The sequence below is a fragment of the Pongo abelii genome, chromosome 14 (assembly GCF_028885655.2).
Source record: "Pongo abelii isolate AG06213 chromosome 14, NHGRI_mPonAbe1-v2.0_pri, whole genome shotgun sequence".
Taxonomy (NCBI): Eukaryota; Metazoa; Chordata; class Mammalia; order Primates; family Hominidae; genus Pongo; species Pongo abelii.
In genome coordinates this window covers 119,913,601-120,035,825 of record NC_071999.2, presented here as the reverse complement: position 1 = coordinate 120,035,825, position 122,225 = coordinate 119,913,601, and the positions used below count along the sequence as shown (strand labels likewise).

The 122,225-nt window shown below is 54.3% G+C and overlaps 3 protein-coding genes and 1 pseudogene across 5 annotated transcripts; 2 read left to right on the top strand and 2 right to left on the bottom strand.

The window, feature by feature from the left end:
- Positions 1–7,824: 7,824 nt before the first annotated feature.
- On the bottom strand, positions 7,825–67,985 carry TMEM255B (transmembrane protein 255B). Of its 3 annotated transcripts, XM_024231034.3 has the most exons (9): positions 64,442–67,985; positions 57,392–57,534; positions 54,491–54,553; positions 26,060–26,149; positions 20,970–21,050; positions 19,326–19,411; positions 18,180–18,339; positions 15,237–15,380; positions 7,825–8,325 (listed from the first exon to the last, which is right to left on the bottom strand). In XM_024231034.3, the coding sequence occupies exons 1-9, from the start codon at positions 64,485–64,487 to the stop codon at positions 8,158–8,160; spliced, it is 981 nt and encodes a 326-aa protein (XP_024086802.3). In that variant the 5' UTR covers positions 64,488–67,985; the 3' UTR covers positions 7,825–8,157. The 3 variants fall into 3 exon arrangements, with proteins under 3 accessions (XP_024086802.3, XP_054385290.2, XP_054385289.2); XM_054529315.2 differs by lacking the exon at positions 15,237–15,380; XM_054529314.2 differs by lacking the exon at positions 26,060–26,149.
- Positions 67,986–73,143: 5,158 nt separating this feature from the next.
- Positions 73,144–81,164, top strand: LOC129049612 (uncharacterized; annotated as a pseudogene).
- Positions 81,165–84,178: 3,014 nt separating this feature from the next.
- GRK1 (G protein-coupled receptor kinase 1) lies at positions 84,179–104,095 on the bottom strand. The gene is made up of 7 exons (XM_024231026.3): positions 103,369–104,095; positions 101,639–101,766; positions 99,785–99,942; positions 98,006–98,089; positions 91,413–91,537; positions 89,674–89,875; positions 84,179–88,212 (listed from the first exon to the last, which is right to left on the bottom strand). Exons 1-7 carry the CDS (start codon positions 104,065–104,067, stop codon positions 87,917–87,919), a joined length of 1,692 nt encoding a protein of 563 aa, XP_024086794.1. The 5' UTR covers positions 104,068–104,095; the 3' UTR covers positions 84,179–87,916.
- Positions 104,096–113,249: 9,154 nt separating this feature from the next.
- Positions 113,250–121,970, top strand: ATP4B (ATPase H+/K+ transporting subunit beta). The gene is made up of 7 exons (XM_002824465.4): positions 113,250–113,429; positions 116,368–116,496; positions 117,887–118,000; positions 118,216–118,415; positions 119,585–119,641; positions 120,806–120,907; positions 121,779–121,970. Exons 1-7 carry the CDS (start codon positions 113,318–113,320, stop codon positions 121,938–121,940), a joined length of 876 nt encoding a protein of 291 aa, XP_002824511.1. The 5' UTR covers positions 113,250–113,317; the 3' UTR covers positions 121,941–121,970.
- Positions 121,971–122,225: the final 255 nt, after the last annotated feature.

The window sequence follows — 122,225 nt, the reverse complement described above, 5'->3', positions numbered from 1 at the left end:
AATGTAGGCTGCTCAGGCAGCGGCCTCTGAGCCAGCCTGGGAGGGACCCCGAGCTAGGACCGAGGGTGGGAAGACACCGAGGCGGCGCTTGCACCCCGTGCCATTCCTGCCCCCACCCTCCTGCACAGACCCACTTGCTTCCAGGTCTCAAGTGTGTTCTGTTGAGAAAGGGAAACGCTGCTTTCTCTATGTCTCGGTCTGGGGTAGAGCTTGCCAGGAGCAAAGCCAGCCCTGCTTCCCGCGTCCCCACTGGCAGGGTCCCCATGTCCCTCAGCCTCAGCTTCCTTGTCTGCAAGAGGTGGAGCAGTCACTGATGCTCTCTGACCCCAGCAGGCCGCAAGTCTGCAGGGAAGGTCAGGGCAGCCGGAACGCCGCAAGGCGGGTGCCTGAAATGCAGTCGGGACCCTGCCTGCCTCCTGGAAGGATGTCGGAGCCGCAGCTGATGGGGGCCACGGAGTCACTGCTTCTCCTTGGTCCCAAGGGGACGACCAAGACTCGTGGCTTGACGCTCCCATGGGACGCAGCCGCCTGTGCTCGAGCCTCTGTCTGGGCCAAACATGGGTCCCCAGGGTGGGTGCGGTCACTGCAGGGGCCACACGGGGGACCAGGGAGGGTTTCAGCATCTGAGGCCCAGACAGATTCCACTTTAAGACCAAACCCCCACCCGTGCTCGGAGCAGCCCCGCCCCCCACCAGTCAGTCCCGGAGCTGCACCCACCGGGCAGGACAGGCTGTGCGTCGGGGCGTCTTTGCCTCTGCCTGGCTGGGGTCAGCACTTGACCTAGAGAAAAGCCGGGCGGAGAAGGACAGAATCCCTGAGAACCCATCCAGGGATAAATCGCCACATATGAACTGCAAAGAGGTTTCTAGAAAGAGGCCTGTGGCTTTGAAGGCCACACGGGAGGCGCTGGCTGGACTGACAAGGTGGCATCGGCTGAGGGGGCAGCCCCGGGCCGGGAAGGAGCGGCTTCCCTCTGGCCCCTGGCCTGACGGCTGTGGAACGGGCAGAGCTTCTCCAAGGCTCGGGAGCCAGCAACACTCACGCCCACCTGGAGGGACCCTGCCCGCCTGGGCTGAGCTCACTCCACGGATGGACGGCCAGCCAGGCGCCTTGCCAGGGGCCATGCACAGGGGGCCCCATCCCCGGCTGGCCAGAGCCGCCCAGCTCATCTACGCTGGAGCCTCCAGGCCCTGGTGGTCCCTGAACGTCCCCGGCAGACCCACCCTGTGTCTCTGGGGCTCTGGTTGACCGGTGCCAGTTATGGGCTCCTCGGGCCACATCCCATGACCCTGTGCCATCGTGGGTGTGACTTGCCCTGGACACGCCGGGCAGGGGCCTCTTGTTCTTCCCAAAATCTCGGCAGCATCTGGGCAGAAGTTCTGTCGATTCAGGGCTGCAGCCTGAATTCAGGACTTCAACCTAGTCTAAGAGGTATTGCAGGCAACTTTCGCTTCGGCACCGTGAGAAAATAGTGACGGGGGAGGCCCTGGCCTCAGAGGGCAGACGCCAGGCTCCCGTCGGCTCCCTTCAGAAACGTCCATCTGCAGCCAGCAGCCCTGCGTGTGTGTGAGGGCTCTCGCCAGCCTCGCCCAGCAGCACGTGGACCTTCCGCAGGCAGATGCGCTTTCTCCACTCGGGCCGGGACAGGTGGCCACTGGCTGCTCACACGGTCGGGGACCCACAGCCCAGGCCCCCACGCTGGCTCCGGGATGTCCAGGTGCTGGTTAGGCTGAGGATGGTCAGGCCCAGGGCTTGGATCTGCCCATCAGGAGCACAGGAGCCCAGTTCTGGGAGGGCTCAGGTGTGAATGCTGACAGCTCGCTAAGCAGGCCCACTCATCTGACCCCAACGATGCCGGAGCCAGCTGACCAGAGCTCCAAGAAGCCCGTGGAACACAGCCCCCTGGGCCCCAGGAGACCCCTGCACTGCCCACCACACAGCCTCACACGGCCACAGGGGCTGCAGCCGCACGCTGGTATCCCAGCCTCCAGCCTGGCACTGCAGCATCCGTCAGATCCCAGCCTCCAGCCCGGCACCGCGGCGTCCGTCAGATCCCAGCCTCCAGCCTGGCACTGCAGCATCCGTCAGATCCCGGCCTCCAGCCTGGCACTGCAGTGTCCCTCAGATCACATTGGTGGGTGCCCCCCAGTGCTCTCCCAGAATGTTCCCCGGCCGGCTGGGAGCCTGCTCCTGCCCAGCCTCCATCCTCCCCAGGTCAAGACGGCCAGGAGCAAAAACAGGCAACAGCCAGCCTCGGGGACGGGGACATGGGGAGGCCCCCACAGACACAGGCCACAGTCACCAGTGTCCTCAGGACACAACCCTCCGCCTGGGTTTCTGCTCTGGCCCTAGAGGAATCAAGAACTTCTGTTTCCTGGTATTGTTTTCTTAGAGTTCTGGGGGTGCCAGAAGTTATAATAACCACTGTCCCAAACAAGCAAAACCAATGGTGCTAGGAATTGCAACACAGAGGCCCAGCCAGGCCTGTCACGTTGGCGACCTGGCACCCTCCACGACCAGGCATGTCTGGGGTGTGCAAGAGGACAGGCAGACAGAGCACGTGGTGCAAGTGCTGGTGCCCGGGGGGAGGGAGGAGGGATGTGTCCCCTGCAGGGAGGAGGGATGGCTCTGACTGCAGCCCATGGAGGGAGGAGAGAGATTTCCCCATACAGGGAGGAGGGATGTGTCCTGTGGAGGAAAGAGGGATGTGTCCCCTGGAGGGAGGGGGGATGTGTCCCAAGGAGGGAGGGGGGATGTGTCCCCTGGAGGGAGGGGGGATAGCTCTGACTGCATCCCATGGAGGGAAGGGAGATATTTCCCCATACAGGGAGGAGGGATGTGTCCCCTGGAGGGAGGAGTGATGTGTCCCGAGGAGGGAGGGGGATGTGTCCCCTGGAGGGAGGGGGGATGTGTCCCATGGAGGGAGGAGGGATGTGTCCCGAGGAGGGAGGGGGGATGTGTCCCGTGGAGGGAGGGGGGATGTGTCCCGAGGTGGGAGGGGGGATGTGTCCCATGGAGGGAGGGGGGATGTGTCCCCTGGAGGGAGGGGGGATGTGTCCCCTGGAGGGAGGGGGGATGTGTCCCCTGGAGGGAGGGGGGATGTGTCCCGTGGAGGGAGGGGGGATGTGTCCCGTGGAGGGAGGGGGGATGTGTCCCCTGGAGGGAGGAGGGATGTGTCCCGTGGAGGGAGGAGGGATGTGTCCCCTGGAGGGAGGAGGGACAGCCCTGACTCTGGGCTGGAGAGGAGGAAGGAGGCTTGGGATGTGTTTTGCAGGTGGGGTCCTTTGATCTGGCCGTGTCCTGTGCACAGCAGATGCAGCAGCACCCCCTCCTGGACACTCAGCCTCATGACAACACAAAATGTCCCCAGAGGTTGGCCACTGTCCCCTGGGCCAGGGCACCTCTGTGGAAACACTGCTCTAAGCAGTGTTTCCTCCTACTTCATGTAATACAGAAAATATGAACATCAGGTATTTAAATGTCAACGGAAGCATAAAGTGAATGTACAGCCGGGCTAATCCCAGCCCAGCCTGTTTGTAGGAGAAGCTCCAGCCACAGCCCCTGCCTGCAAAGCAAGAAGGGTTACTTGCCCCAGGGTCAAGATCTCCACGAGGGGAGAGGGGGAGGGTCCGCTCCATGGTGCCCTTGTTTCCAGCACGATTTCTGCTTACTGAATTCCATCAGTTAAAAAGTCTAGGAAACAGAAAGGGAAGTGGCGCGTGTTGCCGTCTGAGGATCTGCTGACGGGCTCCGGCCTCGTGGAATCCTCCTCTGCCTCCTTGGGTCTCCAGAGTTTTGGAGGCATCTCTGCTCCCACTGCGGGGCCTGGTGGCCACAGGGTCCCCAAGTCTGCAGGAGGAGCTGCTCTGTGTGGTGAAAGTGATGACCGTGGTTCTTGTTCACTGAGCACGGCCGGCGGCCAGCACTGTCCAAGGCGCCAATGCAGCCCCATAAGGCCATCTTCACAACAGCCCTGGGGCCTGTTTCTCCCACCCCCATTTCCATGGAGATGTGATTCACACGGCAATAGCCACGCCTCATGAGTGCAGGAGCATGGTTCGGTGGTCAGTCCATCCACGGGGCCGTCCACCCATCACCTCCACCTGGCTCCTGGACACTCCTCTTCCCACAAGAACCCGTGTCCCTGACCAGTGATTGCACCTCTCCCTCATCCAGAACATGCTTAGAACACGCTTGCCTCCCCAAAAAGAAACCGTATCCCTGACCAGTGACTGCACCTCCCTCCCTATCTCGAACACACTCAGAACACACTTGCCTCCCTGAAAAGAACTCGTATCCCTGACCAGTGACTGCACCTCTCCCCCATCCAGAATACGCTCAGAACACGCTGGCCTCCCCGAAAAGAAACCGTATCCCTGACCAGTGACTGCACCTCCCTTCCTATCCCGAACACGCTCAGAACACGCTTTCCTCCCCAAAAAGAACCCGTGTCCCTGACCAGTGACTGCACCTCCCTCCCTATCCAGAACACGCTCAGAACACGCTTGCCTCCTCAAAAAGAAACCGTGTCCCTGACCAGTAACTGCACCTCTCCGCATCCAGAACATGCTGAGAACACGCTTGTCTCCCCGAAAAGAACCCATGTCCATGAGCAGTGACTGTACCTCCTTTCCCAGTCGGCTTGTCTGTGGACACGCCTGCTCTGGACACTGCATATAAACAGAACACAGTCTTCATGTCTGGTGTCCTTCCCTGAGCACTGTGTGTTATAGCCTCACCCCTAGCACCCGTTAGAGCTTCCTTCCTCTCCGTGGCCGGGTGAGACCCGCGTGTGAATAGACCACTGTAGTAGTCTGTTTTCACACTGCTAATAAAGACATAGCCGAGACTGGGAAGAAAAAGAGGTTTAACTGGACTTACAGTTGCACATGGTTGGGGAGGCCTCAGAATCACGGTGGGAGGCAAAAGGCATCCCTTAACACGGCAGCAGCGAGAGAAAATGAGGAAGAAGCGAAAGCGGAAATCCTGATCAACCTGTCAGATCTCGTGAGACTTACTCACTATCACGAGAATAGCACGGGAAAGACCAGCCACCATGATTCAATTACCTCCCGCTGGGTCCCTCCCATAACGCGCAGGAATTCTGGGAGATACAATTCAAGTTGAGATTTGGGTAGGGACACAGCAAAACCATATCACCCATGTCCCTTCCTCTCTCCGTGGCCGGTGGCCCCATGTGGACGGACCGTGTCCCTCCCCCACTCAGTAGTTGCCTCTGCTTGGGAGCTCTTGTGAGCAGCGCTGCTGTGTGAAATGTAGAAACTGAGGCAGGAGACTCCCTGTAACCCAAGGTCCCAAGCTAATAAGGTGGGGCCAGTCTCAGCAGAGCCCTGCCCAGGGCAATGCTCTGACCCTGCCCTCCCCAGGCATGACCTGCAGCTGCACTAGGCCCCCACCTCTGAGCTGCAGGAGAAGCCTGTCACCTGTGCTGTCCCAGTAAGGCAGGGAGTGCAGGTGGGGCCACAGCACCCCCAAACCCCCCAGCACCTCCTGCCCCACCATCCCCTCCACCCCATCTCCCGCGGCCTCCAGGGTCTCACTGGCCTTGGCTGTGCGTGGGAACCAAGCGAGGGCAGGATTGGGAGCCCATCCCTCCAGAGAAGGCTGGGATCAGAAGGCCCCAGCAGAGCCCAGAGAGGGGGTTCATCAGACCGTGACTCAGGCCGGCAGAGCCTGGTGGCCCCAGACAGGCTCTGTCCATATGAGACAGGTGCCCCTCGAGAGCAGCTGCCGCCCACACTGCAGGCCAGGCATTGGCCGGAGCCCTGCGCCAGGTGGGAGCTGCCCTGGGGCCTGGGGGACCCTCCAGCCACCACGAACCTTGAGTCAAATTGTTCACATCCTTTGTGGCTGGGATAAAGGATAAGGACATTTTTGTGGCAAGAACAAAATTGTTGACCTTGGAGTTGAATATTTTTGAACAGCTTTTGACTCTAGACAAGATTAAAAGTCAGGAAAGATCGACGTTGTGTTTGGGGGAAGCACTCTGATGCTCCCACACCGCACCCTGCGACTGAGGGGTGACATGAGGGGAAGGAAGGTTATTCCTGTGACTGCTGGCCAGGGCTCCAAGGGACAGAGGCTCCCTGCCCAGACCTGCAGTTCAGCTTCTCCGCTATTCGCACCCTAGGACAAGAGGCCCTGGGGCCTGCACCAGGCAGCTTCGGGGGCACAGGCCGAGCTCCAGGGTGCCCAGGAACCGCCCACACAAGACCACGGCACCGTCAGCGCCCATAGAGCCTTCCCTGAGGTAAAGTGAGAGCCTCGGGGGCTCGGGAAATCCATGGCACACTTTTCCTCCCCCACAGATGCTCGTGAGTGCGTCTCCCGACGCTCCAGAAACCTCTTGGTCTCTGCTGCTTGTTCAGCTTCCTACTCGGAGCCGGGCACCTGCAGCCCTGGAGGAAGCTGGTGGTGAGTTTCCAGACAGGATGCCGCACCTCCGGCTCGTGCCCGACCTCCTGGACTGGTTCAAGGGCCTGAGGAGAGGCCGAGACCACATTCTCCTGGAGAGCAAGCTCGTGAGGCTGGATTTTATAAAATAAAAATGATAAGCAGTGGCGGGTTCACAGACCAGAGCTGGCTGCAGGCCTTTCAGAGGCCCGTTGGCGCCCCTGGGCCCGGCCAGCCACCGTCCATGTGTGGATGTGCGCTGCGGGCCTTCTGCCCAGGAGCGCTGAACACAGGATGAGACCCTCCGTCGGGCAGAGGGAGGCTCCCGGGCAGTGGAGGGGCAGGAGGCTGTGTCTGCACGAGTGTGGCTCCCCTCCACCTTATCTTTTTTCTCCCAGATCCAGGACTGGGCAGGGGATAAAGTGCCCGCTCCACCTCCCAGGTGGGCGCTGTTCTGTGAAGTAAGCTGGAGACCTCAGACTCACTCGGGAGAAAAGCGGTACTTGTTTATCGTAGGCACGGGGGGCTTTGCAGGGAGGGACGTGAGGCCCTGAGAGCGGTGAGGCCTGGGGGCGCCAGCTTCCGAGGGGAGAGGGAGTGACTGGGGAACCGTGAGCGGCCCACAGAGCAGAGACGGCGACTTGGTGTCTTGTGGCGCATCCGGGGAGCGGTGGGATCGCCTCTTGCCCGCACTCCCAGCCGGGGAGTCCCTGGTTCCCGGAGGATCTGACTTTAGGAGTTCAGAGAAAGCCCCTCCCCACATCCAACACTTTTCAAGAAACTTCGGCTACTTTGGGGTGGCGCATCCTGAACTCCTGTCACTGGGGTGCCTGTGACCCACCCGGGACCTGTCCTGTGACCCACCTGGGGCCTGTGACCCACCCGGGACCTGCCGCTCCCCAGGCATGCTCACCTGTCTCCCCAGGTGTGCCTGGCAGGTGCATGCTGGGCCCGCGGGGAGCTAAGCTGGTTTCCACAGGGAGTGCTGCGGCCCCAGACCCTGAGCCGAAGGACCCCGAAACACTGTCCTCCACTATCCCAGCGGCCAGGGGTCCTGAGACACGGTGCGGTGACGGGGCAGCCACCGAAGGACAGTGGAAGCCCAGGCACCGTAGCTGGGAGACAGCTAGGGGAAGACCCTCACGCCAGTGGCCCAGGCAGATTTGTGTCCGGGGCTGGGAAAGACAACCGGGCCCCAAGATTCTGGCAACTCACAGGCGGTTAGACACAGCGCTGGGTGTTGGAGCCGAAGCGTCCTTCCCTTCCTGGCATACATCAGGAGCACAGCACGAGGGGCGGGTGGGTTCTGCCCTGCCCTTCTCCAGGACACAGACGCACACACGAATGTGTAACGCACAACACATGTCGGCAAACAAGAACACACAGGCAGGGAGGCACGGGGCCGCACCCTTTTTGCAGAATCATAATAATAGCTAATTAATTAAGGGATGTGAAAACATCAGAACAATTGCTCTCAAAGGAGGAGGCCGGGTGGGAACTTTCAGCTCCGTTTGGTGTGAGCAGAGCCCAAGCCAAGGTGTCACCAGCCTAGGTCTGGAGGGCCCCACTCCCTGCCTGGTCCCAGCCTCCCTCACCAGTGTGCCCAGGGAGGAAAGGAGGGGACAGACTTCTGGAACGTTCTCCTGGGTTCTCTAGGAGGTTGGCCACAGAAGCGGGATTTCTAGAGGCTGCCTTTTTTCTTTTTTTAAACAAACAAAAGTTATCTTTTACTCCACGCCTCTATCAGGGTGCATAGGGGGGTGGCTTCTCCCCCGGGGGAAAGTAGGTGGGTGTGTAGTGCGGTGGAGCCTGGCTGGGAAGCCCAGAGCCAGAGCTGCTTGGAGAGGGGGGCTGCAGGTCCTCAGACGAAGCCAGGGCAGAGGAGGGCGCAACTGGGAAGCGGCTGCAGGGCTGCAATAAACAGAGAGGGCCCTGGGTTAGCAGGTGAGACCACCCCTTGCCGGACCACAGGGAAGCCTGACATATACCAGGGCCACTCGCACGCCCCCCACCCACCCCGCCAACCCAGGGCCACTCACACAGGGCCTCCTGCAGACTCAGGGCTATTCACACGGGCCCCCCGCAGACCCAGGGCTATTCACACGGGCTCCCACAGACCCAGGGCCACTCACACAGGGCCCCCCGCAGACCCAGGGCTATTCACACGGGCCCCCTGCAGACCCAGGGCTATTCACATGGGCTCCCACAGACCCAAGGTCACTCTTACGCCCTCCTCCCCTCTGCAGAGCCAGGGCCACTCTTACAGCCCCCTCCCTCCCCGCAGACCCAGGACCACTCTCACGGGTCCCCCACCCCACAGACCCAGGACCTCTCTCACCGGCCCCCCCACAGGCCCAGGACCACTCTCACGGGTCCCCCACCCCACAGACCCAGGACCACTCTCACGGGCCCCCACCCCACAGACCCAGGACCACCAGAAGGAACAGCCCCAGCCCTGGGCAGAACAGGAGAGGGTGGCCAGGGCCTCATTGGCACAACCTTGGCCTCCGCAGCTGCATGGGGCGGGGGGTGGACGCCCCAGGAAGGGTGCGCCCAGACCATATCCCACTTCCTCATAGCCAGCGAGCCTCTGACCTGACTCCAAAACCAACAGTCAGGGTCCACCAGGCCGGGGGCCCCTGGGCTCACCCAACTCTTCATATTTAGGAAAGGCCCCATGTATGAACCCCATGCATCCACACGTCCAGCAGCGTGTGGCTGGTTCAGTGTCACCGTGGCTGACTCAGCGGCTCACACATGCATCTGGGTGTTGCCGTAGAGGTATCTTCAGGCGTGATTGACACCCTTGTGTACAGTGCCTCAGCCCCCGGACACGGACGGCCCCTCCTCTCCACTGAGGGCCTTAAGGAAAGAGGCTGTGGTCCCCAGGAGAAGTGGACTCTGCCGCAGTGGCCTGGGCACTCCCGGAGCAGCGTCACCTTCCGTGGTCTCCAGCCTGCCCCCTCCCTGTGGTTGTGCATCTGCAGCCCCACAGTCGCCAGCCAGTCATTCAGAATCGATGGATTGATCTCTCTCTTCACATGTAGGTACCTGTATTCTCCCATAGGCTCTGCTTCCCTAGAGAGCCCTGACTAACACACATAGACCCACTCAAGTAATTCTGAGACCAGAAAAGCGAAGAACGACGCAGATTTTAAATTGATACATTCTAGTTTTTCTCCAACTGCCAACACACATCTTAATTGTTTTCTTTTTTTCCCCTTAAATTCTAGGGGGAACTTCTAATCAAATTTTAAATAAGTAAAGCAAACAAACTCCTTCTAAGAAATAACACAGGAAAAGTTTTTCAAACTCCAAGCTACCTGATGTGCTCTGTGCTTCTCTTCCCCCGCCTGCAGGGTCCCATGAGAAGCCAGCTGCCTGTCTGAGCCCTGGTGTGCAGGGTTCCCTGAGAAGCCAGCTGCCTGTCTGAGCCTCTCCCTGGAGAGCTCTGCACTGCGGACGCCCTGGGAGCTAGCAGGACCTCTCCTGACAGCAGAATTTCTGCACAGGCACAGGTGTAGGTAAGGCTGAGAATGGGGCCCTTCCTCAGAGGGACTGCGATGTTGAGGCTGACAGCCCAGGCTCATGGGATCCAGTGGCTCAGGGACACCTGCCAACCTCATTTCTTTCTTCCCCCGAAACTCACACAGGTTTCTGGCCACAGGCGACAGAGTGAGACACTAGGGAACATTCTCTCAAGTCTGCTGGGAGCTCCCAACTTCCAACTCCATAGCACCCGCTCTTCTTCACAGCAGATGAGCAGTTAAGGAAACTAAGGGGTAAACCCCAGGACCACAGATAAACCCCAGGAACCCATGGAGTAACTCCCTAGGAACCACCGAGTGAACCACCAGGACCATGGAGTAAAACTCAGGAACCACGGAGTAAACCCCCAGGAACCACGGAGTAAACTCTCAGGAACCACAGAGTAACCCCTCCCCCCAGGAACGACAGAGTTAAACCCCCAGGAACCATGGAGCAAACTCCCAGGAACCAGAGTAAACCCCCAGGAACCACAGAGTTAAACCCCCAGGAACCATGGAGTAAGCCCCAGGAACCATACAGTAAACCCCCAGGAACTATAGAGTTAAACCCCCAGGAACCACGGAGTAAAACCCCAGGAAACACAGCATAAATCCCCAAGAACCATGGAGTAAACCCCAAGGACCATGGAATAAACCCCCAGGAACCACAGAGTAACCCCCCCACCAGAAACCACAGAGTTAAACCCCCAGGAACCATGGAGTAAACCCCTGTGAACCACGGAGTAAACCCCCAGGAACCACAAAGTAAACCCCCAGGAACCACGGAGTAAACCCCCGTGAACCACGGAGTAAACCCCCATGAACCACAAAGTAAACCCCCAGGAACCACGGAGTAAACTCTCAGGAACCACAGAGTAAACCCCCAGGAACCACAGAGTAACCCGTCCCCCCAGGAACTACAGAGTTAAACCCCCGGAAACCATGGAGTAAACCCCCAAGAAACACAAAGTAAATCCCCAGGAACCACAGAGTAACCCCCCCCACCAAAAAAAAACCACAGAGTTAAACCCCCAGGAACCACAGAGTAAACCCCCAGGAACCACAGCATAAATCCCCATGAACCACGGAGTAAACCCCCAGGACCACGGAGTAAACCCCCAGGACCACGGAGTAAACCCCCAGGAACCACAGAGTTAAACCCCCCAGAACCACAGAGTAACCGCCCCACCAGAAACCACAGAGTTAAACCCCCAGGAACCATGGCATAAGCCCCCATGAACCACGAAGTAAACCCCCAGGAACCATGGAGTAAACCCCCAGGAACCAGAGAGTAACCTCCCCCCCAAGGAACCACAGAGTAAACCCCCAGGAAACACAGCGTAACCTCCCCCAAAAAACCAGAGTAAACCCCGAGGAACCATGGAGTAAAGCCCCAGGAACCACAGAGTAATCTCCCCAGGAACCACAGAGTAAACCCCCAAGAACCACAGAGTAAACCCCCAGGAACCATGGAGTAAACCCCCAGGAACCACGGAGTAAACCCCCAGGACCATGGAGTAAACCCCCAGGAACCACACAGTAAACCCCCAGGAACCACAGCATAAATCCCCAAGAACCACAGAGTAAACCCCCAGGAACCATGGAGTAAACCTCCAGGACCAGGGAGTAAACCACTCCCCCCCCAGGAACCACAGAATTATACCCCCAGAAACCACAGAGTTAAACCCCGAAGAACCATGGAGTAAACCCCCAGGAACCACGGAACAAACCCCTAGGAACCACGAAGTAAACCCCCAGTAACCATGGAGTAAGCCCCCACCCCAGAACCACAGAGTTAAACCCCCAGGAACCACAGAGTAACCACCCAGGAACCACGGAATAAACCCCCCAGGAAACACGGAGTAAACCCCCAGGAGTAAACTCCCAGGAACCACGGAGTAAACCCCCCAGGAACCACAGAGTAGCCCCCCAAGACCACAAAGTAAACCCCCAGGAACATGGAGTAAACCGCCAGGAACCATGGAATAAATCCCCAGGAACCAGAGTAAACCCTGGGACCACGGGGTTAATCACTGAATGAGCAGGGCCCCCCTAGGGACAAGCCCTGCCCACGAGTAATCTCATAGGGGAAGGGAGGGCATATTTCTTAGTAACGGGGCAGGAACTCATCCTCTGCTGTGATGCCACGTCCTCCCCTGCACTTCATGCCTGGCAAAGCTGCTGGGTGCAAGGAAGGTGATCTCTTTAAATTGTCCTTTTTATTAACTGCTCAAAACCCTACCACCAAGTCACTGTTCCCCATCCCCCACTGTCTCAAGTGGGAGTATTTTCTGCTGCTAACGACTTCCATGGAACACCCTGAATATTTTCTCTCCATCTCTGCAGAAGCAGAGCCCCTCCTCTGTTGTTCTTCTGAGGAGCACATGAGCCTCATCTGATTTGCCATCTCTGAAATCCAGTTATCAGCATGTGTATATTAAGCTCCCACACATGCTGGCACAAAGGCTGACTGGGCCATCTGAGGACCCCAGGCCTCCCCCAGAGGAAGAGGGGAACATCCACCCTTTGTGTAAAGCAGAGCCCCAGGGTGGATGAGGGTGGAGCACCATGGGGATGAAGTGGATCTGCCCCTGCGTCCCCCACATCCCGTAAGCCCGCGTGTAACGGGGACGACCGCCCCCCATATCCTGTAAGCCCTCGTGTGACGGGCAGGACCACCCCCCACATCCCGTAAGCCCACATGTAACGGGGAGGACCACCCCCCACATCCCGTAAGCCCGCGTGTGACGGGGAGGACCACCCCCCACATCCCGTGAGCCTGTGTGTGACAGGGAGGACCACCCCCCCATATCCCGTAAGCCCACGTGTGACGGGGAGAACCATCCCCCATATCCCGTAAGCCCACGTGTGACGGGGAGGACCACCCCCCATATCCCGTAAGCCCATGTGTGATGGGGAGGACCACCCCACATCCCGTAAGCCTGTGACAGGGAGGACCATGCCCCCATATGCCGTAAGCCCGCGTGTGACGGGGAGAACCACCCCCAACATCCTGTAAGCCCGCGTGTGACGGGGAGGACCACCCCCACATCTTACACCTCTGTGGGGCTCACAAGCAGGGAGGACACACCTGCCTGAGGGAGTCACCAGCCCCTCCCTCCACAAAGCCTCACTGTCTCCAGGGTCCCAAGTCAGAATGCAAACTTGGAGAAGCCGGGCCCCTCACAGCCAGAGCTTCAGACAGCCGGGCCCCAGCACCAGGGCAGCCCAAACCAGCCCTGGAGCCAGATAAGAGGAAGGGGCTGATGGAACCACGTGTTGTCTCTCCTCTGGGGCCCCGAGGGGCAGCGGCTGAGGTTGAGGATGGAAGACAGCACGGGCCACCCAGGCTGTGCTCTGGGCTGCAAGTTCTTGGCACCCATGCGATTCCAAGTCCGTGTCTGTGCAGAGCTGCTTGGGGAGCACCTGCAGGCCCAGCGTCCCTGGAGATACCCCTGCCCCTGCAGGCCTCCTCCTTCTACCCCTGCAGGCCTCCAGTTCTGGGCTTGGCAAACTTCCCACGGGAGACCAGGAGGCCAGAGAGAAGCCCCCAGGACAGGGCTGTGGCCCTGGGGGCACGGTCCCTGCCATGATGGGGACGTCCCTGGGGCAGGGGCAGGAGGCTTGGGGAAGGATGAAGCTGCCTGTGGCACCACGCAGACGCGCCTGCCTGCAGGAGTGACCACTGCAGGGTCACTGGCAAAAGCTCCCGCCATCTGACCCTGGGGACCACATCTTCCCCCATCACAGAAATGGAAAAGATGCTTCTAGGCCAGACCTCCAGCAGGGGCCTTGTGTTCCCAGGGAGCAGGGCCCCAGCTTTATATTCAAAGTGAGAGGGGAGACTGAGGCACGAGGTGCAGGGATCCCTCCACGAGGAGATGGTGTCAGGCCCTGATCATCTCCACTGAGCCCAACAGCTGCCGTGTCCCGGGCATGACTGAAGGTGGCTGCCCCAAGCAGGCCCTGGATGCCAGGGACCCCCAGCAGCCCCACAGGCCCCTGGACCCCAGGGACCCCCAGCAGCACCATCTCCGTGAGTACCAGTTCCTGCTCCCTCCTCGGGGTCCCTGGTGCAGGTCCCCAGGGTAAGCTGAGAAGGTCGTGGCTCTCAGGCCCCGCTCAAACCTGAGCCCTCTCTGTCCTGGACGTGAGGGCAGAGTGCACAGGCCTGCCCCGGATGTCACTCTAAGGAAGATCTCTTCCTGCCAACGTCATGTGTTGGGAGCGGGTCCTCCTGTGGTATATCTGAAGACCTGTGTCATGCGTGACTCCAAAACTCACGACCCCCCACGTTCACCCTGCCCTTCCCCGTACAGAAACACATCACGGTGCCTGCTTTAATCTGCAGCTTCGTCAGGCTGGGCCTGACACAGCTCTCTCTGCAGAGGCTGCTGTTAACTCACGCAAAAGGACCTGCCAGTCAGCCGGCATGTGGGCAGTGCCTCCCACCCAGAAAGGAAGCCCATGTTTATCAGGACCAGGGTTCTCAACTGTGTCCCCGGGGGCACACGGCACGTCCAGGCAGGAGACACGGGACACGTCCGGACAGGGGGCACGGGGCACATCTGGAGACAGTTTGCGTTGTCACACCGGCGGCTCTGACATGCCACAGGCAGAGGCCAGGGCCCGCCAGCACCCTCAGCACCTAGGGTGCCCCAGCACGGCGGTTGGCCAGCCCTGAATGCCTGCAGTGCCGAGGTAAGAAACGTGGTCCGGTCTGTTTCACCCATGGCCACAGCACAGAGCTTCGTGGCACAGAAGGCGGTCATGCCCAGGAGTGGAAATGGGACAGGCAGGCAGAGGCCACTGTCCTGCTCGGCACCCCCATGGCCTCTCCCTCCGTCATCTCCAAGGTCAATAGCATCACGTCAGGATAAACCCTATGATGCCTCCACGTCTGCAGGTAAAATGGGGTTGGATTTTGGCAGATCCATATGGCTCCACCTAAATAACCTGGCCGTGCCCACAGGATGTCCACCAGCAGACAGAGGCAGGAGCCTCCACCACTACAGCGGGGAGCCGCCCAGGCCTGTGCGGGCCAGCCCTGGGGTCAGAAGATCCAGCTGCCGGCAGAGCATGGCGGCGGGTCACCAGGGCCACGCGCGGTCCCTGGCCATACTTGCAGCAAGGTTGTGCCCTGACGGCCAGGTTGTCACTGCCCCCCACCTCCCATCCCTAATCCAGAAGGTGAGGTGGCTGCAAGACCTCATCCCCTCTGACCCCAGCCCCGTCCTGTCCATCCCACTGCCTGCAACCAGCACGTCCAACTCCAGCAGGTGACAGTGGCCCTACCTGAAGGGGCAGAGGGTAGGGTGAGCAGGTCGGGACAGGCTCGGGCGTCGGGCGGAAGCCTGCGTAGGCCAGGATCTGCTGGACGGGGTTGTGGAGGGTCTGTGGTGGGACGGCTGGGCCATAGGCCAGCTGGGACAGAGGCACCTGCCATGGAGAGGAGACGGGTGGTCGGTGTGTACCCCCCAGTGGAGGGAGGGGCTGTCCAGCCTTCCTAGAAAGCCCAGCACCCCCTACCCCCGCCTCTCAGGCTGGAGCTGACCCCGGCCCAGCGCGCGTTTACACTCAGGGTCTCTACATCTTGGTCCCAGGGCCCCGCCACCTGCTAGTCACACCGGGTGACCGCTTGGCTCAGGCTCTCTTTTACTGTTTTAATTTTTGTGGGGGGAAAAAAAAAGCACTGGTTTCCTTCTCTCCGGGCCCCAGAGTCTGCTTTGTCGGCACAGAAGGGTGCAGGTGGGGAGGGTCCTCTCAGCACCGGGCTGACAGCTCTCGCTTCCCCAAGCCTGTGCTCCAACCAGCGTGGGGTTTCTGGGGAATGCGAACAAAACCAAAGTCTCCTAAGCTCCCGTCCACACTCTCACTGACTCACTCAGGCAGTTAAAATTCTCCAAAGAAGGTGCCAGCTCCAACTCAGGCCCCAGCCGGCCTCATCCCCTACAGAGGGAGGGGCCCACGGCTCACACAAGCTTCAGGGCTTCCCGGGCCAGAAACGCGGGGACTGGGCCGAGGGCACCCGGGCTTCGCCTCCCTCCCCACCTTCACACAGGTGCCCCTCCACCTTCCCCAGCCCCCACCCCCGGGTTCAGCAGCACCCTGGAGGGAAGCCAGGGGGAGACGGCAAAGGCAGGGAAGCCAGGCCGGAGCCGCTGCGAAGGGCTGGCCAAGGTGACAACCCGGGGACACGGTGACGACCCCAGGCCTGAGGTGTCCTTAAAGAGACAACGGTGCTACCCGCACCCCTGGGGCTGGGAGGGAGCCCCCTGCCCAGTGGGCACTGGAGGGTGGGAAGGGGCAGGGCCTTCTAGGCAGCTGGTCCTTGGTCCACATGTGCAGGAGGCCGTGCTTCTGCCTCAGACCCTGCAGAGAGCAGGGGGGCAGCCGAGGTGGGCCTGGGAGGTGGATGGGCATGGAGGGTCATGCTCTGTGAGGGAGGGGCAGGAGATCTGCAGTTCTGACAGGTAGAGGGGTGGGGAGGCCTCTGAGCCAGGGGTGGCCTGAGGATGGGGCCGGGGCAAGTGCACAGAAACCAGAGAACACGGGGGCCACAGAGTCACACGCGAAGGAGGCCCCTGAGAGGCTGGCTCAGCCGCCCGCCCTTGCCGGCACGTTAAGTGCCTCCCACGCACCCGTCACAAGTAATTTGCCCTCGTCTACGAAGGGCACGTCCAGCTTGGAATGTTTAAATGGCAAAATCAATTAAACTCACAAGAGTGCCTGCTTGGTGGGTGTGAAGGTTAGCAAGCCCTCTCCTTGCTCTGCACCCCTGAGCTTTGGGTTCGAGGAAGACTTCCTGGAGCCGGGTGTGGCTGCATTGTGGGCTGGCCCTTGAGGTATCTCCTGTTCCTGATCCTGCACTCCAGCATGTTATCATGGGCTTTGATGAACACACGAGCCCCTTCCGGAAAACCCTGGACACCCCGGGCCTGTGCGGCGAGCATGGCGCCTGCACCAGACAAGCGTTTCTGTGTCCTGTCTACAGTCCGGCTGCAGTTCTTCCTAGGACAGCCGCTGAGAGGAGACACTGAACCGCCGAGGCAGAGAGGCTTGCACCGAGGAGACGCCAAAGGCGCCCGGAGCCCGCACGATCCTGGCAGAGACCCTTCCCGACCCCAGACTCCCACTCCCACCACAGGGGCCGGCCGGCTGTCACCGCAGAGCAAGGACCCCTGGGAGGCGCCTGTCTTGTGTTGGTGTGTGGGCGTCTACGGGCCCAGGGTGGGGCTTGGGGGGCCACTGGGTGGGGAGCCAGAGGGCTGGACCTCGGGATGCCAGGGTCACTCTCAGCTTCACCAGTTTTGTCTGGAAGCACGAAAGTGTTGAGAAAAGGAGGAGCTGAGAAGCAGATGGCAGGAGGGTTACAAACTGAGTTACTTTTTAGTCATGGGCAGTCTCTGGGATGAATAGGGCATGGAGAAGCCGCTCAGGAGTGTTTTTGCTGCCACGCTGGGCCGGGTCTGGCCTGCAGGATGTGCGTCTGCCTGGTGCTGCCAGGCGTCCTGGTGTGGGTGCAAGAGGGGGCGTCCCTCATCCCTGGGCTGCCGTTTGGATGTTCTGGGGTTGGGGCTCCCTCACTCCTGGCTGCCCATCCCTTACAGCTTCTCTGCAAGTTCAGGGGGTGGGGTTTGCTAGCTGCACACCACGAGAACATCTGGTTTGAAACAGGCGCCAGGTGAGGGCAGAGGAGGGAGAAGGGAGAGGACAGCCAGCCTGGGCCAGTGATTTCCCTGTGGTTTCCCGGGCGAGGGCCGGCCTTTCCAGAACGGGTCCAGCCCACCTCCCGCGAGGGGCCCCGTCCCTCCCTCCTCCTGCCCAGGCCAATCCTGGCTGTATGGGTCTCGCCTCTGGGGTTTGCGAAGGCATCAGCCCGGCCCCAGCCCAGACCTGCCCATCTGAAGCCCCAGGCAGTTGCTAACGATGGGAGCTTAGTGCACAAGGGCTGGGCCTCCCTCTTGGAGCTGAACATTGTTTCTTGGGGATGGCTGTGCCCACCTCAGCGGGGAAGCAAGGATTAAATCAGGTGATTCTTGTGACAGGCTTGGGACAGGACGGCCCCAAGGTGAGTCGGTGCACGCCAGCTGTCACCCTGACCCCTGCTGACAGACGCATGGGCTTCAGTGCCCCATCTGTAAAGTGAGGGCTGGAGGCCCCCCAGCCCACCCCGGGGAAATGGACCCGGAGCCCTGGCTCCCAGTGAGCAGTAGGGGTCCCACCGAGGGGCCTCACCATGTCCTTGAAGGCCCCCAGGACGGCGGCGGTGATGATGCCCAGGAACAGGCCCAGGACGTTTAGAACCGCAGAGGCCCAGAGCAGGCGGTACAGGTGCAGCACGTCCTGGCAGCCGCGGACGCCGATGAACTCATAGTAGGCGGGCGAGGGCTCTGCGCTGTACAGAGAGGGCACCACGGCGTCACCACACGAGGCAAGTGACCACCCACAAGTTAAACTTGTGTCCTCTGGACCTGAGCCCTGCAGGGCTGGGGGAGGAAATCAGGGCTGGAGCCCAGTCAACGCCCGTCCCTGCACCGCTCTGGGAGATCAAACCTATGTCTGATGGGATTGGCCTGTGAGGTTCCCCACCTGGGGCCCACAGTGGCAAAGAGCGGCAGCTGGGCCTGGCAGGCCGGCCCCTCCGCCTCGATGGCCTGGCAGGACGGGTGTCTGGGCCCTGGCTGAGCCATCTCTGTCTTCATGCCAGGATGGGAAGGCTGTCGGGATCACGGGCCCCTGTCCGAAGAGGGGGCCATGCCTGGGGCCTCAGAGGCCGGGCCAGGTTTAAACTCTCGCCCGACACACACGGGCTGTGTCCTCTTGGGCAGATCAACCTTTCAGAGCCTCTGTCTTTTCATCTGTGAAATGGACTCAATGTCCTTTCCTCATGTAAACATCTAAGGAGTATAAGGAGACGATGTAGGTGCAGGGGCCTGGGGAGGTGATGTCGGGAGCCGAAGGATGGGGGCCTCGCCCCTGCAGGCACATATGGGGGTCCCCAGCGCCCCTCACCTCCCGCAGGTGTAGACACGGGGGTCCCCAGCACCCCTCACCTCCCGCAGGTGTAGATATGGGGGTCCCCGGCGCCCCTCACCTCCCGCAGGTGTAGATATGGGGGTCCCCGGCGCCCCTCACCTCCCGCAGTTGTAGATACGGGGGTCCCCGGCACCCCTCACCTCCCGCAGGTGTAGATACGGGGGTCCCCGGCACCCCTCACTTCCCGCAGGTGTAGATACGGGGGTCCCCGGCGCCCCTCACCTCCCGCAGGTGTAGATACGGGGGTCCCCGGCACCCCTCACCTCCCACAAGTGTAGATACGGGGGTCCCCGGCACCCCTCACCTCCCGCAGGTGTAGATACGGGGGTCCCCAGCATCCCTCACCTCCCGCAGGTGTAGAGGTCACAGCAGTAGCAGGTGTTGCTCCTCACCTTCAGCTGGCACTCGCCATCCAGGGAGTGACAGGTGACCTGGGGCAGAGAGGCCTTGTCAGGTCACAGGCCGCCCACCACCTCACCCACCTCACCCACCCCACCAAGGGCAGGGCTGCCTCGTGGGAGCTGGGAGCCGCCACTCAGGCCCAGCCAAGCAGCTGCCCCTCCTGACTTGCCCCCGACTCCAGATGCAGAGGCTTGGGGGCTCGGGGGCCAGGACCCTTCCTGCAGGAGAGGTCAGGGGCACAGGCTGGTCCCAGAGGCCGATAACCGGGGCTCGGAGGAGAGGCCTTGCTTCTCCATGATCCCAGGAGCAGAGGGAAGTATCAGCGTGCGTGGGCAGAAGGACAGAGCCCAGGAGGCCCTCGGCGTGGGGTGCACAGAAGCCTGAGAGCCTGGAGGGCGGCAGAACAGGCCCCGTCCCAGGGCGCCGTCCCCACAGGCTTGAGCACTGGCAGCCTCGGAAGAGACACCTGCCACCTCCGTGTGACAACCTTGAAAGCCCTGGCCAGGGGACACCCCCCAACACACACACAGAGGACGGCTCCACACACACACACAAACACACACACACAGAGGACGGCTCCACACACACACACAAACACACACACACAGAGGACGCCTCCCCTGACACACACACAGGATGCCTCCCCCCCACACACACAGGACGCCTCCCCCCGACTCACACACACAGTATGCCTCCCCCCCCCACACACACACACAGGATGCCTCCCCACACACACACACACACAGAGGACACCTCCACACACACACACACACACACACACACAGGATGCCTCCCCCCCACATACACACATGGCATGCCTCCCGCCTACCACACACACACAGAGGACACCTCCACACACACATACACATACACACACACACACAGGACACCTCCCCCCTACACACACATGGGATGCCTCCTGCCTATCCTCCCCCCACACACACAGGATGCCTCCCAGCAGCTGCTGGAGAGTCCCAGACAAGCTGGCAGGTGCTGGCCACTGAGAGGGCCTCCGGCTCCTCCTCCTCCTCTGACACCCGTGCTAAGGATGAGAGGCTGCGTTTAGCTAAAGCCAGGAATCCACACAGGGCAGGCGCGAGACACAGCACCGTCACAGAGCTGTGCCCTCGGATGGTCCTGGAGAAGGCGGCGGCCGCCCGCGGGTCATCACTCCCCGCATCTCACTCACCTGGAAAGAGAAATGAGGTCACACTGCCGCTGTCGGTGGCTCAGGGAAATCCAGAAGTTTCTCGGACACTGTAAATGTATTAACCTTGCTTCTTATTGCAATAATTAAGTTAGAAAAATGCTAATTGGAAGAGCCATACAGAACTGGACACATGAACTCTGAGACTGTTGTGATTTAATGAAGCAAGTCGGGAGCTCTGACTCCAGAGTGAAATACAGCACATCGAAGTGTCAAGGCCCCAAACACAGGGGGCATCAATGGTTTACCACCTGCAGGGGAGACCCCCAGGAACTATTAGAATCAAAATATTCAGACCATGCCTGTGTGCAGGGAAAACCACGTGGGGTCGGTGGGGTTAGCTGAGCAAAACCCATGTGAATCTCAGTGCTCCTGCTCACCTCTGTCTGGTAGACGTCGTACAAGTACCCCACCCCACTGGAGTAAAACTGGCATCTTCCCGTGGTGAGGGGCCTCGGTTCCTAGAGAAACAGATAAACACAGATGGAATAAAACAGGTGCCTCCAGGCAGGAGAGGCCAGAGGCAATTCCCGTCCTGTGGGTCTCAGGCTCAGGGGCCTCAAGGACCAAAGCCAACACCAACTTGAGCCTCCCAGACAGAGAACACAAGACGGGAGACTCCATGATCCCTGCAGAACGGCTGGGCTGCTGCATCCAGGAGGGCAGACAGCAGAAAGCCCCATGGGAGGGTACCTCGGGCCATGCATATTCTCCATCAGTCAACAAGGGCAGCAGAAGGGAGACAGGTGCTTGGCCTTTTGAGGGGCATCCCTACCACCCCACACCACAGGTGTTAGGCTCCTGCATCGTTTCATAAAAGAAAATATTGTCTCTTCTACTAGGAAGGTAGCAAGAAGGATTTCAGACTAATAAACTCATCCCTCCAACCATCCAATCATCCACCCACCCACCCAACCATCCATCCAATCATCCAATCAATCATCTATGCATCCACCCATTCTTCCTTCCATCCTCCACATCTGTCTATTAATTCATCCATCATGCATCCATCATCCATCCTTCCATTCATCCACATCCATCCATCCACCCATCTGTCATCCATACTTCCATCCTTCCATCTGTCCAACATCCATCCATCATCCATTATCCATCCTTCTATCTATCCATCATCCATCCTTCTATCCATCCACATCCATCATCCATCCTTCCATTCATCTACATCCATCCATCCACTCATCTATCATCCATCCTTCTATCCATCCATCCATCATCCATCCATTATCCATCCTTCCATTCATCCACACCAATCCATCCACCCATCCATCCATCCATCCATGTATCCATCCATCCTTCTATCCATCCATCCATCATGCATCCATTATCCATCCTTCCATTCATCCACATCCATCCATCCACCCATCTGTCATCCATACTTCCATCCTTCCATCTGTCCATCATCCATCCATCATCCATTATCTATCCTTCTATCTATCCATCATCCATCCTTCTATCCATCCACATCCATCATCCATCCTTCCATTCATCTACATCCATCCATCCACTCATCTATCATCCATCCTTCTATCCATCCATCCATCATCCATCCATTATCCATCCTTCCATTCATCCACATCAATCCATCCACCCATCCATCCATCCATCCATGTATCCATCCATCCTTCTATCCATCCATCCATCATCCATCCATTATCCATCCTTCCATTCATCCACATCCATCCATCCACCCATCTGTCATCCATACTTCCATCCTTCCATCTGTCCATCATCCATCCATCATCCATTATCCATCCTTCTATCTATCCATCATCCATCCTTCTATCCATCCACATCCATCATCCATCCTTCCATTCATCTACATCCATCCATCCACTCATCTATCATCCATCCTTCTATCCATCCATCCATCATCCATCCATTATCCATCCTTCCATTCATCCACATCCATCCATCCAACCATCATCCAACCATCCATCCATCATCCATCCATTATCCATCCTTTGATTCATCCACATCCACCCATCCATTCATCTGTCATCCATCCTTTTATCCATCCATCCATCATCCATCATCCATCCATTATCCATCCTTCTATTCATCCACATCCATCCATCCCCCCATCTGTCATCCATCCTTCCATCCACTCATCTATCATCCATCCTTCTATCCATCCATCCATCATCCATCCATTATCCATCCTTCTATTCATCCACATCCATCCATCCACCCATCTGTCATCCATCCTTCCATCCATCCATCCATCCATCCATGTATCCATCCATCCTTCCATCCATCCACCCATCATCCATCCATTATCCATCCTTTGATTCATCCACATCCACCCATCCACCCATCTGTCATCCATACTTCCATCCTTCCATCTGTCCATCATCCATCCATCATCCATTATCCATCCTCCTACCTATCCATCATCCATCCTTCTATCCATCCACATCCATCATCCATCCATCCATCCATCATCCGTCCTTCTATCCATCCATCCATCACCCATACTTCCATTCATCCACATCCACCCATCCATCCATTCCTCTGTCATCCACCCATTATCCATCCTTCTATCCATCCATCCAACCATTCAGCCATACACCCATTTGTGGCCCTATCCAACTATCAATCCATCCGACCATCTGCAACATTCATGGAGCAGACACAGTGCCAAATGGTAAGGATAACGAGACACAGTTCTTGCCCTTAAGGGATTTATAGACTAGTGAAGCAGACAGACCCATAAACTGACCATTGCAAAGTGCTTGTAATTGCTATGGTAGAGGACAGCAGGAAGTACCAAAACTAAAATGCCACAAAACTGCATCACCTGCAAATAAGCTAGGGTTGCATTGCCCACGTTTAGTTTTATTAGTATTTCTCAAAGCGCTCCTAGTTCTGAACCAAGAAAAGTATTAGAAACCACTAGTAACACTGCAACAGATGAGACAGAGAATCACTCATCGGTCCTTTGGGCCCCCACTGGTGAAGTACTATTATGGCCGGATGCGTTCTAGGTGACACAGCAATGGAGGAAGCAGACACAAGTCTCTGTCTCTGGGTGTTTATCTTCCCCTGAGGGGACAGACATGAGACCACAGGTAACGATGAAGAGCCCAAGGGGACAGAGGCTCTTTCCTGGAGAGAGGGCAATGCACCCCAACCCCACGGACAGAGGCTCCTGCCGGGAGGGAGGGCGGCGTGCCCGAACCCCATGGGGACAGAGGCCTAGCAGCATGGTGTCCTCAGCCTCTCTCAACAGTTGGAAGGCACGCACGTCCCCATATGACGCCCTTAGAGCTGTAATTCACCGTCTGTCTTCTTCCTCAGCAGCACACGAGGCAGTGCCACGTTTTCCTCGATGGCGTCTGAGCTCCGGTGAATGCCGTCTGCGCATTCGTCCTAAAGTCAGCCCTGGGAGGCCCTGGCCAGGGGCCCTGCTTTGTTTCTAACCAAGAGGCTCCCACGCCTGCCTAGATGCACACCTTGCGTGGCCCTCCAGAGTGGACAGGCGCCTGAGGTCCGGAGCCTGGGGACACCCCCGACTGCGGTCAGAGACCGGACCCTGCTCCTCAGCGGAGCCACGGCCACGGGCGCCTGGAGCACAGTGGAAACCACCGTCTGGAAGCTGTGGAATAGCAAGTCACCCAGCCACCCGCTGAGAAAGCTCCCGTGACACACCTCCGTGGGAGTGTGTGTGTGTGCGCGCGCGTGCGTGCATGTGTGAGCGTGAGCATGTGAGCCGTGGTGTGTGCATGCGTGCACGCACATGTGTTTTGTGAATGTGCTCCCACACTTGCCTTCATATAATGAAACCGCTGGGGCAGACAAAGGGCTAACACTAACCTTCAGTGCCTTTCAGTGTGATTTATGGAAAAAGAAGGAAAAACAATCACAGGTTTGGTCTGAGAGTTCATGACAAGCAATTCGGCTGCTCCCGGGGACCAGCTGCCACCCAGATGGTGAGAGCCCACCCAGGAGCCCAGCCAGGGAGGAGGGGGGGATGGTGCAGCCCACCGGAGGCTGAGGACCCACCTCAGGAGGACACAGAAATGATTCCTCAGCCTGCGATTTTAGAGAAAACCTGTTCATTTAGAGGTGAAAAGTGTGTGGTGTGGTGTGTATGTGTGTGTGGTGTGTACTGTGTGGTGTGTGTGCTGTGTGCTCCGTGTGGTGTGCGTGCTGTGTGTGCTGTGTGCTCTGTGTGGTGTGTGTGCTGTGTGCTCTGTGTGGTGTGTGTGCTGTGTGCTCTGTGTGGTGTGCGTGCTGTGTGTGCTGTGTGCTCTGTGTGGTGTGTGTGCTGTGTGCTCTGTGTGGTGTGTGTGCTGTGTGCTCTGTGCTCTGGTGTGTGGTGTGTGCTGTGTTGTGTGTGGTGTGTGTACTGTGTGCTCTGTGTGGTGTGTGTACTGTGTGCTCTGTGTGGTGTGTGTGGTGTGTGCTCTGGTGTGTGGTGTGTGCTGTGTTGTGTGTGCTGTGTGTGCTGTGTGCTCTGTGTGGTGTGTGTGCTGTGTGCTCTGTGTGGTGTGTGTGGTATGTGCTCTGGTGTGTGGTCTGTGCTGTGGTGTGTGTGCTGTGTTGTGTGTGCTGTGTTGTGTGTGGTATGTTCTCTGTGTGGTGTATGCTCTGGTGTGTGGTGTGTGCTGTGTTGTGTGTGGTGTGTGTGCTGTGTGCTCTGTTGTGGTTTGTGTGCTGTGTGCTGTGTGGTGTGTGCTCTGTGTGGTGTATGTGCTGTGTGCTCTCTGTGGTGTGTGTGGTGTGTGCTCTGGTGTGTGGTGTGTGCTGTGTTGTGTGTGGTGTGTGTGCTGTGTTATGTGTGATGTATGTGCTGTGTGCTCTGTGTGGTGTGTGTGCTGTGTTATGTGTGATGTATGTGCTGTGTGCTCTGTGTGGTGTGTGTGCTGTGTGATCTGTGTTGTATGGTGTGTGCTGTGTGCTCTGTTGTGTGTGTGCTGTGTGCTGTCTGTGTTGTGTGGTGTGTGCTCTGTGTGGTGTGTGTGCTGCGTTGTGTGTGGTGTGTGCTACGTTGTATGTGCTGTGTGCTCTGTGTGCTGTGTGCTGTGTGCTCTGTGTGTTGTGTGCTGTGTGCTGTGTGCTCTGTTGTGGTGTGTGCTGTGTGCTCTGTGTGCTGTGTGCTCTGTTGTGGTGTGTGCTGTGTGCTCTGTGTGTTGTGTGGTGTGTGCTGTGTGCTCTGTGTGGTGTGTGTGCTGTGTGATCTGTGTGTTGAATGGTGTGTGCTGTGTACTCTGTTGTGGTGTGTGCTGTGTCCTCTGAGTGTTGTATGGTGTGTGTAGTGTGTGTGGAGAGGGAAGTTCGTTGTGTAGGAAATGAGACTTGCTGAGAGGAGAGACAGTCACTGGCAACCCCCAGCGTGGAGACTGACTGTGAAGCTGTCTGAGCTGAGATCTGCAAAATGAAATTGTACTTTTTTCACGTCGACTCGTTCAGCCCCGGAAAGCGACTGTGCACACAATGACAGTGTACTCACAATGTGCTGTGCTGCAAATACACTGTCCACGATGGCACAGCAGAAGGCGGCCACCACGCCAAAACTGATAAACACGATCGCTGCCACCAGCTGCAACAGAAGAAGAGGTGTGGGTGCCCAGCTTTTACCAACCCCGGTTTTCAAACGCAAACCAATTCAAAGTCCCAGCTCGAGGGCGGGGCTTCTTTCACAGAACTGCCTCTTCTCACCTCTGCCTTTTGTCCTACGACTTCCAGCCCTGGCCAGGCCAGACTCCACCCTGTGGGTCGTCCTCACACGTCTATTCCACAAGACCCACCCAGGCACCTTCAGCACAGAAGGGCGTTGCCATCCCTGGGCCCTTGGCACGCGCCTCTGAGAAGCAACCGCTGACGGCAGGCCGTGTGCCCAACGCTAACGTGTGCTCATCACACGCACACACGTGCACGCTTGCCACAGGCCTTTACAGTCATCGGATCAGCTTCACACACTGTTGCACAACCTGCTTTTCTTACCTAATCATCTTGGAGCTTGGAGCCAGGAATGGTTTAGAGTGCGTTAGTTAACTAGTGCACTCTGATGCATAGTTAAACAGCTGGCAATTTCTTGCCACTACAAACTCTGCTATAAAGCGGGGTGTCCTTCCCTAACCCTAAAAACTGGCAGGGAGTCTCCATCCCCGTGGAGCCCTGACCAGAGGGCGAGTGCTGTCATTCTCTTCTCGGTGCCTGGCTCGGTACCACACTGGGCAGAGCAGACCCTCCTGAATGGCCGCTGAAAACTGTGGCCCCGAGTTGGCATCTCGCTTGGTTCCGTCCCAATGGATGAGTTGCCGGCTCGGGAAAGAGGTCCCAGTGACAAGCAGAACCCATCGGTGACAGCAGAGGGAGGGCCTGCGGCTCGGGCGCTGTGGTGCTACTCAGGGACGGGGGAAGCCTGAGTCTGTTCAGACCTGTCCTGCGCACCAGGCACGAGCGTGGGTGCTCGTCCAGACCACTAAGCTCTCATCAAAGCAGAGCCGACTGAGCAGAGTGGTCTCCTCCTCACACTCGCAAAGACGCCCGGCAGAGGCACCCCGACCTTCCTTCTCCCTGGGGAGCCAAGTGTGTGGAGGAAGGAGTTCCATCGACGGTGACCCTCACGTGGAACTGCCGTGGCCTCTTCCCCCTGATGTCAGCATGGCCCTGTGTGTCCATCTCTGCCCCGGGCTGCACACCTATCGTCACCCGCAACCCAAACAGCAGCCAAATCCAGCCCATCTGCCACGGCTCTAACGCTACCCGCTGGATTCGCAGGTGGGACGCGTTCCCAGCAAGCCCCACAGCAGCAGAAGGCGGGGGGTGGGGGCTGGCGGGCCCAAACCTTTCAGGCCATGGACCAGTGGTGGCCGCCTGCCCCTCCTTCTCCTCCTGACCCTCCACACCACAGGCCTGCTGGGGGTCCTCCCTGGAAGCCCCATCAGAGCCAGTCCAGGGCGCACCACGCTGCTGGCCAAGCCCTTTTGCGGAGGAAAGTGCAGCTTCTTTTTTAAACAGTGGGCACCCTCACTGCAAGTCTGGGTGTTTTCATCCTTCAGCAGAGGAAGAGCTGTCAATCGGTGGCTTCCTGGTGAGCCCACGCTTGGCAGTCACAGATGACACCTTGCATTAAATGTGAGTGATGAGGTGGCAGGGCTGGGGCAGTGGGCCGGAGAGCAAGTCCACGAAAGTCAGTGCATCCTCGGGTGGGCCCCAGACCGACACGGTCCCTGCGTGAGTTACAGAGAGATGGTTTTCCTACCTGCGGGCACCTTTCTTCTTCTAAGGCAACTTTCCGCCATAGCAGATCAGACGAGACATTCTAAGAGCTCAGACATCAAGCACGTGCCCTTCCAAAATACATATTTTAGGTTTACGAGAAGAGGCAGGTCTGAACAAAGTCTGGGCAGTTAGTATGAAGCTGGCCGACACCCCTGAGCTCTGGCTCCCAGTGGCTGTGCGAGGGGGCGGAGGGGGACATGGCCACCAGACCCAAGGGCAGCACAAGGGTTCTTGGGGTAGCCTTGGACCGGAGCCCTTACCCTCGCATCCCCCCTTCCACCTCCCCAGGCAGAGCAGAGCAGAGCTAGCACGTTGAGTCCTTCCGGAGGATTCTCTGAACTGCTGGGCTGGACTTGCCCCTTGTGGTCCTTGGTTCCCCCTCTGAAAAGGGAGGTGCTGGGCTCACTGACTTATTCATGAGCGTCACGGACGTTCCAGCGTCCCCACAGGATAGGCAGCCCGGTGCTGCAGGCGCAGACATGAACAAAACAGGCGCATCCCCACCCTTCCCGCGTCTCACGTTTCTGGCATTTTATCATCAATTGCCTAAAAGAAAGTTGAGGTGCTCCCAGAAGGAAGCTGTGCAGAAAACCATGGCTGCAGTAGCCTGGGTCTGAACCAAAAGCTTATTTCTATTTGGACTTTCTACAGGCTGTGGCAATTTAAAAATCTCTTCTTCTGCCTAATTGCTCTGGTTCAACTGACTAAATAATGACGGAGCCCATCACATGGTGTAGCTGCCCAGTGTGCTGGAGGAACAGACAGATGAGGCAGGTTCCCCCTTCAACAGCTGACCCCGTCTGACGGCCACCATAGCAAAGCATAAGCCAGGACTCTGGGTGTACACACAAGGAAGGCCTCACTGCACCCTGAGAAAGAAGGAAGGCCTGAACTAGTCCTGGAAGAATAAACAGAATTTCCTCAAGGGGAGATGGGGAAGGTGCTGGGGGCTGCACGTCGGTGGGACTGGGGCCCACTGAGGTGGGGCAGAGGCCACTATGTGCGGGGCTGGGGGTGAGCTGCACCAGCGTGTTACTGTCAGAAGGTCGTCAATGCCAAGGATGTGTGGCCGAAGGCAAGAGACTTCCTTCGTCTCCCTATTTTCCTGGTGAAACTGCTGCATACAAGTAAAATGATTATTCTGCAGAGCTGTGTAAAAACAGCGGGCAGAAATTACACCTAACTGAAATTTCCTACATTCAGTTAGGTATAAATACGTAAAATACATTAAAAATGTAACTGTTTGAACAAATACATAAAAACACACACAGAAGGCTCAGAGGGCAACGTTCAAGGTTTCCCAGTCGGGGCCAAGCCCCTCCACCTTCCCAGAGGAAGATGAAAGCCGGCCTCCATCCGGGCCGCGTCCCCAGCTCTGGGGCCTCCCGCAGTTCTGGGGGATGTTGCTGCCCCACAGTGCACTCTTCTCGTGGGTGCCGGCCTGGATCAGGGGGCTGCGCGCCTCGCTCTAGCATTGCAGGGAGAGCGGTGTCACGTCCCATCATGCCTGCAGAGATGCTTCCAGCATTAGATGCAAGGACGCAGAGGGTCCGTGGTCCAGTCACCACTGCACACTCTCCTTAAGAACTCCCGGTTTCTGTTGGGCACAATTCCCAACCAAAGAGGCAGAAGGAAGAAAGACTTAAAGATGAGTAAAATCACTTTAAAGCTTCCAAAGTTCTTTCGCTCAGCACATCCTTCTAATCCGCACAACTGTGACATCATCATCACAATTTGCATTTTGCAGGTACGGCTCTAAGGACTTGGGGCTCTAAACATCTTTCGCTCAGATGGCGCATTAGCTAAGGAGCACAAGCACCCCTTCCCTGCTCCTGGTTGAGCCGACCACCCTCAGAGCCACTGGTGTCCCCAGGGGGACATCTGTCCACACGACGTCGCTCCCTCAGATCCCTGAGGGGTCTGTGACTAGTGTGGTCCCCCAGATTCGTTGAGGCTGCCCAACGTTAGGAAGCCCACATCTGCCTAGTGGGAGCCAAAGCCATCCCAGGAGGATCCAGCGTCCCTGTCCAGCTCGGCGGCCGGCAGGTACCACCCACTAGATGCCCCGGCCACTTTCAGAAGTGGGTGGCAGGTGACTCATCCAGGCTCTGCTGGGTCTCTCACCATAAATACGTGCAGCAGAGACTCTGCCAGGATCTGCTGGCCCTGGATGTTCATCTTCCAACCCAGTAACCCCTCATGAATGCCATGGAGCCAGGAACCCGCTGCAACCCAGCTCTGGGCAGGACACAGGCCCAGACCGTTGAGAGGTGTTCATATTTCACCCCCATCCAATTTCACCCAAAACTTCACAGAAGCACAGAATTGTTAGAGCATCCCTAAAAATTGCAGGATCTACCTTCCATCATCCATGTTTCATTAACACATTCGAACTTGGTCATGCATAACGCTTCCCACCCTGCGAACGTCCTCGCAAATGTCCCAGCTCTGCCTGGCTGTCCTTCCTCCCGCTCTTTCAGTGTGAAAGGTAAAATTCAGCGAGAGTGTGGCCACGCGCAGCAAGTTCAGTGCTAGGATGTCTACGTGTCCGGTCAGTCCAGAGCTAGGATGTCCATGTGCCCGGTCAGTTCAGTGCTAGGATGTCCACGTGTCTGGTCAGTTCAGTGTTAGGATGTCCACGTGCCCGGTCAGTCCAGCGCTAGGATGTCCACATGCCAGGTCAGTCCAGTGCTAGGATGTCCATGTGCCCAGTGAATCCAGCGCTAGGATGTCCACGTGCCCGGTCAGTTCAGTGCTAGGATGTCCACGCGTCCGGTCAGTCCAGAGCTAGGATGTCCACGTGCCCGGTTAGTTCAGTATTAGGATGTCCACATGCCTGGTCAGTCCAGAGCTAGGATGTCCATGTGCCCAGTGAATCCAGCGCTAGGATGTCCACATGCCAGGTCAGTCCAGCGCTAGGATGTCCATGTGCCCAGTGAATCCAGCGCTAGGATGTCCATGTGCCCGGTGAATCCAGCACTAGGATGTCCACATGCCAGGTCAGTCCAGCGCTAGGATGTCCACGTGCCCGGTGAATCCAGCGCTAGGATGTCCATGTGCCTGGTCAGTCCAGCGCTAGGATGTCCATGTGTCTGGTGAATCCAGCGCGAGGATGTCCACATGCCAGGTCAGTCAAGTGCTAGGATGTCCATGTGCCCAGTGAATCCAGCGCTAGGATGTCCACATGCCCGGTCAGTTCAGTGTTAGGATGTCCATGTGCCTGGTCAGTTCAGCACTAGGACATCCACGTACACGGTCAGTCCAGTGATAGGATGTTCACGTGCCCAGTCAGTCCAGGGCTAGGATGTCCATGTACACGGTCAGTTCAGTGTTAGGATGTCCATGTGCCTGGTCAGTCAGCACTAGGACAGCCAGGAACATGAAAATGCCAAGAGCTTCTCATGGTGCTTCAACCCGAGTCCAGGCAGTGGTGTTGGGAAAGACATTGGAAATGGCCTCCTCCAGCTCCTCTGGCTGAGTCCGAAAGTCATTGCCAGAACCAGCCTCACGAGAGCTGCCTCAGGGAACAGCCCACATCCCCCTGGGCTGCCTGGCTCTGTCACGATTTTTTTTCCAGGTATTGTTAACTCTTGTTCAGATAAATTTTTTGTGACCTAGAACATGCATAGCAGGAACCAAATCAATTCTCCAAAGATACAAGCAACCCACTCTCCATAGCCCATGAGGACTGTGCGTGTCTACGGCCACTGCCAGGAGAAACTCTGTCCCTGCACTGGAGCCACAAGGCTCTGGACTGAAGGCTGTGAAGATCTCATTGCATTCTGTTGGGGCATCTTCTCTTGAGCAAAGGTCACCTTCAAATGTCTCTGCTCTCAGAGTTTACATTCCAACAGAAGAAAGTAGATTTTAAAAAAACCCACACTGAGCATAAGGTCGTGGTGATCAGAGGAAAAGAAGGAAGGCGATAAGGTGGGGAGGGAGAGTGGCCCGGGTGCGGCTACCTCAAGAGGGTCGCTGGGTCTCTGTGGTCTGGGACATTCGAGCAGAGAATCAACAAGGTGGAGACCCTGCCCAGGCCACACAGCAGCACCTGCAAAGCCCCCACAGCACAGCTTGTGGGTCTAAGGAGCACCAGGGCAGTCGGTCGGTGGCTCCCACGAGGCAGGATGAGTGGGGCAGGAGGGACGGAGGCGCGGCGCGGCCCCTGGGTGCAGTGGTCAGTGGGAGGGGAGCCAGCTGCCCTGGGGTTTCCCAGAACTCTGGCTGGGGTGAGGGCAGCGGCAGGACCCAGGCAGGAGGTGGCGGCGATGGTGAGGGGCAGAAGTGCGGGTGGAGTAGACGGGTCGAGTGTGCAGAGACAAACGGGTGGAGGGCGGCCACGCGGTGACACTGTGCTGATGACGGCACGGGGCAGGGCCCGGATGGGCAAGAGCAGCCACTTCCATCTCACAGGTCTGTTATCACCCACACAATGACAGCTAAGATGGCTGTGTACGCCATAAATCCAGCACTAGGATGGCCACGTGTGGCAGGAGGAGACACAGGGAGCCACCAGCCGAGGGCAGAGAGGAGCCTCTGCTGGGCCAGTGCCAGGCCACGCAGGCAGTGCGACCCCTGAGCCCCCACCCAGGCCAGCAGCTCCACCTGCGAGAGGCCACCAGCTCCGGCACCTGATGCAGCCTCTGCTGCCCATCCCCACCCCCTCCGCCTTCCCCTCTGCAGCATGGTGCCCCTGGCCGACACCTGGAGCCGCCCGTCCCGTCTTAACCACAGATGTCTTCTCGACGCCTCCTCCCCGTCCATGCCCTCTCCTCTGCCTCGCTTCCTTTCGAGTAAACCTCCTGGAGAGAGTGGACGGCACCTGCAGCTGGTTCCTCCTTCCTGGGTCACCAAGCCCAAATCTGCCCCTCCCAAGGTCACCATGCCCTGCCTGCCATCAAACCAGGGGCCACCCTCAGCCCCAGCTGACGCGATTCACCACGAGCATTTGACACATCCACGGCTCTCACACTCCCCTCCCCACTGCTTTCCCAGGCACAACCTAATTCACTTCACAAGCAGGTCCCTGCTCACAGTTGTAAGCCGTGTACAATTTCAGCTCATTAACAATCTCCTCTCCAGGTTCCCTTCTTCACGTCTGACCTGCACACCTGCCGTGCGGGTGTCCCAGAACCACAAAACTCAGGGGCTCCCCACATGGTCGCCACTGCCTACACCCTACACTCGCACCATCCACACCCTCCAAAGACCCTGAACTTTGACCTGCTCATTTCACCTATCATCAGTTTCTGTGAGCAAACAGAGAAGAGAAGCCGCACCACTCAGGTCAGCAACAGGCAGCCTCTGTCCTTTTAAGCCTTCCCCACACACTGAAGAAATTCTTAGAACGTTTGAAAACTGTTTTCCAACTTAAACCAATCAGGCATTATTTTAGTCTAGAATACATGTTTTTCAAATGCTAATAAGTAAGTGATAAAGAAGAGCAACAAAATTAAAATCCAGACCGTTGGCTCTGGAAGACGGCCAGTGTAGCTCTTCCACCGACGCACCTGCGCGTGCACGTGGCTGACTGTGGAGCTAGGTTTGCACGAGGCCTACTGTAAGCTTTCTCTATTAGAGACAAAATTTTAAAATTATTTAATTATGACATATTTTCACATGTTCTGTTCATTAAAGTGTCAGAGTCCAGGTATGAAACAACGAACAACTAGAACCTCTCAGAAGTGCCTTATGGGGCCCATTGCCATGAGTAACGTGGTCTCCTGTGTGAAGGTACGCCCCGCCATTACTGCAGGTAACATGGTCTCCTGTGTGAAGGCACACCCCGTGCATGTCACATGTGTAACTAGTGAGCCTGGGACAGGGCTCACTCCTCCTACAAAACCGAGACGTGGCCTCCTTCTCAGTGAGTGAGAGGCCGCTACAGATGATCTCCAAGGCCACCAGCCCAGACCGAGAAACGAGAAATCCATCGTAAAGGTTTCTTCTGATGGCTCCTCCGCAATTCCTTTTCCTGCCTGCTCTCTGGTGTGGATGCCAGGGAGGAAATTCACTCCCCAGCAGAGAGGAAGCAGCTGCTGCTGGTGACGAGAGTGATGACGGTGATGGTGATGACAGTAATGATGGTGATGATGGTGATGAGGGTAACGACAGTGATGATGGTGATGATGGTGACAACAGTGATGATGATGATGGTGACAACGGTGATGATGGTGACGATGGTGACAATGGTGATGATGGTGATGGTGATGATGGTGACAACAGTGATGGTGATGACACTGACGATGGTGACGGTGACGGTGATGACAACAGTGATGATGGTGATGAGGGTGACGACACTGATGATGGTGATGACAGTGATGATGGTGACAATGGTGATGGTGACGATGGTGACGATGGTGATGGTGACAATGGTGATGATGGTGATGACAATGGCGATGATGGGGACGGTGATGATGGCAATGATGGTGACAGTAGTGACCACAGTAATGATGGTGACAATGGTGATGATGGCAATGACAGTGAAGACGGTGGGGACGGTGATGACGGTGATGGTGATGACAGTGGGGACGGTGACAATGGTGTGGAAGGTGACAATGGTAACAGTAACAACAGCGATGACAGTGGGGATGGTGATGATGGTAACAGCAATGATGGTGGGGATGGTGATGGCGATGACAGTGAAGATGGTGGGGACGGTGATGATGGTGATGACAGTGATGGCAATGATGGGGACAGTGACAATGGTGTGGAAGGTGATGATGGTGTTGACAGTGGGGATGGTGACAATGACGGTGATGGTGATGATGGTGGGGATGGTGATGATAGCGATGACAATGAAGATGTGGGGATGGTGGTGACAGTGACGACAGTGATGGTGATGATGGGGACAGTGACAACGGTGGAGAAGGTGATGATGGTGACAATGGTGACAGTGATGATGGTGATGACAGTGGGGATGGTGACAATGTGACGGTGATGACGGTGGGGATGGTGATGATGGCGATGATAATGAAGATGGTGGGGATAATGATTACAGTGACAACAGTGATGGTGATGGTGGGGACAGTGATGACGGGGAAGGAGACAATGGTGATGACAGTGGGGATGGTAATGACAGTGAAGATGGCAATGACGGTGAAAGTGGGGAGATGACAGTGACAACAGTGATGGGGATGGTGACAACGGTGGGGAAGGTGACAATGGTGATGACAGTGATGACACTGGGGATTGTGACGATGGTGACGGTGATGACAGTGAAGACAGTGATTACAGTGACGACAGTGATGGTGATAGGGATGGTGATGACAGTGGGGAAGGTGACAATGGCAATGACAGTGAGGATGGTGACAATGGTGATGACAGTGATGACAGGATGGTGACGATGGCGATGACAGTGATGACAGTAGGGATGGTGACGATGGTGACAATGGTGACGGTGGGGATAGTAAAGACTGTGATGACAGTGGGGATGGCTCCAGGAGTGTCCGAGAAAACACAGGGATGTGTGAGTAAGTCAAGCCACCATCCCAGGTGTTTCTCCTGCCTCTCCTGAGCCCCTGAGGGCAACCCTATCATCCCTTCATCGAGACGAGGACAGGGAGGCCTGGGGACATCCAGCACCCACAGTCACGTCCAGAGTGGGGTCTCCAAGCCCAGCGGCAACCATTCCTACTTCTGACCCTGACCAATGACCTAAAAGGTTTCAAAACCAGGGAAAGCTCATGTTGGGGAGACTGAATTTCTAAATTTCTGCTGACTTAGAAGTTTCTTTAATTGAACTTTTCAGCTTTCCAGCCTCTCTCCTCCAGTGGGTCTACTTCTCTGTCAGTGGTCTAGGACCTCTCTTTGCTCATGCGTTTGCTAAAGACAACAGCAGGAGAGGCAGGACAAGGAGCAAACATGAGACCCCAGTGCCAGCTGAGTCAGAAACCGCAGCTGGGGGTGAGGGAACCCCACAAGCCTCCCTCTCTGCCCTGCAGTGTTTTGCCTGGAGGGCAACCTCTGTCATGGTATTAGAAGTGCAGGTGGAAACCAGAAGGCAAAGCCAGTGCCCGTGTGCAGGGCAGTGAACTTCAGGAAATGACTCTCAGCCTGGGCACTTTGCCAGTGACAGAGTAGGGGCATCACTGTCTTGGACAAACACTGCCATTTTAAGTTCCCTTTGACTAAAAACTGCCTAAATCCAGCCCCAGAAACATCAACTTACTGACTAATGTCAGCATGACCATAAACCACAAATGACACCTCCAACCAGAAACATTCCAACCTTGCAATAAAACTCTCCTCCACCCAGAAACATTCTGCTCCTGCAATAAGCTCCCCGCTTCCTAAACCCTTAAATACCCTTATATAAGAGAGAACACTCCTGACCTAAATTCACCAGAAGCCCCACTCAAGTTTATTCTCCAAAATAAACCTGTCTTTGATGGTTGAGCCACTTTTCATGTTTCTTTCCTCTTTAACTCTTACATTTGGTGCCGAAACCCAGGACAGGTGTTGGGGGCAGAGGCTGTCTTGCAACCCAGGAAGCCGTGGGCAGTGGCAGCTCATCCCAAGCTAATTCCTAGATCCTGAGGGCCTCTGGCCACCTGCCTTGTCTTTTCTCTCACTTTACTTTCCAAGCAATTTGCATAAGGAGGACAACTGACCCAAAGGGAACTGCGAGGCTTGGGCCAGGGCTACTCCCCAATGGGCTCTCAAAATCCTCAGGTCTCAGAAATCCACCTCCAACCGCTCACAAGGGGCATTTCACTCTCTAACCCTTGTCTCCTTCTCCTCCTCCTCCTCCTCCTCCCTTCTCCTCCTCCTCTCTTCTTCTTCCTCTTCCTCTTCTTCTTCTTCCTCTTCTTCTCCTCTCTCTCTCTCTTTGTCTTCCTCACGTGGCTCCAGTCTGGGAGGCCCTTTGCCAATTCCAACTGGAACATCCAACACCAGACACGAATCCAGCTGACTGGTAAGATCTGCCCTCCCCTGGCTTTCTCATGGTACCCAGGAAAGTCAGATCTGCTGTCCTGGTCCTCAGAGGACCAGTGGGATTAAGCTGGGGAAAATCTTGGGAACTCCCAGTCTCTTCTCAGGTTAATTGTCCTCTTTATAAACAGGAATCTTGGTCTCTGTCTTTCTTCTGGAGACACCTAGAACAAAAACAGACACCCTCGGCCTCCTCTTACCAGCCCACATGGGTGCCCAACAATCCCACATCCCTACACCCTCCCCGCTCAGCTGTCTCCTTCACAACCTCACCAAACTTGGCTTACAGGGGAGCCTAAAGCCAAAGCGTTTAGTTTTTTATGGTAACATGGCCTGGCCCCAATTCAAACTAGATAATGACAGCCAGTGGCCCAAAAACAGCATCTTTGACTTTCAAATTCTCAGGGACCTTGACAACTTTATAACCAGGAGCAGCAAATGACAAGAGGTTCCCTATATTCAGGCTTTCTTCAGCCCTGCCTATGTCATGCTTGCACCCCTCACGAAATCCTTCTTCTCAAAGAAAACCCTCCCCAGGTCTTCCCTTCCTCCGAAATCCCTTCCTCCGAAACCCCTTCTGACCCTGCAGATGAACCCCCTCCGTACTCTCGACCCTCTGCATCTGCTCCTCACCCGACCAAACCCTCCATCCTGTTGGCCCCTCCTACCCCCAAGCCTTTAGCCCCAAACCCCGCCCATCCTCCTTCTCCACCAGTCATCCATTCAGAAACTACCCCAGCCAGTCAAGCCACCTCTGCCATTCTCCCTCTCCAGGAAGTGGCTGGGGTTGAAAGCACTGCTTGCGTTCATGGCCCTTTCTCCACGTCTGATTTTCTCCACGTCTGACTTGTCACAGATCCAACAGCACCTGGAATCTTTCTCTGAAAATCCCTCTCATTATCACAGGGAATTCCTGCACATAGCCCAATCCTTTAATTTAACTTAGCGTGACACTGATATAATTCTAACCTCCACCCTCACGCCTGATGAAAAGGAGCGTGTGGCATTCAGCTGAGGCCAACACAGATAAACTCCATAATCAACCCCTAATATAAAACCCAGTGGCTAACAATGCAGGCCCCGTAGAGATCCAGATTGGACTTACCAACAGGGAGACACTGGCTTCAGGCAAAGAGACCACATGATCCCCGTCCCCTCGCAGGCATGGACAAAAATGCCCATAAGGCAGTTAATTATGAAAAACTCAGAGAAATTACACAAGAGCCCCAGGAAAATCCTGCCCTTTTCTTACCACACCTCACTGAAACGATGCTAAAATATACCAATTTGGACCCAGAATCTAGAGAAGGTCAAACTTTTCTCCTCCTCCAATTTGTTTCCCAATCCACCAAGATATCCAGAAAAAAATTATAAAAATTAGAGGAGGGTCCCCAGACACCTCAGTGGGACCTCCTAAATGCAGCCTTCCATGTCTTTAACAACACAAACGAGGAACAAAGAATTCAAAAAGACAAACATCTCCGTATAAATACCAGATGCTCACCTCTGCTGTCCAAAAGTCAGCTCCACAAAAAGCCTCCTGATAACCTGAAAGAAAATTCCCCCACCTCTCCGGGAGTCTGTTTCTGATGTGGCAACACTGGACACTGGGCAAAGGCTTGTCCTAAACCCCTGCTCCCACCAAACTGTGCCCAACCTGTGGTCTCTGGGGACACTGGAAAATGGACGGCTCCCAACAGGGACACCTTCCCCGTTCAGGTGGGGCTCATATTGAAGCCCCCTGACCATCACAGGAGGAAATCTCATCACTGCTGGCGCTGACCACGGAGGACTGAGGGTGCCCAGATCCTGCGCCCCCATGTCCAGTGAGTCCACGGAACCCAGGGTAACTGGGACGGTATCCGGTAGGTCAGAAGCAAGATGGAGTCAGTTCAGATCGTTTTCACTGTCTCAGTTATAATTGTGCAATGGCAGTTTCATAACTTTAAATGACTATCACAGTTTTCATAAATGATCTAGGCAAGTGATTAAAATAATTAGATAAATGTAATGGGACAAATATTTGTAAACAAACTTGTCATAATTTGGAATCTAAAGTTATATTAAATTAAACTACAGCTATTTCATTATTTAGGTTTTTCCAATAAAAATATATTACAGGAAAGCATTCTTTCTAAAAATTGTATCCTTTTTAAAGGTTAAATAATTTGTGTCTAATTCAAAGCTTATTTAAAGGTTTTATATAAAACAAAGTAAAAGAAACCAGGAAACAAGAGAGCTATAAAGAAAGTTATAAAACTAAAAAGTTGTAAAGACTATTGGTAAAATAAAAATATCTTCAAAAATGTAAATAGTTGGTCTAAATTATGCAGGTCAAATATTAGGTTTGTTAAATGCTTTTAGATCATAAACTGGTTCTTTGACTTAAAAATTGTTCAATTTATTTTGGAGCGTTAAATTCTAGATAAAGCCTGGGGACATAAGAAATTAGCCATGCCCCCTAGCTATGCAAAAAGGTATTAAAGAAAAGAGAATTTATACAAGAAAGGATCTTGTATGGTAAATTTTTATCCTAAAGTAAAATAACTGGTTGTTTGAAGACAGGGATGTTTAGGACAAGTCAGAAAGTCAACGCATGTGGTAGCTTGTCTGCGAAAAGAATGTATACAAGGGAATTTATGCAAGAAATGATGTAGAATTTAAAGGTGATTAGGCCTCCTAAATGCTTTATAAAATGCCACTACGACTCTTAGCCATACAACTTGCCTGCTTTATATCTAGGTAAGGCCTGGGACACACGGAGTTTGACGCTGGAATGAATCAGACCTTGTGTGCACTTCTGTCTAAGTCCCAGGCTTCCCACCTAGTACATCATTTAAAATCCCAAACTTACCAAGGACTTCACCAAAAGTGAAGGTTGCTAAGAGTTAACAGTGTTTCATGTATTTAAGACTATTGAAGAAACAGTTTACGTGCAAGGTGTGTAAGGAAAGCAAAATATACTTTTGGTAAAAAGACTATAAGGAGGCATGGGAATGTGAATTTTTGCCTAGATTAAAAGGTTAAAGGGTTGTTTTAAGTTGGATAAAATAAAAATGAAGGTTTAAGCAAATCATGAATGGTTGATTGTAAAGGAAATTCTATTTGTAAATATATTGGCTAAAGTTAAAGGGGTATCCTCCAGTTTTTCTGCAAATTAAGCATTAAAATAAAAGCTCAATGGGTTTCTCTTAGAGCACTAGCCTGCTCTTTAACAAAAATTGTAAAGAGTTATAAAAGGTCTATAAAAATCTTACCTTATGATCAAACATTAAAATTGGGTAAATATGTCTATAAAGTTTTATTAAGAATTGGGTTTAACATTAATAGTACACTAATGTAAAGGTGAAATTCGGCTTATTTGGTATAAAAATTATACAGGAAGCATTGTCAAATATGCAATGGTGTTTGGCTTTCTTTGGGCTATATTTGTATAAATATGTTATTGGCATGTGTTCCAAAGTTATGGGAGACTTCTATAATTCTGATATATTTTAGTGTACATTATCAGTAATAATTATCATTGTTATGTTAAAATTATTGTGTGCCACAAGGTAACAGATTTCCTTGTCAATTGTGTCTTTAACTATGGCTACCCTAAAATATTTTGTCATCCATAGGCAATTGTTGTCTTGTTTTGCTCCTGTTTAGAAGGTGGTTTTATAATCAGCTATAAAGCTTTACCAGGTGCTCTTCAATGCAGGTTTCTGATAACTTTGAAGATTGTGACATCAGAATAGAGGAAAAACGTTCAGGACTCTTGAAGAGCTAAAATGTTCATTAATATCAGGCAGGACAGGAATTAACTACATGAACTGAACCAATAGGAGATTGGAGTGATCATTTTGACATTTTGCTTAAAATGTTGCTAATCCTTTGTTTTGCTGTTCAGAGTCAAGGAAACGTCTTTCGAGCTATTGACAGCTTTTAACAATTTCGTATACTCCCATGAGCAAAATTTGGAGCTTATTTGTTCCTCTCTACCTGATTTTCTCCAGAATTTGGAAACTATTTGTGACTATTCTTAAGTTATGACAATATAGTGATTTGCATAAGTGCAATAAGAATCTGTTTTCTTTTGTAACAGGACACAATTGGAGAAACTGGTTATTTTACCAAGACTTTGGTTGGAATGGTGTGCTTTCCTTTAAGGAATCAAACTCGACTAATGAAGCCAAGAAAGGCCTTGGAAACTGGCCTCCTCTTCTGTGTACACAGTCCCTGCACAGGGGTTCTGATCTGGGGTAAGTAAAGAATGTCACTTTCTGACAGGCCAGGAACCTCAACAGGAGAGGAATTCACCCAACTCATAGGTATTTAATGGTACAATTCCATGGCTGGGCTCAGCTTTAAAAAGTCTTATCTCAGATTCCTTCTATAAAACAAAGTTCCATCAAAGACAATTTAAAAGGCCTATGTGAAAAATAATTATTCTTGCTGCACTGTATACAAATAATTAAGCCAAGTATAATAAAGTAAACCAGTCCTACCATGTGTCTTTTAATAAAAATGGAAAACTGGAGAGAGAAAATTGTTTCAAAAACTATAGCACACCTGTTAAATTCCAGTCTTGTCTGATGTTTTTCAATTGTTATTATTTTCTACAGTTTAAATTCTAATTTTTCTGGCTACAGGTCTCCAAAATAATGTTTTCAATTCTTCCTTTTTCCCCACTTTTCTAACTGGAAATCACTGAAACCTAAGCTGTGCTTTCTTAAAGCCCCGTAAGCTGAAGACGAGATGTATCAGCAGACGCTCCCTCTACGCCCCCAAAACAGAGAGCGCTTCCGGGAACAAATCCACCTCTCCCACTCCTAGATGTATCAGCAGACGCTCCCTCTACAACCCCAAAACAGACAGTGCTTCTGGGAACAAATCCACCTCTTCCACTCCTAGATGTATCAGCAGACGCTGCCTCTAAGCCCCCAAAAGTCCAATGCTGCATTCAGTGCCCCGTAAGGACAACTCTCTCTCAGCAGGAAGTAGCCAGAAAGAACACATCACCCCTCATCCTTTTCAACTATAGGGTCTGGATTGACAGAGTAGGAACATCGCCATCTTGGACAAACACCACCATTTTAAGTTCCCCTTGATTAAAAACCCCCAAAATCCAGCCCAAAAAACATCAACCTAATGTCTAATATCAGCATGACCATAAACCACAAATGACACCTTTGACCAGAAACATGCCGACCTCAAGATAAACTCCTCTCTGACCCGAAACCTTCCAATCCTGCCATAAAACTCCCTCCACCCAAAAACACTCTGAACCTGCGACAAGCTCCCCTCCCTAAATCCTTAAATACTTTTAGTCTGTAAGAGAGAACACTCCAGACCTAAATCGGCCCGAAGCCCCTCTCGGGTTTATTCTCCAAAATAAACCTGTTTTTGACTATTGAGCTGCTTTTCATGTTTCTTCTTTCTTCAACTCTTACAGCCCGTGGCCAGGAGTGAGCATTTGTGGGTGTTTCTCTATGGGTCAGTTTCTTCTATGGGTCAGTGGAGGCCCTACCCAGGCTAGAAAAAGATCAACAAAAACCTAATGTCAGGTTAGTGAGGCAGCTGAGTGAAATTGGGACTCAGCCCCAAAGAGAAGATGCCACAGTACCACAGGTGATCATCGTCATATCATTACAGCAAGTGAAATCGAGACTCACTCGGGAGAAGACGCCACAGTACCACAGGTGATCATCGTCATGTCATTACAGCAGGTGAAATTGAGACTCACCCAGGAGAAGATGCCACAGTACCACAGGTGATCATCGTCATATCATTACAGCAAGTGAAATCGAGACTCACTCGGGAGAAGACGCCACAGTACCACAGGTGATCATCGTCATGTCATTACAGCAGGTGAAATTGAGACTCATCCAGGAGAAGATGCCACAGTACCACAGGTGATCATCGTCATATCATTACAGCAGATGAAATCGGGACTCACCCGGGAGAAGACGCCACAGTACCACAGGTGATCATCGTCATATCATTACAGCAGGTGAAATCGAGACTCACTCAGGAGAAGACGCCACAGTACCACAGGTGATCATCATCATATCATTACAGCAGGTGAAATTGAGACTCACCCAGGAGAAGATGCCACAGTACCATAGGTGATCATCGTCATATCATTACAGCAGGTGAAATTGAGACTCACCCGGGAGAAGATGCCACAGTACCATAGGTGATCATCGTCATATCGTTACAGCAGGTGAAATCGGGACTCACCCGGGAGAAGACGCCACAGTACCACAGGTGATCATCGTCATATCGTTACAGCAGGTGAAATCGGGACTCACCCGGGAGAAGATGCCACAGTACCACAGGTGATCATCATCATATCATTACAGCAGGTGAAATCGGGACTCACCCGGGAGAAGATGCCACAGTACCACAGGTGATCATCATCACATCATTACAGCAGGTGATACTGTTGCTTGTCGCAGACCCAGCTACACACACAGGTTCAGACTCTCATCTTGCTGGGAGATGACATATTGAAGCTAAAGATCCCCTTTCCATCCCTCACATCTCCACCCCTGCCCAAAATCATTTGATTCCTGTTCAGCCAGCTTTTCATACTGCGCGGTTCTGTCAGACAGGAACATGCCTGTCCTGCACTGATCCCGCCGGAGGGTAGCTTGTTCCGAGCCTTCCTCTACAGGAATGCATCCCATCCACGTCTCCTGACAAGCTCAGGACTAGCCTTGCGCTGTCCACCCCCTCAGGCCCTCCACCCTGGCACAGGCAGCTGTGGGCTCCTCTCTGTGACCCTGGCCAGACCTGACCGATCCACAGTCGTCCAGGAAACCCCCAGAGACCACGCAGCCCTGCCTGGCACCACCTGGATTGGTTATTGTTAGCAATGGCTTCAGGTGGTGAATGACAGGGTCAGCCAAGGAGGAGGCACTCAGGGGGAGGCAGAGCCACAGCACCCACCCAGGAAGGCTCTGTCTGAGGCTGCCCAGGCTGCACAGGGCAAAGGCAGTGGCAGGAAGTGCCGCCCTCGCTCCCCCCACAAACTGGGGAGACGGCTCATCCCCCTCCTTAGGACAAGGGACCTGGTGCGGGGACCCGGGGATTCCCTTCCCAAGACCATCCTCCTTTCAGCAAAGCCTGGTGGACCCGGGCGGGAGCTGTTCTAGGTGCTGAAGCACGTGCATCCCGCATACCGCAGTCCCTGCCTTCTGGGCTGAGTCTAGAGTCAGCACAGCGCTGGGGGAGCTGCCCCCAGAGGCACAGCCGGGGCCACCGCACCTCCCCTCAGCCCCATAGCAGTCTGGGGTGCACAGTCAGCGGGTAGAGCTGGCAGCCTCCGCTACTGTCCAGCCCTGCACTGGGAACGGGCAGGCACTCCACCAGGCTTGGCAGGCACGGTTGGCCCCGCCCTGGTCACATAGCTGGCAAGAGGCTGGGTCTGGGTTCAAATCCAGCTGTGCTGGGTGTAAAGAGAGGCAGAGAGATAGAGAGGGAGACAGAGAGATAGAGAGGGAGACAGAGAGATAGAGAGGGAGACAGAGACAGAGAGATAGAGAGGGAGACAGAGAGATAGAGAGGGAGACAGAGCTAAAGGGAGACAGAGATTCCCAAAGTGCACCGCATCTTCTAACAGACGCCGAGGCTCCGGTGACATGTAACTCCCTGCGGAGTGGCCACAGAAACGGATCTGTCTGTGGCTTTCCATTAGAAATTCCAGGGCCCTGTCCAGAAATATGCAGATATTTGGACCCAGCCAGAAAATGAGTTGGATTTTCCAAACAAGCAGATGTGGATGCAGCTTCTGTGGCAGCAAAAATAGAAATTCCAGGTGTTGATTTCAGACAGAGCACTTTACAAGCAGACAGCCCAAGCACCTGTGGCCCTAGGCAAATCTCTACCTCTGTAACCAATGCATCCGTAGGCATTGGCTCCTGGGACCTGTGGGTGGGCGTCAGGGTTGCTCAGCATGGGGTGTGGCTCTGCTGCAGAACAAGGAGGAGCTTTTCCTGCTCACCAGGGCGTCAGCACCACCGGCTCACACATCAGGATGGGAGACAACCAAGGGAAAACCAAGGTGGGAACAGGTCACCTGTGCCCACTGTGTCGGGAAGCTCCAGGTCAGCGACCCCTCTGAGTGTCACACTCAGTCCCACGTGTCTGGGAGGCTGCACCCCAGCCCCTGCTAACCAGGTGTGCCCAGGGAGGCAAGGCTGCTCAGACAGCAGAAAAAAACAGGCATCCTGAGGGGCCTGCTAGGGCCCCACTGTGGCTGTGGGATGGAGCCAGCAGCTCTGAGGCGGGGTCACGTGTGCAGCTCACAGCTCGGACAGCAGCAGGGTGGGGATCTGGCTCCAGCCTGTCTGGGCTCAACGTGGCTGTCGGGAGGACGACAGGAAGCAGGTGCTGCCCGCAGAAGAGAGGCGCGTTTAAGAAACCAGAGCCGCCAAGTCGGCCCCTGAGTGGCAGGTGCACGATCCCACAGGCCTCCAAGTTCAGGGGCCTAAAACCTGGGACTTGGTTGATTTTCCTGTAACTAGACCTAGTTCCTGTGGCAGATGCCCAGGCAGCCAGAAAAGAAGGCAGGGCTGGCAGCCCCCAAGTCTCTCCACTCACCCACCCTTGCGCCAGTGCCCACCCTTCTCCCAAGATTAACCCAAGTCTGGAGGGTTCAGGTGGCAGTATCTTTGAGCAGAGAGTGGGGGATGGGACAGGGTCCTCTTTGAACTTCACCCCGTCCCCTGCAGGTGTGGCCTGAGGTGTTTGCATGGAGGAGGTGTGGACTGGTGTCCTGGGCAGGTCCCATCAAGGTCCAGGAGGGGTGGCCCGGAAGACTCAGCCTCAGCTCACAGGCCGCACATGGCTGCACACAGAGACCTCCCGATGCCACAGGCCACGTGCACCTGGGAAAGTCTGACTCAAGCCACCTGTGGGGCCGCAGGGGTCCCAAGGTCCCTGGGCAGGGACGCGGGGCCACTGGCCTCAGAGAAACGCCTCCCAGTGCCTGACAGGCACAGAGAGCTGGGGCCTCATCAGGGCCACACAAGCTTCAGGGAAAGAGGCCTCGGTGGTGAGGCTGTGGGCCCGACAGGACCAACCCCGAGCTGGGTGCCCAGCGAGTGTGGCCGCCTGTGCCCATGCTCCGCCTGTGCTCCACTCCCTTAGTTATTCCCCCGCCGTGGGTGAGGTCGTGGGATCCAGCGTTGGATGGCAAGTGGATGGGGCCACTCGACGCCTGTCCTCCAGAACACCCGGCCCTTGTGGGACCTACTCAGGGCCGTGGGGCCTTGGCACGGGCTCTTGCCCTGGGTAGCTCACAGCGTCCTCACCGGTGACCCGCAGAGCCGCCCAACACTGCCATCCAGGGATCCCAGAAACCACTCTCCACCAGCCCCACCCAAAGGGGCGGAGACCCTCACAGCTTCCATAGGAGAAGGTGCAGGGCCCGACGCCCCAGGAAGGCTGATGGGGCTCCCACGACAGCGAGGCCCTAAGCAGAAGCTAAGCAGGGCGCAAGGAAGGCAGCCGAGACCTCACCCTCCAGCACTTAGAGGAATGCAGAAAACGGGCTCGGTCCAGACCAAAGATTTCTGTGTGTGGTGTGTGTAGTATGTGTGGTGTGTGTGATGTTGTAGTATGTGTGGTGTGTGGTTTGTGTAGTGTATGTGGTGTGCATTGTGTAGTGTGTGTGTCATATGTGTGGTGTATGTATTGTGTGGAGTGTGTGTTGTGTATTTTGTGTTGTGTGTGTTGTGTGCTGTGTGCAGTGTATGTGGTGTGCATTGTGTGGTGTGTGTGTCATGTGTGTTGTGTGTAGTATGTGGTGTGTGTGGTGTGTGGTGTGTGGTGTGTGTGTGATGTGTGTCGTGTGATGTGTGTGGTGTGTGGTGTGTGTGCAATGTGTGTCATGTGTGATGTGTGTGGTGTGTGCTGTGTACTGTGTGGAGTGTGTGGTGTGTGTGATGTGCATTGTGTGGTATGTGTCGTGTGTTGTGTGTAGTGTGTGTGGTGTGAGTAGTGTATTGTGTGGAGTGTTGTATATTGTGTCTTGTGTGGTGTGTGTTGTGTGTGGTGTATGTGGTGTGCATTGTGTGTTGTGTGTGTCATGTGTGTTGTATGTGGTGTGTGTAGTGTATTGTGTGGAGTGTGTATTGTGTATTGTGTGTGTGTGGTGTGTGCTGTGCGTAGTGTGTGTGGTGTCGTGTGTGTAGTGTATGTGGTGTGTATTGTGTGGTGTGTGTGTCATATGTGTGGTGTGTGTGGTGTGTGTTGTGTGTTGTGTATAGTGTGTGTGGTGTGTGGTATATGTGATGTGTATTCTGTGTTGTGTGTTGTGTGTTGTGTATTGTGTGTGGTGTGTGGTGTGTGTGTCATGTGTGGTGTGTGTGGTGTGTTGTGTATAGTGTGTGTGGTGTGTGGTATATGTGATGTGTATTGTGTGGTGTGTGTGGTGTGTGTTGTGTGTTGTGTATAGTGTGTGTGGTGTGTGGTATATGTGATGTGTATTGTGTATTGTGTGTTGTGTGTTTTGTGTTGTGTATTGTGTGTGGTGTGTGGTATATGTGATGTGTATTGTGTGGTGTGTGGTGTGTGTTGTGTGTTGTGTATTGTGTGTGGTGTGTGGTATATGTGATGTGTATTGTGTGTTGTGTGTTGTGTATAGTGTGTGTGGTGTGTGGTATATGTGATGTGTATTGTGTGGTGTGTGGTGTGTGTTGTGTATTGTGTGTGGTGTGTGGTATATGTGATGTGTATTGTGTGGTGTGTGTGGTGTGTGTTGTGTATAGTGTGTGTGGTGTGTGGTATATGTGATGTGTATTGTGTGGTGTGTGTGGTGTGTGTTGTGTATTGTGTGTGGTGTGTGGTGTGTGTGTCATGTGTGGTGTGTGTGGTGTGTGTTGTGTGTTGTGTATTGTGTGTGGTGTGTGGTATATGTGATGTGTATTGTGTGTTGTGTATTGTGTGGTGTGTGGTATATGTGATGTGTATTGTGTGGTGTGTGTTGTGTGTTGTGTATTGTGTGTGGTGTGTGGTATATGTGATGTGTATTGTGTGTTGTGTGTTGTGTATTGTGTGTGGTGTGTGGTATATGTGATGTGTATTGTGTGTTGTGTGTTGTGTATTGTGTGGTGTGTGGTATATGTGATGTGTATTGTGTGGTGTGTGTTGTGTGTTGTGTATTGTGTGTGGTGTGTGGTATATGTGATGTGTATTGTGTGTTGTGTATTGTGTGTGGTGTGTGGTATATGTGATGTGTATTGTGTGGTGTGTGGTATATGTGATGTGTATTGTGTGGTGTGTGTGTTGTGTGTTGTGTATTGTGTGTGGTGTGTGGTGTGTGTGGTGTGTGTTGTGTGTTGTGTATTGTGTGTGGTGTGTGGTATATGTGATGTGTATTGTGTGTTGTGTGTTGTGTATTGTGTGTGGTGTGTGGTATATGTGATGTGTATTGTGTGTTGTGTGTGGTGTGTGGTATATGTGATGTGTATCGTGTGTTGTGTGTTGTGTAGTGTGTGTGGTGTGTGGTATATGTGATGTGTGTTGTGTGTTGTGTGTTGTGTATTGTGTGTGGTGTGTGGTATATGTGATGTGTATTGTGTGTTGTGTAGTGTGTGTGGTGTGTGGTATATGTGATGTGTGTTGTGTGTTGTGTGTTGTGTATTGTGTGTGGTGTGTGGTATATGTGATGTGTATTGTGTGGTGTGTGTTGTGTGTTGTGTATTGTGTGTGGTGTGTGGTATATGTGATGTGTATTGTGTGGTGTGTGGTATATGTGATGTGTATTGTGTGGTGTGTGTTGTGTGTTGTGTATTGTGTGTGGTGTGTGGTATATGTGATGTGTATTGTGTGGTGTGTGTGTTGTGTGTTGTGTATTGTGTGTGGTGTGTGGTGTGTGGTGTGTGGTGTGTGTTGTGTGTTGTGTATTGTGTGTGGTGTGTGGTATATGTGATGTGTATTGTGTGTTGTGTGTTGTGTGTTGTGTATTGTGTGTGGTGTGTGGTATATGTGATGTGTATTGTGTGTTGTGTGTTGTGTGTTGTGTAGTGTGTGCGGTGTGTGGTATATGTGATGTGTATTGTGTGGTGTGTGTGTCATGTGTGGTGTGTGTGGTGTGTGTTGTGTGTTGTGTATTGTGTGTGGTGTGTGGTATATGTGATGTGTGTTGTGTGTTGTGTGTTGTGTATTGTGTGTGGTGTGTGGTATATGTGATGTGTATTGTGTGTTATGTGTTGTATGTTGTGTAGTGTGTGTGGTGTGTGGTATATGTGATGTGTGTTGTGTGTTGTGTGTTGTGTGTTGTGTGTGGTGTGTGGTATATGTGATGTGTATTGTGTGGTGTGTGTGTTGTGTGACATGCATGTGTTTTGTACTGTGTGGAGTGTGTCGTGTGTGTCTGTGCGTGTGCACACACGTGGGGCACAGGAGAATCGCCAGTTAACACTGTTTTATGCCCTTCCCTTTCCCATCCCTGTGGGACCAATGGGACTGTGCCAGGTTACAGAGCTCTTCCTGAAATAAATGATTCATATGTCTGTTTGGGTGAGGAGTAAACAGTAACTCATTCAGCAGTGGAAAAATATCTAAAGCTGATGTGATTTGGGGCATTCTTCAGATGTCACCGGAGACTAATATGATAATGGGTAGGGATAATGGTGAAGCCATTCCTAATGATCAGATTCCATCCCTTAAGTGAACAGAGTGAAATCTTTATAAATGAAATGATGCCATGTCTGGCCTTTGCTTCTAAACAACATGGGAAGAGAAGAAGCAGGCGGGGGGTGAACAGGACAAGTGATGGAGTTGGGTGGGGGGGCACGGAGGGTTCATTACGCGATTTTCTCCACCCTTGTATGTGCTTAAAATTTTCTATGGTAAAAATTTTAAATAAAAATAAATCGAGAAAAAAGTGTTCATGTGTATCTGGATGCATTGGAAATACACTCGTTCTCTCTCTAGCTAACATTGACAGCCTGCCTTGCTGCCTTTTGAAATAACTTGAATGTTCTGACATCTATGCAGTTAAAACCAGTGTATAACAATGGCCACTACTTTCTCGAAACCTGTCACGAACAAGACATTCTCATGTGCATTGGCTCAAATGTTCCCAGCCACCATGCAAATGAAGAAACTGAGGCTGAAATGCTTCAGTAAGTTTCCTAGGATCACGCAGCACTCACGGACAGCCAGGTTCCAGCTACCACAAGTATTAAATTAATGTGAGATTGTGAAATATGGGTTCACCATACAACATCAGCCCAGAAGAATGCCTCTCCTGAAAAGGCAGAAATGAGCTTGCACAGGCATCACAGACAACCCCTCAGAGGCTCTGGTCTGGGGCATCCGGGTGCCCCCCTCACCCAGGTGAGGGAAGCCCGTGAACAGGTGAACACCACACGGCTCTGGCAGTGGCTGTCACTCTTGGATCTTTATCCTGTCATTCCAGTACCCATGTGCTTTTACCGAAGCCATAGAAATGGTCCTCCTGCATCCAGATTGGAAAGGAAGAAGCAAAAGTGTTTCTATTTGACATGCTCTAGTAGATAAAAAATCCTGAGGAATCCATTTTTTAAAGAACTACTAGAACAAAGAAATGAGTTCCACAGGGTTGCAGATATTAGATCAACATACAAAGTCAACTGTATTTCTAAACACTTGCAATGGACAACCCAGAAGTTAAATTAAGAAAACAATTCCACTCAAAATAGCCTCAAAAAGAATAAAGTACCTAAGAATAAATTTAATTTGGTAAGTACTTCATTTGATAAATACTGAAGAATAAGTAAATTTGATATAAAACTTATACTCTAAAAACTACAAAACATTGTTTTTAAAAACTAAAGAAGGTCTAAACTGGGAAAGCATTCCATGTTCATGGATTGGGATACTTAACATTAAGATGGTAACACTCCCTACACTGAGCTACAGATTCAACACATCCCTGCCAGAATCCCAGCTGGCTTCCGTGTAGAAACTGACCAGTTGATTCTAAAATTCATATGGAATTGCAAGGGATTCAGAATTGCCAAAGTAACCCTGAAAAAGAACAAAGCTGGAAGACTCACGAGCCCTTATTTCAAACTTACTCTAAAGCTACAGTAATCAAGACTGTGGTACCGGCAAAAGCAAAGACATATAGATTAAAAGAATAGAATTAGAAGTCCACAAATAAACCATATATCTATGGCCAATTAATTTTCAACAAGGGTGCCAAGACCATTCAATGAGAAAAGAACAGTCTTTTCAGCAAATGGTGCTTGGACAACTGGATGTCCGCAAATGCATGAACATGGGTCCCTACCTCACACTATGAAGAAAGTTAACTCAAGGTGGATCACAGAACCAGATAGAAGAGTTAAAACTATAATAACTCCTACCTCATACCATACACAAAAGTTAACTCAAAGTGAATCACAGACCCAGATGGAAGAGTTAAAACTATAAAACTCTTCTAGAAAAATCTAGGGGTAAATCTTCATGTCCTTAGATTTGCAAAACATTCTTAGATATGACACCAAAAGCATGAACAACAAAAGAAAAAATAAATTAGAGTTCATCAAAATTAAAAACTTTTGTGCCTCAAAGGACACCATGAAGAAAGTGAAAAGGCAATGTAAAGAATGTGAGGAAATATTTGCAAATCACATATCTGAGAAGGGACTTGTATCTAGAATACATAAATGACTCTGATGACTCAACAGGAAAAGACAGCCCAATGTAAAAATGAGCAAAGGAAATGAACAGACATTTCTCCAAGAACATATGCAAATTGGCCAATAGGCACATGAAGAGATGCTCCACATCACTAATAATCAGGGAAATGCAATCAAAACCACGATGAGATACCACTTAACACACATTAAATGGCTAGACTCAAACAGTCAGTGACAAGTGCTGATGAAGGAGTGGAGAAACTGGAGCCCTCATGCCTGTCTGTGGGAAAGTAACATGGGGCAGCCACTTTGGAAAACAGTCTGGCAGTTCCTCAAATGATTAAACAGCATTACTGTATGACCCAGCAATTCCACTCCTAGGTACATGCCCAAAAGAAATGAAAATGCATTTTCGCACAGAAACCTATGTACAAATGTTCACAGCAGCATTATTCACAACAGCCAAAGGGTGTAAACAGCTGTAATGTCCATCAACTGGTGTACGGATAAGTGTGGCCCATCCATACAGTGGATTATTATTATTATCATTGTTATTATTATTATTTGAGACAGAGTCTTGCTCTGTCATCCAGGCTGGAGTGCAATGGCTCAATCTCGACTCACCGCAACCTCTGCCTCCCAGGTTCAAGTGATTCTCCTGCCTCAGCCTCCTGAGTAGCTGGGATTATAGGCATGTGCCACCACACCCGGCTAATTTTGTATTTTTAGTAGAGACAGGGTTTCACCATGTTGGTCAGGCTGGTCTTGAACTCCTGAACTCGTGATCCGCCCACCTTGGCCTCCCAAAGTGCTAGGATTACAGACATGAGCCACCGTGTCCTGCCCATATAGTGGATTATTATTCAGCCATAGAAAGCAAGGACATTCGGAGGAATCTTAAAGACACAATGCGCAGTGCCAGACACCAGACACAGAGACCGCAGATAACACGTTACTCCCTCCACACACAAGCCCAGAGTAGGAATCTACAGAGAACGCATATCACACATTACTCCCTCCGCAGGCAAGCCCAGAGTAGGAACCTACAGAGACAGGAAGTTGATTCCTGGTTGCTTAGGCTGGGTAGGTAGGGTGCTAAGAGAAGGGTGTGGGTTTCTTGCTGAGGTGATTCATGTTTTAACACTGGCTGTGCTGATGGTTCATGCATCTGTGAATACACTAAAAACCATTGAATTGTGTGCTTTAAATGGGTGAGTTATATGGAATGTGGACTATATCTCATTAAAGCCATTTTTTTAAAAGGAAAGAAAAACAGACCCACACTGTCCACCCATCCTGTGCATCGCCAAAGCCCGGCTTCACACCCAGCTTCTGCCTCTTTGGGGAAATCTTATAGAAAAGCCTTCAAGAGGCCTTCCATCCTCAGGCCCACCCAACTCCCTGCAGGCACCAAGCAGCTCCAGACTCTGAAGAGATGCTGTCTAGAGACCATCACGGGGGCTGCTGGCTCCCAAAGGTGGCCTCTGTTTCCAACACCATTCTGCAGACTAGTGCGTGTAAGGCCTTTGCCCACCCTGGTCAGCTGTGATGCCCACCCTCGGGAGCCAACAACAGGGGGTGGGTGGGAGAGGAAATGCCGGGCCTATCTCTCCACCTCTTTGCAACTGCTAGCCAAGAACGGCAGCTCACCCTGCAGTGCACACTGTCTAATATGCAGAACAGAACACTTTGCTCCACCAGAATCCCAGTGTCTTTGCAGCCACCCCCAAACCCTCCAAGGACCTCCCACCCTCACACAATCAGGCTCCATCTGCCCAAGGGTCAGTTTCCTGGGCAGCAGTGGGAGTTTTCTGGGTCCCATGTGGGGTGATATGGTTTGGCTGTGTCCTCTCCCAAATCTCATCTTGAATCCTCATGTGTTGTGGGAGGGACCTGGTGGGAGGCAATTGAATCATGGGGGCAGGTCTTTCCTGTGCTGTTCTCATGATAGTGAGTAAGTCTCACAAGATCTGATGGTTATTACAAAGGGAAGTTTCCCTGCACAGGCTCTGTCTTTGCCTGCTGCCATCCACATGACAGGACTTGCTCCTCCTTACCTTCCGCCGTGATCATGAGGCTTCCCCAGCCACGTGGAACTGTGAGTCCAATTAAACCTCTTTCTTTTGTAAATTACCCAGTCTTGGGTACGTCTTTATCAGCAGTGTGAAAACAGATTAACACACAGGGTTCCAAGGGCACACACTGCGGCCCAGCCATCTCACCCTCCCTCTCGGCCTGGGAACTGGGAACAGGCAGGGATTGGGGGCCTGACACAGGTCATTTGCACACTGGATGATACAGTAACATGACAGCTGGTGCAGGGAAGGCTGAGAACTCCAGCCTGCTCTGAGGCAACAACTGGGAGATGAGGCAGAAATGGCCCAACCACCTCCCCTCTAAACCCTGCTCTTAAAATTCAATCCTGGCTGCCACCATGAACTGACAAAATTAGCCAGTTTTTGTTTTTAAAGTTACAGTCCCCAAAACAGTGCATCAACAAAACAGACTTCCAGCTGAACCTGATCGCTGTTGCCGCGCATACAGCCACAAACATCATGGACAGGCAGTGTCTAGATTTCACTCTGCGTTGCTGCCGTGTGAACCGGGGGCTCCCTCCTGGTTTTATGTCTTTACCTCTCCTCTTAGTCTGGGCAAGATAAACATTAACCAAACTCAGACGAAAAACAAGACTCTAGAGCCACTGGCTCAAAAGGAAGAGAGGCTTATGCACATGTTTTTGCCTGAACTTTACAAACTAGGACTTAATTTAATTTGCCACCTCCGTCCCAAACTTCATGCATTCTCTGAGCTTCCCAGGCCTCACTGTTGGTGGCTGCACACCACATGAGGCTGATGCACCAGCAACCCAGGGCCATGCTCGCTTAGACTAAAGTGTGAATGGTACTCGCTGAACCCTGTATCCAGGACTGTGCAGGCCACAGCCCGGGAACCTCAGAGCTGGTCCCGTAGACACCAATGTGCTGGGGAGGCAGGGCTGACTCTTCTCAGAGCCCCAGTGCAGCTGTACCATCCCCTGATGAGGGACTCATGCTCCCCACCACCCCATGTTTGAAAGAAGCAATGTACTTTCTTACCATTTGCCTTCTATTCTCCACCAAGTTGATGCCAATAATTCCTAAGAAAGATCCGAAGCCGAGCTAAAACCAAAGGAAGAACGAGAGAGAAACACTCATTAACATGCCTGGAAGCTTAACACTGACATTTAAAGCAAATAATCCCGCCCTCAAACGCATTTTATCCAGGGATGAAGGCCAGACATCCCCACCTCAAGAACCTCAACCACTGAGCAGCAGGTGCGTCTGCTGGCATTGGGTGGGCGTCTCTGCAACGTCACCCGTCCTGTCTTCTCTGCTCAGAGGTTTTTAATGATGCATCTGTTTGGCTTGTGACTCTGGGGTAAGAGAAGTTCCCACTCCTCCCCCAGAGACAACATCTTTTCGGGGACCCAGGGCCACCAAGCACCACCATCTGTCCCGTCTTCTCCAGGCCTGAGGTGCCCCTGAGCATGGCTCCTGGGTAAGGTATTAGGGAACTACAGCCGTGTTTCAAAAGAAGGGTTGCCAGGCACCAGGGCCACCTGTGACACCTGCTTAGATGGCCTAACTCTGGCTGCTGCTTCGGGAGAGTGAGCAGGGCAAGCCGTTAGCAGGGAGGTTTCAGGTGTGGGGAAAGGGCACTTGGCCAGGCACAGAGGGGGCCCCGGGCTGCAGCACAGGCCACCAGGAGTCTGGCGGAGCCCCCTTGCTCTACAGGAAGCCCCAGCTCTGGGCAGAATGATGCCGGGATGTTGGGAAATAGACATGGGACTGTGCTGTCTTAGAACAGAGGCCACTGGCCGGGCATCCGCACCCTCCACCCGGGGCCTGTCCTGGCAGGTGATGCCCACCTGGCAGAGGAATTTTTAAAATCAGTGTGAAGAAGATGCATTTCAGCAGCACCCACCGAAAATCTGGCTCAGAGCAGCCGGCAAAAGTGCCTCCCGCAGACAACATGGAGCTGCGAACAATCGTGCCGAGGCCTAAGACAGCTCTTGCTCACACGCAGGTGCGCTGGGCCGGTCACACTTCCCAGTGAGTGTCTGTTGGAAGGGGTGGCCTGCCCGGCACAGCCTTGGAGTTCCTGGGGCTGTGGTGTCAAGTTTAATGCACTGGAAACCGGACTTCTTTATGTAAATAGTTTTGCCTTTTCTGTAATTGTGTCTGTGTGTCTGTGGTGATAGACACGTACACATGTGGCTTTCACCAATGGTTTGAGAATTCTCCAGGGATAACAGGAATATTTCTTCACGTGCTGAGCTTCAAAATACTGCAGTTCAACTCCACAGTTCAAAAATATCAAAATTCCACTTCGATATACATGTATTAAAATACATCTGTTTCACTATGTTTTATTTTTTGGGGATTTGAAAAAAAACACACCTTTCTTGAAAATGTTGAGATGTTTTCATGTTCTGGCCGCTTCTTCTGAGATCAGCTTTTTAAGTCTCTACATTGGCAGAAAGTCTCCACAGAAGTAACTCTTAGCCACGTTTCCTTGAAGCTGCTTTTATTTGTCATCTCCCTAGTTTGCTTTCAGAACTGTCTGTGCTACAGGTCATTTCAATCTGGTCAGCACAGCATTAATTCATAGCCCAGAAAGTAGATTCTTTACAGAGCATAGCTTGAGCGTTAGCCATTGATGTTTTTGATTATGTTATTTTGAGGGAGCTCTTAAATAAGCTTGAGAACAAACCAAAAAAAACCAACCACTCAAGGCTGATTTTGATGTTTTGCAAATCACTTGGAGGTCCCTCCTCACAGCCGCTTGCCCTCTGGGCTCCCCTTTCTGCCCAGGAAGCAGAAAAACCCCTCACATGAGGCCAAGGTCCCCACACCATTGGCCTCTTGCAATTTTACTGATAAAGCTTTTTCTGCACAGATACTATTTGTATATGTTTATTCATAAACTATACACAGGTAGATAGTGTAGATGTCTAAGGCACACCCTAAGATATAAACAAAGGAAAATATAATACTGAAATAAACAATATTTGTAAAATATTTCTAAATACTGAGTGCCAAAAATCTTTCATCTTTGCTGATTGTCATCAATATTATTACCAATCTTGGTAGTACTTTAGGGGAGAGTAATGAGATTGAAGAAGCCGCATTTTAAAATCTTGCTTTAGCACTTTATGACATAGCAACCGGGCTCTGGGGCATGTGAAGGGCATTGCAGCTGATCCAAGCCACTCCAACAGAGGTTCACTGTGCAGAATGCAGGCACTTAGGAGAATTTTTTTACTAATGACAGAGGATGTAATTTCATAGTTCAAAAAACCTTGATACTTTTGAATCTGGGTGACCAATTCTTGCCAATTAGGTTACCATCAATTTATCTCGCCGCCTTACTGTCCAAAATCTGGCCTGACGGGTGGATGAGGTCAGCACCACCACCTTCTGGCCCTTCCCACACGATTATGTCACTAATACGATCTTTGACCCACAGCTTCTTGGTAGGAATCGTTTAAAGTTACTTTCCCCTTCCATGGGCTATGATGGTCGACCTGGTCCCCCAGGGTAAAATCCTTCCAGGACGCTGGGGGAGGCTCTGTCCGGCCTTTTTGGACAACCTGAGCTCCTGGCCCCTCCTCCACCTTGGACATTTCCTGTCGCCAGGCTCTGGCCCCCCTCCTGCCCTCTGGTCACCCTGTGACCACATCGGGCCAACCCAGACAATGGAGGGCACGTGGCCCTATTTTAAGGTCAACTTGGACCTCAACCCGAATTCCCCTCTGCCTTGGACCTGCCACCGTCCCAGGTCCTGGGGATTGGGATGTGCATGTCTGTGGGGGCCGTAACCCTGCCAACCACAAGCACCAATCGAAGCCTCCCCACCTTCAGCCCCAGCCCTGTGAGCTGGCGTGGACTCCACCCTGAGAGAGCCACACACCACCCTGCCCTCCCCTGCCCAGGCCGCCCGCTCGGCGCACTCACAATGATCCCTGGGTAGTAGCCCCCCACGGTCACATTCTCCGTCCTGGTGGTGGCAGCCAGCCCGATGGTCACTATGAGGACGGACACCAGCAGCAGAGACCCCACAAACCAGAGCGACGTCTTCTTCCTCCTCGAAAGCCCCTCTGTGGGGAGGAAGGCGAGGACCTGTCAGTGAGGACTCAGGCTCAGGAGGGCGTCAGCCCGGCAGGCTCTGGGCCGTGCTCCGTTACCCAGGGGTCCTGGGATGCACTATCCCTGCCTGCCTCCAGGCCCACCTCAGGGGACCACCCCCAACCTCCATTAGATAACAGAATAAAATCTCTGGACCATAAGCCACTATACTGGATAGCCTGGTATTTGTGGCCAAACCTAATTCTAACTGTCACAGAACTCAAGAAAGCAAACTAGAAAGGACTCCTTCCTATTGGCTGCCTCTTCCTCTATCTGACTTTCTCCCCTTGGTGTCCCCAGGAGGACAGGAGCATCTTTTGTTTCCTGTTTTATCACCACCATTCCCTCACAGACACACCCTCTCTACCCGCCTATCCCAGCCGCACCCAGAGGGGATAGGCGCGGGGAGAGAGGAACGCACACAGCAGCCATCCAGCTGTGCCATCTGTTTTGCTTTGTTTTATTTTTTGAAAATTGTATCATCTTGATCCCTGTGTGACTCCAAACAAAATAAGGGATTTAAAACACCATGGTAAGGTCTTCCTACTCCAAGAGTTTGAAAATCAACATTTGTGTGTGTGCACATGTGTAAGTGCGTGTGTGCGGGGAAAGCAGACCGCACACTGGAGAGCCGCCGGCAGCGAGGACGGCCATGCAGACATCGTCCACACCCTAGAAGGTCCACATCTGAAGATTTACGCTTCTGCAATCCCATCAGCAGAGCTCAATGGCAAGGCAAGGTTATCGCACCCAAGGAAGGGATTGTTAGGTCCTCAGAAATAAGTTTCACAAAACTATAAATCAATGTGCAGATGCAGAATTGCTCTGCTGATCTAAGAGAGCCGTTTTTATCCAGCTGACCCAGCAAGGGCGTGGCCTTGGTCACGGCCTTCCTTCAAGGCCCTCTGGGACTCAGCACAGCCCCCGGCACAGCCACCCTGCCTGCCTCTTGACCCTTGCAAAGATACATTTGTCCCAAGAATCTCATCCTAAATCGCTTTTTACCTTCCACCTTGGAGGGGACCAGATCACTCCATTCGCCAACGTAATAAACTATCGGCTCCCACCAGCCAGCCAGGCTGCCCCCGTCTTGGACCCACTGCACCGAGGCGGCCAGTGGCACTGTCCTTGGTGTTATACTCCAGGCCGCAGGCAGTGGTTTCAGCCTCTCCCTGGTTGCCCCATCTCCTGCCTCCTTAGAGGCAGGCTTGTTCTGGCATCCACAGGGCCTTTGCACCTGCTGTCTCCAGCTAGACACTCCCAGCACTCCCTGAAGGCCTCACTTAAATGTTACTGCATAGACACACGGAGTATAGTAGCCGCACTCACCCCTGTGCTCTCCACAGTCACCCCTTTACCCCTGCCCCTGCAGAGCATCCTCGCGTGTGAGAGGCAGAGGGGACGCCAGACAGACAGAGGCACACGCTGCAGGCATTGGAAAAGGCCAAGTTCAGTGGAGAAAACTTAAGCAGAGCTGGGGACAGGGCGCTCCGGATGTGTCACCCACACGCAGCGGGCGGAGGGCAGAGCCTTCCCTGGGGGGCCTGGTGATGGCACAGTGTACCCCTCAGCCCAGCACCACGGGTGTGGAGTGAGGCCCTCCTTCTGAAAGCCACCCTCCTGAGACACCAGAGGCTGCAGCCCAGTGCGGGCCAGGGAGCAATCCCCACACCCAGCCTCAGGAACACGCCCTGGGGTGCGGGGTCCCTGCAGCCAGGGCCACGCCTGTGCCCTCCGGGTCCCCAAGGCAGCTTCTGCAGGGGTCACGCTGAATAAGCCTAGAGGGGTGACAAGCAGGTGGGTGCAGGGGCGGGCACAGCACCAGGAGCCCCAAGGCCACGCCAGCGGCCCAGGACCTGGCACCTACACATCCGTCACCCAGTGTCTGTTAAAGTCATGCTCCCCCAGCCCCAACCCGTGCCCCCGTGTCCCACGCCCACGCCCCGGCCCATCTCATCCCAGGCCACGCCTGCCTTCCCGTGTGCGTGGAGCACGTCCTTTCTTGTCCTTGGTTGGGGAGGACACTCCCCTCAAGTGAGTGAGGCCCAGGCATCCGACACCTGCCCTGCATGAGGGGACCAGCGCTGCACCTGCCAGCCAGAACACATGGCCCAAGGCCTCCTCCAGCTCCGCCTCTCAGTCCCTCACTTCTCAGCCTCAGGCTTCCTTCCTCCTCCCCACGTCTAACTCGCACAGTTCTTCTCCATGTCTGTCGTGGTATTTCTGAACTAAAAGCCAACCCTCGTTGGACTGGAAAAGGTTAGGAAGATGATAACGACATTCGTACAAGGAAAAGGAAGACAGTGGGTATATGTTGGAAAGTGTGATTTTTATGCTGCTCACAAGAGCAAAGTGATTTTTTATAGAACACTCATAAAGTACTGAAAAATGCAAAAGGGAAAATAAAATTCATGGTAACCCAAATTAACAGGTAGGTATAAAATCTTATGGTCTTTTTTCAATGCACTATGTACTTTTTAAAACATTTGTTTCTTAAATTAGGACCACAATGTTTTATAGTAATTTTTTCACTGAAATCTTGCAATCTGTTAAAAACCTGAAAGGTTATATGTTCATGGTCGTTTGCCCGAGAGACAGGAGCGATGGCAACAGATCCCGGGTCTCTGTTGGGAAGTCGAGGTGAGAAACGGCAAAGCCACGCTGGGAGCAAGTGGACGAGAGGAAGGCAGGCACCTCCCGCGGGTGAAACTCCGTTCTGGTTGATTCATTTTAGAAAGGTAGGTAAACTTTTTTAAAATGGACACGAAATATAAAAATATATGCAATTCCACATTTTGGAAGTTAATGAAACAGCTATCATGGAATTACACAAAATAATCATATTAATGATAACACCATCTAGGGATTGGGCAGTGTGTCGATTTTCAGAGCAGCCTAACTTCCTTATCTCATTTGATCATGACCAGAGGCTCCAGGTCGCCCTCACCAGCCTCCATGCAACACCTGCCAATGCAGCCAAATGCCAGGTGCCTTCAACTCACGCAATTCCCGCTTCGGCCTTTCCTGCTTTTCCTTAGGCTCCCATTCCAATCTTTTGACTGTTTAAATGTATTTTAAGAGCAATACAATTTCTAAAACTAAATTTTATGGGACTAAGTATTTGAGAAAATTATCAGACAAATGCTGTCCTTCTCAAAGGATTTTGTTGTGCAATTTTTCTTAATTAAATGCACTGCATACATATAATATTATGCTCAAAATAATTAACCAGATGACTCAGCGTCTGCTTCGACCCACAGGTAGAACCTTCCGTGGGGCTCCTGTCCCAGCCTCCTGTGGGCGTCCATCTGTCAGGAACCCCATGACTGGATTCTGGTTCTTAAAGCCAGAAGCTCTGTTCGGTTCCTTGGCAGGAAGAGTGGGGGCCCAGCAAGACCCACTGGGCTAACTGCCCTTGTCAAGTCAATTGGTAACATGCTGACTTGCTAATTACTATGCGAAGAGTTAGACATATCTCCTCTGAAACCACGTAAATCCTCCTACAAACCATTTTCAACCTAACTTTGCTATGTTTACCCCTCTTTCCTGAGTCTAACTTCCCCCCCATCTGCTACAAAATAAAAAGCAGAAGGTATGAGCCACCCTTTTATCAGCATTCCTATCACAGATTCCTAGATTAATACAAGTCTAGAAAGACAGCAGAACTCACATGGGGCACCGGGAGCAATGGTTGCAAATCATGCCATTCAATTACACAATGGTGATATTTTGACTCCAGATATAATAGAGATAACAAAAAGAAGACTCCCAACCTTAAATACATTTTATAAATACATGACACAGCATAAAAATGAGACAAAAAAATAAACTCAAGAAAAGAAGGTGGGATATCTTTATAATTAGCATAAGAGATAAGCATTTTAAGGTCAGATTTTCAAGAGAAAGGGGCTTTCACTTAGAAGAAAGATAACTAAAATCACCTGAATAATTTCCTTGATTTTTCCTGTCCCGGAAATATTGTTATTACGTGCACTGTGAAAATTAAAGTGCTCCTAAGTGCCCCAACTATTAATTAAAATATCTACCAATAGGTTTCTATTGCAGAGGCAGCTTACAGGGACTGGACCCAAACCATTCTGGGTCTGTCCAGACACATTGTGTGGTCTTGGGCGGCCATTCAATCTCCCTGAGCCTGGGAGAAGAGAACCCTGTGAGAGCCAAGAGCTCTGTCTCTTGTTTGTCACCAGTTCCTGGGGCTCAGATGAGGACATAGACACATCTCCTGGTACAGAATGAATGAAGGCACTTCAGTCTCCTGATCTGACATAGACACATCTCCTGGTACAGAATGAATGAAGGCACTTCAGTCTCCTGACCTGACATAGACACATCTCCTGGTACAGAATGAATGAAGGCACTTCAGTCTCCTGACCTGTAGGATGGAAATCATGAGAACCACCTGCTTATCCACCTCTTGAGATTGTGATAAGCGTCCAGTGAGACATGATACGTGGGCTCTCATATAGGTTTTTGTAAATGTAATGCATATGCTAATCATCAGGGTGGTGTTAACTTTAAGATGGCATAGCAGTTATTCTTAACCAGCATTTCTCCCACTGGAGTTACAAGGAGTTCTGAGATGTGAAGCTGAATGGGCCAACAGCTACCTCTCCGCTATCAAGTGCGCTGATTTTTCTAATTCTAGTCTTCCTCAGGTGCAGCCCATCTAGGATATCTCAGAATATCACCTTGTCACTCCCCACCAGCCCCCACTTCTCCCACCCAACCTGCTCTCCCCTTCCTGGCTCCTTCCCCAGCCTTAGCTGGAGGAGCTGAACCACAGGAGCCTGTGCCCACGCCAGGTCCTACCTGGAAGACACGCAAGGCTAGAGGTCAGGCTCTCCCTGCCCCTCAGACCCACTTCCTCTCCTCCACAGAGCCAGGAAGGGGCATGTCACAAAGCATGGGAGGTCTCACCGCTTGGAAGGGTTCCAAGATCCGGCCTTCCTGCCAACCAGGCCTGGAACGCCCAAAAAGAAGAGTGAGTTCCATTTAATCAGTGGGGACAGCAGTCATGGTGTCAACGTAATAATCCCAGGTAAAACGGTAATCACTCAGCCATCAATTCCTCTTTTGTCCTGATTTTACACATGCCCAGGGTAGTGAACAAAGAAGGGCAAAGCAGAAAAACCCATAATCCTACCCCCAGGTACCCCAAAACAGAAAGACCATAGTCCACCCCCAGATACCCCAAAGCAGAAAAACCCATAATCCACCTCCAGACACACCAAAGCAGAAAGACCATAACCCACCCCCAGATACCCCAAAGCAGAAAGACCATAACCCACCCCCAGATACCCCAAAGCAGAAAGACCATAACCCATCCCCAGATACCCCAAAGCAGAAAGACCATAACCCACCCCCAGATACCCCAAAGCAGAAAGACCATAACCCACCCCCAGACACCCCAAAGCAGAAAGACCATAACCCACCCCCAGACACACCAAAGCAGAAAGACCATAACCCACCCCCAGACACACCAAAGCAGAAAGACCATAACCCACCCCCAGACATACCAAAGCAGAAAGACCATAACCCACCCCCAGACACACCAAAGCAGAGACCATAACCCACCCCCAGACACACCAAAGCAGAAAGACCATAATCCAACCCCAGACACACCAATGCTTCATACATTTTAGTAAAAAACCAGCTCCAAACAAAAAGACCCATAACCCTACCCCAGATACACCAATGTTTCATATACTAAAAAGACCAGCTCCAAGTATTGTTTTAAGGTTTAAAGTTCTTTGTCAGAAGAAAATCTAAGTTAGATGCTATTTTTAAACATCAAGGCATTCTAATAACGATAAAACTAGTTAATAATAAGTTATCATTATTAAACACTAATAGACTAATCCACATTAATACATTTGACCATAGAGCATTTTGCTTTTAGAGTGGAAGGTATGTAGTGGTTTCTTTTAGAAAGAAGCCAAATTATTTGATTATTTTAAGTAACAGTAATTCGTCCGGTTCCGAACGATGCCGCAGTAAAAGGGTTGTGAGGTTAATCCCCAGAAGTTTGTGTTGGATTATTTCTGAGGGAGCGGCAGAGCCCCCTAGACACCACCCCATCCCTCCCTCCAGCCGTCAGAGCTTCACTTTCTAGGGAACTCTGTTTCTCTTTTGTTTTGAAATCTGCCCAGCCCTCTCCCCCTCAGGAAAATATCCGGCATCCTTCCAGTCCTGGCCACTTCCCAGCAGAGCCCCCGAGCCCGGCTTGCGAACTGGTGAACACGCAACAGGTTTCCTGTTTTCCCAGCCTGTGCCTGGCTCCGAGGCTGCAGCGGGCTTGATCTGGGAAGTGGAAGAATTGGAGATTCCGTGAACACACCGGGGAGAAACACGAGAGAGGGGCGAGCTGAAACCAAGCAACACTGTCCAGTTCTGTGAGCGCCTCTGCACGTTCAAACAGGAAAAGGCTACCTGGCTCTTCCAAACGAAGTTTTCCCGGAAAATTGTGTAGGTTGGAATAAACGGAAGAGATGGGGAAGGAGCACACTTTGGGGCGCCTGTTCCTCATAATAAAACATAACAGGGCGAGAGAGGCAAAGAGGAACGGACACAGAGTCAGAGAAAGGCAAAGACTGAGGAGGCAGAGACAGAAAGAGAGAGCGAGAGAGACAGAGAGAGAGAAAGAGAGAGAATGAATGAACGAACCGGTAGGACGAACGCCCTACCCCACTGCGAAATGCAAAGTGTTCCAAAGACAGCTCGAAGGAGGCGGAGGGACCAGACCCCGGGCTGCGTCTCTGCACAGGTTCTGCCCGGGCCGGCCGGGGACCTGCACTCCCAGCCCCGGGGTCCCCACGCTCCCCCGCAGGAGCCGAGAGGAGCCCCCAGCCCCGCGCTCACCTGCGGGGTCCAGCAGGCCCAGGGGCCCGGGCACCGGCGGCTGCATCCCGAGGCCCCACCCGGCTCTCCCGGGGCCACAGCCACAGTCCCGCCGCCAGGAGCCGCCCTCGCGGCGCCGCCCTTTCCCCGCCCCCTGCACCTCCCCGCGCTCCGCCCGCCTCGCGTCCTTCCTCGCTCTACTCTCCCTTCTCCGCCGTTTCTTCTCCTCACTCCCCCGCTGCCCCTGCTCCCCCTGCTCCCCCTTCTCCCCTCCACCCCCTCCAGCGGCCGCCTGGTTTCTGGAAATGAGGACGCCGCGGCCGGGAGTGGAAGCCAGACCCCAGATAGAAGGTGCCTGGAGAGGACCCTGCGGACTCGGGGTCGGAGCCCCGGCCTGGGACGGTGACCCCGGGCCTCCCGCCGCTGGCGCCACGCTCAGCCCTTGGCAGTACGGCTGGGTGGGTCACCACGGGTTCGCCTCCCCATTGGCCGCTGACGGAGCTCCTTGGGGCTACAGCCAGCCCTTGATCTCTGGGTTCAGAGGGTGGCACGTGGTGGTACAACCCAGTCTGCGAGGAATGAGTAAATGAGGAACAAACGCATCTGGCACCTCACTCAGCAGCCCGGAGGCAGGGCTGACCGGCCTCTCCAAGGCCTGCGTTTTTGTGTCCACAGCACTGAAGTTGTTCTGAGTAAAATCTGCTGCTGGAAAGAAGGGCAAGGAAACACGGGGCCGGAAAGGGTGCCTCGTACAGCAGCAGGAAAAAATAAAGATCCTTCTAAATGTATTTTTAACATCTTTGAGTCAAGGACATCAGCGGTCCCGTCACAAAAGAAGATGCTTGAACGATCAATAAACTCAGCCCCTGGAATTAGGGGAACGCTGTGGGAACAAGAGGATGCGTTTCACCCTCATCCTATCAGAAACCCCCAAGGATCAAACAACTTAAAGAGTGTTAATGAAAACGTGGGAATCTGCATTCACCGCTGGGATCACGCGTGGTGCCACCACTTTGAAAGCAACCTTTAGGAAAACTGAAGCAAGTAGATGACAAGCCAGCAATGTTCTCTTTCTAGATATGCCCAAGAACACAAACATAGATCTGCTCCTTAGAGCCAGGAGCCGTGGTTCTCAACCCTGGCTGTCATTAAAGTCATCCAGGAATGTCTTTAAAAGAAAAAACACTACTGCAGCCCTGAACCCAGACCAGATCAATTGAACCAGAACTTCTGGGAACAAACTAATAGCTAAGAATTCCCTAGTCATTCTAATAGGCCCTCCACTGTGAGAGAGAAACTACCACAAGAAGTATGCATGTACTAGAAGATGTGTACAGAATATTCTTCACAACACTGTGTGTCCAAAGCACCGGACATACCCTGAATATCCAACACGGGGAGAAGCGATAAAGAAATGGGCATATACAGTGAAATACCACATGGCAGTTAAAATAAATGAGAGCTACATGGATCAATGTGGATAAATGCCAAAAACAGAACGTGGAGCAAAAATGCAAGTGCACAGTACAGCAGCGAGTACGGCAGCGAGTACGACAGCGAGTACGGCAGCAAGTACGGCAGCGAGTACAACAGCGAGTATGGCCGCGAGTATGGTACCATTTATATAAAGTTTTAAACCATGAAAATTAACACTATTCACTCAGTGAGCCTCTCAAGACTTAATAAACATCCGCGATATACCAGACACTGTTCCAGGTACTTGGGATGTATCAGTGAGCAAGGTAGACAAGGATACTGGTGGGGAAGTGAGGCCATGAATAATAATACAATAAACAAGAAAAATGCACAGCATGTCAGAGGGCAACATGCTATGGAATACACACACACATACACATACACACATGCACACTGCATACACACATGCATACATATGTGCACACATACACACATGCACACACATACACATACATACATACACACATGCATATATACACGCATACATACACATGTGCATGCATAGATACATACACACATACATGCACATACACACTGCATATGCATACACATACACACATACGTGCATACATGCATGCATACAAACATGCACATACACACAGCACACTTATACATACACACATGCATACACACATACATACACACACATAAACACTTATACATACACACATACACACATACATACATACACAGCCAGGTAATGCAGGCCACAGAAAAAGCAAAGAGGGGTAAAGAAACAAAATAGAAAGTATAATGTGGGAGAGGGAGTGAGCTGTGGTTTTTAAGTAGTGAAAAGAGAGCTTGTTGACAGGTGACGTTGAAGACCCAGCTTGAGGGCATGGAGGTGGTTGCTCACCCAGACATCTGGGGCAGAGGGTCCAGGAAAAAGGAACCTCCATGCAAAGGCCCTGGGGTGGAACCATCCAGGCCCAGGGGGAGCAGCAAGGAGACCAGGGTGCCAGAGGCTTGTGGGGACCAGGTAGAGGACATCAGGGGTGGGCTGCAGGGCCTCTGGCCTTTGCTCTGAGTGATGTGGGGGTTATTGGAGGGTCCTACACATAGGATTACTGGAGAGTAGTTGTAGGGTAGCAGAATGGAAGCCGAGAAACTGGTTATAGGATATGATGAAACAGTAGGAGGTGATTACACGAACACCATGAGTCATGTTTGCAGATACACGGACACCGTGAGTCCTGTGTGCAGATACATGGACACCGTGAGTCATGTGTGCAGATACACAGACACCTTGAGTCATGTGTGCAGATACACAGACGTGAGTCTCGTGTGCAGATACACGGACACGTTGAGTCATGTGTGCAGATACACGAACGTGAGTCTCATGTGCAGATACACGGACACCGTGAGTCATGTGTGTAGATGCATGGATACTGTGTAAGTAAAGTAGAAGAACATGCTGGGGGAGAGTGCATGCTTCATCCAGAACTGTGATTCTCTGTCTGGGTGGACAAGCTGAACAGCTTTGGAACTATGTCTAGGGGCTTAAATTCTATTTGTGAAACCTTCTTTCTTTAAAAAAGTTTAAAGACTTGAAGAAAAAGGGGGAATGTTGAGATACCATTAAGGCTAGATGGTGTGGACAGGGATGTTATATTATTCTCTATACTTTTCTGGATGTTTAAAATAGATGATTACTTTTTTGTAACTTTTTATTTTTATCTATTTTCAAACCTAAAGGTGGGTTGCAGGGATAGTGCAAGGAGCTCCTGTGCATCCTCTACCCAGGTGCGCCTTTGTTTGCAGTCTGTCACTTTTTTGTTTTTTGGGACATGCCATGGCTCTGTGGCCCAGGCTGGAGTGCAGTGGCGTGATCATAGCTTACTGCAGTCTCCACCTCCCAGCTCAAGCGATCCTCCCACCTCAGCCTCCCAAGTAGCTGGGACCACAGGCGTATGCTGCAACACCCAGCTAAGGTTTATACTTTTTGTAGAGATGGCGTTTCCTCTTGTTGCCCAGGCTGATGTCAAACCCCTGGGCTCAAGTGATCCGCCCGTCTCGGCCTCCCAAAGTGCTGGGATTACAGGCGAGAGCTACTGTGCCCGGCCACAGTCTGTTACATTTTAAAAATTAAATGGACAAAAGGAAAAGAAAAGGAGGAAAAAGGGCGCCTGCTTGGCTCTGCAGGCCGAGTCCCACCCTAAGCCGCCAGGGTGCCCAACCTCTTCCACCACTGAGAGCAGCCCAGGGATTTCCATGTTTGTCTCATTCCACCAGGCTCAGGGAATGCCTTTTTAAAGAGGAGAAAAAGCGCCTGCCTGGCATGGGGAATGTACAGAGGCCGATTGGAGCACAGCCAACTCAGAACTTCTTCAGGGGCTCCCTGAACAGGCCCCACCTGCCTCCTCTTCCCAGGCCTGCACCTCGGAAGTGGCTGGAACCCACAGCCAGCACCTGTCCTTCCTTCCCGCCAGCACTGCCTTCCTCCTCTACTCACTCAGAGATACCGGGGGTCCCCATGACTGGTTCATCCTCCCCTCACCCCTAACTCTCCGTGGTCCTCAGATCTCTAACCCATTCCTGCAACATCCAGTGAGGTAGGGAAGCAACAGCGCTGGCTCCGAGAGCCAGGGTCAGGGCCGGGGCTGACTCCCACACTGTCCTGTCCTGAGCATTGTCCAGGCCCAGAGCAGGGCTGGGCTTGGCGCTGGGCTGTGGAAGCACAGGAGTGATCACTGTCCTGGGGCCCTGATGGAGCTCGGAGGCTGGTGGAGAAGAGACAGAAAGACTGAGCCCTCCCAGGTGATGCCACCGTGTTAAGCTCAGCGCTGAGAGGCAGCGGGAGGTGTTGCAGGGAGGGCTCCCGCAAGGACAGACACACAGAGCTAAGAGCTGGAGGGCAGGGAGCCAGGCCGCTCGGGCCCTTCCTGGAGGATCGGATGAATCTGTTATCTCTGAGCAAGCTCCGGGAAACAGGAGACAGGCCGGGTGCTGGCTTGATGAGGGCAGTGGATGGGGTTACCCAAGATACGCTGCGACCTGTGAGCGTCCGGGAAGGGATTCAGGCTTGGGAGGAGTCCAGGAGACAGAAGTCATAGGATTGCCAATCTTTACAGTGGGACAGGTCCTTGGAAGTCATTCCGGTTACTACAACTGTGGGACAAATGACCCCATAACTCAGTGGCTTAAAAAACCACATTTATTTAGTTGGAGTTGAAATTTGGGCAAGGCTTGGAGTGGACACCCTGCCTCTGCTCCACTCAGGGTTAGCTAGGGTGGCTCCCAGGACTGGCGCGTGGCTGACTGTGGCTGTGCCTGTAACTTCTCCAGGTGATGTGGGTTTCCTCATGACATGGGGGCTGGACTCCCAGGAACGTTGGGCAAGAGAGAGAGCCGGGTGGAGTCTGAGGCACCTTCTGCAACCCAGCCTTAGCTTCACGCTGTGTCACCTCTGCCGCCTTCTCTTCAGCAGCCCAGTGACAAAATTCAAAGGAAGAAGGAAGAGGCTCTCCCTGTGTGGGGGAAATTGATGTGGTCATTTGGGGAAAATAGAATTTGCCACAGGGATCACTGTGTCAGGACAGGACCCTTACTACAGGGAGGCCGGAAGGTGAACAAGCGATAATAAAGATAACGAACCTTTTCCTCTTACTTCAGCAGATATTTAGCAGCTATTTGGGCAGCTTGGAATGGGAACTGCTGAAGTCTTCCTAGACCACAGGTAATGAGGGGTGGCGTAGAGGAGGCAGCCCTGCCAGGCAGGAAGATCATCCTGGGATCCGCAATGTGTGCATTGGAGGCACCCAGAGAGAATAGAAGCTGCCAGAAAAATGCAAGGAAACCCAGAAACTCGGAGAGCACAAACGAATCGCAGTTTTTATTGTGTGAATTTTCACTAAATATCCTACAATGAATATTCGTCATAAGAAAAACAGACATTTTTAATATCATGATTTCCTGGAAATATAGAAAGAAAGAAAAATAGAGAAAAGGCACAACTCCTCCCAAGCACAGCAGCAGAGCCTTGGTGGTGGGCGCTCCCCTGCCACGCCCGGGGATGCTCCTGCTTCAGGAGTTCGCTTGGCTCAGTTATGGCAGCAGGTTCTGATGCTGCAGAGCTCAGAGCAGAAAGGCTAAGGACGCCTGCTCAGGGCCCCTACTGTGTGTGTGCATGTCTGTGTGCACACATGTGTATGTGTAAGTGTGTGTGCAGGACTGTGTGTGCATGACTGCACGTATGTGGATGGGTGCACATGACTGTGTGAGTACCTATGTGTGTATATGTATGGATGGGTGAGCCTGATTGTGTGTCTGTGTGTGCATGTGTGTGTCTCACGCCAGATTGGTTCTGCTCAGGTGCTCTGCATCATTTCTGCAATCTGATTTCTCCAAGTCTCAAAGGTCGAATGTGTACCATCAACAGCACTGAGAGCCTCTTAGAAAGGCAACGTCTCCCCAGACCGAATGCACTCCCAGCTTCCGTGCCTGGAATTAGCCTATTTCCTGCAACACCAGGCCGGGCAGAGCTAGGCAAAGTCACCCAGGATCTGGAGTTGCCAAAATGCAACTTCAGCCACTGACATCATCATCATGGCCAAGAACTGCCCTCTTCAGACCACATAAAAAATCTCCCAAATAGATTTCCTAGGAAGAAGTAAATAAGTTCTTTGTACCTAAGTTTGGAGGTGACCAGTCCTAACTGGTAACTGAATTCCTTGTGATGTCTTACAAATCCTTTGCCTTCTAATTCTATAAATTATTTGTGCTTTTCCCCGGAGATCTTCTGAGAATTTCCTTTAGAGAGCATTTGACTCGGAAGCCGTCGGCATCAGATCAGCCCAGGACACTTCAATGGTGAATTGTGTGACAAGCAACAAAATCTCAGTAAAGCTAAGCTAAAATCTCAGTAAAGCTAAAACATCAGCACTGAAAAGACCTTAAAGAAACCGCCTCCTCAGCCACAGAGCCGGCACAGCCGGAAAGAAACTGCTTCCTCAGCCACAGAGCCCGGACTGCCCGAAAGAAACCGCCTCCTCAGCTACAGCCGGCACAACGGGAAAGAAACCGCCTCCAGCCACAGAGCCGGGAGGGCCGGAAAGAAACCGCCTCCTCAGCCACAGAGCCGCACGGCCGGAAAGAAACCGCCTCCTCAGCCACAGAGCCGCACGACCGGAAAGAAACCGCCTCCAGCCACAGAGCCGGCACGACCGGAAAGAAACCGCCTCCTCAGCCACAGAGCCAGCACGGCCGGAAAGAAACCGCCTCCTCAGCCTCAGAGCCGGCACGGCCGGAAAGAAACCGCCTCCTCAGCCTCAGAGCCGGCACGGCCGGAAAGAAACCGCCTCCAGCCACAGAGCCGCGACGGCCCGAAAGAAACCGCCTCCTCAGCCTCAGAGCCGGCACGGCCGGAAAGAAACCGCCTCCAGCCACAGAGCCGGCACGGCCGGAAAGAAACCGCCTCCTCAGCCACAGAGCCAGCACGGCCGGAAAGAAACCGCCTCCAGCCACAGAGCCGGGAGGGCCCGAAAGAAACCGCCTCCTCAGCCACAGAGCCGGGACGGCCGGAAAGAAACCGCCTCCTCAGCCACAGAGCCGGGACGGCCGGAAAGAAACCGCCTCCTCAGCCACAGAGCCGGGACGGCCGGAAAGAAACCGCCTCCTCAGCCACAGAGCCGGGAGGGCCCGAAAGAAACCGCCTCCTCAGCCACAGAGCCGGGACGGCCGGAAAGAAACCGCCTCCTCAGCTACAGAGCCGGCACGGCGGGAAAGAAACCGCCTCCTCAGCCACAGAGCCGGGACGGCCGGAAAGAAACCGCCTCCTCAGCTACAGAGCCGGCACGGCGGGAAAGAAACCGCCTCCAGCCACAGAGCCGGCACGGCCGGAAAGAAACCGCCTCCTCAGCCTCAGAGCCGGCACAACGGGAAAGAAACCGCCTCCAGCCACAGAGCCGGGAGGGCCGGAAAGAAACAGCCTCCAGCCACAGAGCCGCGACGGCCCGAAAGAAACCGCCTCCAGCCACAGAGCCGCGAAGGCCCGAAAGAAACCGCCTCCTCAGCCTCAGAGCCGGGACGGCCCGAAAGAAACCGCCTCCTCAGCCACAGAGCCGGGAGGGCCCGAAAGAAACCGCCTCCTCAGCCTCAGAGCCGGGAGGGCCCGAAAGAAACCGCCTCCTCAGCCACAGAGCCGGGAGGGCCCGAAAGAAACCGCCTCCTCAGCCACAGAGCCGGCACGGCCGGAAAGAAACCGCCTCCTCAGCCTCAGAGCCGGCACGGCCGGAAAGAAACCGCCTCCAGCCACAGAGCCGCGACGGCCCGAAAGAAACCGCCTCCTCAGCCTCAGAGCCGGGACGGCCCGAAAGAAACCGCCTCCTCAGCCACAGAGCCGGGACGGCCGGAAAGAAACCGCCTCCTCAGCCTCAGAGCCGGGAGGGCCCGAAAGAAACCGCCTCCTCAGCCACAGAGCCGGGAGGGCCGGAAAGAAACCGCCTCCAGCCACAGAGCCGGGAGGGCCGGAAAGAAACCGCCTCCAGCCACAGAGCCGGCACGGCCGGAAAGAAACCGCCTCCTCAGCCACAGAGCCGGCACAACTGGAAAGCAACTGTCCGAGCTGAAAAGCAATGGGTTTGCAAAGAGTGGGAAAACACACAGAAGGCGGGTCATGCAAAACGTCCTCCCGTGTCTGTAAATGGCAGTTGCCCGCTGCGATGTCCAGATGCACCGGGGAGTCTGGCCACGCCAAGGGAGAGACCAGAGGGGGTGACCAGCACACCGTTCACATCTGGTGGCTCTGGCCCCCTAGACACTCCCCACCGAAGCTTGGGGCAGAGGAGAAACCTCGTGCCTGCACACAGAAGGCGTCTCCACAAGGAGCCGTCTCTACAGCGTGACGTTGGAAACCAAGTCTCGGGACCCTGAGACCAGCACCAAGAATGCCAGACCTGGTTCTCCGAGGCTGCGGCATTCCTCCCACGTCTGCCACTAGGGGCCACGCAAGGGAGCTGAGACACGGGAGTTACAGAGCACTCAGCTTCCCCACAAGAACTGGCTCTGGTAAGAGCAGCTGGCATCAAGGAGGAGGATTCACGTGTGCACACACCACTCAGAGACACAGACATATGCACACTCACAGACATGCACAAACACATGCACATACACATGCACACACACACACACCACAGACAGACATGCCCATGCACACATGCACACACACACACGTGCACACACGCACACACATGCACACATACATGCACACATGTACTCACACACCACAGACATACACTCACATGCACACACAAACATGCACACATGCAGGTATGCATGCATGTACATGCACACACGTACACACACCACAGTGATGCAATCACACATGCACACAAACACATGCACATACACACATGCGTACATACATGCACATATGCAGATATGCACACACGTATATGCACACACGTGCACATGCATACACATGCAAACATGTACACGTACACACACCACACAGACATGCACTCACGTACAGACACCTAAACATGCACAGGTACACACCACACAGACAGACATGCACTCACATACACATGCACACACAAACACATGGACATACACATGTGCACACACACATGCACACACACAGTCACACACGTACGCACATGCATGCATGCACACAGACATGCACACACACCACACTGCACAAACATGCACAGACACACAAGCACATGCACACACATGCACATGCACTCACACCACACACAGACGTGCACACACACGTGCACACACAGGCATGCACACACACGTACACAGAGACACACATTCACAAACACATAAACGCTTGTGTGTGGAGACAACTTTCTGCATTCATTGAGCGTGAGTTTTGTTCATGAAAACCCACTGGCTCCGCTTGTTCTTTGAATGGGTCTTTTACCTGTGCATGATTTTGAGGCATCACACGCTGGTCATGTGGAGAATTATTCGGAAGCTGTCACGCTCACAATGCGAGAAACAAGTTTTCAAAAATTCCTCTTGTCGCTTGAAAGCTCAACATTCTATCATTGGTGCCAGATACTCCCAGCTGTTTTCCTTGCAGGGATGGGCTTGTTTGCTTCCATGAAAACACCCAAGCTTGGGTATGTAGGGCTGTTCGCTGTTTGTTCCATGGAAACTGGTGTTGCAAGAATAAAGGAGCTCGGTTTGGCTTGGCTGCCAGACGCCCACATGGCACTCACAAAGCACTGCGCGCAAACCTCCAGCTCCATCACAAGGAACGTCACTGCCGAATGCTGCTGGCGATGGTGGCGAGAAGCCTCACGAGCTCAAAGCCACCTTGATCCAGGCCCAGGCACCAGCAGGTGTCCCACCATCAGCCTTCTGCCATTGCCGCGAATGTCAACACAGAGAAAAAGGCAAGGGGCCCGAGATGACTGTGCTGGTCTTGGAGACCCCACTGAAAACACCCCAAGGACCACACGTGGAGAACTGCTGTTCTGTGGAACAAATGATGCCAACGCTTCAACAAATGCACAGCCCGAAGAGTCTGGGCAGATAAACAAGGTGCCGGACACGGCCCTGCTGGATCCTGTTTCAAACAAGGCAGACATAAATAGACGTGTGGAGACCCCGGGAGAACCTCCGGGAGCACTTGGGGGCTGGAGGGAGGCACGCGGGCCTGTGCCTGAGAGCCGTGCTCTGCCCACTCCACCCCACGACCCTCGAAGGAAGCACTTCACGGGGCCCCCAGGGGTGCAGGGAGTCAGCCGCCCTGTTCCTGGGTGAGCAGGGCCCCTGGGGCACGGACCTGGTGAGGAGAGGCCACTCCAGCCTCTGGGCTGTCTCAGGGGTGAGGCCTGAAGTGGCCCTTCCCAGTCTGAGCAAGGGCTCAGTCCCACCAGCAGCTACATAGCCCAGGGCATGGAAGCCCTTGATGGCGTACATGGGGCTCGACTCCACAAAGCCAACCCCATTGTGGGGTCAGCACAGCTGCAGAGAGTACCCACGCCAGCCGCAGCCATCCCCGAGGAGCGTGGTGCTGGGGACAGTGAGCTGGGTGTGTCAACCTGTGAGGGGCGCCTGAGGCCAGCATGAGGGCAGGCGAGGCGGCCGTGGCTCATGGGTGCTTGGTCTGCAGGACTGTGCCCAGGTGTAGGCTCAGCCTCCCAGCCCCGCGGCGAACACCCACGGTGCCCCTGCCCTGTGGCAAGACCCTGACCCCCACACATGTCCCCAGACACCTCCTGGGGCAACAGTGCTGCCATGAGGACCTCTGAGATGAAGGCACCAGCTCCACTGAGGCCTGTGTGGTTCCCACTACCTGCCCCCACGCCCTTCCTCCTCCACCCGCCCTGCGCTCTGGAGTGGTCCAGAGCCTGCCCCGTGGGTGCCCACAGAGTCAGGCACCAGCAGGAGATGAAGGGGCGGAGGAAGGTGAGAGCATCCTCATCCCAGGCCTCCTCGTGTGGTCCCTGCGGCCTGGCTGAGCCCCTCCCAGGGACAGGCCCCTCCACTGCTACCCTGGAAGCTGCTTTCCTCGGACGTGGGAACAGCCCTGTCCCTGGGCCCTCAGGAATGGGATAGAACAGGGCCCAGGGTGCGAACCAACACCCTAAGTTTCTTCCCACAGAAGCCTAAGGACAGCAATGGCTGAGGGAGGCGTCCTGAGGTGCTCCCGTGGCTGTGCTCCCATGGCTGTGCTCCCCTTGCTGTGCAAGCATTGCAGCCACTCACATGGCTGGAGGGCAGGGCCCACTGCCTGCCCAGGCTTCACGGTGTGGCCCTGGCTGCACACCTGTGCTGCAGGTGCCTGCGCCGATCCCTGGAGGAGCTGTAGTAAGCATTTATGCATGTAAACACATCCAAACTTGGAAATGGCACAGTAAAAGCACAGCACCGCGATCTTACAGGAGAAACGTGGTTATGCGTGTGGCTGGGTGGCCTTTACTACTGCTGCCTCAGTCTCTTGCTTGAGGGGGTGCCTGGCTGAGTGAAGATCCCAGCACACTCAGGATCTCGTGCCTGTCCCTGGGCACCTGACCTGCTACAGAGACAGTGACTTTGCAGATGGGATTAGGGTCAGGGCCTTGAGGCGGGGACTGATCTGGGACTGTCCAAGTGATAACAGAATGTAACCACGAGGTCCCCAGGGAGGGAGGCGGAGGGAGGTTTGACCAGAGATGACACTAAGGCCACGTGATGGTAGGGCAGCGTCAGGGAGGCGGCAGGGCCGCAAGCCAGGGATGCTGACTCTTGCCTGAGCCAGGAGAGGCAGTGTGGCCCTGCTCACACCTCCCTCTTAGCCCTGTGAGCCCCGTTTTGGACTTGGGCCCCCAGAGCTGTAATGGGATAAGCGTGTGTGTGTTAGGCTTCGACGCACAACAGTACCTTGAGGGTCCCGGCGTCTCGGACACCTCCATGCTGGGGCGTACGAAGATTTTCCAGGTGGTGCAATTGCCTAAGGGAATCACTTCCAGACCCCTGATTTCCAGATGCAATCTCTCCCACAGTAGATCTGGCTGAGTCCAGGGCCCCAGCTCCACTGCATCCCCTTCCCACCGGACTGCCACCAAGAGGAGCCAACCCCGTCCCCAGCCCAGCCTCCCTGAGGTGCAGCTCTACCTGCGTGACCCTCGGGCCCCAAACACAGAAGCAGTCACAGCACGGGACAAGGCCGGGCTCCGGGGGAGAATCACCGAGTCTGTACCTGGCAGATTCTGTGCCTGGCGGATTCTGTGCCCGGTGGATTCTGTGCCCGGCGGATTCACACAGGGCCCAGCCTTCTCCTCATCCATGCCCAGCCGCCAGGGCCGGAGGACCCAGAAGGAGGGGTCGTCACTGGACACCTCCTGACGTCCTAACAGTTCTGACAGAAGCCAGATCGGTCCTACCAGCCGCTTTGACTGGCTCCCCAGCCAGGTTGCCTTTGTCTGTTTGGTGAACTCCGGCCAAACCTTGCTCCAGGCGCGCCACGTTCAAACTCGCCACAGCCTTGCATCAGGGGCTGTCACCACTGCCGTTTAAGATAAGGAAGCCAAGGCTCTGGGCAGTGGCGTGAGCAGCCCAGGGTCACACAGCAGGCAGTGGCAGAGTAGGGGCAGACCCAGGCACCGGCCAGGCTCATGCACACGGCCTTTGTTGCCACAAGCCCCGAGACGAAAGGACCTCGTCTGTGGATCCCCGTTCTGTGGGAAATGCATTAAATGGCATGTGAGTGCGTTGCTGCATCGCCGGAAATGATGCCCTTTCCAACTAAACCAAAAGTATTTTAGATGCAAAGTTGACATGGCACATTTCTGAAAATTCTTTGAGGGCTACACGAGCAAAACATGTTGAGAGCCGGGACCTCGGGCCTTAGCCTCAGTAACAGAAACCAAAGCCATCCCTGAACAATCTCAGCATGGTCCCCCTTCAAAGACGAGAAACTGAGGCTCTGGGAGGTTGGTTGTTGTGGCCCAGGACGGACCCCCAAAGCCCGTGTGCTTAACTGCAGGGCAGGGACGCTGGCTAGGATCTGGCCACTGGAACCGCTCCCACCCCAGGGCCCAAGCTGGTGGCCCACAGCGCCTCTCCTGCAATCCCAGATCAGCTCGGCATGGGCGGTCACCTGGGATCAGGGTATTTTTTTTTAATTTAATTTACTTTAGCTCTTCCAAGAGGCCAGACTGAAGATAATTAGAGAGACTGGATAAATTGTTATTGACAGTAAGAAGATAATTTGCTAGAACCGCTAGAAAAAATGCCTGCTGTCCTTCCCAATTCCAGATTCCTTCCTGCTTAGAGGAAAATGAAAGTGCCCTGAGGTTTCCTACCTTGACTTCCTCCACAGGAACATGGGCCCTGTAAACCAGAAAGCATGAGAGACAGGCCTCAATCCATTGAGAAGTTCATTTGCCAAGGTTAAGGGCACGCTTGGGAGAGAGCTCTGTGACTTTCTCCAAAGATGATTTTGAGGGTTTCAATATTTTGAAGGGGAAATGCAGGCTGGAGGGGAAAGAGGGAGGTTTGGTTGCGTGACTGAACCTGTGCGTTGTAGGAGAAAGGAACAGGCAGGACAATGGTGAATGATGCATTTGTCCTGGGCTCAGAAAGTCGGACTTTGCACTAGGCCAGGGGAACGCAGAGCAGCTGCCGGTGGAGACGCTGAGCCTTTGCTGGGCAGCTCCCTGCTCAGGAACACAAGGAAAGGCCTCTCCTCACAGGGCTCAGCTTCCAGCTTTAAGGGTTTCCTTTGGCAGTGAATTGCAGTCCCCAGATTTTATTTTGCTTTAACAGCCCCGATGTTGCCCCAGAAACAACAGAGACTCCTAAAAGTTTCCCACACCCTTCAGAAGGCTTCGGGCAAATCGGGGTCTAGGAGATGGGATGAGCATGGATGGAGTGCCTACTGTGCACCTCATGCTGTGGCTGGTCTGGGAGACGGGACGAGCGTGGATGGAGCGCCTACTGGATGCCTCACCCTATGGCTGGTTTGGGGATGGGACGAGCATGGATGGAGTGCCTACTATATGCCTCACCCTGTGGCCGGTCTGGGAGATGGGATGAGCGTGGATGGAGCGCCTACTGTATGCCTCACGCTGTGGCTGCCACTTTCACTTTCTGCCTCATCCCAGCCTTGCCGTGTGGCACCCATTTCACAGATGGTGAAACAGAAGCACGCAGAATTCAGTAACTTTTTTCAATATCAAATAGCTGGCTAATGGGAGAAACAAGATATAAACCAGGTAAGTCTGATTCAAAACATAACCACATCTTCCAAATGGGAAAGCATGCATTTACCTGTATGTACACTTTTAAGTTAATCTTTCACTCAGTCAACACACATGTATTGGATTTCCTTACGTGCAGGATGCTAGACAAGGTGCAAAGATGACTCGTGCAGTTCTGCTCTGTAAGAATCCACAGTTAAAGTAAGAAGCAAGAGAAACGGAACAGACGATGATGAGACAAAGCAGACAGCGGTGACAGCATCCCACCATGCGGCTGCCCTGCTGGAGAATTCACAGGGAAGTCCAGGATGTGGCTGGCCCGTGTGCAGACCAGGAGCTCACTGACCAATCAACACATCAGGCAGGGGGTTGTCAACCGTGGCCTCACCTGAGGGTCCCGCAGGGGCTGCTAAGGACCCAGATACTCAGGACACAGGCCGGCTGGACCCCGCACATCAGTCTCTGGAGGGGGTGGATGTTTGAAGCTCCCCAGGTGGTTCTCTAAGTAGCCAGGCCTGCAGGGGGTGGTGGGGGTGAGCAGCGGGTGAGTTTGGGGTGATGGGGAGGAGCAGCAGGTGAAACCACTCCCTGGGGGGAGAAGGAGCAGTTGATGAAACCACTCCCAGGCAAGTGGGAGGAGAAGTGGGTGAACCACTCCCTTCGGGAGGGAGCAGTGGGTGAAACCACTCCTGGGGGCGGGCGGAAAGGAGCAGCAAGTGAAACCACTCCTGGTGGAGGGGAGCAGCAGGTGAGCCACTCCCTGGGGTGGGGGGAGCAGCAGGTGAAACCACTCCCCGCGGGGCAGAGAGGAGCAGCTGGTGAGCCACTCCCTGGGGGTCCACAGTGGTTCCAGGCAGAGGCTGCATTTGTCAGGCCTTGGAGAATGGTGCTGAGTGGGCAGAATTCCAGGAGGCTCTGGGGCAAACCCTAACCTTAACCCTAATCCTGGCCCTGGCAACACCTCATCGCAGCTCCTCTTCCTCCTGCAGCCCATAGTAGATTCTCCAGCATGAGCACCAGGAAGACGCCCTGTCCCAGAACCCATCCAGTACCCACCCCAAGCTCCAGGAGGGGCAGGCCCAGGCCCCAGACACCAGGGCACAGCGCCTCTCCTCCCATCCCCACCCCCACCCCCGCCTGCCTGCCAACCTTGTGGGCCTCCCTCACACACACAGGCGCCCCCACACATATGCACATGCTCACACACACACTACCAAGAGTGCACACACTCACACACACAAGGCCTGCACACACACACCACCAAGCGTACACACTCACACAGGGACTGGCCCGGGTCCAGGCTGTGCAGTGTCATGGTGGCCGGAGTGGGTGGGGCTGAGACATCGGCCATTGGCCCACACTTGCCACAGTGTCCACTGTGGGGCTCAAGCAGGCTTTCACGGCCAGCATGCCTCTGATCTTCCGGCCACAGTGAGGGTGGGCGTGCTGTGTGGTCCAGTGCTTGCACCCCCAAGTCTGCAGCGAGGCCTGGCTGGGGAGCCGCCGAGATCACCTGCTCCGGCTCTGCCACCCTCTCTCGGTCCCGTCCTCCCCAGGGAAGCCCTTCCTAGTTTTCTGCCCAGGCCTGTGAATCCCCTTCTTCCTCTTTGCCTGCTTCTTTCTCCTTAGGGTTTAGACTTTGGAGAAACCAAAACAGAAAGACCTGCCTGGAGCTCCCACACGGACCCCTCCCTGGAGCCCCAGATTCTACTGGCCCACAATGGAACAGGGGAGGAAGCAGAGGAAGAAGGTACATGCAGCCTCCAGAAAAATGATCAGGATGATTCCAGACTCACCTGATAGGGCTATCAGGGCAGGCGATTAGCCCTGATTCCACCTGGGGAGAGGGACCTCCCCAACCACACAGCCCTGTTGGGAGAAGGAGCTGCTGGGGCCTGCCAAGGGAATGGGCCTCCCTTGGAGCTTTAAGAGTCAAAAGCTGTGCCTTTTTTGCATAAAAGCGGGGCAGAAGGAATTGGGGGTGTGGTGGCCGAGGCACTACTGAATTCAAAAGAAGCTCGTTGAGGGCAGGGACCTTCACCCCAGTTCTCACAGGAGGCACTCCCTGAACAAAAGCCACAGGAGGACTATACATGCCAAACTGCCAAACTCAGACCAGCACCTGCTGGGCCGGGGCCACGGGGACGCCTGGTCTTCTCCTACCCGTACCCACCATGGCCCCCAGGCAGAGGACACGGGGGACCCATGGGGGCCTGACTGCTGGGAATACCCATTGGCTTAAGCAGATGTGCGTCAACAAGACTCAGACAATGACGCGGGCTCTAAGATGGCAATTACATGAACCGTGAAGCTCAATTTCTCCTGTTTGTTCAGAGCCTCCGCATCCTGGCCCCAGCTCAGGTGGGAGTCATCGCTGAGGCACCCATGTGTGCACGTGGCCTGGCTCTCGGCGCTCAGAGATCAGTAGTGCTGGCAGCAAAACATGACCCTTCCTGTAACAAAATGCCCATGAAATGGAGCAGGGGATGAATAATGTAAGCCGAGCTGTGAGAGAGTGGGAGGGGCCACCCCGCCTGTCTGTACAGGGTGTGGGGTGAGGGCAGCAAGGAGACAGGAGGTGCCCCCAGAGACATGAATTTTTAAAAATTAAACACACTCCTTGCACTTTGCTAGAAGGCCTCTGTCACCATGTGACCCGGGACCTCTCCAGGGCTCCCAACAGGAAAGGCAGAATTACACCCCCGGGAAGCCTGAAGCCCACCCTCTCGCAGCCCTGAGCTGGGCAGCGGCAGCTCGCCAGCACCTCCTGTTCTAGGTGGCATTTCTCTAAAGTGCAGAGCACAGCAGCCTCTGCATCACCCCACTGCAGGGAGAGAGCCACGCCCTTTGCAGCTGTGAAACCAGACCCGCTGGACAGTTCGCCTCCAAGCACACAGTGCATATTGGATACTGATGGGCCGGGGTGGCAGTGGGGCTCCTGGGACCCATGTGATGGGCCAAGAGCTGAGGCTCAGCCAGTCACCCCCACAAGGCCAGCCGAAGAATGCCAGGGACCGAGAGCTGAGGCTCGGTGAGCCATCCCACCCATGCCAGCGGGAGAATGCCAGGTACATCGCTCTCCACGCTGTCGTCCTCAAACCCCAGCACAATGCCTCACCCTTGGTAACATTCAGCCTTCAGCTCATTTGTCTTGGAAATAAAAAGGTTGAACTTGGAAGAACATTTCACTACGTAATTGGGGGATTGGGGCTTGGTTTTTTAAAAATCAAATCAAGGCTTCTTATCTCCATTTTAAATTGCCTAGATAGAAACTGAGAATCTATCTCATATTTATTTGTAATTTCATGTTATCAGATTGAGGTTTTCTTTCAAAACTGCTCTTCCATTGACTGGCATAATGCCTGTAATCTGTACATTTTATTTGCAATTGAGACACGTAAATACGTGTCTAAACACTCACAGAGGGCAGACCCCCATTGTAAAACAAAACACAATGGGCCCCAGCCAGAGACTGCCAGCTTTTCGAGGACTCGCTGTGGTGGAGCTCACGTTGAGGTAATTCCATACTCAGAAAACCCACAGACTGCAGACACGAAAAAAGAAAGAACCGCCACTCTGACAATATCATAAATAGTTGAGTAAAGGAATAAAATAAGAAGTACTGAGCCTGCAGCCCATGCTGGAGTTATCAGAGCCGGCCCCAAATGTCCTGCAAGGCTGTCTCTGGCACGGCCCTCCCCAGAGGCCAGCTGGCCCCATAGGCACATCCATGCTAAGCTCCATGGCCTCTCACACATCCACGCTGAGCTCCACGGCCTCTTCTGCATCCATGCTGAGCTCCACGGCCTCTCATGCGTCCACGCTGAGCTCCACAGCCTCTTCTGCATCCACGCTGAGCTCCACGGCCTCTTGTGCATCCACGCTGAGCTCCACAGTCTCTCCTGGGAAGCCCTGGCTTCCTTCCCTCTGCCAGCCCTCATGGGAGTGCCCAGCACCACCACAGCGCAGAGGGGACGCGAGGTGCCTGCAGCTCCAGCCATTTCTCCTCCAGGGGAGGAGACCAGAGGTAGAGGGAAAGCAGGCAGCTCCCGTGCTCACTGCAACAAGGAGGACGCATGAGCAAGTGCAGACCCCGGGGACTCAGCCCTGACCGACAACGTTGATATCTGCCAGGTATATGGAGATAAAAATGAAGGCATGTCGTGTGCACGTATGTGTGTAGAGGTGTGCGTGTGTGTGCATGTGTGCACCTGTGTGTAATTCTGAAGGAAAGTATGTGACTTGGAAATCATGTTACAATCCAGGGACTCACTCTTCCTTATTAGCTTTTATTTTTACTCTTTTTTTATTTGAATAAAAATTGCAGTTTTTGTTTTTTACGAAAGGAAAGGTCACACGGCATTGTTCCTCAGCCTGCTGGCGGCCTGCGGCTCCCCCAGCTGCAGCGTCACTAAGGCAGTGCGGTGGGCTGGCCCTGAGCTGCAGGTGCACACGCTTGCCCGGGAGGTTGACAGTGGGACGTTTCTTGCCATGTTTTTGGCCCCAGCATGAGCTGATCGCATCAGCCACCTCCGCGGATGAGACAAAGCCACCTTGCAGGGATTCCCATGGGCTTCTGAGGAGCCCTGGCCGTGGCCCACATTGAGGATAAGAGGATTGCAGCTGAGGGCTTCTCTGCAGAGGGTGCGCCTATGCCTGCCTCACTGCAGCCAGATGCCCAGATGCCTGGGCCTCTTGATGTGCAGTCCCACCCTTTGCTGACCCCCAGGGAGACTACAAACCCAGACTGGCCAGACGGCTGCCTGGGCAGCAGAGTGGGGTGTTGCTGGTCCAGGCAGCACCGAGAGAGAGCCCGGGGAGGGCAGCAGGGGGTCGACCCCACTGAGGAGAGAGTATTTGCCCAGATTCAGGGACCTGAAACCCCAAGACTGCCCACAACAGAGGGCCCAGATGAAGAGTCCATAGAGACATCTGCCCAGAGGGCACCGAGCCATGTGCAGCAGCACCAGGCAGGCAAGAATGGCCCTGGATGCCTTCCTTCATCCCAGCTCAGCCCTGCAGAGCCAGAGGCCGAGGCTGGCCACAGGGAGCAGGGCTGCTCTGCAGGCAGGTAGGCATGAGACACATGCACCGCCACTGTCAGACACTGCAGCCCCACGGGGACGGAGCCACCGAAGCTCATCGCATGTGGAGCTGTGACCGTCATGGGGCCACACACACTGAGCCCCTGAGGGGAGGCTGGTGCTGCCTGGGTGGGGAGCAAACAGGCTGGGGCAGGCAGTATCCGAGCTCCAGAACTGGGCGGGGCCCCCCGTGGTGTCTCTGTGGGATCACTGACTCAGCATTCGTGATGTATTTTCTCCATGGGACACAAAGCTTTAGAAGTTTTTAAAAATAAAGTGACAATAGGCCGGGCACTGTGTCTCACGCCTGTAATCCCAACACTTTGGGAGGCCGAGGCCGGTAAATCACAAGCTCGGGAGATCGAGACCATCCTGGCTAACACGGTGAAACCCCGTCTCTACTAAAAAATACAAAAAATTAGCTGGGCATGGCAGCGGGCGCCTGTAGTCCCAGCTACTTGGGAGGCAAAGGCAGAAGAATGGCATGAACCTGGGAGGCAAAGCTTGCAGTGAGCTGAGATTGCACCACGGCACTCTAGCCTGGACGACAGAGCAAGACTCTGTCTCAAAAAAAATAAATAAAAAATAAAGTGACAATAGGGCTTTCGAATGCCTTGTATGAATGCATGGGGTGAGTGTGAGTTTCATCGAGGGGTGAAAACACCACTCAACTGACCCAAGAGATGGCAGAAGCCAAAAACGAAGCTGCTTTTGTGGTTTTATCCCAACAGGTTGCCTGTGCAGTGGAACCACTGCTGATCTTACAGATAAATATATAATCTGCAACAGGCTTGCCAGAGTTAACCAAAAGAAAACTGCATAACATCCCATTAAATCTGAATTTCAGAAAAATGATGAATCATTTTTTAGGTCAAGTATGTCCCAAACACTGCGTGGGATAGACTTACACTAAAAAATGATTCCTTATTTATCTGCAATTCAAATTCATCGGGATGTCCTGTATTGTGTCTGGCAACCCAGCCCTAAGACAGGCAGAGGGTCTTGCTGGTGGGCCTGGGGGGCCACGGGGCTCCTCTCCGGCACCAGGAGCCAGGCTCCCCTCCACCGCTGCAACCACTCACAGCCCCTCCAAGCCCCCTGATCCCAGTAAAGCCAGGACGAGATTGCTCACCTGTCCAGGGCCATAGGAATGCAAGGCAGGTTAAAATGGGTTTAAAAAATTAGAAATGGAGTCTTTCATGTTCCAGAGTGTATGAAGTGGGATTGATAGCCATTACCTAATCGATGTGTAACATTCTAGAAAACAAAACAGGAGGCCGAGGCGGGCGGATAATCTGAGGTCAGGAGTTCGAGACCAGCCTGGCCAACATGGTGAAACCCCATCTCTTACTAAAAATACAAAAACCCAGCACTTTGGGATGCTGAGGCGGGTAGATCACGAGGTCAGGAGATCAAGACCATCCTGGCTAACACGGTGAAACCCTATCTGTACTAAAAGTACAAAAAATTAGCCAGGTGTGGTGGCAGGCACCTGTAGTCCCAGCTACTAGGGAGGCTGAGGCAGGAAAATTGCTTGAACCTGGGAGGCGGAGGTTACAGTGAGCTGATATTGTGCCACTGCACTTCAGCCTGGGTGACAGAGAGAGATCAGTCTCGAAAAGAAAAGAAAGAGAAAGGAAGGGAGGGAGGGAAAGAAGGAAAGAAGGAAGGAAGGGAGGAAGGAAGGAAGGAAAGAAAGAAAGGAAGGAAAAGAAAGAAAAGAAAGAAGGAAAAAAGAAAGGAACGAAAGAAAGAGAAAGAAAAGAGAGAGAGAAGGAAAGAAAGAAAGAAAAAGAAAGAAAGAAGAGAAAGAAAGAGAAGGAAGGGAGGAAGGAAGGAAGGAGAAAGAGTGGACAGGGAAATCTGTCCGGCAGGCCGCTTCCCACGGGCCTCCTCCTGGGCCTGCCTGCGCCTGCTCAGGTGCACATGGATGGGCAGTTTTATGACAAAAAGCACTGGACGCCCCACAGCTCCTCCTGAACATCCCAGGTCTCAGAAGTGTCAGACGCTCAGAGCCAGGACAGGAGCCGGGAGGTTTATTCTGCAGTCCAGGTTTGCTTCCCGAGAACAGTCTGCAGGTGCATGAGGCACCTTGACAGGACATGTGAAAGTCTCCACAAAACCAGGCGATGTGGAGTTCTATTGGGATCTGTGGGAAGACGTGCTCCTAACCCAGGGTGTTGCCGACGTGGGATCTATGGGAAGACGTGCTCCTCACCCAGGGTTTGGCCAACTTGGGATCTATGGGAAGACGTGCTCCTCACCCAGGGTGTGGCCGACTTGGGATCTATGGGAAGACGTGCTTCTCACCCAGGGTGTGGCCGACTTGGGATCTATGGGAAGATGTGCTCCTCACCCAGGGTGTGGCTGACGTAGGGTCTATGTGAAGACGTGCTCCTCACCCAGGGTGTGGCTGACGTGGGATCTGTGGGAAGACGTGCTCCTCACCCAGGGGCGTGGCCTATCTTCCCTCCAGAAGCTCTAAAACCACATAGAAGGGAGTTGGGTCCCCATTTTGGCTGCAGCCAGCAAATCTCCAAAATTGTGGATTGCCAGGGTCCTCTTCTCCCCAACAGGAAGAGGACGACCTGGCAGCCTGAGGACTGTGAGGGCATAGGCCCTGCCCACCGCAGTGCTGACTCTCAGGCAGCTGTCTCTGTCACTTCTGGGAGAGAGGCTGAGACCCACCAGTCCAGACTACAGAGGATCCATCTCTTCCACTCCCTGCAGGACGTGACACCCCCAAGTGGGACCTTCCCAAGCCACCCTGTCTCCATCAATCACATCATCAGCCACTTGCCGCGGCCCCTCTCACCAAATTAGAGTAGACAGGGCTTCTTTCTACCACCAGCTCTGCCCCAAGGCTCACGGGGACATCCTACCATCTTCTTTCCCCGTGACCACATGTGGCAGGGTCAGGCTCCTTCTCCCACTGGTGCAACAGTGGCCGGGGCTCAAAGGAAGTTCTTTCCTAAGAGGAGCTCAGAGGCCCTCTCTGGAAAGGAGTCCTCAGGCCGCCCATCACCACTGCTTCCCTGAGGCTTGGATGCACTCCCTCTGAGCCCACTGCTGAGGCCATGGAACCCAGGCCAGCACCGCCGGCCCTCAGGAGGGAGTGTGTCCTGGAGGCAGTTGCAACAGAACTCACTTCTTGCAGTTAAAACACACAAAGCACTTGGGGAACCTTCGGTGTTCAAAGTGCAGTTGGAAATGCCAGGTGCCTTGTGGGTGGGGCCGAGCCGTATGACAGGGTGGGCCATGAGTGTTTTCCCGGGCTACGGCTTTAGGACTCCAGTGCTGCTGCTACTGGGAACACAGAGAGGGGTTGCAGCAAGGAGCTCTGTCCCTGTGCACAAGGCCCGTGGCCTGAAGTGTCCCCTGGGAGATGAGACGGACCAGCCCCGGTGGGAAGGAGGGGTCAGAGAGCAAACGGTCCCGGCTTTGCCCGCCAAGAGCAGCTGAGGTGCTTCCGGGGCTCAGGGTCAAGACAGAAAACATTTTCAGCCCCCCAGCTAGGGGTGGGAACTTTGCACCAGCTGCCGTCAGCTGGACACCCTGAGATAAGGAGACCCCAAGATGCACTGAGACCCCCAGACTCCACACCCACTCCCCTCCTCCCAACAGCCCAACGGAGCCTGCGCCTGGCAGATGTGGACCACGGCACCCCGGAGTGCAGGGGAGCGTGGTGCCCCAGTGTGCAGAGGACCACGGCGCCGCAGGGTGCAGGGGACCACGCGTCGTGCAGGCCACCAGCACAGGGCCCGGGCACCCTGGAAGGCAGGAGCCTGCACAGAGGGACCTGGGGGGGCCGAGGTCCAGCCCTCCCTAGTGGGGCCCGGGGCTGCGGCCAGGGTTCACCAACCCCTGACCTGGCCACAGTGCACCTCCTGCTGAGGAACGTGGCTCTGGGAAGCCAATGGCTAAGGTCTTGGGAGGCCCAAGCCAAGTCTCTGCCCCTGACCACACGGTTGGTTGCTCACCAGTGCGGGAGGCTCTCTAAGAGTTTGTAGATTTTTGGCTTACTCCCTCTGGAGAGCATCTTATGTCTTCTCAATGAGATGGAGCAAAAGACGTGAAATATGCAGTCGGGGGCTCACGGCACCAGGGTGTGCGTCTGGCGGCTCAGGCCGACGCAGGCTTTCTCTTTCTTGGGCCGCAAGGAGATGGCATGATGGGGACCTGGGTGGAGGGAACCACGTGTCCCCTTGCTAGCAGACCCCAGGCTGGCACCACGGAGGCAGGCGGCCCCCACCGAGCCCTGTGGGTCCTTTTCCTCCACGTGGACTCTGGGGTGTCACCTAGGAAACCAGACACATCCCTGACTTGGACGAGGAGCCGGAGCCCCCGGAGATGCCCTTCATGTCGTCCGGCATCTGACCGTCCGAGCGCCATACGTTCAGCTCGCCGAAGATGCCCGTCTCGATCATCTCCTCCTGCCAGGGGATGGGGCAGTTGCCAGTGGCGAATTCCTGACAGAATTCTGTATCTGTTTTGTCAAAGGCCACCCCTTTGACGGTGGAAAAGGCACCCACGTCCTGAATATCCTTCGCGTAGACAGTTTTGGAGTCTGGGATGAAAGGGGGCATCAGCATCCCTGTGGGAGACAGAAAACACAGACGCCAGGCTCCTCGTGGTGGGAAGGAAGCGCCGTTTAGCCAAAAAGCCCCCTCCCCCATGGCTCCGAGATGCACAAAGGCCTGGGGCCGCTCTTCCTTAGGGAAGTGTTGCGGGGACTGACAGAGAAAGCCCAGTGTGCCCACAAGGCCCCTGGGTTCCCTTGAGACCACACAGCTGGGGCTTGAGTGGGGCCGGAAGAAGCCTGATATCCCAGGGCCCATTTTGGAGCCTTCTTGTGAAAGGGCCTGGTGCTCACGTCTGCCTTGTTGGGAGCCTCCCCTAGGGTCTCGTCATGAAGCGGCCTCCTCCCCGAACACCCCTTCTCCTGGGGCCCCGTCCCCACCAGGGCCTCCCCTGCGCACTCTGCAGACCCCAGACCCCAGGCACTCAAGCACAAGCTCCAGTGAACTTGGCAGCTTCCTTCCAAGCCAGCGTCCCTCCCTGACGCACCGGCCCCCGATGGCCAGGCACAGCCGGTCAGACATCACTCTCCTCTCAGTGCACCGACCCTGACCCGGCTGGCCCCCGCTGGCCCCCAGACGGCCTCTGCGACAGCCTCAGGACCACCTCCCAGCGCCAGTAACACTGCACAGCTGCCATGTGGCTCCTCCTCAGCCTCACTTTGACCTCAGCACTTCTGGGCTCTAACCCTTCTGTGTCTCAGACTTCCTTACAGGGCGGGCGGGGTCCCCTCCTCATCCTGTGACCAATTGGAGCCCCCTTGGATTCCCTGACCACAGCCATCCTTGCCTCGCTGGGCCTGCCCAGGGCACCTGTCTGGCAGTCACTGCTGTGACCCTAACATACGAAAGTGACTTCTCGTTTGGGGGATCTCCTGCTCCCTGGTCACCTGTGGCCCTGTCCTAAGTTAGTCACACTGCACGTGGCCTGACCCTTCCACCTGACCACAGGGTCCTAGAGGGTATGGCTGTGTCTCAGATGCACAAGTGCATGAACACATGCACACACATGCACACACACACATGCACACACACGTATGCACACACATACACACACACACGCACACACACATGCACGCGCATAGTATCTTCCACATCCACTTGACAAGCAAGTGCTGGTGGGTGGATGACTTTCTCCCCAGCAGACAGCCTGAGCCGCCGGCCTCCATTTGATCTTGGGCTCCCTCCAGCACCAGGGGACGTGGCGGATGGTTTGGGTCTCGAGGCCCCAGTGCAGCCAGTGTGTTTCCTGCCTCCCATCGCACCCAGAGCCCTCTGGCCCGATGCCGGCTCCATCGGCTTGTCCTGGGGCTGGGAGGATGAGTGGAGGACTGCGGGCCTTGCTGGGGGCAGAGGGAGAGCCTTGGTGGTCTCAGGCACTCCTCCCTGCCGACTCTCACAGGCTGGACCGGGCGGACACCCGAGGGCCACACAGCACAGACCCCCACCCTCCCCGGGGCTGAGGCGTCCAACAGTACCAGCCTCCAGCTGCCTCCAGTTAAGGTCCTTGAAGAGGGGGTGGGCGCGGAGCTTGTCGCAGGTCTCATCTCTGAACCCCAGGCGCTTCTCTGGGTCCTTCTCCAGCAGCGCCTCGCAGAAGTCCTTGCTGGCCTGGCTGAACTTGTCGGGGTACTTCACGGGCTCTGAGATGATCCGGTGCTTCAGCTCCTTGTTCTCCACCTGTGGGGACACGCGTTGCCTTAGCCCTGCCAGACCCGCCTCTCTTGGGTGGTCAGACCAGACCACAGCTCCTCCCACAAGAGCCACCGCTCACCCACGCGGGTGGAAGACCCGTGAGGCCTTGTGCCCCTCCCCAGCACAGCAGCGTTTGAGGCTCCAGTCTCAGGAATGGAATCCTAAAGGCAAAGCTCCCAGGAGCCACAGGTGGGTGCCGTGCATTTTGGGGACTCTGGCTGACCCACTCCCAGCACAGCCGCACCCACCGAGGAATAAGGAGAGATAGGAAACTGACGGCCAGCGCAGGCCCAGCTGAGGAGCAGCCTCCATTTTCACTCCGCCACGGTGGACGGAAGCCTTGGTGGCTCTGTTGTCTTCAGGAGCGCTGCCAAGGTCTCTCTTCCCCACCAGAGGCCCCACCGGTGGGTACAGTGTGAAGGGTGCTGCTCAGTCCCCAAGGCCCCCGGATCAGGCCACTGACGCTCCTCCCATGGGTTGCCCTGGCAGCCCACGCCTGCGCCACGTCCCACAGACACAGAGTGACCGCAGGCGTGCTAGTGGTCCTGGGACGACTCTGCTCTGAAACCTGTCCTGGCAGGACAGGTCACATGTCCAGGGAAGTCAGAAGGGAGAGGGGTGAGCATGGCCCAGGTGGCATCAAGGGGGTGATGGGTGGCCAGAGAAGAGCTGCACCTCAAGGCAGCCCGATGCGACTCTGAGACGGCGGCCTTCTGGCTCCGTGCGGCCACTCCCTCGGTCCAACGAGAGGTAGCCCCAGCCCTGAGTTCTGAGTCAGCCTCACAGGGGAAAAGCCAGCTTTGCTCCACTTGTCTTGAATAAGGACTGGCACCTCCCAATGTTATCCCTATTTGCAGTTCTGGTGGCCTAGGATCCGGGGCAGCCCAGGGGGGCACTCAGGGGAGACCCAGCAGCCCCACTAGGTGTCCACACTCCGGGACATTCAGAGCAGCTGCTGGGCCCACCATGGGCTGTGGGTTCTTGGCGTCTGGGAAGAAGGGGAGCTTGCTCTTCTGCAACAGCGAGGGATAAGACCGTCCAGGGAGGGGGAGCCGACTCTGTGTCCCCCAGAGCCCCAGCGTCGCCAGTCCCCAGGGGATGAAGCTCCACCCCAAACCACAAAAGGTGGTTTGTTCCGCCGCCCAGGGTCTGGGGCAACAGTGGGATAAGTCGCCCTCCCTCCTCCGGCCTGCACCAGAGGGACCGAACCCTGCAGGGCCCTCAGAGGCTGAGTGGTGGCGTGCTCTCTGGTGGGAGGGTCTGCTTGCTCTGGGGCACAGGGTGACTTGGAATCCCTCAGCCCCTCCACCTGCAGGCCTCAGGGGCTGGGGGCGTCACCCATCCAGACAGAACAGCACAGCCCAGGAGCGAGACCCCAGGACGTGAATCTGTGCCCTCCCCACCCCAGGGCCCACAGAACAACTCCCAGGTCTGCCTCAGTAATGACCCCATCGCTGCCCCGTCCCCATTGAGAGCCAGGGTGCCAAGGTGGCTGCAGAGACACCTGCTGGCCGCCTCCTACCTTCTCTCCACGGGCTCGGAAGGGTCCTCTGGCCGCAATCATCTCATACAGGGTGACCCCCAGGGCAAAGTAGTCCACGGAGAAGTCGTACTCCTCACCCTGCAGGAGCTCAGGGGCCATGAAACCTGCCAGCAAGGGACATTGCAGGTTCAGAAGTGGTCACCTCCACGGTGGGCACGCGCTCCGGGAATCGCAGGACTGATGCTCTGGGGATGCATCTCCCCGGGGCCTCAGCACTCTCCACATTTGGGGCCAGAAAATCCTTTGTGGAGGGGCTGCCCTGTGTGTTACCGGATGACAAGCAGCACCCCAGACTCTGCCTATGGGGTGACAGCAGCACCCTCAGGCTGTGACAACAAAAAATGACAACCAAAAATGCCCCATGCCCACTCTAGTGCTGGGCACAGGGCGGGACTTGTTGACTGTAGCTGCACTGAGGCAGTCTTCCTGGACTCTTTTACTGGGGAGAATCCAACATCATTATCTTTTAAATTTTCCTCTCGAGCTGGTCAGATCATGCCAAGGCGGGTCTTCCACATTCTGGGAACCACGTTGGAGAGGAGGCCTGGGGAGCCTCAATCATCGGTCACTCTCCTCTTCCTCAGCTGCCAGCCTGTTCTCCAGTTGTCTGGTGACCCATGAGTGCTATGGCTGTGTCCTCTCCAGAGAGGCGGTCCCAGTCTTCTGCCAAGAAGGCCCTTAACCACAGGACTGTGTCAGGATGGAGGGACCAGTCTGGGTGCAGCTGCGGGGACTGGGGGACTGTGTCGGGATGGAGGGGCGGGTCTGGGCTCAGTCGTGGCGACTGCGTTGGGATGGAGGGACGGGTCTGGGTGCAGCCGCGGGGACTGTGTCAGGATGGAGGGACGGGTCTGGGCTCAGCCTCGAGGACTGTCTCAGGATGGAGGGGCGGGTGTGGGTGCAGCCGTGGGGACTGTCTCCGGATGGAGGGGCGGGTCTGGGCTCAGCCGTGGGGACTGTCTCGGGATGGAGGGTCGGGTCTGGGCTCAGCCACGGCAACTGTCTCGGGATGAAGGGGTGGGTCTGGGCACAGCCGCAGGGACTGTCTCAGATGGAGGGACGGGTCTGGGTGCAGCCGCGGGGACTGTGTCAGGATGGAGGGGCAGGTCTGGGCACAGCTGCAGGGACTGTCTCCGGATGGAGGGATGGGGTCTGGGCTCAGCCGTGGGGACTGCGTCAGGATGGAGGGATGGGTCTGGGTGCAGCCACGGGGGCTGCCTCGGGATGGAGGGGTGGGTCTGGGCACAGCTACAGGGACTGTCTCAGATGGAGGGACGGGTCTGGGCGCAGCTGTGGGGACCGTCACAGGACAGAGGGCGGAGGGGCAGCTCTGTGTGCAGCTGCTCTCACGCAGTCATTCATCTGCCAAGGCCACCTTTGCACGGACACCAGGCGCAGGGCACTGACAGTTCTGTGCAGCTTGAGGGCTCTGGCAGCAGCTTAGCATTCTGCTTCCTTGTGTCAGCTGCCGGCTCCCCTCACCCATCATCAGTCTTCCAGCTGCCATGACGCTGCCACTCACACTCTCCTTTGAGCACGTGGGTTTGTACTTTTAGCAAGATCCCTTCACTGCCCCTATCCCGGGACTTCAGGAGGGAAAGCAGATCACATGTGTGTCCAGCCATCAACTTTGTCCACGCGAGTATCTGAGTGGCTGCTTCCCAACACTTTACTAAATTCACAACACACTTTCCACTCCACACTCGGTGCTCTGGCTCCGCCAGTGGATCAGGGAGCGATGGAGCCGGCAGCCTCGCTCGCACGTCTGTTGGTGTCTTGCTGACGTCAAGAAAGATCTCTAGGCTCAGCACTTTCACACTCACAAACACCCCTGCTCTAGGTTCGTGCCTGGAAGCCACGCCAGGCTCACATATGTCTAGTTTGCTGAAGCTGAGTCCTCTGCCTGGTCCCACAGTCTCAGCTCGAGTCCTCAGCACCCTAAAAGGCGCCTCCCCTCACCGCGGCCTGACTCTGAGGCAGCCAAGCACCTCTCGAGCCCTTCCCAACTGCTCCTCACAGAGAAGACGGAATCCAGTGTGGGCTGCAGCCTCCAAGGCACCCCCACGCTGCTCAGGCTGGCATGGGGTGCTCTCCTCTCCTCCCACCCCTGGCTGAGGCTTGCCCACCTGCCTGGCCTTGTCCACCTTTTGTGGCTCCCTGCAGACCCCACCAGCTGGGCTGCGCCCTCCCCGGCCCTTCTGCCCTCTCCAGGGCATCCCTTCTTCTTCATAGGGATGAGGTTCAAGGCCACAGCCACACACTGAGGCTTCCCTCTCCTTGTGAGCAAGCTTCCCCTCCAGGGTGGAAACCGCAGATCCCACCTGCCTCAGCTCAGGCACTTCCGTGGTCCAGCCCTGTGCCTGTTCCGCAGAGTCGGGGCGTCTCTGAGTGATGACCACAGACCCTCCGGGCCCCGCTGCAATGCTGCCATGGCGATGAGCACAGCACTTGCTCCAGCCTGCCCTGAGTGCCAGGCACAGCAGTCCACTATACGCCATGAGCTGGCCATGGGTACTCCTCATCACCATGGGTACTCATCGCCATGGGTACTCCTCATCGCCATGGGTACTCCTCATCGCCATGGGTACTCATCGCCATGGGTGATCCTCATTGCCATGGGTACTCCTCACCATGGGTACTCCTCATCACCATGGGTACTCATCGCCATGGGTACTCATCGCCATGGGTACTCCTCATCGCCATGGGTACTCCTCATCGCCATGGGTACTCATTGCCATGGGTGCTCCTCATCGCCATGGGTACTCCTCATCGCCATGGGTACTCATCGTCATGGGTACTCCTCATCAACATGGGTACTCATCGCCATGGGTACTCCTCATCGCCATGGGTACGCCTCATCACCATGGGTCCTCATCGCCATGGGTACTCCTCATCGCCATGGGTACTCATGATGGGGATGTGCAGCAACTTGTCCAAGGCCACAGTCCACACCCCACAGTCCACAGCCCACAGGCCATGGTCCACAGCCCACAGTCCACAGCCCACAGACCACAGGCCACAGATCACAGACCACAGTCCACACCTCAAAGCCCACAGCCCACACCCTACAGCCCACAGTCCACAACCCACAACCCAGTCCACAGACCGTGGGCTGCCTCCCTGAGTGCTCTGCCCTCTTGTCTCCAGTGGCCGCAGCCATGAGCTCTGGGACCTCCCTCCAGATGGCTGCATGCTCACCAAGCAGGATCCTTGGCAGACGTCTGCACTGGTTAGTCAGATTCCAGGAGAAGTTCAGACACCTGCCTGGCCCCCAAGCCAGCTCTGTGTGGCACATGGGGCCTGTGTGAGTTATGTCAACTCCCCAGCTGCTACCCAAGTGAGGCCAGCCCAGCACACAGTGGCAGATAGGCCCGTTGGAAGACCCATGACGGATGTCCTGGGACCAGGCAGAGGGGCCGCAGGCTGGGGCATGGGGGCTGCTGGGGCTGGTCAGTTTTGACACTTCTGAGTCAAGGTCCTTCCTGGTCCTTCACCGTGCCTCAGGGCCAGGCTGATGTGGCCACAGAATCCTTTTTCCCCAAAAGAGTTGCAGGAACCCTGCTTCACAGAACCACAGGCCCTGAATATGCCCTACTGGTCCGGGGTTACACTGACCTCAGAATTCTGCCCAGACTCCGGGGAGGAACTGCTCACACGATCACAGCCTCTAGACCCACCCAGAGCCTTCTCAGTTCCCAGGCCGGGCACAAGCAAGGCCCACCAGACCGCAGGCTCCTGTCAGTTCCTGGGCCAAGGAGCCCCCCAGCCCTCCTGGCCTGACCCCCATGATGCAGCCCAGACGGCGCACCTGTTTGTGCCCCAGGCCTCCTGAGGGACCTGCAGCCACGCAGCAGCCAGTAAATATTGACAGAAAGCGTGAGGGAGCCAGCTCTATCTGCTCTGTTCACAAATTCTCCCGCCCCTGAACTCAAACTGAGGACCGCGCATGACCGGCCCCGCCCTGTGCACGCCCCTGGGCCCCGCCCCGAACTCAAACTAAGGACCGCGCATCATCGGCCCCGCCCTGTGCACGCCCCTGGGCCCCGCCCCTGAGCTCAAACTGAGGATCGCGCATGACCAGCCCCGCCCTGTGCACGCCCCTTGATCCCGCCCCTGAGCTCAAACTAGGACCGCGCATGACCAGCCCCGCCCTGTGCACGCCCCTGGATCCCGCCACTGAACTCAAACTAGGACCGCGCATGACCTGCCCCGCCCTGTGCACGCCCCCGGATCCCGCCCCTGAACTCAAACTAGGACCGCGCATGACCGGCCCCGCCCTGTGCACGCCCCTGGATCCCGCCCCTGAACTCAAACTAGGACCGCGCATGACCGGCCTCGCCCTGTGCACGCCCCTGGATCCCGCCACTGAACTCAAACTAGGACCGCGCATGACCGGCCCCGCCCTGTGCACGCCCCTGGGCCGGCACTGCACCGGCAAGGGGGAGTCCCCGAACAGGCTCCCGATGGCTGTGGCGTCTCTAGCTGCGTGGGGGGCTGCGTGGGGGGCTGCGTGGGAGGGTGCGAGGGTGCCAGGAAGAAGGATGCGGACCCTGCGGCTTTGCTGAACTGACACCGGCCTCCCAGCCTGCATCCTGACGTCAGCATCTCCAGGTCACTGTGCAGGGGTCACAGCCTGAGCCCAGCCCTGCTATGTGCACCTGGGGCTCCGAGGAACGGGCGACGGCGAAGGCATGAGGCCCCCTGGCGGCCAGTCGGGCCCTCACACTCGGCCTGGAAGCTGGGCCCTTTCCATCCGTGAGGTTAACTCTTCAAGTCCTGGCCTCGGAGTCCACCTGGATCTTCCCGAAATGCGTGAGGGGGCTTCCACCCACGCGCTTACACCCAGGCTTGGCAAGGGTCCCAAAGACTCGAGGGCCGCAGCGCCAACCATTTCTACAGACCCAGAAAGAGGCTTGGATCATCTCACGAAAAGCAGGTGCCACCCGAGGCTTCCTTGAGCCGTGGGATCCCCCAGGATGAACTGCCTTCCAGAAAGTTTTGAGACCTTCGACCACTGGCCCTGAGCACTCAGTGGCTACGGAATCCCACATCCAGATTGCAACCCAGCCATGAGGGGTGTGGGCACAGAACTGCCCTTCTTCAGAACTTTGGGGAAACAGTCCTTAGCCCCCACCCCGAGATGCACCTTCCCCTAAGCTGGGGAAGCATCCAGCTGGAGCGAGGATGTCCCCACCGTGGCCACGGCACAAATACGCCCAGTGCCTAAGCACCAGCATGGGAGGACCCAAAACACCCCCGGGCACAAACCCCATCAGGCGACAGCACTGCCTCCCCACAGCCAAAACAACCCCAGGGAAGCGACATTCTCTGGAAATCCCACCAGAAGTGAGCCCGACACGCGGACCCTCAAGACTGCGGAGGAGAGAGGAGAAGAACTCAAATTCACGGTGTGGCTGCTGTACACAGGCGCCGGGCACGTGGCGTGTGAGGTCTCCTCAGCAAGCCTGTGCACCGAGTGCTATCAGGAGGCTCGGAGGTTAAGTAAAGCACACAGGCCACACGCCAGCAGGTGCTGGGCCCGGAACACGGACCCCGCTCTGCTTGACTGTGGGGTCTCCTCTCCTCCGCAGGTGCTGCGAGCCTCCCTGCCTGGGGGGAGGTGAGAGGAGATGAGTGAGACGGGATGGGGCAGGTAGTAGGATGCACCGTGCATGTGCACTTACACACAGGCACACGGACACACGTGTGTGCACAGAGACGCAGGCATACACATACAGGCACATGGACACACATGTGTGCACAGAGACCCGGGCATGCATACACAGGCACACATGCACACAGACACAGGCACACAGATACACATGTGTGCACAAAGATGCAGGCATGCACATACAGACACGTGTGCACAGAGACGCAGGCAGGCACACAGGCACACGTGTGTGCACAGAGACGCAGGCATGCACACACAAGCACACATGCACACACAGGCACACTGTAAAAGGAAAAAATCTTGAGACCCAAAATCACTAAACTAAAGGGAAAAGTCAGGCTGGGAACTGCTTATGGCAAACCTGCCTCCCATTGTATTCAAAGTCCCCTCAGTGAGCCCTCTGCTCACTGAGATAAATGCTTATCTGATTGCCTCCTCTGGAGAGACTCATCAGAAACTCAAAAGAATGTAACCATTTGTCTCTTATCTTCCTATGACCTGGAAGCCCCCTCCCGCCTTTCCAGACCGAACCAGTGTTCATCTTACATATGCTGACTGATGTCTCATGGCTCCCTAAAATGTGTAAAACTAAACTGTGCCACAACCACATGTCGTCAGGACCTCCTGAGGCTGCCACGGACTCGCATCCTCAACCTCAGCAAAATAAACTTTCTAAATTAACTGGTACCTGCCTCAGATATCTGGGTTCACAACACTCACATACACATAAATGCACAACCACACAGACACCCTCAGACACAGGCACACACAGAAGCCCATGTGCACACAGACACACCTATATACACAAACTCACATGTATGTGCAAGTGCACACAGGCACACATATGTACACAGGGACGCACGCATGCACAGAGCCTCCCCAGCTGCACTCAGACCCTTACCTGGGGTCCCTGCGTAGCCCTTGGTCTTGCTCTGTCCATCCAGCAGCTCCACGGCCAGCCCAAGGTCAGAGATCCGGACATTGCCTGAGAGGCAGACATAGCGGAGTCACCCCTGGCTGCACAGGACAAGCGCCGGCGAGCCCAGAGCCACCTTCACACAAACATGTACACACACACCACACCCACACCACACACATCACACCACACACCACACACCACACATCACACCACACAACATGGACACCACACATACACAGATCACACCACACACACACTACACACCACACAGATCACACCACACACAAACCACAGACACTACACAGATCACACCACACACCCACACCATACCACACACAGACCCACCACCACACCATATGTACCATACCACACATAGACCACACACAGACCATACCATACATACCACACCACACACACACATATCACAGACACACACACACCACACACAGACATACCAGGCAGCCATGAGGCCCCAGCACCCAGAAGCCTCCCCTCTCTAGCCAGACTCACACAGACACACACACTCCACCACCACACCATAAACATACACACACACCCCCCACACACACACCCCATGACCACACCACAAACATACACACATACCAAACAGCCATAAGGACCACCCAGTGCCCAGGATCCTCCCCTCCCCAGCCAAACTCACAGACACACCACACACAACCCACATGGTCTCAGACACACCACACTCACTGCATACTCACATACCACACACACACCACACCACAAACACACACACCACATTCCACATACCACACACACAGCACATGCCAACAACCAAAGACTACATACACACCTCACACAAACACACACACACCACACAATTTACCACACATACCACGTACCACACCATACAGATACCACAAACATACACATGCCACACACAATAGCACACATAGCACATTCCACATACCACACACAATACAATATATACCACACCAGATACCACACATACCACACATAATACCACACATACCACGTACCACACCAACAAATACCACACATACCACATACAATACCAGACATACCACATACCACACCATACAGATACCACACCATACAGGTACCACACACCACACATACACGTACCAAGTGACCACGAGGCCCCAGCACCCCAGTCAGACTTACACACACCGCACACACCAGACACACCATACAATCACACACCACACACACACTGCACACACACACACACCATATGCCACACACACACCCCCCACAAACCACATACGCGCACGCAGCACACACCGTGCACACGACTGGCTCCCTGGCTGACGGTGGAGGGCGCAGGGTGTAGGGATGAGGGCCGGCCGTGCTACAGCTGAGCGTGGGTGTTGCCCACCGAGAGCCTCCCACCTCAGCTCTCTCCCCGCCCCTCGCGCACTCTCTCAGGGCCCTGGCGCGTGTCTCGCACTTGGCTGACCTGCCGGTGTCGGGAGCCTAAACCCTCATGTTTATTTCTCAGAAGAATCCCTGTGTGATGCCCCATTCAGGCAGAAGGAAGGTGGGGACTGGGCGTAACAGACTCGCCGTTCCCAGCCAGTTCTGCACCGCAGACCCCTGCACTCACTCCTGTGACTCCTGGTGCCTGATGACACCCCTGCCGTCCACGCAGCCGTCAGCCCTCGTGAACCCCCACCGTCCACGCAGCCATCAACCCTCGTGAGGTTGTGCAGAGACCTCCAAGGAAGCTGCGCCCCACCCTCCTCGTAGCCCTCATCCCTCCCAGCCGAGGGCACCTCCTACCATCATTGTCCAGCAGCACATTCTCTGGCTTGAGGTCACGGTAGACAATCCGCCGCTGGTGCAGGTGCTCCAGGCCGCAGATGATCTGTGCCGTGTAGAAGACGGCGCGCGGCTCCGGGAAGCCAGGGTTCTCCTCATTCACGTTGTAGATGTGGTACCTGGGGGCAGACACGCGGGAGCCATGCACCCCGGGTTTAATGGGGAGTAAAATCATGGAAAGACAGAGCTGGGGCCTCAGAACCATGTCTCTCGGCCAGTGTTCTGGTCGTTTTGAGGCCTGGCCCCCCGACGTCCCTGCAGAGGAGACCCCAAGGCCATGGTGGCTGGCAGGGTTAGCAGCTCAGGGACCCTGAACCCCAACTGCTAACGGGGAGAAAGTGATGTCCACGTGCGTCTCCTGTCTGCCTGCTTCCCGGTGCTGGCTGCAGGTGCTGGAAAACAGCCCAGACCGTCTCAGGAAGGGGCCAGGCTGAGGCTGAGGCGGGATGGAGCTCCGCAGGCCCCGAGTTCATCAGACTCATGAAGGATTTGCAGTAAGGTGTTTCTTCTCAGCCTCTTTCCTCCCCCATAAAACATCATTTCTTATGTTTTCCATGGACAGGTTTTGCAGAGAAGCAAAACCTAACAAATAAAAGAAATGATTTAAACAAGAAATAATTTAAACGAGGTGGCACCAGGAGTATCATCACAGGAAACAGGAGAGGAGGCCCTGGAGCCAGGCGGACCACAAGGCGGCTGGAGCCACCAGGCCCTCCCTGGGCACCCCTGTGACTGAGCTTCCCAGCACCCCCTCCCCTCCTCCTGGGCACCCCTGTGTCTGTGCTTCCCAGCACCCCCTCCCCTCCTCCTGGACACCCCAGTGTCTGTGCTTCCCAGCGCCCCCTCCCCTCCGCCTGGGCACCCCTGTGTCTGTGCTTCCCAGCGCCCCCTCCCCTCCGCCTGGGCACCCCTGTGTCTGTGCTTCCCAGCGCCCCCTCCCCTCCGCCTGGGCACCCCTGTGTCTGTGTTTCCCAGTGCCCCCTCCACATGGTATCTTAGTCTGGACTCACATTCCTCATCTGAAAAATGGGGCCACCAGCCTCACCTGGAGGAATTTCCTTGGAAATTAAAAGCAGGTGAGAATGGGGCATGGTGCTGCCAACCACAGCCATGGCCCCTGCCCACGCTAACCTTACGGGCATCAGACACTCCAGGTATTTCACACGTGCTGTCTTAATCTCCCAATAATCTTTGGACTTAGGTATTATCTCTCCCCATTTTACAGACCAGGAAACAGAACCACACAGTGGCTAAGTGGCCCACCTACCAAGCGAGCCTGTGATCTGATCTCCAACACGGGCCTGGGGCCTGTCTCAGCGGCAGATCCGGGGCAGGACTTTGTGGAGGCAGCGCCACCTCCTCTCTGCCGGGGGACAGCAAGATCATGGCCCCCAGCTGGACTGATCTTTTCTCCAGCTCTGGGGTCAGCCCTAGGAGTGGGCGCTGGTGAAGTTCGTCTTCATTTACCCTCCTGGTGCAAGGCCCTCAGCCCTGCAGAGGCCCCCCCGACTGCATCACACGTCCCCCACAGCACCACATGCCTCCCACACCCACACCAGGGCCACACACAGGACGTGCCCCGATTGTCAGGTTGGGCGCCTCCCAGGCTCCTGCACCGATGTGGGTCCAGGGTGCATTGTTTCAGGAACCGCCTGCCGACAGCGAGAAGCGGACTGTGATGGGTGCAAGGCTTCCCTCGAGGGCAGGCCTGGGGCCACCGTGGCTCTGCCCGCGGAAAGGAGCCCCGTTGGGCCCTGGAAACCCTGACCCAGTGGGACAGCGGGGCCCCCTCGTGCCCTCTGGCCCAGCCCTTACCTGATGTCGCCTCCGTTCATGATGGTCATCACCAGACAGAGGTCGGCTTTGGTTTCAAACGCGTAGGCCAGAGACACGATGAACCTGCTGTGTACTTTCATCAGAATCTTCTTCTCCACCATAGCACCCTGAAAAGTGACACGCTGAGTACGCGCTGGCTTTGAATAGGAAAGGGACTGGGTGCATCGCAGAGGCCGTGTGCACCCGGCCACACCCACTGCACACACAGCCACAGAACAGTCGAAAACATGCTTCAAATGCGCCTTTCACAAAGCAATTGCAAATGACTTCAAAACATGCCTGCACCGCCATTTCAGAAAACCAGACATGTGAATTCCTTCACATACAGGGGACTTCCGGTCTTCTGGGCCAGCCTCTGGCAAGGGGAGGCTCAAGCCCCAAGGCTGAGCAACATGAGTGAGGACCCCACCAGCCCCGCCTGCCTAGCAATCCTGCAGCCACAGCCCTCTCTCCTGTCCAGGCCCCTGTGGGCTGGGCTCCCAGACCAGCACCTCCCAAACCACCTCACCACTCTGCTTCGTTTTGTCTTTATTTTAAAACCTCACAATGCTCCATTGAACGAGTTTGTAAGTGTCTGGATAAGGACAGCACATCCCTCTTTGAAGAGGGAATTCCTGATGTCGGAGGCCCCTTTCTGCACTTACATGGGGAGGTGTTCAGTTGATCTCAGTATGGAGTTCAGTTTGGTGACGGAAGTCAGGAAAAGAGGCTGATTGTTGGGTTAAATTTACAGTTAGATGTGAATGGCACGGTGTGGGAATTAGATGTCAAGAAAACTAATTTTTAAAAATTACAGCACAACCACGCAGCATAGTTACTTGCCCCGAGTTCCACGGCGAGAACACGCAGATGTTCCAGGGCCTCCGCCCAGCGCCGTGAGCACCTGGTATTTCACCTTCACTAAGGGTTGAGGTTCCGCAGAGCCAGGGTGCGCAGTGGCTGCTGCTTAACCCTAAGAGCTTCGTGTGCCCTCAACACAGCTGCGCGGTGGGAGAGGGGCCAGGAGCCACGTGGAGCCAAAGTGCAGGGGGCTGGCTCAGGAGATCACGTCCACACCCGGTGCAGCCGCTGCCTCTCACCCTTAAGACCTGTAAGCAGCTTCTGCTGATCCTGCCCCAGATGCACAGTCTGACGCCAGTGGGCAGAGCGGATGAAACTTAGAGCAGCCTGCGTGCCCGTCGCTCACTCCCACCCCCGAGGACAGCGCACTCAGGGGAACAGTTCCTGCACCCGGCGTCACGCCAGGCTCCGCCTCACAGAAACTGTCATCAGAGCGAGGCTGCCTCCGTCCTGCCTCAGTTCCTCCCGCATTTGCTGCCATCAGAGGAGCCAGGGCCCTGGAAAGTCTTCCACAGTCGTGGCAAAGAATCCGGAGACCCTGCCCCTCTTTAGCCTCCCCTGAGAGGTCCTCTTTCCCCCACACTTGAGGCTAGTCTGTGGTTGGTGAAAAACTGACGAGCGAACGTAGCACGTCCCCACCCAAAAATGTGGAGGTCACTCTCCGAGGAGGGACTTCTGCACACGGACTGAAACTGCTCATAAACGCACGGCTGCGGGGCGCCCACGTGGCGAGGCTGGCATGCATGCTCCCTTAGGCACCAGCTGTTAAGGGCCCTGGAGCCGACAGTGACCTGGGGGCCCTCTGTACCCTGCTGCCCCATCCCTGCACCCTGCCGCCCCATCCCTGCTGGCCGGGCCGCGCTGCTCACCTGGTAGCCCTTCCTCTTCTTCAGCCGCTTCTTGTTCAGCTTCTTGCAGGCATACAGCTTGCCGGTCGCCTTCATCTGGCAGGCCGACACCTCCCCGAAGCCCCCTTTCCCCAGGACCCTGAAGTCCAGGAACCAGTCTTCCCCCATGGGCTGGGCTTCCAGCCACTTCCACTGCAGGAACCTCAGGAAGTACAGGCTGCCCAGGTACTCCTGGAAGGGGGCTTGGCCCAGGTGTGCCAGGGTGGCCTGCAGCAGGGGCTGGAAGAGCCCGTCCTGGATCTCCACAGGCCCCTCCTTAAACTTCGCCACCGTCCCCTCATCCAGGAAGCTGCAGAAGAGTTTGGCCTGGGGGTCCAGGTACTGGGCCAGGATGGTCTGGGCCTTCTGTGGCTGGAGGTCATTGTCTGCCGTGTCATAGTCCTCAATGTCTTTCCAGAGCTCCAGGGCCGGCACGTGCTTCTCTGCCGATTGCAGGAACTGCTGAAAGAGCTTCTTGCCGATGGGCTGCTCCAAGCACACACTCTCAAACTCCAGGCTGAGGCTGTCGCGGAGGGACTCACACTTGGACAGCGGGGGCAGCTTGAGCTTGGCCAGGTACTTCTTGTCCCGGGAGGGTTGGGAGCTGCCGCTGTCAAAGCTGCCTCGGGCGGCGATGAAGGCAGAGTTGGCCACCACGGTCTCCAAAGACCCGAAATCCATCCCGGAGCTTCCTGCCTGCTTCAGGCGTGAGGGCCCATCAGCCGAGGCCAAGCCGGCGGCACTCACAGCCAGAGCAGGCCTGACTGCTGCCCTTGGCCTGTGGCCCGTCCCTGCCCTTGCTGGACGAGAGAGACGCCCTGGCCGTGTCGAGGGTGCCTGGGGACCACTGGGAAGCCCTTGGGAGCCTGGGGCTGACACAGCACCAGGCTAAATCCCAGCTGGGGTCATGGAGGACGCTTAGGAGTGGCAAGAAGGTGCTAGAAAAAGACAATCCCCTGAGCTGCTTGGAATCCGATTAGATCATTCTGCCTGGCCCCTTCCTCCAAGGGGCCGCCTCACTTTTCCCCGAGAAGGACAAACAACCCCCAGGCTTCTGGGGCCCCTGGCTGGAGAGGCACTCAAAGCTCTGTTCTGAGCTGCTCCATCCACCCCCTGGCTTCAGCAGCCAGGCTCAAGCCTGCTGTTTCCTTGGGATGTGGGCCTGACGGAGAGGATGGTGCCAGAAGAAACCGTAATTTACAAAGGCTGTTTTTCCCTACTATATTTCATTTTTATTTTTAAGAAAATAGCAAATGAGAAGAAAACCACCTGATAATAGGAATTTAGAGAGGAAAAAAAGCCCACAGTGACCAGCTTCCTGGGGGTCTGTAGGTGAGACCACCAGTGCTTACTGAGGGGTCAGTTCCCAGTCATTTGTCTTCTTCTCACCTGGGGTTTGCAGGCAAGGCAGGATTGTTAAGAGGCAGTTGTTGGTGACACCAGGACCAGGAAGCAGAAGACCCACGGAGCTACATCAAACCAAGGCCCCACTCAGAGGGACGCATATGGAATACAGCTGGGGTACACCTGGGACACACCTGGGACACACCTGGGACATACCTGGGACACACCTGGGACATACCTGGGACACTCCTGGGACAGCTGGGACACACCTGGGACACAGCTGCGGCACACCTGGGGCACAGCTGTGGCACACCTGGGACACACCTGGGACAGCTAGGACACACCTGGGGAACACCTGGGACACACCCAGAATCCACCTGAGACACACCTGGGACACAGCTGTGGTACACCTGGGACACACCTGGGACAGCTGGGGAACACCTGGAACACACCTGGGGCACACCTGAGACACACCTGGGACAGCTGGGACACACCTGGGGCACATCTTGGACACACCTGGGACAGCGGGGGCACACCTAAGACACTTGAAATGCAGCTGGGGAACACTTGGGACCCACCTGAGACACACTGGGGGCACATCTGGGGCACACCTGAGACACACCTGAGATACAGCTGGTGCATATGTAGGACACACCTGGGAGAGCTGAGGCACACCTGGGATATGCCTGGGGCACACCTGAGACACCTGAGACAGCTGGGGCACACCTGGGACACACCTGGGATGCACCTGGGGCACACCTGGGACACACCTGGGATGCACCAGGGGTCACACCTGAGACACCTGAAATGCAGCTGGGGCACTTGGGACCTACCCGAGACACACCTGGGGCACATCTTGGACACACCTGGGACAGCTTGGGCACACCTGGGGTACACCTGAGACACCTGAAATGCAGTTGGGGAACACTTGGGACCCATCTGAGACACACCTGGGGCACACCTGAGACACACCTGGGATACAGCTGGTGCACATGTAGGACACACCTGGGACAGCTGGGGCACACCGGGGATATGCCTGGGGCACATCTGAGACACCTGAGACAACTGAGGCACACCTAGGACACACACCTGGGGCACAGCTGGGACACACTGGAGACAGCTGGAGCACACCTGGGACACACCTGGGATGCACCTGAGACACACCTAAGACAGCTGAGGCACACCTGGGATACAACTGGGGCACACCTGAGACACACCTGGGACAACTGGGGCACACCTGAGACAGCTGGGGCATACCTCAGACACACCTGCAACACACCTGGGACACACCTGGGGATGGTCACGCCAATAGGATTGTCAGCTTCATGAGGGCATGGCCCTGCCTGTCTTATTCCAGCACACAGTAGGTACTCAATAAAGGTTTGGAGAAGAATGAGGAGGAATTTAGCAGGGGATTGGTTCCAGCTCACACAGGGAGGAAGCAAAGGGTCGCAGAAAAGAAGAATGCCAGAGCGTGGAGAGGTCGAAACTGTCAGCCCACCCCATTCCACACGGGAGAAGAGGCAACTGTGGGAGGGCACTGGGGACTGCACATGGCAGGGTCCTCTGTAGCAGCAAAGGAGGCCGAAGCGAGGGCCTGCAGACTGAGCCGATGTCCCCACGGCCTCCTGAGGGCTTTGGCAGGTGGATCACGAGTAAATATTTGAGGTGAGTGATATCCCATCTTCCGCCAGGAGCCCTGCAGGAGCCCAGCCCTGCCCTTCACAGCAGTGACCTTGGGCAGATCGTGTTAACTCCTTCCTGCCTGCTCACCCAATGGGGCAACTGTGGTGCTTTGTGAAGTGAAGCCGTCTCTGCTGACGTCTCGCTGCCTGTCCTGGTTCATGCCTCAAACAGCTACACACATGAATCGCCCGGAGACCTTGCTAGAACAAAGATTCTGCTTCAGTGGCCGGGCAGGCCAAGATTGTGCACCTGTAACAAGCTCGCAGGTAGTGCTGATGCTGCGGAGGCGTGGGGTCTGAGGAGGACGGCTTCCTGTTGGACTGGGGGCCATTCCACCTGCAGTCATGTTGGGAAGTGTTGGGTTAAATAAAGTTAAATATGTTAAACAAGCAAAGTTAAAAATATGTTAAACATGCCCATCACAGGGTTGATTCAGTGATTTCAGAGTGAACATGGCTCTCAAAGAGAAGTAAAGTATGTCGTTTCCCAAATTCATTTGGCCCTGGAAATCCCTTTTTAATTAAACTCTTTATTCTGTGATAATTGTGGATTTACATGCAGTGTTAAGAAACAATCCAGAGAGATCCTGTGTACCCTTAACTCTGTCTCCTGTAATGATGACATCTTGCCAAGTAGCAAGGATATTGACATCCATATGGTTGAGACAAAGGCCGCCTCCATCCACGGGACCCTCCTGTGCCGCTCACAGACGCACCGAAGTTCCTCCAGCCCGCCCTCCTCCATGCCCGGCAACCACGACTTCTCTAAGAACGTTACCTGAATGGAGTCAGACACTATGTAGCCTTTCAGGATCTGCATTTCTCACTCAGCACTGTTCCCCAGGTGTCAGCCATTCCCTCCTTGTCTCTGTGGTGTGCTCCACAGAGGAGAGTGCCATAGTCTGTTTCGCTGTTCACCGGTTGAAGGACGGCTGGGTCGTTTCCAGTGTTTAGCTATAATGCTGCTGTAAACATCTGTGTAGGCCTTTGTGTGAATATAAATTTCTATTTCTCTGGGGTAAATGCCCAAAAGTGTCGTAATTGCAAGTTTAGTTTTGAAGAAACCGGCAAGCTGTTTTCTGGAGTGGCCGTGTCATTTTACATTCCCACCAGCGATGGTGAGCAGATCCTTCCTCAGGATCCTCCCCAGAGTTTAGCGCTGCCACAGTCTTTTGTTTTGGCCCTCCTGGTAGGTGTGGGGTATTCCCTTACGGTTGTAATTTACATTTCCCTAATGGTGGAAGAACACCTTTCCATGTGTGCATTGCCATCTGTGCGTGCTCTTGGGTGAAATGTCTCTTCACATCTTTTGACCGTGTAACAGCTGGATTGTTTGCTTTCCTGTCATGAGTTTTGAGATTCTATCAATATCAGATAGCAGTCCTTTGTCAGACACGTGGTTTTCGAATATCCTCTCCCAGTGATAGCTTGTCTTTGCCTCCTTTCTGTATGGGCTTTCATAGAGCAGAAGTTTTAAATTTTGTTGAATATAAATATTACAGATTGTGCTTTTGGTGTTGTCCAGCCCCAGATCTTGAAGATTTTCTCCCACATTTTTCCTAAAAGTTTTATAGTTTTACAATTTACATTTACATTCATATCCACTTTGGGTTACTTTTTGTAGAAGGTTTAAGAGGTTGAGGGTCTTTTTCCTCCCCCTTTGGCCAATGGATATCCAATAGCTCCAGCAGTGTTTGTTGAAAAGGCTATTTTTGCTTCACTGAATTCCTTTTGCGCCTTTGTCAGAAATCAGTTGCACATATTGTGTGGGTCTACCTCTGGATTTTCTCTTCTGTTCCATTGATCTATGTGTCTCCCTCTGACCATACCATACAATCTTGATCACCATAGCTACATAATAAGCTTTGAAATTGGGTAGACTGAGTCCTCCCATTTTATTCTTGTTTTTCAAAAAAATTTTCAAAAAATGTTTTAAAAAACCCTATGTTAAAAATATGCAAGAAAATATTTATTTATTCTAGTTCCTTTGCTTTTCTATATAAATTTTAGAATAATCTTGTATATATCTACCAAAAACATTGTGCTTGGATTTTGATAGGAATTATGTTGCACCCTATATCAATTTGGGGAGATTGATCTGTTATGTTGAGTCTTCCACGCTACAAACATGGTGTGTGTCTCCATTTATTCAAACTCCAATTTCTTTCATCAATATTACATGGGTTTCAGCATGCAAGTCCTGTACATGTTTTGTTAGATTAACACCTGAATATTCCTCTTGGTGTTGAGCAATCATAAATGGTATTGTGTTTTTAATTTTGGTATCCATATGCCTATTGCTAGTATATAGATGTACAGTGGATTTTTGCACCTTCATCTCGTATCCTGAGACCTTGCTAAACTCACTTAAGAGCTGTAGGAGTTTTGTTATGGATTCTTTGAGATTTTCTACATAAGCATTCATGTTATCTGCAAATAAGGACAGTTTTATTTCTTCCTTTCTGACATTCATGCTTTTTATTTCCTCTTCTTGTTCATTGCTTTAGCTAGAACTTCTAGTACAATGTTGGATAAAAATGAGGGAGCCTTGTTCCCGGTCTTGGGGTAAAAAACGTTTCTTATTTCACCATTGGGCATACTGTTAGCTGTGGGTTTTTTGTCAATGCTTTTAATCAAGTTGAACAGGCTTCCTTCTACTCTTGGTTTGCTGAGAGCTTTTGTCACATGGAAGCTGAATTTCCTCAAATGCTTTTTCTTTGCTGATTGATATGATTGTGTGGTTTTTCTTCAGCCTGTTAATGTGGTGGATCACACTGATTGGGTTTTGAATACTGAACCAGCCTTGCATTCCTGGAATACATCCTGCTTGGTCATGGCATTTACTTTTTATACTTTGTTGGATTCAACTTACCAAATTTTGTTTATGGTTTTTGCATCTATATTCATGAGGGATATTGATTTGTAGTTTTGTTTTTTTGAACTATCCTTGTCTGATTTTGGTATAAAGATAACACTGGTCTTATAAGATGAGTTGGAAAATATTTCCTCTTCTTCTATTTTCCAAAAGATGGTGAAGAATTGGTGTTCTTTATTAAGTGTTTGCTAGAATTGTCCCATGAAATCATCTGGGCCCAGAGGTTTCTTTATTGGGATATTTTAAATTATTAATTCAGTTTTCTTAATAGTTATAGGTTATTTACATTATCTATTTGAAATTGGGTGAGTTGTGGTTTTTGATGAAGCAGCCCATTATCTAAGTTGTAAAGTTTATGTATGTAGAATTGTGCATAGTATTTCCTTATCTTTTTGATGTTTGCAGGGTCTGTAGTGATAGCTCCTGTTTTATTCCTGCTATCAGTTATCTCAGCCTTCTCTCTAGCTACAAGTTTATTAATTCTATTTATATTTTCAAAGAACCAGTCCTTTCTATTGCTTTTGCATTTTCAAGTTCATCGGTTTCTGCTCTTATCTTTTAATTTCTTCCTTCTGCTTGTTTTGTTGCTGTTGTTGTTTGCTTGCTTGTTTTGCTTTGTTTTACTTGCTTTTCTTTTTCTACGTTTGTGAGATGAGAGCTTAGGTTTTTTGAGACTTGTCCTCTTTTCTAAAATATGCATTTTTGGTGCTATAAATTTTCCTCTTAATACTGCTTTAGCTATGTCCCTTGAGTTTTTATGTGTTGTATTTTTTCTTCATTCAGTTCCATGTATTTTTAAAATTTCCCTTGAAACTTCCTTTTTGACTCATGAGTATTAGAAGTATGTTGTTCAGGTTTCATATTTGGAGGTTTTTCTGTTATCTTTGTTATTAATATCTCATTTGATTCCATTGTGATTGTGATTAATATCTCATTTGATTCCATTGTGATCTTTGTTATTAATATCTCATTGATCCCATTGTGATTGATTCCATTGTGAATTTAAATCATACAGAACATACTCTGTATGATTTAAATTCTTTAAATTTGCTAAGCCTTCCTTTATGGCCCAAGATATGGCCTATCTTGATATATATTTCATGGGGACTTAAAGAGAACGTGTATTCTCTGTTGAGTATTCTGCGAATGTCAATGACATCCTGTTGGTTGATGATGTTGAGTTCTTCTGTATCCATGCTAATTTTCTATTTGGTTGTTCTATCAATTGTTAAGAGAGGAGTGTTGAGATCTCCAACTATAATTGTGGATTTGTTTATGTCTACTTTTAGTTCTATCAGTTTGCTTTCCATATTTTGCAGCTTTCTAGTTTTTCATTTGTTTCAGGCTTGTTTGTAATTGCTATTCAAGCATTTTTATCATGGCTGCTTTAAAATTTTTGGCAGCTAATTCTAACATCTCTGTCACCTTGGTGTTGGCATATATTGTCTTTTTAAATTCATTTTTAGAATTTTTTAATTTTTTAGCAGAGATGCCCAGGCTGGTCTGGAACTCCTGGTCTAAAATGATCCTCTCAGTCCAGCCTCCCAAAGCTCTGGGATAACAGGCATGAGCCAAAACACCCAGCTTTGTATTAATTCATCTTAAAATCTTCCTCGTTCTTTGTGTGATGAGTGGTTATCTACTGAAACCCAGACGTTTTCATATTATTTAATCCTTCTCTTTTTACTGGCTTTCTCTGACCCCACTTCAGCAGCAAAAGGGAGAGGCTTCACCTTGTTAACACCATGTGGGGGCCAGAAGTCTAGGTTTCCCACTGGGAACCTTTGGGTGGGCTCCTGAGGACTGTTGGGTGGGTGGGTAGCAGTCCTGGCTCTCCATATGGTCTCCACTGACACCACAGTGGGAGGTGGCCTTGTCACTGTGTGGTGGTCACAGTCCTAACTTTCTACTAGGTTGTGTCTGAAACCACTCAGATGTGGGGAGAGAGGGGTGACTGGTGGCTGCCAGATGTGGGTGGGATTCTGGGCCCCCCTCATTGTCTGGCACCCAATTTGTATGGAGCACTTAGTTCTGTGTTTTCAGAGCATGCTGTGGGGAAACTGCCCTCTACCAAGGTCTCTGGCCCTCCTCCCTACACGTATGTGTCCAGAAGAAGGTCATTCTGATAACATGTGTACAGCTCAGCACATGTACCTGCTTCTGGAAATTCAGAGACTACATTAGGAAGACTAAATTCGAAGATGTTTAGAAAGAGTTCATACTTTGTTCATTTCAAGAGCATCTATACACTTCACAGACAACAGTTGCTGCATACAGGTGTTGTCAGACCCCTGGCACTCTGGGGTCCCAGGGCCACAGTCTCTGAACAATCAGACTGGGGCCTCTACTGCCAGACCCTGTGTTCTTATCTCCCTAACATTCCAAAGTCAGAAATGGGTACAATGTTAAAGGAAATGCATAGGATGGGTCCATTAAGAAATTCTGGCTGGGCGCAGGGGCTCACACCTGTAATCCTAACACTTCGCGAGGCCGAGGTGGGAGGATCCCTTGAACTCAGGAGTTCTAAACCAGTCTGGGCAACATAGGGAGACCCCATCTCTACAAAAAAATAAAAGAAATAGAAATTAGAAATTAAAAAAAAGAAATGATACGAATCGAGGCTAAAATGACATCATTCCATTTGAATTTTAGGGCAATTATTTTGCAAACTCTAAATTATCCTAAAAAATTAAAGCAGTGTAATGCCTAGAGGAATTTTGTTTCCTCTAAGAAATGAATTTGGTTACACGGGTCCCTGAGAAGGACGGCCTAGAGGTGACAGTGTGGGAAACTCTGCATGTAATTCTGGACCCACAGGGCTAGTCGACTTCGATTCATATTTGTCAGAAGGCTCCTGAGCACGTTTCATTTGCCCTGCGTTCCCGTCACCCTCCTGCAGAGATGGGTGCTGCAGCCAGCAGGCAGCAATGGCATCTGCCATCTAGGACCTCTGTCTCCAACAGCAAAGTCTCTGAGCCGGGGTTCTGAAGTGCGCCACCCAACAAGACTGCCTGGGAGCCCTCCACGTCCTGGTGCTCGGCCCCATGGGGGAGAGGCTTAGGCAGAATCTCCGGGCGGAAGTAGGCAGTGATGACTTCATGGTCCCTGCCCCAGCCCTGTGACCCCAACGCACTGCCCGGACCCCCGGTGACCCCGAGGCGCTGCCCAGGCTGAGCACCCCCCACCTGGACCCTGCCTTACTCCCTCCCACCAGCACTGTTAGAAATGCAGTCTGGGGCCCCCCAGGACTCGCTGGGCTGAATCTGCATTCAACAGATGCTCAGGGCTCCTGTGCACTTCATTTCGAGGACCTCTAGATTTAGGGGTTTATGTTTATGAATTCCGCCATAGACACAAAAAAAATCCTAAAGGGCCCTCGGTGCCACTGCCCTCTGGGGATCTAAGAGGCTATTGCTGCTCTGGGTAAATCTGGGAGGCAGAGGAGTCCCCGGGGACCCCTGTGTTCCCTGCCAACCCAGCTCCAGCTGCCAGGCTCACCCTCCCACTGGGTGACCCAGAATCGGGGCTGCCGCAGCTGGGGGCCCAGGGAGCCAGTCACCCCTCACTCGCCTGCCTCACGCCCTCCCAGGCCAGGGATACGGCCCCAGCTGGCTCAGCCCAAGGTCGTGGACACAGTGGGTCCAGGCCGGCTCTGCTCTGACCTCAATCTCCCTCCTGAAGGAGAGGAGGGAAGGGGAAGGGCCTGTGAGTGCTGCTCACCCCAGAACGTGCCCTCACCGCAATCAGAGCAAAGCTGCAGCCAAGGGCGTCCCAAGAGCAGCAGGGTGAGGAACGCGGGCCTGGCCCGCCCCAGGGGCAACAGCCGGGCTGCACCCGGTCCCTGGTGTTTGGTGAGGCGATGGCCGGCGCTGATAACTCGGCCCTGGCCTCTCCCTGGGATCCTTCGCCTGCGATGCCTTTGACCTCTGGCAGAGGAAACTATAAAGCCCAGAGGTGGATGTCTGGCCTCAGTCTCGGCGGCGTAGAGGGTGCAGGGAGCAGACGGGAGAATCTCAGGCCAGAGACGATGGCGGCTCTGCAGGAGAAGAAGACGTGCGGCCAGCGCATGGAGGAGTTCCAGCGCTACTGCTGGAACCCGGACACGGGGCAGATGCTGGGCCGCACCCTGTCCCGGTGGGGTACGTGCGGGGGGCGGGCCGGCTGGGTGCATGGAGGGGGCTGCTCTGAGAACGCAGCCTCCAGGTGAGCTCAAGAGGAGGGGAGCAGAGGGCCCCTGACAGTGAGACCCAGATGCTGCCCGGATGGCGTGGACGGGCTTCTGCCAGGGCCTCACTTGCCTCCCAGGGAAAGCGAGGGTCCCCAGAGCATCCTGAAGGCTGAGTTGACCTGAAGCCCCGACTGCAGAACGCCAGTGGAGGGCGTCCACAGACTGGCCCCAAATTTCAGCCGTATGTCTGAGAACAGCATTTTAAAAGTATGTTTCTAAAGTGAATCATTTTGAAAATAATGTGAAAGGTGGCAATGGCTATTCCTTGGTCACACACATTCACTCAATGACCTGAATAAGGGGCTCTGCTGAGATGCGGCTGCCAGCCCCTCTTTCCGGGACACCCGCTGGCGTCCAGATGCAGAGGTGGGGAGTAAACCGGGCCTGCCTCAGCCTGCAGCACCTGCGCCTTGTGCGAGGTCTGCCCTGCGGGGTCCTGTCCCCGTGGCTGCACAGAGGCGCGGGCAGCCTGGCCCTCCTGGGAGGAAAGCAGATGCCTGGGCCTGCACTGGCTGGCCTGGCGCCGTCCCCGGCTCCCAGGGAAGGTCAGGCCCTCCTCAGTCCCCACGGTGCCCGGCTCTGGAGGTCCCAGAGCCGAGGCGGGAATGCAAAGCCCCAGGCCCGCCCCACCTGTGTGTATAGCTGAGACGTGCTGGGAACGCCTGCGACACGCTGCCAAGTCCCCCACACTCACCACAGTGCTGGCGAAGGCTGCAGCCCTCGCTGGAGGCTCCACGGTCTCAAAGGGCACCAGAGCCAGCTGGAGTCATGGGCGCATTTGAAGTAGAACAAATACCCGATTCCTAGAGAGGCAGGGACCGGGGGCGGAAGGGCCTCCTGGGCCAGGCGGGGCGGCAGAGCAGGAGGCCAGGATGGGGAAGGAGCTGAAGGCGGGGGCTGGGCTGGGGGCTGCCGGCCAGGCCCTTGGAGGCCCCATCTTTTGGGCCATTCTAGATACTGAGACTCCCATGTGCCGCCTCCTGGCTGCAGGGCCACAGAGAACTTTCCGGAATGGTCTCACTGCCTGGCCGGTAGACACGGCCTCCATTTGGGGATAAGAAAGTCTTAGGGCCCCAGGAAAACACAACTCAAGTGAAATGACAAAAACAAAAAGAATAAGACACGTTATTCTTACTAACGGGGGGACAAGTGCAGGTGTGGGAGAGGCAGAGTGAGCTGCGCTGGGCCGGCCCTGGGAGCTGGCGGGAATGGGACTCTCACTCACCTCCCAACCCCTCCCCTGTACACTGCAGGGTGCCCTGAACACGGTGGTGCAAGCGGGGGCCCAGGAAGTGCAGGGAGCACGGCCCACCCGAGCCTGGGCCCAGCCTGGCCAACCTCGGGCTCCTACCCGGGAGGCAGGGCTGAGCCGCCTGGTGGAGCTGAGACTCACCACAGAGTGGGTCAGCAGCCACTGGGAGACACGCCCCGCCCACGTCTCCACTTGCACCACGGGCCCCAGAGTAGACCCACAGGACCCGCAGCGGGGGAACGGAGACCCCTGCCTTCACGAGCGTAGGTCACCGGGGGGCAGGTGGCCAAGTCAAATAGAAGCCACATCAGGAGTGACCTGGGGACACTGAGGCAGGACCTGCAGGGCCAGCACCAGGGAGGCGCCAGGCGTGATCCAGCGACAGAACAGAAACCCTCCACCACTGCGGGCCCCACGCTGCTGAAGCTGGAAACTCAAAACCGGAGGCTGAAGCCAAGCTGCTGTGGCCACACGAGAACGTCGTCACCAGGGACTCCCAGCAGGGAAAGGAGGGACTCGAAGTGGATGCCAGGTGAGCAAGACCCAGCCCTGAGCCCAGCTGGTGCTGAAGGGACCTGGCTCAGAGACCTGTGCTGTCCCAGCTCACAGAAGAGGACACGCGGTCCGCAGGCCACAGCCTCTCATCACAGCTCAGGGCTCCGGCCTCTTGGCCCCGCGCTCCCTTGCTTCTCTCTGACTTGGTCCTGCCCTTTGGTTGTGTTTTGGGTCACTGGAGAACGGCTCACTAAGCAGAATCCATGCCACATCACCGGAGAGGAGGAAGAGGAGGCCCAGTTCATTACAGACTTTCCAGAAAGACAAAAGCCGTAGCAAACACAAAACCGTCCTCTTTCTGGCGGTGTCTCCCCGCAAATGCCTGCTGCGATCCACACAAGCTAATTTACAAAGACAAAGACAGCATCCAGGCAGCCGCCTGTGTCCAGGAGCCGCCCATGTCCACGGGGGCGGTGGCTTCCATTAGGTTCTGACTCTGCAGGGGAAGCTCACAGGAGGGTCTCAGAAGCAGATGAGATGAAGCTGCACCGAGTGGCCAGTGCCCATGGACACCCCTGCTTCTGAGAAGAGCCATCTCCAGGGCCTCCCTTCCTCCCTTTCTCCTCCTGATGTCCTTGTGGAAGCAGGGCCGGCCATGCGCTTCCAGGCCACACTACGGGTCACCACGGGCAGGACCACACCTCTCTGCCTCAGTTTCCCTTCCTGTGATGGGGGAACCATAACTCCCCCCTCAGAAGGCCCTCGGTTCCTGCTGGAGCTGGGGTGGTGGCACATCCTCGGCCACATCTCAAACAGCGGCTGGAGTGAAGGCAGCGGGTGCAACGGCCTCGGGTCGCAGGGTTCTGCCTGTGTGGACGCCCAGACAGGCAAACCCAGAGGCACAATGTGGCCGGTGGTGCGGCACTGGGAGGGGATTGTAGTGACTGTTCGTGGGGACCGGGTTTCTGTTTTGGGGGAGGAGAATGTTCTGGAACTAGGTAGGGAAGATGGTCACGCCACATCATGGACGCGCTCAAGGCCACCGAATTGTGCGCGTTAAAATGGCTGACGTGGTAAATTTTGTGCCTGCCTTGTGTCGCAGTGTGGATCAGCCTGTACTACGTGGCCTTCTATGTGGTGATGACTGGGCTCTTCGCCCTGTGCCTCTACGTGCTGATGCAGACAGTGGACCCGTACACACCGGACTACCAAGACCAGCTACGGTCACCAGGTAAGGGCCAGGGATATTGCCCCAACACCGCGTGACAGGCCCGGCTGCCGCATCCTGGGCTCTGGAGACGCCCAGGGGACCTGTGCCCTCCCCAGAAATGAAGCCCAGGGAGGCCAGGCCGGCAGTCCCAGGGTGAGCCACACACCCCAGCAGGTGCCCCCGAGGGCGGCCCCCGGCCCCTGAACCAGCTTTAAGAGCAGCCCCAAGGCATAAGTGGCCCCTTAGTTTCTTTCCATGAGGAAAATGACACCAAATTATAAAATCTGACTTTGGCTTTAGTTTTAGTTATGAAACAGAAGGGTTTTGTTACAGAGACAAAGTTTTTCCATCCACTTACTTCCTGTGCTTGGATATGCAAATGGAATGTTTCTGCAAGGACGCACAGGAAACAGTTTCCAAGGAGCACACCCGGGAGACCAGCAGAAAAGAGCCCGCTGGTCACCTACACATCAGCAGGGTGTGAGGACAGAGGAACAGGCGTCGGAGTCGTCAGAGGCCACAGGACAGATGTCCCCGTCAGTGTGCAGAGCAAGTGCAGAACCTCCTTTTCTCTTAGACCCTGCTGAAGGTTTTTATTTTAAAGCATGTATAGATTTTACTCTAACAACATCCACAAAACAGCAACACCTAGCCTCAAATGTAAAGCCAGCTGCATCCATAGGGGACCAACTAAGCAAACTGCAGGCTTCACACAATGAAACCACATTTATGGAAAGAATGAGGTGAGTTGACACAAAATGACAGAAAAAGAGGCTCCCAATTGCATGGGAAGTGGAAGTGTGTGGCGTGTGTGGCCACTGGGAAGCCAGTGGCATGTGGATGGCGGGCTGGTCCTAAGGACCTGCAGCAAACACACGTTTCTGCATCTGTGTTTCCACAGAAACAGGAAAGTGTGCAAAGGATGCACATTTGACGGTTCACATCGGGAAAGTCGACGGCTCTGGGTTTAACTCCCCGCTGTGTGCATCCTGATGTTCAGTTTTACAGTTAACATGTTGTTAGACCGCTTTTGTTCTTAACCAAAACCAGTGAAGATTTTTTTTAATCCATGTTCAAATACAATTTTACATAGAAACCCAGGTGCAGCCTCTGGATTAGTCATCACCTGTCACAGAGCAGGCACCCGGTGGAGAGAGCCAGCCACCCCCCACCCCCAACCATGGCAGCCAGCCAGGTTTCAGGGCCGGGGCAACTCCCAGCAGGGCCCCAGGCTGCATTCTGACTGTGCTGTCCTGGGGGTCCTTCCTTCCTGTGCTGCAGACAAGTTTACTCCGATGTGGCTCCTGGGTTGGGCCACAGCCTCTGGCGTATCCTCAGCCACTTCAGAACTGATGGCTTAAATGTGGTGAGCATTTGGAGACACGAAACACAAAGGTCTCTCTCTCTCCAGGGGTAACCTTAAGGCCAGACGTTTACGGGGAGAAAGGCCTGGAAATTGTCTACAACGTCTCTGATAACAGAACCTGGGCAGACCTCACACAGACTCTCCACGCCTTCTTAGCAGGTAAGCTGTGAAACAGCAGGTGAGGTGTGAAGCGGCAGGTGAGGTGTGAAGCGGCGGGTGAGGTGTGAAGTGGTGGGTGAGGTGTGAAATGGCTCCACAGCTTCAGCCTTTTCTATTTCATAAGAAACTCGCACTTGGGGCTCAAGGCCTTCCCGGGGGGCAGCCGGGCATCAGGGCCAGGGCAGGACAGGGCTGGCAGGTGCATCCGTCTGCAGGCTACTCTCCAGCAGCCCAGGAGGACAGCATCAACTGCACCTCCGAGCAGTACTTCTTCCAGAAGAGTTTCCGTGCTCCCAACCACACCAAGTTCTCCTGCAAGTTCACAGCGGATATGCTGCAGAACTGCTCGGGCCTGGCAGATCCCAACTTCGGCTTTGAAGAAGGAAAGCCATGTTTTATTATTAAAATGAACAGGGTGAGTACTGAGGGTCTCCTTCATGCGCCGCTACAACAGTGCAGTCAGGGCCTCTCACCCACACCCACCACGAGGAGCACAGGCATCCCGTCTGGGGCTTGCCCAAGCGGGACAGGGACTCCGGCCTCACCACCCTGTACCTTGGTTTGGCACGCACCTGTCCTGTGTGGCTCTTAGATACAAATTTAAAACCACTCATCAGACACCAGCACATAGCCGGCCCTCTAAAACATGTGGAAACATTTGAACAGGGGTCTCTGTGAGGCCAGGGCCCCCCTTCAGGGCGGCCAGAGATGCCAGGGCCAGGTAAAGGGGCCTCAAGTTCTGGAGTCAGGATTGGGAGGGGTTTAGCACCTTCTAAAGCAGAGGCTTCCAACCTGGGACCAGGGGCCCCTTAGGGGGTGTGGGGAGGTGACCCCTGAGCCAGGCTCAAGCAGGGCAGGTCCTGGCCAGGCAGAGGGCTTGGGGCCACCACTCCATGGACCAATCAGCAGCTCTGTGCTGGGCCTCCGGGCAGCTGTGCTGTTCCTTTTCCACTTAAGAGGCTGCAGGCTTGTGCCCTCTACACCTCACGGGTCCCCCTGTCAGCCAGGGTCTCAGCACTGCCGGCATGGAGGGGCTGTGACGGGGGTCCCAGCAGGGCGTGGTGGCCACTGTGCCTGTCTCATGGCAGCTGCCACCCTCGGAGCACAGCAGGGGATGCCTGGAGCTGGAGAAGCCCAGGGAAGAGGTGTGGGGAAGGCGGCTGAAGGCCCAGGTGGGCCAGAGAGAGTTTTCTGGAAGAGCTGTGCAGAGCAGGAGGCAGACCCAGCCCTGCTGTGAGGCAGGCCAGCCCCTGCTCTGTCTCAGCGCTCCACCGGACCTGGACATGGTTCGAGGGCTAAGACCACCCCGCCCCAGCTCTGCCACCTGCCAGCCGCCTCCTGAATCCTGGGCCAAGCGGCCTGCTGATGGGTGGGTGGGGGGAGGGCTGTGGCTCCGAATGATGAGTTAGTGACACCTGTGGGGATTCCTCCAAGGGAAGCCGCAAACCAGACCAAGGGCCCTTCTCAGTCCTGGTCAGAAAGCCCAGGCTGGGAACAGCCAGGTCTCAGCTCCATGGGTGGGTGCCACGCACCTCACATGGCAGTGGGGCTGGGGAGCGGCCACACTCAAGCTTTCCCTTCTAGATCGTCAAGTTCCTCCCCAGCAACAGCTCGGCCCCCAGAGTGGACTGCGCCTTCCTGGTGAGTACAGCTGCGCGGCGGGCAGGGCCGCCCCAGGAAAGGAGCTTGTCAGGGTCGTGCTGGTTCATGCTGGGCACGGCCCGCCTGGTTCTCTCCAGGAATGTCGGCCGTCGGCCCAGTAAACCGACGTAAACACCGAACCATCACCACAGCGAGCTCCACCATGGCGGGTAAAACCCAGCGAGGGAAACACGGGGCTTTTTTCTTATTGTTTGGCTTCCAAAAGCATCTGAGTAGCGTGTCAGCAGCACGTTTCAAAATGCCTGGTGGCGACGTGGAAAGACCAGTGCACTTCCAGCAGTTCTGTCCTTTTTACGGAATCTTTACAAAAAGATTCCAGCTTGCCAAGCAGCTACAGTTGTTTAATTGTGTTTAGTATACGGACTGCTAAGGGTTGGCATTGATCTCAGTCTAATTCCAGGTTGTTTTTCAAAATTGCTTTTTAAGTCAACATTTTTTAAAACTAAATTTTTTAAATTAAATGTCTTCTAAGGTTTGCTTCCACCATTACACCCAAAGGCAAAGGTTTCACAGCGTGGTTCCATTACTGCGTGGAGCCTTCCCACTCGGGTCCGAGGGAACCTCACTTCCCTCAAAGCCTCCACTCTCGGTGTGGGCCGCGGGGATTTGCTTTTCCTTTTTTAATTTATTTGGGCCACGCCGCGGTTCCTGAGATTCTAACAGATCCAAAGCACCCTTCAGCTGTTCGTTGATGACCCTGAGCTACCCACTGGGCAAGTCTCTGCTTCTGAAACGAGAGGGCCCCAATCTCACAAAAACACGCGTTCACTTGTCCCACTCACACCAACTTGTAACCCAGTTTTGGCAAACCAGCCCTTGCCACTGAGCAGTGGCTACCCTCAAGTACAAACAAGTAAGCCGCCTCCCAGCTTCACCCACCTACGTCATCCTTCCAACACTTCAAGTTGTTAGAAGCACACGTTGGAGGGGTCACTGGGCATTTTGCTTGCTAACAAATCATGTCCTTGCTGAGATCTCAGCACTGATTAGAAAGATTGCATCTGATTTATGCTAAGTATGCAATAAAGTGTTTATGCAAGCACCTACACAGTGCGTGTGAGTACATACGCACACAAACGCAACACACAGACACGGGCACACACCAGCTCCCGCCTGACTCAGGCAGTGGCCTCTCCTCCCCAGGACCAGCCCCGCGAGCTGGGCCAGCCGCTGCAGGTCGAGTACTACCCTCCCAACGGTACCTTCAGTCTGCACTACTTCCCTTATTACGGGAAGAAAGCCCAGGTAGGTTCCTTCCTTCCATGCTTCCCTCACCGCAGCTGCTGAGTCCTCTCACACTTAGCGAAAGGAAAGCAATAAGCCCCTTCGTGTAGAAAAACAAAACAAAGGCGTGACTTAGCCGGTCCTGACTGCGGAACGGTCTGCGTGATTCCCAAGCCCAGGTTCTTATATCTACCTGGAAACATTCCTCTCACGCAACATGAAAATACAACTCTAACTCTTCTATTTTTTTTTTTTTTTTGAGACAGTCTTGCTCTGTCACCCAGGGTGGATTGCAGTGGTGCAATCTTAGCATCTTAGCTCACTACAGCCTCAACCTCCTGGGCTCAAGTGATCCTCCCAACTCAGCCTCCTGAGTAGCTGGGACCACAGGCACACACCACCGTGCCCAGCTAATTTTCGTATTTTTCGTAGAGAAAGGGTCTCAGTATGTTGCCCAGGGTGGTCTTGAATTCCTGGGCTGAAGCAATCAGCCTGCCTCAGCCTCCCAAAGTGCTAGGATTACAGGCATGAGCCACTGCGCCCAGCCTAATTTTTCTACTTCCCAGATCCTCTAAAACAACTGCATATCCACTTTGAAGACTTTCCTCCACATCACGTGCTTTTCCTGTTTCATTTTTATGTTAATCATCGTAAGAGTTTGAAGCTGAATTTACTCCTGGTATTGTCTGTCCCCTCCAGACAGTTGCTCTCCATTTTTACATGGGGGGTGTTATCTCAGCAAATTCCAGGGCATGCATTCGGTCAGGGCCAGTCTTAAACAAAAGAGCTGCTTCTCTGCACCAACCTGACTGTTGACACTTCTTTGCTTAGTTTTCTCTCCTTAACTTCAGAGATTTTTGAAACACCTGTCCTTTGCTCACTCCCACTTCAGCCCCACTACAGCAACCCTCTGGTGGCAGCGAAGCTCCTCAACATCCCCAGGAACACTGAGGTCGCCATCGTCTGCAAGATCATGGCGGAGCACGTGACCTTCAACAATCCCCACGACCCGTATGAAGGGAAAGTGGAGTTCAAACTCAAGATTGAGAAGTGAAACAGTTTGCACAGGGGTCCTGGGCACAGCCTGCGGGGTCGCTCATGGACACCCTCCTGGTTGGGCTTACCTTGCCCGTCAGCTCCCTGCCAAATCATCCCCAAAGTGGTTTAGAACAGCAACGGTGCTGTCAGTGTGGGAACTCCAGAGAAGCGCCCACATGTGAACGGCCTGCTCGCGAGTATCAGTTCTTCCTTATTGAATTCTTACAGTTTTTAGATGGAATTTGCTGCTATAAGAATGTCCAGCTACCATGGGAACACAAGGCAGCAACTCTCTAATTAA

Excerpts from the sequence above, each read along its gene's own strand:
- ATP4B (XM_002824465.4), top strand. The coding sequence starts at position 113,318 with ATGGCGGCTCTGCAGGAGAAGAAGACGTGCGGCCAGCGCATGGAGGAG. Across the intron at positions 118,416-119,584 it reads TTATTATTAAAATGAACAGG|ATCGTCAAGTTCCTCCCCAG; the intron begins GTGAGTACTGAG and ends TTTCCCTTCTAG. Across the intron at positions 119,642-120,805 it reads GAGTGGACTGCGCCTTCCTG|GACCAGCCCCGCGAGCTGGG; the intron begins GTGAGTACAGCT and ends TCTCCTCCCCAG.
- TMEM255B (XM_024231034.3), bottom strand. The coding sequence starts at position 64,487 with ATGCAGCCGCCGGTGCCCGGGCCCCTGGGCCTGCTGGACCCCGCAG. Across the intron at positions 57,535-64,441 it reads GGGCCTGCTGGACCCCGCAG|AGGGGCTTTCGAGGAGGAAG; the intron begins GTGAGCGCGGGG and ends TCCTCCCCACAG. Across the intron at positions 19,412-20,969 it reads ACGACGTCTACCAGACAGAG|GTCACCTGTCACTCCCTGGA; the intron begins GTGAGCAGGAGC and ends TCTCTGCCCCAG.
- GRK1 (XM_024231026.3), bottom strand. The coding sequence starts at position 104,067 with ATGGATTTCGGGTCTTTGGAGACCGTGGTGGCCAACTCTGCCTTCATC. Across the intron at positions 101,767-103,368 it reads AGAAGAGGAAGGGCTACCAG|GGTGCTATGGTGGAGAAGAA; the intron begins GTGAGCAGCGCG and ends GTCACTTTTCAG. Across the intron at positions 91,538-98,005 it reads GGGCTACGCAGGGACCCCAG|GTTTCATGGCCCCTGAGCTC; the intron begins GTAAGGGTCTGA and ends CCTTGCTGGCAG.